This window comes from Dromiciops gliroides, chromosome 2, assembly GCF_019393635.1.
Source record: "Dromiciops gliroides isolate mDroGli1 chromosome 2, mDroGli1.pri, whole genome shotgun sequence".
Classification (NCBI taxonomy): domain Eukaryota; kingdom Metazoa; phylum Chordata; class Mammalia; order Microbiotheria; family Microbiotheriidae; genus Dromiciops; species Dromiciops gliroides.
Genome location: NC_057862.1, coordinates 573529056 through 573667811, shown reverse-complemented (window position 1 = coordinate 573667811; position 138756 = coordinate 573529056). Strand labels below are relative to the sequence as shown.

At 36.8% G+C, this 138756-nt stretch overlaps 1 protein-coding gene across 1 annotated transcript; it reads right to left on the bottom strand.

Annotated features, from left to right (window-relative positions):
• Positions 1–28531: 28531 nt before the first annotated feature.
• TMX4 (thioredoxin related transmembrane protein 4) lies at positions 28532–127974 on the bottom strand. Its single transcript, XM_043984646.1, has 8 exons — positions 126894–127974; positions 103834–103949; positions 73609–73654; positions 71452–71580; positions 68091–68136; positions 56885–56986; positions 36313–36376; positions 28532–33096 (listed from the first exon to the last, which is right to left on the bottom strand). The coding sequence occupies exons 1-8, from the start codon at positions 127079–127081 to the stop codon at positions 32786–32788; spliced, it is 1002 nt and encodes a 333-aa protein (XP_043840581.1). The 5' UTR covers positions 127082–127974; the 3' UTR covers positions 28532–32785.
• Between the last annotated feature and the right edge of the window lie 10782 nt (positions 127975–138756).

The following is a 138756-nucleotide window of genomic DNA, read 5'->3' as shown; positions in this document are numbered from 1 at the left end:
ACCTCACTCTGAAGTCAGAGAACTTGAGTTTAAATCTCACTTGTAATACCTATAACCAATGTGGCCTAAGCAAGTCTTTTAACTGTGCTGGGCCTTAGAAGGAGGAGGAGGAGGAGAAGAAGGAAGAGAAGCAGGAGAAGGAGGAGGTGGAGGACAAAGACAAGGAAGATGAAGAGAAGAATTATTATTATTTTGAGTTTAGGGTAATATTAACATTTTAGGAGAGGCAGCTCACAAGCACCCACAATTCACACTTTTCCCCTGCAGAGACCCCAGAGAGCACTACTGCCAAGGCCAAGACTAGGTCTTGGGGTGCTCACAGAGAAGGCTTTGGTATGGGCTCCTGCCCTGATGTGGCCTGCAGCCACAATCTGATTCCTTCCAAGGCTTCCTTTCTTCATCCTGCTAGATGCAGCTGAGCTACTGCAGACTTGATGCTGCAGCCTCAGCTACCCTCACCCTAAACCATCTAGAGGGAGCTGGAGAAAGTAAATAGTAATTTTAGTTTACAAGCTGGGCAGCAAGGGATCTCTAGAACTCTCCCTTCACCATTCCTTTTGTCTTTGACTGCAATCTCCCTGTAGCTACAAGGTGCCATACAGGGCAATCTTGCCATGACTCCTTCTAGCCTCTCCCCTGATGCTTTGTGACTCCTGTCTCTGCTGGCCCTCAAGAGTCAGCTTCTAGATTTTTTGTTGTTTTATGTTTTATAGAGTGGTAAAGAACTGGCTTTGAATTACCTCAATCACTTTCACTGAGTGTCACCAGGAAACCCACTAAAGTTCTCTGGCCCCTAGTTTCCTGTGGTAAAATGAAAGGGAAATTAATTTTGTGGGTAAAACCATTAAAATGGCATTTAATGTTATTACATTTTGATGGATTTGGAACTATACAAAGAACTGGAAGCAGATATTAAGCATAGAGTGACGCTGACTTGAAAAAGGTTGTCTAATAGAGTGTCCCAGATCTCTTTCCTTGGCCCACCAATGTTCATTCAACATTTTCATCAGTTACTTGGATGAAAGTATGGCTGCTGCAAACTTATAGAATTTTTAGATGATGATAACTTGGATGAGAAAGGCAGGGGAAAAAAACAAACAAACAACACCTCACCTAGCTAGAACATTGGGTAAAATATAATAAGAAGAAATTTAATAGAGATCTATATATATGAAGTCCTACTTTCGGATTAAATAAAACAACTTCACAATACAAGATAGGAAGAGCATGTCTGAAAAAAGATCTGGGATATGTTTAGTAGATTGCATGCCCATTAGAGAAACAGAGTGGATCATGATCTTAGAGCCAGGAAGATCTGTGCCTCTGATTCATAATGGCTGTATCACTCTGGAACAGTCACTTAACCTCTTAGTGCCCTGAGACAATACTCTGAGATTATAAGTTGTAGGACAAATAATTGCTGCTTTTCAGGAGTTTCCTACATTGATGAAATCACTTGTCCAGATAAAAAAAAGTCAACAGTGTGAAAAGGAAGCAACAAAAGCTAATATAATTATAGGCCACCTTTAAAAGGGTATTATAAAAGGTAGAAACAAGATAGCAGAGAAAAGGCAGGGACTTGCCTGAGCCCTCCCAAATTTCCCTCCAAACAACTTTAAATCACACCTCAAAACAAATTCTGGAGTGGCAAAAACCACAAAAGGATGTGGTGAAACAATTTTCTAGCCTAAGACAACTTAGAAGGTTGGCAGGAAAGTTCTGTTACACTGGGATGAAAATGGACACAGGCTGTGCCACTGTGGGTCAGCTACAGGAAACCAGGAGCAGGTTTTAAGGACAATGGAATTAGTGAATTCAAAGTTTTAAGAAATGTGTATTAAGAACTAATAAATAAAACTAGAAGCTGATTTTATGAAAAAACACAATAAAATAGATAAACCACTGGTTAATTTTATTTTTTAAAAAAGAAGAAAACCAATTTACTAGTATCAAAAATTAAAGGAATGAACTCACCACTAATGAAAAGGAAATTAAGACAATTGTTAGGAACAATTTTGTCCAATTATATGTCAATTAATTTAATGATTTAAATGAAATATATGAAAATTTGCAAAATTATAAATTACCCAGATTAACAGAAGAAATAAAATACTAAAGTAAACCAATCTTAGAAAAAGAAATTGATCAAGCCATCAATTAACTTTCTAAGAAAAAAATCCCCAGGACCAGATGGATTCACAAGTTAATTCTACCAAACATTTAAAGAACAATTATAGACCATCTATTGAGATAATCATATGATTTCTGTTGGTTTTTTTATTGATATGGCCAATTATGCCTATAATTTTCCTAATATTGAGCCATCCCTGTATTCCTAGTATAAATCCCACCTAGTCATAGTGTATGATTACTGTGAGATATTGCTATAATCTCTTTGCTAGTATTTAATTTAAAATTTTTGCATCAATATTCATTGGGGAAATCCATCTATAATTTTATTTCTTTGTTTTGGCTCTTCCTGGTTTGGATATAAGCAACAGATTTGTCTCATAAAAAGAATTTGGTAGGACTCCACCTATTTTCCCAAGTAGTTATATACTATTGAGATTAATTGTTCTTTAAATGTTTGGTAGAATTAACTTGTGAATCCATCTGGTCCTGGGGATTTTTTTCTTAGAAAGTTAATTAGACAAAAGTGTTCCTAACAATTATATGAAATTAAAAGGCTTTAGCACAAACAAAACCAATGCAACCAAAATTATAAGGAAAGCAGAAAACTGAAAAAGAATTTTTGCAACAAGTATCTATGATGAAGGCTTCATTTCTTAAATATATAGCGAACTGAGTCAAATTTATAAGAATACAAGTCATTTCCCAATTTCAAAATGGTCAAAGGAGATGAACACTTTTCAGACAAAGAAATCAAAGCTACCTATAGCCATATGAAAAAATGCTCTAAATTACTATTGATCATAGAAATACAAATTAAAACAACTCTGGTGTATCACCTCATACCTATAAGAGTGGTTAATATAACAAAAAAGGAAAATGTTGAATGTTGGACAGGATGTGGGAAAACTGGGATGCTAATCAACTGTTGGTGGAGTTGTAGACTGATCCAACCATTCTGGAGGGCAATTCGGAACTATGCCCAAAGGGTTATAAAACTGTGCATACCCTTTGGGCCAGCAATACTACTACTAGGTCTATATCCCAAAGACATGCAAAAAAGAGAAAAGGAACTATTTGCATAAAAATATTTATAGCAGCTCTTCTTGTGGTGACTAAGAACTGGAAATCAAAGTGATGCCCATCAATTAGGGAATGGCTAAACAAGTTGTAGAATATTATTGCAATGGAATATTTTGTACTATAAGAAATGACAAGCAGAATGACTTCAGAAAAACATGGAAAGACTTATATGAACTGATGTATAGTAAAGTGAGCAGAACCAGGAGAACACTGTACACAGTAACAGCAATATCGTTCAATGAAGAATTGTGAATGACAGCTATTCTCAGCAATACAGTGATCCAAGACAGTCCCAAAAGACTAATGAGGAAGCATATAATATGCCTACAGCCTGTGTATGTTGGACATTTCATACTGGATGTCCTGGAAACATCTTATCCTTAATAAGTCCAAGCAGAACTGATCATCTTTTCCCCTAAAAAACATTCCTTTTCTAAACTTCTTTATTTCTGATGGCCACATTTACTTATTTTTTTATTTTTCTAAAATGTATTTTTTATAAGTATGTACCTTTCCCTGCCACTGTTCACCACAATTGAACAATAAAAAGGAGAAAAAACTCTACATAGTAAATATAGACAGTCCAGTAAAACAAATTCCCATAGTGGTAATGTTTAAAAATGTATTTCTTATCCTGCATTTTAAGTCCATGATCTCTCTATCAGGAGTTGGGAAGCATGTTTCATTTTCAGTTCTTTGGGCTTTGTGGTTTATCAACCTATTAATCAGAGTTCTAAAGCCTTTTGAAGCTGTTTTTCTTTACAACATTGTTGTCATTGTATAGGTTCCCCTCATTCTACTTAGGGCTCTCTGCAGAGCCTTTTCTATTGTCTTCTGAAACTATCCATTTTGTCATTTCTTATGGCACAATAATATTTTATCACATTTTTTGCTACAATTTGTTTATCCATTAGGTATCCCCTTGGTTTCCAGTTTGGTGTTATCATAAAAAAGAGCTGCTATAATTATTTTTGTGCATATAGGTTCTTGTACATTTTCTTGAAGCTTTTGGTATATAGTGGATTCCACATTTATAAAGAATGTTGAAAAGATGGAGAGAATCCAAAATTGAGGGACTAGGATGGTGAGGACACTGGAAACCATTCCACATAAGGATCAATTGAAGAGAATATCCAAGCATTTGAAGGGCTACCATGTGGGAAAAAAGACTAGATTTCTTCTACTTGTTTCCAAGGATGGGGGTGAAAGGAGGCTTTCAGTTCTCAAATTCTGTCATTCTGAAGTAGTCCAGAGACTGAAGAGTTTAAAACAAAGCTCATCCAATTCATAGCACTGCCTAAGACTAATCCTGCTTTCCTCTCCATGCTTCTCTTGTTTGGATCATATGTATGTGTTTTAAATGATTCTTATTTACAATTCAAAAGAATAAGGGGCAGCTAGGTGACACAGTGTATAAACCCTAGATTCAGGAGGACCTGAGTTCAAATCTGGCCTCAGACACTTGACACTTACTAGCTGTGTGATCCTGGGAAAGTCACTTAACCCTCATTGCCCACCCCCCCAAAAATTGAAAAGAATGGCATAATATAGTATAAGACAAGTTTCCTGTCAAATTGAAGCACATGCTATTCTCATTTATTGGCCGAATGTGCAAAAAGAATATTATGAAAATATTTTATACATACATACATATATGTATATATATATATAATATTACTGTGATCAATAGTTGTTGGGTTTCTTTTTTTTTGTTTTTTGTCTTTCTATTCTCTGGGAATAGTGCTACAGATAGTTTATTCCTAGGGTGACTTTGTAGACAAGAAGAATCAGATAATCACATTTTTTGAAATTGCTAGGGAAGGTTGGTGATATCTTTGCCAGCAAATTCCTATGAGTGGTATTTCTTTCCAATTAAACTATCTATGTCTTATTTAATTATATCTGAATTAGGACTAATAATAACACTTACTACCAGTATATCTCTAAATTAAGTCAGCTAATTAGAAAAAGTATCTGAGTCATTTTGGGTGTCATTCCACAATATAAACTTATTATAAATAGTGCCATGTTACACAAATTTTGGTGTACAAATCTATATTCTGATTCAACAACATCCACACTGCAAAAGTAAGATATAATACAGCTAGTTTATAAGATAGATACTAGTTCTACCCCCCTAAACCAATACTGCAATGTGTTTTTTCCTGGAAAATAGTACAGAGATGCCTAACATATACATTTTCAGATATGGCCAATGAATTTTGATTGATTATACTTATTTGTTACAAAAGAGGGCTACTATTTGAAATAAAGGAAAGGATGTGATTTATTTGGTAGTGATAAAATTTAAAGATAAGGAGACAGGAATAAAGACAGGGAAGGAAGGAAGGAAAGAACAAAGGGAGGAAGGATAACTAGAACATGAGAAAAATACCTCAAAGAAAACAAGAATGTTCAAAAGGACACAAAAATGACAATTTTGTTATTATGTTAAATTTATTGTACACTTAAAAGACTATATAACAAAAGCTAATTATTTCATATACAATCTTATTTTGTTCTTTGTATAATGAAATGTTTATATTTATGGATGACAAATTCATAATAAAGACTTTTTAAAACTGTGGAGTCTAAATTCCTATTAACATTAAATTTTAAGAACCAATAAGACAATGGGTAATCTTTTTGTCATATAGGAATCTGGTTCCCACATTAAAACACTCAAGGTAAACTCATCCATGTATATTCAACCCTCTAAAATGGGACTGAGTAATTTTTCATCTGTTTTAGCAAGGACTTCTATGGCATTTCTATTTCTTTTCTTCAGCTCAGTTCCATTTCCTCTGTCATATTCCACTTTTGACTATTTTCAGATGCTTTAATAAAGAATACTGTATTTTTCTATAGTAATCTTTGCTCTTTCATTAATTATGTCTACTATTTGAATGCAAGCCTTTTTTGTATCCCACTAGGCTTAAATCTCACAATGCAAATGGGGTTTTGTCATAGAATCTAGAATTTTAGAATGAACAAGTACATAATAAGTTGAGTTTCTTTTGGTTTGCTTGTTGAAAGAGGGAGTATCTGGACCTATGATTATGATCATAGTGTCAGGAATTCTATACCCTAATGCAACTCAACTGTAGCTTGTAGCCTTATTGAACTGCCTGTAAAAACTAAGAGGTTAAGTGACTTTCTTATAGTCAGACATCTAGTATCTGTCATAGGCAGGCATTATAACCCATTTCTTCATGACTAAACACAGCAATGTGCACAATCTGCCTCTCAAATTCAGTTTAGAAAAGGGAAAAACTGAAATGCAGAGACAGAATCGAGCCTACCTTTGGGCTTTGTTCTCATCTATGATCACAGACTACATCCCTAATTTGCCAGCCATCTGGCAAATGCATCATGCAGCTGGTCACAAAGGGGTCCAACAAGAAGAGTGTGGATGGATCAGCAAAATCCATTTCAACTAATGGAAAAACAATAAATGCACCACCTCCATACATGAAGAGCAACATATTGTAACTGAGAATCAATCTAAAACTATAATATGCTATCAGACTATGTTGGCCAAAGCCTTCCCAGAATGTTGTTATGTTGCCTCCCAAGGTGTCCTGGTTTTAAGGCCAATCACAAAATGGAAACATATTCCTGCATTCCAAAGGATCTGTGTTCTCATTCATATATGTAGTTCCTCTAAAGATGCTGCTAGCAACTTGCTCATACCCATCCATCCTCTTGTTCCTGTTGTTTTGTAAATGTGACCCAGGGGGATCCATCCAACATTCTGGGAGCCTTTCATCCAATCTTTTGGTATTGAGTTAATTTATATTGAGTAACCCATGAAAGCATATACAGGTTTAACAGCAAAAGGAAAAAGTTGCAAAGCTTTAGAAGTATTACAAACTAATTTTGGTCTTCTACTTCCATGCAAGTGTAGTGATGCTTCCATCTTTCTCAGCTCCTTTTTACATATGAGAATTGGTAAAAGGAACTGGAAATGTTTAGCTTGGAGAAGAGATGACTTTGAATGAGAGGTGAGAAGAACATAAGCTTTAAATATTTCAAAGACTATTCTGAAAGATAGGGATTAGATTTGTTCTGCTTTATTCTAGAGGATTAAACTATCAGCCATACATAGAAATTGAAAGGTAATGTTTTGCTTCAGCATAAGGAAAATTCATCACTATTTTTCCAGAACTATTAAAAACTTTCTGGAAAAAATATTGCTTGAAAAATGTATTTAAAAAATTTTAACACCAGTGGGTGTTTCTGTGGAGGACAGAAGTGGCCTAACAGTATTTGATCCTCTCTGTTCCCTCTTGCCTAGATAGGAGCAGAGCTGGATCCTTCCCTAGCATTTTCCATCTCTTTCCGGGGAACTGGTTTAAAGTGCAATCCTTTCTTTTGTCACTATCCTCATTACCATATCTCTTTTATTTCTGGAGACTTATCAATCACACCTTTATAAAATTATTGCTTTTCAGCATGTGGAGTAATAATTATAATGCCCTGTGGTGAACTTGATCCATTTCTCTATTTTATGAAGTTTATAATAAATGAAAAGCTATTAATATGAATCTTAATAATGCAGAGCCCCCAGTTACGAAAATTCCTAAAATTCAGACAAGTTTGGCTTTCTGCCCTAATATAAATTTTTGTTTATCTCTACCTAGTTCCTGGCCTTTTTATATTTGAGAAAAAATGAAGAAACCAGAAACATTAAAATAAAAGAAACAAGCAGACTATATTACATTGCCTACTATTGAACAAACATAGGAAGAATTTAGGAAACAGTCCTCAGTCCTTGAAGAGGTGAGCACAACTGACAGCTCCAGTTTGAGTCCTCTGTTCTGAGATGCATACCTTGATTCCTCTCTTATTTGCCACAATTCCACCCTCCTGTCATCCCCCCTTTTATTTAACCTATTTTACTCATGTCCCCAATTCTTTCTAGCTTTTTTATTAAGTGCCTGGTAGAACTAGAGAGTTTCCCCATAGCAGCTGCTGCTACTTCCCCACTTTTCTCTCTACCTCTCCTTTCGTACAATGTGTATTTCCTTTTTAGAACTTTCAGGTATGACTTGAGTCTACCTTTTAGCCCAAAGATCTTGATAGTCCCAAATTGCTTGAAAAGCTGGGGCAAGGGGGATGCTTGTCCTCCTGAACAGAAAATTTCAATCAGTTTTCAAATTCCTGTTATGATCCTGCCTTTTGTTTTTCAGTTGTTCAGTTGTATCCAATTTTTCATGATCCCATGGGGTTTTCTTGGCAAAGTACTGGAGTGTTTTGCCATTTCCTTCTCTAGTGTGTCTTCATTTTACAGATGAGTAACTAAGGCAAATAGAACTAAAGTAACATAGGCACTAAGTGTCTGAGACTGGATTTGAACTCAGATATTTCTGATGCAAAGCCGAGTGGTGCTCTATCCACTGTACGACCTAGTTGACTATGTTCCTGCCTAGGGTTTAGAATTTTTCAGTCCTTTGAAAAATCATGGGTAAACATTATTATCTGCATAGGCATTAAATGCATAGGTAAACATTATTATATGAGTTTTATTATTTTGTATAAAAATCATTAATAACAGTTAGGACCTTAGCAGTCTCAATGAGGTAAACAGGGGTTCTAAAACTACATAAAGGCAAACAGAGTAATCAGATCTCAGTGATAGCAGAAGGGTATTTAGTGAGGAGATTCCTAAAAAGGGGTAGATAGAGAAGAAGGGAAAAAACTCTCCATAATTTTTGCATGGGGTTTTGCCTTTTAAAATGCCCATTTTGCACAAATGGGATACAAAAGTCAGGTAAAGAAAAGATTATTTACCCTGGTAGATAATCTCTCATATATTGGTTGTCCCTTGGTTAAGCAGATGACATTAAGATAAGGGATAGGACATAGTAACACTCTTATAACTTATCTTTTGGGGGAGGGGCAAGGCAATGGGTCACACTGCTAGTGAGTGTCAAGTGTCTGAAGTCAGACTTTAACTCAGGTCCTCTTTAATCCAGGGCCGGTGCTTTATCCATTGCACCACCTAGCTGTGCCCCGTCTCTTATTACTTATGATTGTTATCCTTTTAAATATCATATTTCTTTCCAAGATAAATTTACTTTATAAAATCCTCTGTGTACTACTCTGAAGTAAATGCAGCATATACAGAGCATCCCAAAAGCCTTAGCATAATATGAAGTATTAATAGCTTGAAAATGGTTAATACTTTCAGACTATATCATATAACACATATACCAAGTGATTTTAAAATCTTGTGTTTTAAATATAACCCTCATTTTAAAAATACTTTTTAGAACAACATTTCTCACATTGAGGAAAATATGATTTGACATTTAGGTAACACCTTAATGTTTGGGAAAAAAAATCTTTATATGTATTATATCATGTGATCCCCTCAGCAGTACTATGGGGAAAATACTGCAGTTATTATCATCCATGTTTTACAGATAAGAAAACTAATTCTTAGAAAAGTTAAATGATTTGCCCATTGTCACACAGTGAGTAGGTATAAGTGGCAGATCACAAACCCAGGTTTCCTCTTGCAATACACCACACTGACATGTTTGGGGTTTTTGGTTTTTTTTTTTGGCATAAGATGTTACTCACATGAAATCTATTATCAATATTCCTTAATGCCAATAAGGATACAATATTTAAGGGAGTATACAAAATAAAGAAAAGATATAGTCTTTGCTCTGAATAAGTTTATAGCTTTAAATGATAAGTATGCCTTTACTTTTCAAGACATAGTGGACAAGAATTAAATTGATGTTCAAATGTCATTTCCATTGTTTTAGATATGAAAATAGGTATTGAAGGGGTGGCTAGGTGGCACAGTGGATAAAGAACCGGCCTTGGATTCAGGAGTACCTGAGTTCAAATCCGGCCTCAGACACTTGACTTACTAGCTGTGTGACCCTGGGCAAGTCACTTAACCCCCATTGCCCAGCAAAAAAAAAAAAAAGAAGAAAGAAAGAAAGAAAAGAAAATAGGTATTGAAGAAAGTATTTTGTTGTTCAGTCCTTTAGATGTGTCTGACTCTTTATGACCCCCTTGACCATACTGTCCATGGCATTTTCTTGACAAAGATACTAGAGTAATTTGTCGTTTTCTTCTCCAGTGGATTAAGGCAAACAAAGGTTAAATGACTTGTCCAGGGTCACAAAGCTAGTAAGTGTCTGAGACTGAATTTTAACACCAGTCTTTCTGACTCCAGGCCCAGCACTTTAACCACTGAGCTACCGAGCTGTTTCCTAGAGAAAGGATGCAAAGTACTTTCTCTAGGGATTTAAAACCCTTCCAGAAATAAAAGACTCTCTAAGGTTTAATTTTTTAAAAATCTTTAAGTAGATGCCTTTAAAATTGGAGCAGGAAGAATAGTTCTAAGTAAAAAAGGTAGATGTTTAAACAAAACCACAGCATTTAGAAATAGATATTCTCTGATTGCTTTTCCATCTGAAGGCTGACTTAGTTTCAAAGGTTAGATAGAGAAAGAGAAAGGTTTACTTTTCATGTGGGTATTCAACCATACAACATCTTCAGAAAAGGAACTAGTCTCAAAAGATATATGTTGTCCCTGTAAATTAGGTTTGATTGCTAAATGTAGAAGATTACATATCCTTGCCCATGTTGAGTAAAAATTGATTAAATATATTTGGAAATACAGATAATTTTTCAGCAATTATGGAGCTCACACTTTTAGAAATCTCTAATAGATAAGTGTCTGTATTTGGCATAAATTCAGAAAGCATACAAATTTCTTAGAAGCAAATAAACAAATGGATTTGGAAAAGGAACAAAATAACCCTAAATTAAGGTAATGTTTGTAACCCTGTTCTTTTCATGTTGCTGCCAATAGTCACATTAACATTGAAAATTAGCCAAAGAATTGAAGAAATTGCATAGTTATTTACTCATTGGTTCTCTGGGGGTAGTAGAGACATTTTTTTGCCAGCCAAAGATTTTGTTCACTCTTAGGATACTAAGCAGAAAAGAAAGTGGGGTTATTTTGACTCCTTAATTCTATTTGTCAAGAACATTGCTCCTCTGGAATGTAGTTTGATGTAGTAACTCATTCCATCACTTCTGTTCCAACTTTACTCAAGTCTCTGTGTGCAAATCAAGATACTAGGGATGGAATGTCACAGGATTTCATGGCCAGTCACTTGCAATTAAGGGAAAACATATTTGCAGTGAAGATGATTCCTTCAAATGACTTAGGGCCATTAGTATATAGATGTCTCCATAGAAAATTATTCGTTAGTCTTTTTTTTTCCCCAGTAGTAGTTTAATTTCCTATTGGCAATCTAGAAATACCCTGGAAAAGCATGGAGATAAGATGGTACTTAACAACATATAATTCTAAAATGCCATGAAACTGGATGCCAAAATTGTCTTTTTCCCCTCTTTTATCTCATTTTCAAGTCATTCATATATCTTGCTGCCTCTTGCTTTGGGCCCCTCCTAATCTTCACAGATGATACTGTCAGCTCTGCCCTCTGATTAGATTGTCATTCTTGTTTCATAGCTTCCCAGCTTTTCTCCTTCCTCTTTTTGTTTTTGTTCAGTCATTTTTCAGTCAAGTCCAACTCTTTGTGGCCCCATTTTGTTTTTGTTTTTGGCAAAGATACTGAAGTGATTTTCTATTTCCTTCTCCATCTCCTACCTGTTACCTGCTATCATTATACTGGTGTTTTATATTCACTCCTTAAAATTCTGAAATGTTCTTAAAAATTAAGATAGAGGAGAAAAGAATATTGGCATTCATTTGTTCAGAATTTTATGGTTAACATGCAATGTAGTGTAGTGAAAGGGTACTTGCTCTGGAATCAGAACTTAGATTCAAATCCTGCTTTTATTGTTTATTACTTGTGTGACCTTAGTCAAGTTGTATAACATAACTACCCCTCGGCCTCAGTTTCCTTGTTTGTAAAATGAGGGGGCTGAACTAGATGGTCTCTGAGTTCTTTTTCATCTCTGGATCTAATTATGTCTTTGGGGGGGGGCAATTAGGGTTAAGTGACTTGCCCTGGGTCACACAGCTAGTAAGTGTCAAGTGTCTGAGGCCAGATTTGAACTCAGGTCCTCCTGAATCCAGGGCTGGTGCTTTATCCACTGAACCACCTAGCTGCCCCTATTTATGTCTTTTAATCCTCAAAACAACTGTGTGAGGTAGGAATGCAAGTACTGCCTTCATTTTACAGATGAGAAAACAAAGAGGAGTTAAGTGATATCCAGAAATCATTCCATTTTTTCCCCTCTAAACAAAGAGGTAGCATGGTACAGTGGGCAGAGTGTTGAACTTGGAACTGAAAAGACATGAGTTCAAATCCTTTCTTTGACATTTACTAGCTGTGTGACCCTGGAAAGTAACTTAAATTCACTGAGGCTCAAGCAATTCCGTAAAATTACAAATTTCAATGGAGGATGTTCTCATTTAGTCTAAGACAGAGGTCCTTAATGTATTGAGCTTTGTTTGTGGAACAATTTAATATAAATAACTGGCATTTACATGACAACTAAGTGCTTTCTTGCTATTTCCTAACTTGAGTTATGTCCATTAGCTGTATTTGTTTTTCCAATACAAAGGTCATCCTCTTTTTTAATGTTTCTCTGGACTCATGTTTGTATTTTTAAAGTTTCTGCTAATTTCTGTTCATTTCATCAGAATTATTTAAGTGCTCTATTTTGTTAGAAGTATCTTGTTTCCCCTCTAGAATTATACTCAGTTTTTCTGGGGAACTTCTTAGTTGTAAGCTTATATCTTTGCATTTTAGAATATAATATTCCAAGCTCTCCAGCTCTTAATAGTGCTGGCTGCTAAAACTCACATGATCATTAATGACTCCTCAGCATGTGAACTCTACCTTTCTGGCTCCCTGCAGTATACCCTTTGACTTAGAAGTGCTGGATTTTTGGCTGTGATATTTCTGGGAACTTTTATTTTGGGGTTTCTTTCATGAGATGATTAATTTCACATTACTTTCAAATTCTAAGAAATCTGGGTAGTTTGCTTTTATTATTTCTTGAAATGTAATAACTAGGCAATTTTGGTTTTGGTAATGGCTTTCAGGTAGTCCAGTGATTCTTAAATTATTTTTCCATGACCTGTTTTATAGGTCAGTTGATTTTGATATGCAGAATCTTACATTTTCTCTTGTCTTTTCAGTATTTTGACTGTTTTAATATTTTTTTTGTCTCATAAAGGTATTGGCTTCTATTTGGTTCATTCTAATTTTCACGGAATTTCTTACTTGGGCAAAGTTTTGTACCTCCTGTGTAAAACTGTTAATTCCCTTTCTAAAATGCTCATTTTTCTTTAAATTCTCTCTTTAGGGCTTTCATTTGATTTATGAAATATTTTTAAAACTCTTAAAAAACACTCATTTTAATTCTTCCAGAAATTCTAGTTGATTTTATGACCAAGATATGTGTGTGTGTGTGTGTGTGTGTGTGTGTGTGTGTGTGTGATTGTTTTGAGGCTTTGTTTGTAGATGTTGTGGAATCATTCTCTTCTAGGATTTTGTCTTGGGCATTATTACTTTCATCATAATAGCTCTTTTTGCTGGGATTCTCTTTGTGTTTATTCATTCTTCTACCCTTACTTCCCAAATTAATATTTTTTAGAAGCAGATTCTGCACATTTCTGGAGGAAATGTCCAACATGACTAAGACTTACTTAGTCCATTTTGTATTCTCTAGTATCTTGTCAATGATTTCTTCAATTATCAAATACTCTGTTTTTCAAGAATATCAGAGACAGTTTATGGTGGAGACTTCTAAGTTTTTGGTTCACCCAAAGTGGTCTAATGGAGGGTAGTCTAATCACTGTCTTCCTAATTTAAACTTCTCAGGCTCATGATCTGGGTTTGGGTCTGAGCAACACAACTATGGGCTTAGCTCTGGTCAGAGTTCCAATAACCTGCTGCTACACACAGCTACTATTAACTAGCTGGAAGGATCTGCAAGTCTTTATGTATTTAATAACAAACATTTTTTTGTTTAAAGTTTTGAGTTCCAAATTATACTCCTCCATCTCTTCCTTCCCTCACACCCTCCCGAAGGTGATAAGAAATCAGATATAGGTTATACCTGTTCAATTATGTAAAACATTTCCATGTTAGTCATTTTGTATGAGAAAACCTGAGTAAAAAAAAAGAAAAAAATGAAAGAAAGTGAAAAATGGCATGCTTTGGTTTGTGTTCAAACAATATTAGTTATTTTTTTTTTTGGAGGTGGAGAGTATGCTTCATCATTAGTCCTTTGGGATTGTCTTGGATCATTGTATTACTGAGAATAGTTAAGTCATTCATAGGTCTTCATGGAACAATATTGCTGTCATTTGCAAGTAACAGAATGGCAGGAGTTCTCCATGTTGGTTATCCAGTTGTAGGCTTCTGTACTAGGTGTTAAATCTGAAATTGTGCTCAGTTCTTGGAATCGGTCACACAGCTACTGTCTGTTTCTTTTCTTGCCCTTTGACTAGTACATACCTGTCCTTAGTTCCTCCCACCCCCAGGCTCAGGTCCCTTAATCAGTTCACACTGAATTTGTACTCCAGCTCTGAGGCATGATCAATAGAGCTGCCAATTGGCACTTGTTGCTGATTCCTACATAGCATTAGAACTGGCCATGCATCCTAAAAAATAAAACAAAACAAAACAAAAAAGAACTGCCCATGCTTTGAATAGAAGGGAGCAATGAGGGTGTCTCTTCTTGACCTAGTGCATAAGCCCATACTCCACTTCAATCCCTGTATTGGAAGAGTCTACCTGAAGACCCTCCCTCCTGGTTAGGCTTTTGAACCACAGTATCCAAAATACTCTGTTTATATCCCTACACTAACCTGTGCTGGAAAAATGGCAGGTTATGATTTTCCCTTAGATTTCCTGACCAGGACATGGTCTGTTGTGTTTTCTAGGTCTTTGTTGGATTAACTGAAGTAAGGAGCTGGGCTGAACTGTTTTCTCCTATTCTGCCATCTCTACTGGTCTTCTCTCTGTGGATTTTTTTAAGTGTAGCAAAATCTCAGTTCCCTTCCACATGGGAGAGAGTTTTCAGTGCTTCACACATAATATACATGTAATAAATCTTGAATTTATTTAATTACTTTTTCTGGTCAAATGAAAGCTAAACAAAACATCAGTGTTTATTGTACCGAACAAAAGATGTAGAAAATGGTCAATATTGTAGAATATGTACTAATCATAGGATATCTCCTGGAAGCTTAGTTTTTAAATAAAATGTATAATTTTGCCTTTGTGTTACAAAAGTCTAGTGCTTAAAAAATAGTGATCCAAGTAATCCCATTAGTTGCTACCAAATAACCATGGCTTATAGTAGAACCAAATTGTTTGTCATGACTGAAGATCAGCCAGCCAGTAGGGGTTAGTGACTAGGCTAAAACACATTACTAAGAGAGAACTACACAAGAAAACTGTCATAAAGTTTCTGACCAGAGATATACCTGTTCCAAAAAAGAAAATGGATCCATTATGGGGATTAGTAACTGATACACAACCTGTGAGCTCCTTTGGAATCCACACAATGTGAAAAGAACTCCAGCAGAAGGGTCTGCACACCATGGCTCATGCCAAATCTGGCTAACTGTAAATTTAGCTTAAGGGCCATATAAAAATAGGAAGTGGACCAGATTTGGCCCTTAGGCTGTACTTCACTCATCTTGGCCTACCATATTAAGTGTACTCCCTGTGGAGGTTCCATGTGAGGACACAGACCAAGAGGGAATGTAAAGATCACAGTCTGACTCAGTGGCAAGTATTTGCATTAATGAGATGTCACAGATAAATAAAAAAATTTAGTTATATATTTTAATATTTGAAAGCCAATATTGCTGCTGCTGCTGCTGCTACTACTACTACTTCTACTGCTACTTCCACTATGCCTAGCATCTACTTAGTATTTTAGGGCAGCTAGATGGCACAATAGATAAAGCACTGGCCCTGAAGTCAGGAGAAAGTGAGTTCAAATATGGCCTCAGACACTTGGCATCTACTTAGCTGTGTGACCCTGGGCAAGTCACTTAACCCCAACTGCCTCAAACATCTGGAGACATCTCCAGTAATCCTGATGTATATCTTGCCACTGGACCCAGATGATGATGGACGAGAGAGTAAGACTGGTGACTACGCACAGCCCTTCCTCACTTAAATCCAATCCACTGCAAGTCATGACATCACTTCCCAATGTCACAGTCCTCTGAGAATGAAGGACAAAAAACAACTTAGCATTTTAAGGTTTGAAAAGCACTTTACAAATATAATCTCATTTGATACTCGTTAATATGAATATATGGATCACCTAGATTTGATGGAGGAACCTTATTATGCAAAAGTATTTTTTATGAAGTCCTAGATTAACAGGAGTAAAATGTCCTTCAATTGAACTCCAAACTGAACCCAGATAGCTATCAGATAAAAGATCCTACCTAGTGACTTCTTTTCCCCCAGGATAGTAAGTCCCTATCTTATGATAACATCTGGGCATCCTCATCCTTGCCAACCCCCCCCTTTTTTTTTGAGGAATCTTGTAATCTTATCTTGATGCTTCAGTATTTCCTCCATACTTGTTATAATTGAAATTGTTAAACCGCCTTTTTTTGGGTATCATAGTATCAAAACTGACAACACCCTGTAATCAGTGGACAAAAAAACCACATATACCCTCAGAAATAGAGAGTCTCTGAGCTCTCTTCTTAAGAGGGGAGTCTCTACATGATCATGTGTTATATATTTCTTCCGGGGACAAAAATATTAAATTTATATTATCTTTTTCCAATCCATTCTCTGATCTTGTTTCTGTGAGGTACCTACTTCTGTTAAGAGAGGCAGCAATAGCCTTCTCTGATCTGGGTTAACAAATTGTAGGAGATACTATTGATGTCTCTGACCTTTTATTATCTTGTAAGAGGATGAGTACAAAAACTATATTTAATATTCAACATACTTATAAAAATTCTGGGAGGTAGGTGCTATTATAATCTCCATTTTATAGATGAAGAAACTGAAGCACACAGGGGTTACATGACTTGCCCAAGATCACATAGCTAGTGTGTGTGAGGCTGAATTTGAACTTACTTTTCCTGATGCTAGTTTCAAGGATTCATATATTGTGCTACCTAGCTTCCATATGTCAAAGACGTATGGCACAAATATCAATCAGGACAATGCCATAAAATTATTAAATACATGCCTAAAATGTAATTTCTTGTAGGAGGAAGGTTTGGGATTTCCTAAAGCCTATCTCACAATCCTTTGTAAGACATTTCTTAACAGCTATATGTGTGTCAAAGAACTAGAGGACTTTGGAATTTCTTACAATAGAAACACTTAAAATAACTAATAACTTCGTAGGTCAGATCACTTAGTCCCTTAGAATCCATGGGAAACTTTTCAGCTTTGTACAGAAGGAGTGAGATTCAGAAGTGGTATTCTGACACTAACTTCTTGTGTATCAGACTTATCATTAACCCCTATTTCTGAAGCAGACCCATAAAATGTGCTGTAGTTCTAATGTAATTCTATCTTGAGTAATTGGCCTCTTTTCTAATGAAGCTATCCAGCAGCTGTCCAGCTGGATGAAAGACTCTTTAAATCTACTTAATGAGCCCTTAGCTGTCTCAGCTTTAACCTTAGCAACTGACAGTGGCAGAATGTGATCTCAAATCTCTATGGGCTATTTTACAATTTATTTAGTTGCAACAGTCTTATTATAATCCCTAAAATGATGATTGCTTTCCAAATTTTCTGCAGCACCTGAGTAAAATCTGCTGGCCTATGTTTCATGTAGGAAATTCCTTAGTGATCAAAATTCTCCCTTGTTCTGTTTGCTGCCTTTGGATGATGTTTGCTAACTGTAAGGTGCTGCATGGGTATAAAGATGAGCAAGTTTTCCAAGATTAGTTTCCTTTTCAGTCCAGAAGGACACGATGTCATGATAAAACTATATATAAGGAAACATTGAGGTTTTTTGCTAGGCAATGCATAACACCAAAGCAATTTTATTGTGTATTTATTTTGTTTTGTATTGTTTCTGTTGACATACAAATAATAAAGGCAAGCATAAAGGAGGGTGAAAGAGAATGCCTATACCTCTTTTGCTTAGTATTTGTTCTGAATTTTATTCATTTGCGTGCCAACTTAAGAGATGATTTAAGAAAGAAAATGGGCTTCTGTAGCCAAGCCCCCACACAGCTATTGTGATGTTTCCTTGGCAAAACCCTTAGAAATAGATTTACTGATGGCAAATAAGGAATTAAATAAGAGTGACAAGGAATTTCTAACTCCAAATCAGATCATGTTCTTGGTTAGTGGACTGCAGTTCCACCCTAGACAAAGTAAGTTAGAAGTTTAATTTTGGATCACCCTCCCTGCACAGAATTCAGCAGCCCTTAGTTAGTAGATAGGCAGACCTTATGACAAAAGAATTGTCAGCTTACTCTTATCATGGAGAAGGTTGTTAGTCACGACATTCTAGCAGGCAATAGACACATGGTCAGCAGGTGATCCTAAAGCTATGAATCTTAGAAGGTCAAACTAGAGAACGAGGTCCAAAACTAACCAAAACCAATTGAGCAACTTGACTATCAAAGATCAATGTGATGACATCACCAGAGGTTTTTTCAGTCCTGTAGCATCAAAATTATGAACTATCACAGCATGTCATCACCACATATGTGCCTACATGGAAGTGCCCTGGCCACAATGGTTCATGTGTGTACTTCCCCATATGTGTTCCCTGGCCATATCTGTTTCCTACAGAATTGTCAAATATGTATGGGCCTCTTTGGAATACCCTCTACCATAGGTACGCCTTCACATACCTGTGATAGGAGTATTCCATGATGTGAGGGGATCTTGTTTTTGTTTTTTTTTTTTGCTACAATATTTGACTTAAATTTTTTTTCTTTGAATTAATATCTTCTCTGATTGGTAAAATCAAACACGTCAATAGGGCTCATGACCTTTGTTTTTGAATGAGAGTACTGACTTGCTGAGTATCTTAATTTTGGTGACAAAATGACTTTAGGTATAAAGTTAAAAGAGACTTTAGAGGTCAATAGTCCACTTCTTACATTTTACAAAATAAGAAAACTGAGTCTCAGAGATGTTAAGTGACTTCCTAAGATCATACAGGTTATAAGTGATAGAGTTGGGATTTTGACCTCAGGTCCTGTGACTACAAATTGAGTATTTTTTCCCCTACATGATTTTGGGGTGTGTGTGTGGGGGTGGCAGCAGCATATGTGATACTGGGTACCCTAAGGAACATAAATGCAACAGTATAATTTTTCCCTTATCAGATCTTCAATCCTTGCTGAATAAATCCCCCAAATCAAACATATACACACATGTTGAAGCACCATATTCTCTGATTCTGAGAGAGGAGCTCACAAAAGATATGATAAAGATAGATGACATATAAAAAGAGTTTTATATATATATATACATATATGTGTGTGTATTTGTGTGTACACATATATAATTAGAGAAACAAAAAATATGAAAGTTGAAACTGAAAATAATAAAAAATGTAAAACATATAATGGTATTATCTAATGAATTTCAGAATTATTACTATTATCAACCAGATCCATGTCACTGTTTGAAACAAAAATGGACATGACTACCACCAATAGCCCCCAAATAAATGAAACTAATTAAATAGCAAACCAAAGCATTATAGGTTTGGTCTCCTGATCAGTTCCCAGATCTTAATAATCAGAACAGAGTGTAGGGAAAAGGCCCAAAGGATTACCAGCATCCTCTATCTCAACTCTTTTCTTTGGCCAAGGCCAAACAACCATTTGGAATTATGCAGCTTTGGTTTTCACAATTCCTTTTGGAACTTCTTGCCAGTTGGCCTGACATCCAGTTTAAGAAATACTAGTTTGAAGGAAATCAGACTAAAAGAGCATTGCCCAACCAAGTTACATATGTGTGTGTGTGTGTGTGTGTGTGTGTGTGTGTGTGTATGTATCTTCCCTCTTAGACATTTCAGTTTCTCATAAGGCATGTTCTACATTTATCTTTCCTCATTAGCTTCTTATTCTCTCTAATGATTTCCCCACCATTCTATTAATGTTCCTTCTCTTCTTCTGCCCAGATACAGATTAAAATAAAGGCAAATTGGGCACCCCAGATTTAAGAAGCCCCAAGGCTAACTTTTGCTTTACAAATTTCATTTGCAGTATTACTATTGCTTGGAGACATACTAGGAACTCTATCGATCTGTGGCCCTAGCAAAGATGCCTCTCCTTCATATTCATATCCATGCACTTTGGTTAATGCAGAAAACACTGGGAACAAGGCCAACCTAACAATTCTTTTTTTTTTTTTTTTATGAGGCAATTGAGCTTAAGTGACTTGCCCAGGGTCACACAGCTAGTAAGTTTTAAGTGTCTGAAGCCGGATTTGAACTCAAGTACTCCTGAATCCATGGCCAGTACTTTATCCACTGCACCATCTAGCTGCCCCAAACCCAACAATTCTTAGCCAGACCTTTTATTTTTAGTAAGATTTCTGAAATTTATCTGGATATGGAACACACAAATTCCTCTGCCTCCCTAGCTCTCAACAACAGGAAGGGGCATGTTAACGAGATTTCAGTGTTGATGGACAACAAAATTTTCCAGAAATTATACCTAGTTACTCTCTTTTTACATCAAAAGATATCTTTAAAAGCAAAATGAAGAGTCAGGTGGCATGCAGAATTTGGGATAAACTAAAATAATATCATTATAATTGTATCACATATCTACCAATGGGTTATTTATTTTTAGCCCACATTTTTTGGTACAGATTAAGTAAAAGATGTTTCTGATATGCACATGTACTCTTCTAAGCATCTATATCAAAGAAAGTGTGTGTGTGTGTAGTGATGTTTAAAATTTAATGTGTGTGGTCGCCTTTTTCTGTCTCCACTAGCTAGGATTTACTTATAAGTTAGAAGCTTCAGCAACAGTTTAGGTATTAAGCATTTATTAACGTATATTACAGGTTAGTAAAGTGAGAACATGTGGAGTTCAGAAAATTGAGAAAAAAACCTTTCTAGCCTAGGGTTCAGAATGGACTCCTTCTTCTCCTCCCCTCAGCTACCAAGCTGAGGTTCTGGAATGAAAAAGAGCAGAGCCAGTGAGCCAGCCTCACTTCCTACTTTCTGTCCCCTGCCCCCGGAAGGGGAGGTCCTTCAAGCTGATTGGTTGAGGATGGTCTCCTGTTGATGTCGTAGTCCACAGCCTCTGAGAACACTCCCTCTTGGGAGTCAGACAGGTGTGGTTTTAATTTCATTAACTTTATGTAGGCTAATCAGCAAAGTCAATGGCTCTCAGTCTCAATTCAATCAGTCTAGATTAATCTCCTCTGGTTGTGGCCCTTGGGCATTGACAAAAAGACAGACAGACACACAGACACACAGACACACAGACAGACAGACAGACAGACAGACACACACACACACACACACACACACACACACACGATAAAGCAGACCTGCTTGCATGGCAAACCTGTCTAGATGAATGCTTACTTCCCTCTGGCTTTCTCCAGCAGGTTGTCACCATTTGTCCTCTCTGTATCCATCAATCTCTTTCTATCTACTGGTTGCTTCCCTACTGTTTACAAACATACCCAATATGTTTACACAACATACCCATACTCTCTTCTCCAAAAAAAAAAAAAAAATCCTGCCTTCAAAGAGCTTACAAATTAATGAGGGAAATAACATACATACATCAACAAATACAAGATAAATATGGAATTGATGAAAAATAGCCTAGAATGGATAGTACTAGCTGCTGGGGAGATTAGGAAAGACTTCCTAGAGGAGATGACACTTCAGTTGAGTCTTAAAGAAAACCAAAGATTTTTACGAGTTGACAATTTGAAGGTCAAGCATTATAGGCATGTTGAGATTGACATTCCTATGGGATATCCAGTATAAAATATCCAACACATAGTTGATGCGGTGTCATCCTAGTTTCTAATACCATCACTTCTAAAGTCATTTTCCATGTATTCTATATTTATCTTGTATGTACCTATTTCATGTACAGATATGTGGTTTTTAAAAAAATTAATTGATTGCCATATATACAAGTTTTAGATAAGCAGATTATTAACTTATCAATATTATACCAATAAAGGATTGATTGACCACATGTCTCCCTAACTTCTCATGGTCTCAGGCCACATGGTAGGGAAAACAGGGATAGAGCTTCAACATGTCAGTTAGCAGGAGCAGGAGAAAAACCCCAAAAGACCCAAGCTGTCTCTAAGAGAGACAGCATGTGGTCTCAAGAAAACCCAAGAGGGACAGCTAGGTGGCACAGTGGATAAAGCACTGGCCCTAGATTCAGGACGACCTGAGTTCAAATACAGCCTCAGACACTTGAGACTTACTAGCTGTGTGACCCTAGGCAAATCACTTAACCCCCATTGATCCTCAAAAAAAAAAAAAGAAAAAAAAAAGAAAACCCAAGAGAATTCCAGAGAGAAACAGACCATGTAGTACCAGAAAGCCAAGAGAGAAGCTGAGAAAACATCCCAGAAGTCCCAGAATACCCAGAAGACCTCTCATGGTATCTTTCAAGGGCTTTTTTATGCTCTTTTGATAGAGGCAGGTCATCAAATCTAATTGGTTAGCATCATTCAATTCCATTGTTTGACTTGACTTGAAGGTGTTCTACATTAAAATAAATTCTAGAGATTACATAAGGAAAAAGAATGTAAAAGACCCTCACTCAAGTTGCTTAAGGCAAAGTCCATTATCTTGGTATAGTTTAATCCTATCAGTCAATTAGATATTAACAGATCTAGACAAAAAAAATCTATCTCTATTCCTTTTGTACCCTTGGGTTTGTCCCAGATGAGATTTGATGTAGTTTCTCAAAGAGAACTGGACTTTCTGGAGTGTAGGGGGGAGAAAGGACTGAGAAAAGTGATCTCTGGGTCCCCCCAAGAAATCCATTATTAGTAATTATTTTCTCACAGATGTATCTTATCTATACACACACACACACACACACACACACACACACACACATACACATCCCCTAATCTTGAAATCAGGATATCTATCTTAATATCTATCCCTATATCTATGTATCTTTTATCTATGAAAATGTTATCTTTGAGAATCAGGAGTGTATATGTATATGTGTATATGAATGTATCAGTGATACATCTATGTGGAGAGAGGAGAGACAGAGAAACTGGATACCTCTTGCAGAATTCAAGACGGATCTCAAAGTAATCACAAAGGATAGAAACTGCAGATCCATTATGTATAGCTTTCTACCTTTAAAAATATCCAATTAAATAGTAAGGTTGTTCTGTGTTTCCCCTACTCTATTAGCAAGATAGCTTTAATATATAAAATATGCTGCAAAGTGCTATATAAATAGTCACTATTATTATTTCTTGTGGTACCATATTTTTCCATTATACTATGATACTCAAATAGAATAATTCAGATACTACGATTTGTTTAGATATTCTTCAATTGATGGGCATCCCTTTAGAATATAGTTCTTTGCTTTGCTTTTTTCCCTTTTAATTCATTCTTCAGGACCTGGAAGTTATTGACTCTTCAGCACCAAATTCTCTTAGTACCAAATTTCTCTCACACCTGTCTTCAAAACCCACCTTTTTATCCTTTTCTTCTTGAGAATGCTATTTGTGTGTGTGTGTGCATGTGTTCAATTCTCCTTTGTCAGTTTCTGTTTGTATACTCTTCTTCAGACACTCCAATTATGAAAAATTCCTTCCCCCACCTCCTCCCTTCTACAATACTGTTCCCTTTCCTCTCCTAAAACCCTAAGAACAGAACCAATCCACCCATAGGTTCTCTATTTTTCTAATTGAACTCCTGTAAAACCCTTTGAAGACATTAATATTCTAAAGGGACATTTGTTTCATCTCCCTCATTAGAACGTTAGCACTACATCATCATACTGGTCCTTTCAATTTCCCATCCTACGTTTCTCTGGACTCTTGTATTTGAACTTTGAAATTGAATGGTTTTACTCAGCTCTGGTATTTTCTTTTTTTTTTTTTTCTTTTTTTTTTTTTTTGCGGGGCAATGGAGGTTAAGTGACTTGTCCAGGGTCATACAGCTAGTAAGTGTCAAGTGTCTGAGGCCGGATTTGAACTCAGGTACTCCTGAATTCAGGGCCGGTGCTTTATCCAATGCGCCACCTAGCCACGCCCCCTGCTCTGGTATTTTCAACAGAAGCTGAAAAGTCTTCTATTCCATCAACAACCCATTTTCCCCCCTAATTGAATATTCAGGTTTTCAAAATATTATTATTTTTTTTTTGGTGGGGCAATGAGGGTTGTGACTTTCCCAGGATCACAAAGCTAGTAAGTGTCAAGTGTTTGAGGCCGGATTTGAACTCAGGTCCTCCTGAATCCAGGGCTGGTGCTTTATACACTGTGCCACCTAGCTGCCCCCCAGAAGTAATAATCTTGATGGTATGAATGAAATATGCATTAAGTGATTACTATGTTAAAAAAAATACTGTTAAATAAAAGCACTGAAGATATAAATAGAAAAGTAAGATAATCTACACAATTCCAATCAGCTAAAGGCCCATTCCCCTACCCCTTGCCCCCCTAGGTTTTGTTTGTTTTGTTCAGTCATCTCTGATTATTCATGACTCCATTTGGGGTTTTGTTGTTATTAATTTTTGGTAAAGATACTGGAGTGTTTTTGCCATTCTCATTTGAAAGAGGAACTGAGGCAAATAGGGTAAGTGACTTGCCCAGGGTAGCACAGCAAGTAAGTGTCTGAAACCAGATTTGAACTTAGAAAAATGAGCCTTCCTGATTTTAGCCCCAGCACTCTATCCACTGCACCACGTAGCTGCCCTAGAATTGGAAGGTGATTTATTCTTGGTTGTAAGTCTATATATTTTGCCTTTTGGAATATTGTATTCCAAGATTTCCTCTCATTTAAACTAGAAGCTACCTCTTACTAAGCTAGTCATCTTGGCTGAAAGTCCCTCTTCTATATGCAATTTTTAGTGGTGGTAACATGCCCTGCAAATGCAACCTAAGTTTACTTCTTTGATATGCTGTGTGTCCAAGATTTTGGAGTTGCATCCTGGGACACCATAGATGAACTTCTGTTTTTCCCAAAGGCCAAGGTTATATGATAAACAGGAAGAAAAATTGAGAACCCCAAAGCTGAGCAAGTTTCCTGGCACATTTCATGGCTACTCAATTTCTTTTGCTGTCATCGACATCCCAAAAGATGGATGATTTGATAAATGTATACCAACAAATGAATGCTATGTGAACTTAGCTTCAATACCTTCTCTTGCTCAAGACAGGTAGAGAGGAAGTTTCTGAAGTTTCATCATGTTCATTCTTATCTAAATTCTTCTACTATCACCCTCATTGCTCATAGAAACTAGTACATAGTAGCACTGGTTTGTGAGAATTCCCAAAAGAATAATCAGTAGTTAATAGAATATATAATATAATTTGTATAATGTTTTGTGGTTTAGAAAGAGCTTTACAAATATTATCTCATTTTATCCTTACAACAATCCTTGGAGATTGAGGATATCACTATGTGCATTCAACAGATGAGGAAGTTGAGGCAATCAGAGGTTAAATGGCTTGTCCAGAGTTACATAGCTATTAAAAAAAAGGCTGTATGTACTTGCTGACTCCAGGTTCAATACTCTATCCACTGTACCACCTAACTGCTTCTTAGAATATCTCTTAAGTATTTTTAATCCTGAAAAAACAAACAACAACAAAACAAAACCACTTTCAATTCCATCAGTAAGGGCTTTGGAAATAGTTTTAAAAAAATTTAAGTTGCCTTTTTTTTAACCACCTGTATAATACATCTCTTAATTTTGTATTATAACTACAAATTTAGAAATCAATAAATTATTAAGAAATGTTTTATTCTACTTTTCACAGTTACCTCAGACATGCATACAAAAACACAAGAAAACTTTAATATTTTGAAGAATTAAAAAAAATTTAACATTTCATGACTGGTAATGTAGATTGGAAAGTGCTCCATTTCTTTATTTTAAGTGCTTTCTCCTTTGACTAAGGAGACTACAAAAAAAAAGCACCTTAGAGGGGCGGCTAGGTGGCGCAGTGGATAGAGCACCGGTCCTGGAGTCAGGAGTACCTGAGTTCAAATCCGGCCTCAGACATTTAACACTTACTAGCTGTGTGACCCTGGGCAAGTCACTTAACCCCAATTGCCTCACTAAAAAAAAAAAAAAGCACCTTAGAAACAGCACCAAGGAGATCCTGGTCTTCCAGCATTAATCAAAATATACAGAGAAAAGAATTCTTTGTTCCCCAATTTTTTCTTTCACTAGAAAGAATAATGTATAGAAAAAATGCCAGATATAACTTCTTTATATATTTTCAATGAGAATAGTTCTAATCTTTCATTGGTTTGACCCACCTTCCATAAAAAAAGAAAAAAGAATAAATTTCTATTTTTATGCAAATACCAGCAAAATATAGTGTTTCATACAAAACTAAGTGATGTAAGGACTGTAGGTTTTTGAATGAAAAAGGTGATTTGGCTATTTCAGTTCCTTTCTGGTGGTCCAACCTTATGGCTGATGGTAATATGGTCTTGAGTCAGGAAGTGATGCTAGGAAAGCCATGCAGACAAGCCAGTGTCAAAAGAAGCTCAGAATGCTAGAAAGGCATTATAAAAGTGGCTGGAAGGCAGATAATAATACATTTCTTCTAAAGAATGCAACACAATTCCAGACATTCTCTCATTTGTCTGTTCCACTAAAATTCTACCCTGCCCTCTTGAAAGCTGAAGTAGTAAAGCTCTGGCAAGTTGGTAAGTTCTAGATATAAACCTGAAGCTGAACCAGGTCTGCCATCTGAGGGCCTGCCTGGATCAATTTTCAGAAGCCAGTGGAAAGAATGGCTATAGGGCAATTACATTTTGGGTCCATATATTAAATCTTGGAGCAGTTATGAGCTAGATTGGTGGAATGAGTTCTAAGACTGATGAAACTAGGTATTTGAAATTCTGAAGTATCTCATGGATTCATAAGGAACTAAAAAAAAAAACTAAACTAAAAAAGAACTAAGGGCAAAAGGAAAAGGTTTAAGACAAAAGTAAGTTTGTAAACTATTCATCAGGCATTCTGGAAAGCACAATCCACAGAAAGTTTCCACAGAGAATATCCACATTTTTATAGAGAGGGAAGCCATGGCTTATAGAGAATCAATGTCTTTCCCTAGGCCAGAGAACAAATTGATGAAAGCTGAACAAAACACTTAGATCTCGTCTCTAAGCTAACATAGCTTGGTGTTCTACCTAACTTTCAATCTATGCTGTTTCCATTTTTCCACATTGATAAAACACTAAGTTGTGTGTCTAGTTATTTTCACTTTTGTTCTCCTCTCCCACCTTGTTTTTCACACAAAGGAAGCCACCAAATACTCATATACATCTTTGCATCATCATGTAGTTTGCCAGGAATATTTACCTTCTTTTGTGCTTTTTCAATGCCACACGGCTGGTGATTTACCATTAGAATGTAAGGAAGTGTGAAGGGCAGTTGTCTATCTCTAGGTCATTGGCTCTATACTCTTATGATTGAGACCATGACTGAGGTGTACTCTTTCCAGAAGAGGTATCATCATTCTTAGTTCCCATCCCAGTTAATCTCAAAAGGTTATATAAACAGGCTGGGTTTAGGCAAATTGGAAACCTTGGGGAATGGGGTTTGTTAGAATTTTAAATATGCCCTTGACCAGATTTAGACCATCCAGAGGTACAGCAGATGAAATGCATGGGGGAGGGGAAGGAGAGGAGGAGAGATAGGCAGGGGGAGAGAGAGAGAGAAAAAGAGAGAGGATGGAAGAAAACCAATCTTGAAGAAATTATAAGGGAGAGCAAGTGAAGAGAGGGGTACAGGAAAGGGGAAAAACAGGGAGAGAGGCAGGAGAGAGGAAGGGAGAGAGGAGGGAGAGGGAGGGAAAAGGTGAGGAAGGAGGAAGAATGGGGATGAGAATGGGGAGAGAAATCAGTAATCACTGAATGGTATGTCAATTTAATTAAGCCAGTATTCTATAATATCTAAAAGTTTGAAAGCTTTCATGCAAAAGTAATGTATTTTGACTACAGTCTTTGGTTTTTATATAGCAATGCTTCAAAATTGTATCTTGCTTTCTCATTTCATCTTCTTACATAAGCCATTTGAAACTGTAAAAAAAAAGTGATAGTATAAATTCATAAGATTTACACAAAGCACCATAAGGAAAATCAATCATTAAATATCACTGCATTAAAGAATCAAAAGTAGCCACAGAGTTTAAATAGTAAATTTATAAGGTATTGCAATACAAATATGCAATAGTATGTCTGCTGAACTTTAGTATAAAAAGATTGCATTTCCATGAAAAAAGCTGTGTAACATAAATATCATTTAACATTTGTAGCCAATACAAAAAAGTCAAAGCTGCATGATTCATATACATTAGTTACCTTCTACCTCAAACTTTCTTTATAATAAGTAAACTGATTAGGAGAAAGCTTAGTTTAACCATGCTGGTAATTAGTTTCATGATGTTAATAGAGAAATGGTTTTCTCAAAGATCTCTTATCCCAATCAGTCATGTAATAACACACACTATATTGAATAAGTTAATTCTACATTTCAATTTTTCAAAATAAGCTGTGGTTTTCTCAAGTGAATAAAAACACATGAATGAGGTAAACAAAATGTAACAATAAAATAATTTTACTGTTGGCACAGAAGACAAAGGCAAATATTTTTGAAAACCTTGGCAATGTGGCAGCTTGAATAAACTATTCATCTATAATACTGACAGAAACAACACTTCAATATTTAATTGAGATGAAGGATGCCAAAGAAAAATAAAATAGTCATTTTAGAACAAAACACCAACCTACATCTTTTCCCTCTCCACCCTGACTTACCCTCTTATGATGCAATCATTCATTCAACAAATAAATCACAAACTTAGCTTATCTTGCCCAGTCTTTACTATCCCCTACCCCTTTTAATAACCCCTTCCACCATCACTTAAAAGTTTTTTTTTTTCCTCTACTACTCAAAGACCAGGTCATAAAATGTCAGATGCTTAACACTGATTTTAGAACAAAGAACAACCCCCCTCACTCACCCCCACCCTTTGCAATTAAGTGGTGGGTTGGAGTATATGCAATTTTGCAGAAAACATACAGAACTCCCATAGAAAACAACAGGGTGTCTTTGCTAGCAAATAATTCAGAACTGTTCTTTGAAAGCCAACCCTGTTGAAACTACAATTTTTAGAGAATATAACATTTACTTTTCATTTCTTTACATGATTTAAGTGACATATAAATAAGATGGTGATTAAATGAACTGGAAATAAACAAAGATTGCACTTCAAGGCTTCCATACTTGAATGATTCCCACCCTCTGATCTTTCTTTAAAGCTGGAAGTGAAGGTGGGGAGAGGAAGGCTTATTTATTTCACTTTCAAATAGAGAAATAGGAGGAGTGGTTTATCCATAAACCTAGTTTTAAACCATGAAATTTGAAATAATAAGGTAGAAAGATGGTTTGAAGATCTTCAAAGAAGTATTTGTTTTATCCTGTTACCACTTTAAAGGACTATATTCCCCACTCCAAAACCACAATCACTCTATTGCTTACCTATCATACCAAATTTCATTTTACATAATCACAAAGAGTCAGACACAACTGAAATGACTGAAAAACAACCATAACACAGATACTTTAGAAACAATAGGATCACAGATATAGAGTGAAAACAGACCTTGACATTATGTACTCTGGCCTCTCATTTTATAGATGAAGATTCTAAGGTCCACATAGGTGATATAACCTGCCAAGGGTCACATGGGTAGTATGTAGAAAGTCCAGAATTCAAACCCAAATACAGAGCTCTTTCTATGGGCTAAATTTATTTCAAATAATTAGAAAGACCACTGGTATTGTGTTTGTGTAGTACTTGTGAAGATGTTATCTCTTTTGAGGAGAGAAGAATAATAATCCTACCAGAAAAAACAAACAAACAGGATGGAGTGAAGGTCCAACAGATTTGTGATTTCTTAAAGCTCTTAAGTCTATATAGCTATAGCAAGAACAAAAGTACTGAAGCATAAAAGGATACCATTCCCTTATTTTAAATAATTGGGGAGTAAAGGATCAAGTCTCTTTTCTGGGATATATTAAGTACCTTATATAACATTAATATTAATCAGATGTAACTGATCATCAAGATCACATAATATGAATCAAGCATCCACTGGGTGCACGATACTGTCTGAGCCATTGAAATAGTTCAAAAGAATAGATGGATTCTCCATAAAAGAAGTAAACCTATGACATATTTACTCTGATGCTTAGTAAGTTCCTAAGATACAACTGTTCAGTCACATAAATGTGGATATATAACATTTAACAGCCTTAAATCCTCTTTAAAATATATGGAAGCCACTAAAATGTTTCCTATTCCTTTGAAAGAGTTTATTTCTATATTTACTTTGCAACAGCAAAACCATGAAATAAACACTCAACCATGGGACTTCAAGGGCTTAAAATAAACCCTATAACGTCTTGGAATAAATCCTTTCTTTTTAATCATTATCTTTCCAACCCTCTATCCCCCTACCCCACATCCTGTTGGGGATGGAGGGGAAGGGGACTAAAAACAACAATACTAACAAAACTTGACTAACTTTAAAAAGATGTAAACTAATCCCAGAATAAGATTTTATTTATTTTATGAAAATTAATACTAGTTTTGAGTGAGTCCTGTAATACTTCATTCAACCATAGGAGGGCAGAGATTCTCAGAATCATACACTAATTTCCTTGTTCTAATGCAATCTAAAAAGCCAGGTACATATCCAATTCATGTTTTTTGTTTGTTTGTTTGGGGTTTTTTGGTGAGGCAATTGGGGTTAAGTGACTTGCCCAGGGTCACACAGCTAGTAAGTGTTAAGTGTCTGAGGCCGAATTTGAACTCAGGTCCTCCTGAATCCAGGTCCAGTACTCTATCTACTGCGCCACCCAGCTGCCCTGATCCAATTCATTTTTAAAGGTGACAAAATAATTTCTGGATTTTATAAAATCCTTATTATGTACTCTGTTGCATGCAAAAAAAAGCAGGGGGGGGGGGGAGGTAGGTGTGAAAGAGGCCCTACCTTGGGAATCTATGTACAACTTGGTTCCTGATTTTCTCAACTTATTTCTAAAAAATAAATCAAGTAAAAAGAAAGTTTTTTTAAAAGAAACTAAACCCCTGGGTACTTTTAATAAGTCAAGTATTGAGAGATTTACAAAGACTCATTTCTTTGTAGGATTAAAGAGAGTTGGGGGGTAGGCGGGAAGAGAAGAAACCATTTCTCTCATTTCCTGCTCTAGATTTTCACTCATTCTTTCACCAGTCGGTCAGTTCACTAAAAAGGAAACCGTAAGTGGCTTTTTAGTTGTTATGATTACTAAAGTAGCTCAAATGGTGCCAGGGAGCTACTCTAGTGATGGAAATAGTACCACATCATACTGCAGTTCTTCTCACATGACTTGCTTGTATTGGCAAGATGAAGAGGATTTACTGGCTTCAGAGAGAAGATTTCTCAATGAAATATTTGAAGGGGGTGGGGGGAAGATTGCCTTTTGGCAAAAAAAAAAAAAATTCCTCCTGCTAAATGACCACTTCCTTTTGAATCTCTGAAGGTTCCATGTCATTTTTAGCATTTGCTTGTCAATATTTCATTGCCTGTGGTTTCTGATGATCTAAGCCCCTGAAGTCATAATAAGCTCAGCTGATGTCACATTAACTTGTACACTGCTTCTCTGAATACCCAGGAACTGAAGAGTGCTGGTGTTTGTTGTACATAGCAAGCCCAGTCTAAGACCAGTCCCTGTTGTCACAGTGCACTCAGTATATTTTCAAAAGAAACATTGAGAAGGAAAAATGAGAAGGAAAATAATGGAGCATAATGAAGGTGCTTCAGTGAGCAGTGATGAGAGTTAAGCCACCATACCCACAGTTACTTTACTAGGATAACATTGAGGGGCTTCTCAGTTTCTATCTCAATAAATATCTATTGACTGACTTAATTGTCTGATGTTTTCCATCAGGCTGGACAAAAATACTCAAGACCAAATAAAGAAGCAAGACTTCTGCTACAGTTTTTAGGGCACATTTTGTTATTGCTGATGTGTGAAGTCAAGTATGCTTTCATCTCATGTGGCTTGAAGCAATGTTTCTAGAGAATATTAAAAAGGAGTGATGGTAACCTATTACAACCAGAACTTCCTTACCCCACAGATTTTCTCATCACAAAACTCCAAGCAGAATAATGGATCTCATTTTTGATTTTGATTGTCATGCCTAAAGGAGTCTCATTACTACATGAGGGTTACTGCTTCTTAGGACTAGATGTTTGTTATGTATAAGCTTTTAAGAGAGAAGCTGGCTCATGCAGGGCAGATTAAGAATTTGGCTTCCACTGTAGACCAGAAGGGCAACTGACACATTTCTTTGGTCCAGTTTCCTGGAAATACCTTCACAAAAAATTACTGTTCTCCATCAGCAACATGACTTTTGCGCTGCCTCACTGAGTTTTCAGCATCCACATCAGTCAACTGTTGGTCTGGGACATTCCCTCCATCTTCAGTTGCTGATCCTTCATCCACTGCAGAGTCCTCTTCGGAGGTCTCATCATTTGAATTGCTTCTTTCTTCTTCTCGTTCTGAAAGGTCTTCTTTGTCTTCTTCTCCCTCTGAAAGGTCATCTTTCTCTTCTTCTTCATCTGAAAGGTCTTTCTTTCCTTCTGAAATTCCTAGATCTTCAACTGTAAGAGCTTCCTTCTCCTTTTCAATCAGTTCTATAAAGAACAATAGAAGTGAAAATAACTTGCACTGAATACCAAATCAGCATCCAATCAAAAATATTCAATCATTTAAAAAAATTAAAATGAGAATTATTAAACAAGTTTCTAAAAAATAATTCTGGGGGAACATCTCAGTTTATGTATCAACCAAGTGTTTTGTTTGTCTTGTCCCTAACCTTACCTGAATTTTATTTATTTTAGAGACCTCTAATTGCTATCAAAAACCCTAATTTCTTCCTTGTTTTTTTTTTTGCAGGGCAATGGGGGTTAAGTGACTTGCCCAGCGTCACAAAGCTAGTAAGTGTCAAGTGTCTGAGGCCGGATTTGAACTCAGGTACTCCTGAATCCAGGGCTGGTGCTTTATCCACTGCGCCACCTAGCCTCCCCCCTATTTTTTCTTATAACATTACTCACTCTTATGTTAATCTTAAATATTATAAAAACATCTCTGTATTCTGTTCCCAGCATTTTTTCGATTTTACAGAACACTCTTACCCTGCTTTAATAAAAATAATTAAGAACCAACATAGAAACACAGACTTAGAGCTGGAAAGCATCTCAAAAATCATCTATTTGAACCCCTCACTTTACAGATATGGAAATTGATGACCAGAGACCTTAAGTGACTTGTCCAAGGTCATGTAAGCATCAGTGAAGATGGCAAAGGCATGAGATGTTGTCAACAGCCTGAGGCAATGTATGAGATATAGTAGGTGACTGAAGAGTCAAAGATGACTCTCAAGTTTCAAGCTTGGGTGACTAGGATAATGGTAGATTTTTTAAGACAGGGAAAATGAGAGGAGGAGGCAAGAGAAAATATTGAATAGAGTTTTGAATATATTAGTCTGAGGTGTTGGCAAGACAAGTAGATGAAGATTTCTGGCAGTCAATTTGGGATGAGTGATCGGACTTCAAAGGACCTATAAAGGAAGATGCTCTGCATCCAGAGAAAGAACTGATAAACATAAGTATGCATAAAATGATTTTACATATATGTATGTATGTGTATACACACACACACACACACACACACACACACATTTGTGTCTGATGGTAGCCATCTATAAGATGGGGGAGGGAGGAAGGGAAGGAAGAAAGGAGGAAAAAATAAAAGGGGAAAAAAATCACATGATAACTTTAATATATATTTTAAAAGGAAAAACAAGTTGAACAATTATTTGCAGTTTCATTTCATGTACAATCATCTTTTTTTTCCTATGCTACTGTGTTATGGAAATACTTCTCTTATTTCTTCAGCTCAAATAAATAAATAAAATTGGGGTGTGCTGGCAAATAAATAAATATGGGGTCAGGCTGTATATAGGCATCATCTGGGGTAGCTAGGTGGGACAGTGGACAGGGTGCTGAACCTGGAATCAGGAAGACCTGAGTTCAAATCTGGCCTCAGATACTTACTAGCTATGTTACCTGGGCAAGTGTCCCTTAACTTCTCCTTGTCTCGTTTTTCTCATCTGTAAAATGGAGATAATAGCACCTATCTCCCAGGGTTGCTGTGAGGCTCAAATAAGGTATTATGTTTAAAGTGCTCAGTACGGTGCCTACAACATAGTGGAGTATGTGCCATAATGTTAGCTATTAATATTCTCTATATAGATATAGGATGATAGCTACAGGGATGGGAAAGGTCAAAGGTTTTTTCTTTCTTCTTTTCATGTAGGATAAACTTGAGCACATTTATAGGTAATAGGGGAATAAATAACAAGTTGATAAGGGTAGAATGAAGATCAGAGGGATAGAGAGCATTCTAAATGAGGCAAGCTCCTAAAAGAGAGCAGAGTAGATGAGACCAAGAGTACAGTGAGGCTGTTAGCCTTGGTAAAAAGATCCTCCTCCTCTTCTGACACTGAAGCACATGAAGAAGATGAGTGAAGCTACAGATATTTTGAAGTGTGGAGGATTGGATCAAATTGGATCAAAGAGGATGTTTTCAATCTTTTTAGAAAAGTTAGAGGCAAGGTTATCTGTTGAGAATGGGGAGAGGTAGGAGAAGAGTTAGGGAAGAAGTTAGTTGAAGAGATGGGCAAATTGCAATATAAAGGAGAAAGAGAATTTTAAAGGAAAGATCTAGACAGAGTGATTTTAGATATCAAAAAATCATGGGTGGGAGTGGGAGAAAAGAAGGAGATGAAAGAAGAATCTCAGAAGACTTCATGGAGGAGTTGGCACTTGAGCTGAGCTTAGACAGAAGGGAGAGATTTCAATCAGTGGAGATTAGGTAGACAGAGGGTCTATTCCAGGCTTAGGGAATAGTGTGAGATGAAGAAATAGGAGAGCACAGAATGAAAACAAGGGATGGAAAGTATTCCAGTCTGGCTGGAATAAAGAGTAGAAGCAGAATAGCTTGACATAAAAATGGAAAGGTAGTTTGCAACTAGACTCTGGAGAGTCTTCAAAGGTAGGCTAAGGAGCTTAAATTTTATTCATCCAGCAGCAGGGGAGCACTGAAAGTTTTTCAGTAGTTATAATTATCAAAGAAACAACATCAAGTATAGACATCCTTAGACGCTTTATATATCAAGCTTTATCCTAAGCGCTAAGAATATGGTTCAGATAGCATTAGAATCTGGAAGACCTGGCTTTAAGTCTTGACTCAGAACATATAAATCATGTAAGCATGAGCAAGTAATTTAATCTTTTTGGGTGCCAGGCAAGAATATAAATTAAGAAAGAGGTCCTAATTAGCATCACTGGAGGGAGTTTTTACACTGTTAGTTTTTACACTGACATGAATATAATCACAGGTCTGGACAGAAAAAAAAAAGTGAAAGAGATTAATATACATTTTTCCTTCTGGTTTCCAAAATTTCAGAAGTCAGTACAATCTAATTAAGTTTTGTTCTCTATTCTCACAAAAAAAGAATATGTAAACAACACAAAATTTGCTCATCAAATATAACAGAAAAAATCATCTAGCATGGAAAAGCTTTTAAAATTTTGGAAACTAGAGAGAAAATATCCTCCAGTATAGTTAAAAATCTTAAATTAGGAGAAAATATGTAAGGCTATTCTTTGTTCATAGTAGTCTTTTTCTTCTTAGAAATATAACACAGTAAACAAAATAAATAAAAATAGTTTTAAAAAAGAAATTAGGGTTAATTGCTTGATGGTAAAAGGCTCAATTACATTTAAGAAAACCATCAGCACCACATCATTCCAAACTCATGGTATACATAAGCTCATAATGCTTACCAGACTGATCTGTTCCATCTCTTGGTTTAGGTGGACAAAAGCAGTCCGCAAGTAAAACCAGTATCTGAGGGAAAAAAATAGAAAAGACATGATTCAAGGTATAAAAAAGACATTATTTAATATACAAATTAAATATTGTTCCCAAAACACAAACATTCATTTCTAAATAAATGATCAATAGTGAGCAATGGTAAAAGAATATTTAAATATTTTAATAGCCCCTTAGCTTCCCTGTCTCCAATCTCTACCTTCTACAATAAATATATCCTGTGCATGACTGCTATAGTAATCTTTCTAAGATACTGCTCAGATCATTAATTCTCCTGCTTAAATAAAGTATAAAATAAAGTATGAATTCCTTATCTTAAGATGGACGGCTCTCCACAACCTCTTCCTAACCTACCTTTTCAGGCACATTCCACATACAATGTCTTCACCTGTTCTGTGTCCTTGTCAGAGCACTAGCCCTCCCAGCCTTTCTCATCCTGCCCTTTTTCATTTGTGCCTTTGCTCAAGTCATCATGAATTATTAGGATAGACTCCTCCACATCTTTAACTGTTGAACTTCTCTTTCTTCAAGGCCCCAGGGTTTTTTGTGAAGATCATATTGGTAAAATGTTTTGTTAACCTTAAAAAGCTAAATAGATCTATCATTATTTTTGTTGTTACCTTTTTATCCTTATCTAATATTTGATCTTTCCACATATTCTATGCACCATTCTAAGTGGAATAATTGCTTTCCCTTATCTTGCCCCTTCACTCACTTTCTTGCATCTGTTCTTTTTAATATGCAGTCCTCTGGTGTTGTTTGTCCTTCATTCTCAAAGAGAACTATGATTTCAGGAAGTGATGTCATGACTTACAATGAATTGGATTTAAGTGAGAGAGGGCTGTACAAGGTCACCAACCTCACTCTTTGCTCCAGAGCCAAAGCGCTTTACCAATATTCTCACAATATTTTATTATCACAATAACCCTGGGAGATTGGTGCTATAATTATTCCTCATTATATAGATGGGAAACCGAGGTAGAAAGAAGTTAATTTGCTTGCCCAGGATCACAAAGTTGGTAAGTGTCTGAAGCTGAATTTGAACTCAGTAGTCTATGCACTATGCAACCTAGCTGCTTCTCTTGGAGGGACTACCCACATCACTGAGATCAAAGATCCACTGAAATGTCAAAGTAAAATGAAGTAGTCTTCCATACAAAACTTTTAAAGTAAGATGTCATTTTAAAAGTATATTTTTGGCTATACAAAATATCAATTTCTTAGAAATAATTTTCCCCTTAAGCATAAGAGAAACTAGTATAAAAGTGAGAATATGCTAGCAGGAGAGAGATATGGTTTTCTCTTCCTTGTACCAGAAATGGAAGAATAAGAACTACTGATATTTCTGACTGAGATGGCAGTCTTTTAAGATGGTGAGGAGTCCAGATTGTCTACAAATACCCCAATAAAGCACTATAAGTGTTTCAGAAAAATTAATGATAAAAAAAACAAAAAACCCCAAAGAGCAACAGGTATCAGCTCCTCTATGCAGTCCAAGACTGCAGAGACCTGCAGTGGTTCTGAGCAGAGACAACCCAGGGTAGGTGGGAAGCATAGCAAATCCGTAGCCTAAAACTACAGCAGGAAGCAGGCAGCCAGACTAGCACCCTGGAAGCTCTTTCTGAGCCATAGTACAAGATAGGGATAGACCATCATGGAGGCATATTCCCATAGGATAGAGATAAAGGCTTATGACCAAGAATAACTTATCTAGCAAAATAAAGTATAATCCTATGGTTGTGTATGTGGGTGGTGGAGGGGAAGAGGGGACGGAGGGGAAGGATGGAAAGAAGGACCTGTAGTAATATTGAGGACTTTCAAGCATTCTTCATAATAATAAAAAAGACCCAGAAATTAATATAAGCTTTGAAACACAAACATAAGAGTCAAGATAAAACAAGAAAGATAAATGCATTGGAGCATTTAGAACTGGGTATACAATGAATGATGAAATGCATACATGATCACATAGTCTATTAAATGTCAATGTTTGCTATGAGGGTGAATCCACAAGATTTTATTGCATTTAGGTAAATGGAAAACAGTGTTGGTGCTGAGAAGCTCATGAAACACTCAAATCTTTAGTGCTAAGTGAGCATTGCTGTTGCTATTTCCAACACCATTCCACCCAAGGACTCTTTGCCTTATCTTATAGCCGGTGCCTACTCTTACATTAAAGTCACCCAGAATCACAAGCCTGTCCTCTTTTGCCACACTGTTGATGGTAGCATGGAGCTTTTCTGCAAGTGGCAATCACATTGTGATGAGTCTGTCAGTCCCTCCTCTTGGTATGCATACAAGCTTGATGACTAATTTTGATTGCAAAGCCTATGCCATTACTGTAGCCACTTCAGGAAAACATGTATCCATCTCTGACTGGTAAGTTGACCATCATTTGGCAGTCTTGTTTCACTCAGAGCTGCTATTTGGATGTAATCCCTTTTTGCAGATGATATAATGATATACTTGGAAAACCCTAGAGATTCAACTAAAAAGTTAGTTGAAATAATTAATAATTTTAGCAAAGTATCAGGATATAAAATGAGCCCACATAAATCATAAGCATTTTTATATACCACCAATAAAATTCAGCAAGAACAGATAGTAAGAGATACTGTATTTAAAATAACTATAGACTGTATAAAATACCTGGGAGCACACATGTCAAGACAAAGCCAGGAAATACATGAACATAATTACAAAACACATTTTTTATAAATAAAATCAAGTTTAAATAACTGTAGAAATATTAATTATTCATAAGTGGGCAGAGTCAATATAATAACAATAACAATTCCACCTAAACTAATCTACTTATTCAATACCATCCCAATTAAATTACCAAAATATTATTTTATTGAACTAGAAAAAATAATCATAAATTCATTTGGAAGGACAAAAAGGCAAGAACATCAAAGGAATTAATGAAAACATACAAAGAAAGGAGGTTTAGTAGTACCACATCTTAAACTATATTGTAAGGTAATGACTATCAAAACTATCTGGTACTGGCTAAGAAATACAAAGGTCGATCAATGGAACAAAGTAGACATATATAAAACAAGTAGTAAATGATTATATTAACTTTGTGTTTTACAAATGTAAAGATTTAAGTTTGGAGGACAAAAATTCAATATTTGGTAAAAATTGTTGGGAAAACTGGAAAGAAGTCTGGCAGAAATTGGGCATAGACCAATACTTACACAATTTACCAAGATAAGGTCAAAATGGATGCATGACCCAGATATAAAGAGAGCTATCATAAGAAACTCTGAAAAACATGGAACTTATTGACTATCAAACTTAGAGATAGGGGAGGAATGTATGAATAAGCAAAAGATAGCATTGTGAGGTATAAAATGGGTAATTTTGATTACATTACATGAAAAGGGCTTTGTACAAAAAAAAGGAAAATAAATGTTGGAGAAGATGTGGAAAAATTAGAACATTGATGCATTGTTGGTGGAGTTATGAACTGATCCAACCATTCTGTAGAGCAATTTGTAACTATGCCCAAAGGGCAATGGGACTGTGCATACCCTTTGACTAGGTCTGTATCTCAAAGAGATCATAAAAAAGGGAAAAGGATCCATATGTAATAAAATATTTCAAGCAGCTATCTTTGTGGTGGCAAAGAATTGGAAATTGAGGGTAAGCCCATCAATTAGGGAATGACTGAACAAATGGTAGCATATGAATGTAATGGAATACTACTGGGCTATAAGAAATAGTGAGCAAGCAGATTTCAGAAAAACCTGGAAAGATTTAAGTGAACTGAGCCTGAGTGAAGTGAACAGAACCAGGAGAACATTGTATACAATAACAGCAGCATTGTGTGTTGATTAGCTGTGATAGATTTAGCTCTTCTCAGCAACACAATGATCCAAGACAATTCCAAAGGATTCATGATGGAAAATGCTCTCTATATCCAGAAAAAAAAAATTGTGGAGTCTGAATGCAGACTGAACCATACTATTTTTTTCCCTTTTTTGAGGTTTTCCCCTTTTGTTCGGATTCTTCTTTCACAACATGACTAATGGGAAAATGTTTAATGTGATTGTACATATGTAACCTATTGCTTGCCATCTTGGGGAGAGGGGAGGGAGGGAAAAAAATTTGGAACTTAAAATCTTATAAAAACAAATGTTGAAAACTATCTTTACATGTAAGTGGAAAAAATACTATTAAGATTGAAAAAATATTTTTTAAATTAAAATAGGTTTTGTACAAATAAAACCAACGTAGCCAAAATTAAAAGAAAAACAGAAAATTGGGGAAATTTTTGTATAGACAGTGGCTTAGATTAACAGTCTCATCTCAAATATATAGAGAATTTTGTCAAATTTATATGAGTCATTCCTCAATGGATAAATGCCAAAGGATATATGAATAGGCAATTTTTCAATGAAGAACTCAAAACTATATATAGTCATATAAAAATGTTCTAAGTCATTATTGATTAGAGAAATTCAAATTAAAACAGCTTTGAGATATCATCTCATGCCTATCATATCAGCTAAAATGACAGAAGGGGAAAATGATAAATGTTTGAAGAGCTGTGGAAAAATTGGGACATCAATACACTGTTGGTGGAATTGTAATGATCCAACCATTTTAGAGAGCATTGTGGAATTGTGGCCCAAGAGCTATTAAACTGCTTATACCCTTTGACTGGGCAATGCCACTATTGGGTCTGTTTCCCAAGATAATCAGCAAAAAAGGAAAAGTACCTATATGTTCTAAGATATTTATACCAGCTCTCTTTGTGCTAGCAAAGAACTGGAAATTGAGGGGATGCTCATCAATTTGGGAATAGCTAAACCAGTTGTGGTATATGATTGTGATGGAATACTACTGTGCTGTAAGAAATGATGAGCTGGTTGTTTTTAGAAAAACATGTAAAGACTTGCATGAAATAATGAAAAGTGAAATGAGCAGAACCAAGAGAACTGTGCATACAGTAACAGCAATATCATTTGAAGAATAATGGTGAAGAACCAAGTTAGGTCTGAGTTCTATAAATACTCAAATCAACTACAAAAGAGTTATGAAGGAAGATGCTATCTATCTCCAGAGAAAGTACTTATAAATAGAAGCACACATAGTATGGTTTTATATATATTTATAAATCTATGTCAAACAGTGCCCTTTGCTATTGTAGAGGTTTAGGGGGGGAGGGAGACAGTTCAGAACTTGATGTAACAAAAATATAATTAATTTAATTTTTAAAAAACGAAAACCAGAGAAGAGATTAATAAAACTGAAAGCAATAAAATCCATTGAATGGATATGCAAATCTAAGGGGGGAAGTTATTGTTATTGTTCTTATTGTTACTTTACAGGGTTGGGGACGATGGTGGTGGGGCAGTACTGACATAAAGGAACTGGGATTATTGTAGGATCACACATTATATCAGGAAGGAATTCCAGAGGTCATCTAGTCCCTAGTTTCTTAAACTGTGGGTCACAATCCTGAATGGGGTCACATAACTGAATGTGGGTTCACAAAAAAAATTTGGGGGGCAAAAAGGGGTCATGAGTGGATAAAGTTTAAGAAGACCTGATCGAGTCCATTTCCCTCATTTTACAGATGAGGAAATTATAGGTATAGATCTTAAGTGACTTATCCAATAACACAGATCCTAGTAAATTTAGCAGAGCAGGAATTTGAACTCAGGTCCTCTGACTCGAAATCCAAGATTCTTTTCACTGTACCAGTCTGCTTCTTTTTTATGGAATCATAAAAGGAGGCAGCACGGTATAGTAGATAAAGGGAAAGTCTTGTAGACAGGAAGTTCAGCCTCAGGCACATACTATCTCTGTCATACTAGCCAGGTCACTTAATCACTTTTCCTTTAGCCAACTGGCTTGCATTGGCAGAGTGAGTTTCCTCATCAGGGAATTCCGTAAGCCAATGAAATTACAAAGTTAAATTATTGGTCTTCATCTGTACACAATTTTAGAATTAGAGAGAATCTATCCCTAGCATTTACATCTTAAGAATCGCTAATTTCAGGGCAGCTAGGTGGCGCAGTGGATAGAGCACTGGCCCTGGAGCCAAGACGACCTGAGTTCAAATCCAGCCTCAGACACAACACTTACTAGCTGTGTGACCCTAGGCAAGTCACTTAACCCCAACTGCCTCACCAAAAAAAAAAAAAAAAAGAATCGCTAGTTTCTTTCAAGGGTTGGCTTAATGAAAACCTCCTAATGAGTCCTTTCCTGATCCCCACAATTTCTAATATTATCTCCTCCCCATTAACCTTTCATTTACTCTCTCTATATATTTTACATTTATTTATATGTATATATGTTGTTTCCTTTATAGAATATATGCTCTTCAAGGTCAAGGAATGTGTGATGCCTAGCATACGTCAGGGCTTAACAAAAGCTTACTCACTGACTAAATACAAATCTTGTACAATCTCATTTTATGGAAAAGTTAAGCCCACTGAAGTTAAAGAAATTGTCTAGGGTCACAGAAAGCTAGATAGTGCCTGGGCCAACATTGGAGCTCAAGTCTTCTTAGTTCTTTCCCCTAAATCATGCTCTCTCTGTAGATAAATATGTAGATATAGATATCTATATATTTACCCATACCCCTCCCCGCACACACACTCCCCCCATAAAAGGACTTGTTCTTTTGTAAGCTCTGCATTGAATGTCAATGTTTTCTATCATTGAAATGCCTGTTATTTCCTCCATCTACAAGACACAATTTCAGAATCCTTCTCACTAAGGAGGAAAAACATGAAAAGATACTTGTCTTTAAAACAGAGGTATTCCCAGGAAATCAATTAATCACAGAAAACAGAATGTCCCAATAGTAACTGAGGAATAGACAACTGGAAAGTTTAAATATGTCAGTATCATTATTTTTTCTGATGACAATATTATCATTTTGACTATGTCAATCTTTTTAAAAGTTCTGCTACTATCACTCTACTTTCTCAAAAATTTGCAGTGCTTCCTCATTATCTGCCAAATAAAGTTCATATTCCTTACTTTGGTATCTAAGAGCCTCTACAGTATGATTCCAATTTACGTTTCCCATGTCCCCTCCATATACCTTATGCTCATCATACTCTGAATATGCTTCCCTGCATTTTCCTACAACTGTGCCTTTATTCACGGTATTCCCTTTGGAAAGGTATGGCATGCCCCTCTCCCAGTTTCTATATTCTAAAAGGTTCAGATGAAAAGGCCTCTTCTTCCATGAAATTTTTTGTGATTTCCATTCTATCACTGTTCTAGCCTTCATTTCAAAACTGAAAGTAAATTCTTTGTCCTCTGACCGTTCAAAAAAAAAAAATCAGTGACTTCCTTTAAAGTTTAAATCAGGTGCCAATGTCTCTAGGAAGCCTTCCCTTTCCCTCAGTTTACCTGATAGTATACTCGTGTGTGTGTGTGTGTGTGTGTGTGTGTGTGTGTGTGTGTGTATCTCCTCTAGTATAGTGTAAGCTCATTGAGAATACTTTCTGAAGGCCAGGACTATCTTTTGTATTTTTTAAAATGTATTTTTTGTATCTTCCATAGCATTGCATTGAAAAGCTATAAAAAAGCAATGTGGGGGCAGTTAGGTGGCGCAGTGGATAGAGCACATGCCCTGAAGTCAGGAGGACCTTAGTTCAAATGCGGCCTCAGACACTTGACACTTACTGGCTGTGTGACCCTGGGCAAGTCGCTTAACCCCAATTGCCTCACCCCCCCCAAAAAAAGACAATGTGACATAGAAGAAAAAGGGAATTCTTTTTTCCAAGTTTATTCATAATTCAGCTCTCAGTATTAATATGTTCCCATTGCCCCACTAAAAATTTTTTTTAAATGTTCCCAGTAAAATTAGCCAATAATCAAGTACTTAATGAGCATCAACTATGCATCAAACATTACAGAATGATACAAAATAAAGAGAAGAAAAGAAAGGGAGTTTATTTAGGAACCTCTGTTGATGTTTTATGCTATTAATTTCAGATATTTAAAGTCTTAAATGGCGATGGCCTATATCTATTTAACCTGCCAAGCACAAGTGGGCACTTCAGAAATATTTCTTGGGTTGAGGAGGATTAGCAAATATTTTTGAACTGTGTTTTTCCCCCTTTGGAAACCAAGGTTCCTATGATTATCAAGGGACATCTCAACAAACTGGTATGTCAGTTCCATTTAGTTCTAACAGATGGCAGTGTCACAGATGTTTGACACTGATGTCATCAAGTGCATTTAAATGAGGGCAGAAAGCATACACAAAAGAATAAAATTAGTAAAGGTAAAATAACAATCAAAATGGATATTTAAAATATTGATAAACAAAACTGTATAAAATCTATACTTCATCTTTTCATGGTTTAGACTTATTCCCCAAAGGATAAGAATAAAAAATATTAAAATTTTATTAATCTTGTGACTCACTGGACAGGTTTATATCATGTCTAGCAAAATATGATCTGATGTCAGAAATTGTCTAAATATGCAAAGTAATTGGAAGGATTAATATATTTGCCAGGTTAAATAAAACTCAAACATTTTACCCTTTGTTTGACTATCTCGAATGATAAATCTTTTTGTTCGTTTGTTTTTTGCAGGGCATTGAGGATTAAGAGACTCGCCCAGGGTCACACAGCTAGTAAGTGTCAAGTGTCTGAGGCCGGATTTGAACTCAGGTACTCCTGAATCCAGGGCCAGTGCTTTATCTACTGTGCTACCTAGCTGCCCCATGATAAATCTTTTGACTTCAATATAACCTAAATTAATTTATATAGTTAGTGACATATTAATCAAATTACCTAGAGGATGCTTTTTTAGAACCAGATAAAATAATAACATTCATTTGGAAGAACAAAATATATGGAATCTTAAATGAAATAATGAGGCAAAAAATATGAATGAATAGGGTATAGGATTACTAGACTTCAAACTGTGCTATAAAGCAGAGATCATCAAATTATTTGTTACTGATTAAAAAAAAGAAAAGTAAAACAATGAAACATCACAGAAGCAAAAATCAGGAGCTCTGAAAGCAGAAAGCAGTTGTCTAGTGCGGATAAACCCAATAAGATAAATTAATGGGAAGGTAACCTTTTTGACAAGAACTTTTAGAAAGCTTGGGAAGCTGTGTGGCAGAAATTAGGTTAAGACCAATATTTTGTACCACATAACAGGTACAAAATATATTAATGACCTGTAAAAGGTTGTGCTATAAGATAAAAATTTTTTAAATAGACAAAACAAGGAACAGGAAGCTTTCCTAGCTGTGGTTTAATCAAATATGGAATAGAGAACACTGACTATTCAAAATTAAATTTTAAAGTTTCTGCATAAATAAATCAATTAACACAGAACTAAAAGAGAAATTATAGAAAGAGAAAATATTTGCACCAAATATGCACAACATACAAGAAACTGACACAAATGTATAATACTGAAAGCAATAACCCATTTGATAAGTGGTAAAAGGAAAGGAACAGTTTTCAAAAGATGAACTGAAAATTATAAATGATTGCATGAAAACATGCTCGAAATCATGAACATTAAGAGAAATGGGGGCAGCTAGGTGGCGCAATGAATAGAGCACCAGCCCTGGAGTCAGGAGTACCTGAATTCAAATCCGGCCTCAGACACTTGACATTTACTAGCTGTGTGACCCTGGGCAAGTTACTTAACCCTCATTGCCCCACCAAAAAAATAAATAAATAGAAGAGATAGGATGATAGCAAGAATAGAGGGATCAAGTGAGAGGTTTTTTTTTTTCAGGATAAAGGAAACATGACCATCTTTGTAGACAATAGGAAATAAGTTAGGGAGAGACTGAAAACAAATGAAAGTGTAGGGATAACATAGGAGGCAATCTGTTGGAGGACAGGATGGAAAGGGATTGCATGAACAAGTAGGGTAGGGTAGGGAGTTAAGGCCACTTCATCATATAAAACAGTAGAGAAGGAGAGTGGCAGAAGGCACCTGAGTGATAAAGTACAAGGAAAAGGGGAGAAGAGGGAATTCACGGCAAATAGTCTCAATTTTTTTCTGTAAAATAAGAGGTAAGGTTCTCTGCTGAGGGGGGAGGGGAAGCCATGGGAATTTTGAGGAAAGATGGAATGATTTGGGAAAGCTGCTGTGGAGAGTGGGACAGTAAGTTGAAAACAGAAGTACAGTGGAATTGCCTAGCAGCAGTGAGTGGATTCAGTCAGAATGGTTGCATGATTTTCTCCACCTTCGTTCAGCAGATATGATAAGGGAGTTAGAGGTTCAAAAATGACAGTGAAGCATTGAATTGGTTCACTAAGGGGTCAAATTGCAGAGAAGAGAGTGGCTAGTGCAGGTATGATGACCTGGGAAAGAACTGAGGGGTCAAGGGAGAAGACAGAATGCAGATGTTGAGTAAAGGGAAAAGTGAAAAGCCAATAGATTAAGGTTGGTTTTCACTTTCATTGTGAAAGATCTCTTCACTGATCCAGATAGGTAAACTTGTGCTATAATTTCTAATCTGAAAGCAGGGGGGACTTAATTTAGGTATATGAACTTAAAAAAAAAACCTGATAACTGTTTCACTGTAATTCATTTCCTTTGTAATTCAATGAATTTTATTTTATGCATTTAAAAACCATTCTGAGAAGGGATCCATAGGGTTCACCAGAATGTCAAGGGATCCTGTTAGAGGATTGGAAGAATGAGGCTAAGTGATTTGTTCACAGTAAAACAGCTAATATGTTTCTGATGCTCGATGTGAACCCAGGTCTTACAAGGCTGGTCCCTCCTTCATTATGCCCTGCTACCCTCTGACCCTTCACATAATAGGTGGGAATTTAATATGTGTTTGTTAAACTTAATTAATTTCTGAGTGAGTATAATTCAACTGAAGAATAAAGTGTACCTAAAGATACAACTTGTAGGATAACAGGCAAATCATTTTCATTCTCTGGGTCACAGTTTTCTCATCTGACTAAAGGCTGTGTCCTGCTGATTCCTGAAGCCTCTCCTGATGTTATAATTTCATGAAACCAGAGAATTCCAGGTCCCTCTATAATAATAATCCTTGAAGCTAATAAAAATGTCATTATAGAATGACTGACAAATTGGAATGAAAATGCTCACTGAAACCAAGGCACTTCAGAGTTCTGATTGTTCTATAACTGAATAGCTGACAAGACAGAAGCAACCAATGCTTGCTGAAGGCACAGTCCCAGCTGTAGAAAGGCAAAGCATGTGTATGCATTACACATCATGGGCACTGAAGCATAATATATAATAGACACTGTACTATTTGTATGTCATTATATTTCAAAACCACAACAGAGAGCAAGAAGGCATAATGAGAAGTCTATTCTCTTGAAATTCTTCAACCTCCTCAAATCCATCAACTTCTCTGTGATCCATAAAAGCCATAGAACAACAGAGTCACAAAGGGGGAGCTAGGCAGCCCAGTGGATAGAGTGATGAGCCTTGAGTCAGAAAGAACTGAGTTCAAATCCGGCCTCAGATATTTACTAACTGTATGACCTTGGGCAAGTCACTTAACCCTGTTTGCCTCAGTTCGTCATCTGTAAAATGAGTTGGAGAAGGAAATGGCAAATAGCTCCAGGATCTTTGCCAAGAAAACCCCAAATGGAATCACAAAGAGTCAGACATTACTGTAATGACTGAACAACCACAACACAGTGACAAGTTAGACCTCACTTCTTCAAAGAATTGTACTACCTCTAGGACAAGGGACTTTGAAATTTCCACATATCACAATCTCCTACTATTTCACCACTTTCTCACACTGTAAACTTTTCAAGTGACCTTCTTGTAAACCTTGGCCTCTCCAACTGTCCTCAGTCAACCTGCTCTGCTCTGGCTTCACTTGCCAAGATAACACATGATCTTCCACTTTAATATTTCACTAGCTCCTATTTTTGTCCTTTTGAACTCTCACTACTCCCATCCTGGGGATTCTCCTGCCTAGGTAACTCACGGAAGCTTATTCCTCTACTCCTATTTAATGACCATTTATCCAGGCCTTTAAGGTTTGCAAAATGCATTACAACCATTTCATTTTCTCCACATAACTCTGGAAGGTACATGCTACTATTATCCCATTTTGCACATGAGGAAATTGAGGCAGAGAGAGGTTAAGAGATTTGCCCAGGGTCACAGCCAATAAATGTTTCAGACCAAATTTGAACTCAGGTCTCCCTGTGTCCAAGTGTAGTTCTCTGTCTACTACAGCAACTGACTACCTCCTCTGAGCTTGAGAATTTGCTTATTGTTTCAGGAGAAATTCATGACACTGGGTTGACTTTACCTACAATCTCTTTATTCTCTATAGGCCCCCTTAACAATCATGTTCACTCCCACTGATCACAGGATCACAGATTTACTGCTGAACGGGACCTTAGAGGCCATTAAGTCCAGCCCCCTCATTTAAAAAATTTTTTTCTTTTTTGGGGGGGGGGCGGGGCAATGGGGGTTGAGTTACTGGCCCAGGGTCACACAGCTAATAAGTGTCAAGTGTCTGAAGCCAGATTTGAACTCAGATCCTCCTGAATTCAGGGCCAGTGCTTTTATCCACTGCAGCACCTAGCTGGCCCCCCCTCCCTCATTTTCTAAATGAGAAAACAGAGTCCTAAGAGTCTAAGTGACTAAGACACAGAGGTAAGTGACAGAAGCAGCATGTGAACCTATGTTCTCTGACTTCATAGTAGGTACTCTATGGTTTTAACTACCAGATCTATGCAGAGTACTCCCCAACTCTATACATTCAGTTCCAACCTCTCTGAAGCACTAGACCTACATTTACAATTGTCTACAGAACTTCTCTTGAATATCCCATTAGAATTTTAAACTCAAAATGTCCTATATTAGGTTTATTATTTACCCCCCAAACCTGATTTTCCTTCTGACTTTAGTATTATCACCCACAAAACCACCATTCTTCTGAACGTGCCATATAACTGGCAACTAGGTGGCACAATGGAGATAGAGCATTTGGCCTAGGGTTAGAAAACCTGTTTTCACATTGAGCCTCAGGTACTTGCTAGCTATACTACACTGGGTAAGTCATGTCACCCATCTGCCTCTGTTTACTCTGTCTGAAAAAACAGGAATAATAACATAATAATAGTATAATAATCTCAGGGATATTGTGAAGATTAAATGAGTTAATATTTGTAAAGCATTTAGTACAGTGCCTGACATATAATAGGTACTTGGTACATGCTTGTTTCCCATTCCTTCCTTTTTGAAACATTAGAATGATATTCCCTTTCCCCTCCAATCCGTCCTTCATAATGTAGCCAGAACAAAGCAATGAATGAATGAATGAATGAATAAAAATATTTGACCTTCAAGGCACTAAATAATTTGGCAATACTCTACCTTCTAGCCCTATCACTTATATCCCTTCATAATCTCTCTATTCTAGACAAACAGAACAACTTCCCACCCCACTCCCCAAGCCATCCCCCAACATGCCTTAAGTTTTTTCTCTTTCATAATTTTTTTCACTCAGCTCCCTGAAACTGAAATACTTTACTTCCCTCTTTTCCTGGTAAACTGAAAGAGAAATTGTTTTATCTAAACTATTTATCTCCCATAACATCCAACACAATGTCCTCCATACAGTAAGAGCTTAATAAGTGTTTATTGTTTCTTTGCAATTATTTCTGATTACTGATTAAATAAGAGGATCACTTTTTTTTCCTTTTACAACTTTCTCCAAAACATATGATGTCCTATATCACTTTTACCTTTGAACCACAAAAAAGTTGTTATTTTTCTTTTTTAAGACATCTAAGGGGCAGCTAGGTGGAGCAGTGGATAGAGTGCCAGCCCTGGATTCAGGAGGACCTAAGTTCAAGTCCGACCTCAGACACTTGACACTTACAAGCTGTGTGACTCTGGGCAAGTCACTTAACCCAAATTGCCTCACACACAAAAAAAAAAGACAGCTAGGTAGTGTAGTGAAAAGAACAATGGACTTTGAGTCAAATCCAGGCTCAGATATTTACTAGCTGTACGGCCCTGGGCAAGTTGTTTAACCTCTATCTGCCTCAGTTTCCTTATCTGTAAACTGGGGATATATAGAGATAGATATATAGATAGATAGATAGATAGATAGATAGTATCTATTTCCCAAGGTTGTTATAAGTAAAAAATGAAATGATATTTGTAAAGCACTTTGTAAACTTTAAAGCACTGTATAAATGCTCACGATGATGAGGATGGCCACAACTATAGAATTTTCTTTTGCTGCAGGTTTATTTGAAAAACAATATTTATTAAGTGCTTATGTGAGAAATAATTATTAATGACCAATATCTTGGTGGGGGGTGGTATATGGGGGGTAGGGGTGGTCAGTGTTCTCCCTTTCTTTCTTGGTTCTTTCGTCCCCCTCACTCCAAGGTCCAGTTCTCCTTGAAAGTACGATTACATTGAATCTCTTCATCTTGGTCAGCCCCAACCCAAGCTCACAAGGAATCTTGGATGGAGACAGATCAATTTATCTAGATAGTCAAAGGCTTCTCTGTCCAGGGAAGGGGTCACTGGGGAGGAGGGGAAGAGGATGTGCAGGGGTCAATTTGTGGCCCCATTGAAACCTGCTGTTTCAAGAGTATAAAAACCCTGTGTACCACAACCATGGGGTCTTTGGGCAGAGAGAGATGGTCATTGACCATCCTTTTACTAATAACCTGCCAGCCTTATTAATAAAATGATTAAATTACCCAGAAATTATGTTTCTCATATTTTTAATCATCACACTATTGCCAAGCTCTGTGCCAACTGCTAGAGATTCAAAGACAAAAGCAAAACAATCTCTGTCTCCAAGGAGTTTGCATTCTAATATAGGGCGATATAGAAAATACCTGGGGGAGGGCTCACCTAAATTTTTTATGAATGAGTTCTCAGAAAAGGTCAACTTCAGTTAGTCAAGAAACACTCATTAAATTCCTTCAAAAACAAAGTTCATGCTGAGAGGATAGTTTTCATTGCTTCATCAAGTAAACGTTAAGGGCTTCACCTACACTTAACAATGTCCTGATCTTTAGAACCCTTGGGTTATACTAATTTCCCAAGTTAATAAGCACAAAAACACTACTCCAGCAAATTTAGTCATGGTCCTGTAGTAATGGAGCAAATCCCTTTGAAAACCTGCCAAAAATAAACAAAACAAAAAAGGAGAAGCAGAGTAAATTTTATTTGTTTTAGGTATACTAGCCAATTTCCTTTAGGCCTTAACACCGGGCACATGCTAATTAGCAATGAAAAATAATCCAGTTAACTGTCACAGAACTAATAAAGAAGCTCCTTATAGGCAAATAGAAAAAAAATCTAAGTGTGAAAATAAAAATAACTAACTTTCAAAGAGTCAATAGGATGACTTAAAAGGGTATGTTTACCTTAAAATATCCCAGTTCCCTTGAATTATATGTGTTGCTTTGGATTACACTCTGGGCCCCCAGAATTCTTATTGGGCACACTTTAAAGGTTTTTTGTTTAAAACACATACACATACAAAAGAAGCTGGACATCCTAAATGATCAACAGCAAAAAGTGTTAAATGTAAAAATAAAATTATTTCATGTCAAGGGGAAGGAGAGTCAGGGTATAAGCATTTAAATGCTCATATAGCACCTCCGTGCCAGGCACATGTGCTAAGTGATTCTCACAACAACCCTGAAAAGTAGGTGCTAGTTCTATACCCATTTTAAGGTTGAGTAAACTGAGGCAAAAACAGGTTAAGTGACTTGCCCGGAGTCACAGAGATAGTAAGTGTCTGAGATCAGATTTGAACCAGGTCCTTTTGATTCTAGGCCCAGCCCTCAAAGATTCACTGCATTACCAGCAAGTCAAAAAAGTATTTATTAAAAGCTTTCTATGTCACATTTTCTTCCACAGATTGCCCTTTCTATCATTCCTATTTTCACATATCTTCAATCTTCAGTCTCTCACTTCTCCAATGAGATAATATCTGTAAAGCACTTAGAACAGTGCCTCACACTTAATAGGTATTCTATAAATGCTTATTCTATTCCCCCCTTACCCTTCCTTATCTATAAATTTGACTATGTTTCCTCCACTCTCAAAAATTCCTCACTTGATCCATCAATTGCCACTAACTATCACCTCATATTCCTCTTGCCTTTTGCAACTAAATTCTAGAGAAGGCCATCTATCATAGGTGTTTCCAATTCATCTCCTCTCACTTTCCTCTTAACTCCCTAAAATCCGCCTTCTGATCTCATCATTCAAAGTTACCAGTGATCTCTTAATTGCCAAACCCAACAGCAAGAGGGATGACTCTTTCACTTCTCTGCAGCCTTTGACACTGTAGATCATACTCTCTTCTAAGTTTTCAGGACACTACCCTCTCCTGGTTCTCCTCTTACTTATCTGATCTATCCTGAGCATCCTTTGATAGATCTTCATCCTGGTCATAGCTTCTGAACTGCAGGCATACCACAGGACTGTGTCCCAGGCCCTTTTCACTCTTCCTTTTATACTATTTCACTTGGTGATTTTATCAGTTGCCAAGGATTCAATGATCAGTTCTATGCTAATGATTTTCAAATCTACTTATCCAACCCCAACCTCTCTAATGACCTTCATTCTTCTACCTTCCAACTGCTTATTTTCATACATCTGGAACTGGATGTCCTATAGACATTTTAAACTCAACATGTTGGAAACTGAAGTTTCCCCTTAAACCTTCAAACTTCCTTAGCATTGTAGAAGCATCATCATCCTCCTAGTCCCCCAATGTCACAATTTAGGTGGCCACCTCTGACTCCTTGCTCTCAAGCCCATGCCCAATCTGTTGCCAAGGCCTGTGGATTCCACCTTTGCAACATCTTTCAAAGATGTCCCCTTCTCTTTTCTGATACTGTCACAATCCCTTAGTACAGGTATCTTCTCATTCTTAGTCTATTTCAATAGTTTAAAGTTGTGTGGCCCAACCCACACTTCTTTCCTCTCTAATTCATTCTCCACTCAGCACACCAAAGTGATTTTCCTAAAACACAGACACTACCATGTCACTCCCTACTTAAACTCGAAGGGCTCCCTATCCCCTTCAGGAGCAAATATAAAATCTTTTGCTTGGCATTCAAAGACCTTCACAACCTAGCTTGACCTAACTTTCCAGTCTTTTTACACCTTACATAACCCCTCCCCATACTTCCCATACTCTGACCCATTGACACTGGCCTTGATGTTCCTTGAACAAGACATCCCATCTCTTGGCTCTGGGCATTTTTCAATGGCTTGCCCTCAAACCTGGAATTCTCTTCGTACTCACTTCCAATTCCTGGTCTTTCTGGCTTCTTTCAAATCTCAGCTAAAAGACCACCTTTTTACAGTGTAACGATTGGACACCACCTGCTTGTGAGCTACTGTAGGAAAGCTCCACCATGAGGAGAATACCCCTGAGGGCAGGCCATGTGGCTTTTCTTTGGTGTCAGGAAGTGACATTTGCTTGTGGGAGGAAGAAGGGGGGAGGCTGGCTCTTGCTCTCTTTTGTGAGGACTCTGGGTGGAGAGTGGAGCTAGAAATGTGCTCTCCCTTTAATAGATAGATGAATCTAGGCCTTTCTCTTTCTCTTCACCAAATTCTTATTCTCCTTAATAAATGCTTAAAAGTCTAACTCTTGCTGAAGCTTATAATTTATTGGCGACCACTCATTAGATACTTTAGACAGACTAGCTAGAATTTTAGCCCCTTACAACAAAAAGCCCTTTTCAAGCCCCTGTAATTCTCATGTGGTAAAGTAATGGATTAGACTTGTTCTGTTTGTCACAGAGTGCAGAACCAGGGACAACAGACAGAAGTTTCCCAGAAGAAAGTTTAGGCTCGATGCCAGTAAAATTTTTCTTATAATTTGAACTATTCAGAAGTCAAATAGGGTACCTTCAGAGGAAGTGAATGTGCCTTTACTGCAAGTCTTCTACATGATGGGAGTATTTTACTGGGGATTTGTTTTTGTATATGGATTAGACTGGATGTTCTTCAGGTCCTTTCCAATTCTGAAAATTCTGTGATGGTGGGAAATATTTTTGTTTTTTCTCCTTCACTAAGTTATCAGGTACTTTCATTATATTGTTCTCAAAAACTGTGTAATTAGCACACAACTTTACAGCAATTAGTGAAATTCCACAGAATTTAATAAGAGTTTTAAGGCACAACAGACAACCAGCAATTGTCTAAGTAAGGACAGGGAGTGTTTTAATGACTCACTATTCTTAAGATAAAATTAGCTAATGCACCTGTAATTGACTAATAGGATTTTTTTTACTGTCTTCATATGCAATTACAATGGCACATTTGTAATTTAAATTTCTCCCTAAACACATATAGGTGGAAAATTTTCACATACAGTTGCAAGAGTATTTCATAAGTAAAAAGGATACTACTGACCCATCATCAATAGTGCCTATTCTGTAAACTACTGTTGTTGCTTGTCAAAAGTCAATAAACACTGGGGGCAGCTAGGTGGCACAGTGGATAGAGCACTGGCCCTGGATTCAGGAGAACCTGAGTTCAAATCCGACCTCAGACACTTGACACTTACTAGCTGTGTGGCAAGTCACTTAACCCTCATTGCCCAGCCCCGCCCCCCCAAAAAAGAAAGAAAGAAAGAAAAGTCAATAAACATTTATTAAGTGCCTATTATGTACCAAGCACAGTTCTAAGGACGGGGATATAAATGAGAAAAAGAAAGACAGTTCCTGACCTCAAGAAGCTTGCAATCTAATGGGTACAAATCAATATACAAAAGGGCTCTGAAAGGGGCAGAAGTGCAGGGACAAGGGAGGACCATCAGGATCCTCAAACTAGGGGGTGGGGTGGGGAAAGATATTGTTTCTAGAGTCTAAACCAAGCAGAAATCAGGTAGAAAATGAAGATTTGCTTGCTTTTTTCAATTAGTAGAAATTTTGAAAATGCTCCCCTTTTGAACAACATATGTGCATTTATGGGACAAATGACTAGGGTAAAGAGTATAATCTTTGGTCATAAGACTAAGTAAAACTCAATGGCTCACACTGAAATGAAGCAATGACATCAAAAGGTAAAAACTTAGGCTTGATATCAGGGAAAACATCCTAACATTTACAGCTACCAAAAAGTAGAATAGGCAGCCGTGAAAAAAAATTGTTGATTTAATTATTGTTATTATATGCTCTATTGTAGCATATAATGCATATTATATGCTGTGATTAAAGCCTGAATTACTCTTATCAGATTGTTGTAAGAACACTCTATACGGTATAAGTTGGATTGGATGCCCTCTAAAAGTCCTTTCTAGCTTTAGATCCTATGATCTATGACTATGAGTCTATGTGTCAAACCCATGACTTTGTGATCCTTAGCACAGTGCTCTAACCAGACAAGTGATATTTGCATATATAGATGACCCATTTGTCAATGGACTGATCCTACATTACCTTTTCTTTTCCTTTTTTCAGTTGTTGCCTTTTGGATATTTCTTAGACAACATGAACCTTCATCAGAGGAAAAAGAACTGGAAAATACACATGATAATCCTACCAACTTATTTTGGAGATTGTTAAAGATATAGTGAAGGAGGTAGCTGAAAGAAATAGCTAATATATTTTTGATGATATGGCAGTTTCAATTACCCTGAATTACTAGGAACAGTTGAGAGTAAGTGGTTATCTTATAAGAAAATTTAACAAGAAATCCTAAGTTACATTAAAAAAAAACCCTGATATGGGTCTGCCCTAACTCAGAGGTTTTCTCCTTGAACAAAGGAACAAAGATAGCTCCAGAAGTCAGGACCACCACCCCTCATTCATGCCTCTCCCACCCCACTAGGAAATAAGCCCATAGTGCTTGGCTGCTACCTGGGCTGCACCAGGGGACAGAGATACCACTACTCCTCATTCAAGCCTTTCCCATCCCACTGGATTCCCTCTCAATCACTTTCTCCAGCACCCAAGTAAAAGACCATTTTATTCTAAATGGACTTTGTGTAACAATTGTAATTCTTCACAGAGGAATACCTAAGGACCCCCACCACCTATTTCCCCATGAGAAAAACTATATAAGAAAAATTGCATATTTATTTGTTTTGTATTCTACCTTCAACTATGCACAGAATTAATCATTTGTGTTAGATGTTTTTTCTTAACCTTTTTGAGTGTGTCATTGACACTTTTGACAATCTGTTGAAGTCAATGGATTTCTCAAAATAGCAGATTTTTAAAAAAAGTAATTAAGGGGGGGGGGAGCTAGGCAGTGCAGTGGATAAAGCACTGGTCCTGGATTCAGAAGGACCTGAGTTAAAATCTGGCCTCAGACACTTACTAACTGTGTGACCCTTGGCAAGTCACTTAACCCTCATTGCCCCGGAAAAAAAAAAAAAGTAATTAAAGAAAATACTTTCAGATACTTTAGTGAAAATAATCATGTAATTTTTTCCCATTCAAGTTCAAAGACCTCATGAAATTTATGTAGGAACCCAAAAGGGGTTTGTAGACTCCAAATTAAGAACCCCTGGTTTGTAGTGACAAAATGAGAAAAAAATAGTCTTACCAGACCAAGGATAAGGCCAATCATTAGTGTAGCTACAACAAAGATCAAGTATGAAGCCCAGACTGGAATTCCAAGAGTCCCTGTGAAATAGTTGTGAAGTTGCTGAAATGGAAAGAAAAAAAGACTAAATTAATTCCCACTGAGGACAAGAAAGGGTAGGATTAGCTCTCTTCTGTAGTCACCCAAATCTATGTGAATTATAATCAATCATCCAACATATTTCAGCACCTGAACTATTCCCCCAAACAGTCATAATTGTTTTATAAAATTATAGATCTGGAATAAAGGAATACATTCCAATATAAAAAGGCATAAGAGCTGCCTGAAGTGAATAGCCTGATCTCTGCAGGTACTCCTGGAATTCACTGGTCCATTCATCCACCATGCCGGAGTTCTTTCATATTTCCTTCATGATGTTCTGTGTTGTTTTATCTTGCCCTGCTAAATGCTATAAAGCCATAGAGCATCTATAAACCCCAGATATCTGAATGTCTTCTCCTACCATTTTAATTGGATTGACATCTTTTATTTAAAGACAAACTGATTTAAAGAATAAATTCTTCTGTCTCCTTATTTCTTCCTCCAATACTTAGCTGTCCCAAACTACATGTAAGCTTAAAGAAATGTGAAGAACTGTATTAATTCAATGTTTTGTTTTGTTTTGTTTTATTGTTTTTTCAGGCTGAGCAGTTTGACTTTATTAGCCAAAGGCAGGTCTGGCACCCTAAGTGCTCTTGGGTGAGTGGGTTCGCTTCTTCTTCACCACCACTGGCTTCTGGCTCTGCAGGATGGCACGGGCCTGGCACAGAGCAGCCATGTGAAGATCTTTCCAGTATTTGTTCTTGCGGATGATATGCCAGACACTGTTGAGTGTGGCCCGGTGTAAAGCCTAAAGTATTAGACTAGACAGCCTTTGAGGTCCCTTGCAGCTCTAGATAACATGATCCTAAGTAAAAGCTACTGACATAATAACTGCCGGAAGCTGTGATTCCTTCCCTATGGTCACAGATGTGTCACTTGCTTTGGAAACATCTAATTTCCATATTCAAGAAATATCAAGTTTGTTCATTCAACCATTCATTAAACATGTGTCTAAGGCTTTGTACTTAGCAGTGGGAACCATGAAGGTTCTTTGAGTCTGCAAACCATATGAAACATATGCATTTTCTTTCTTTTTTTTTTTGGTTAGGCAATTGGGGTTAAGTGACTTGCCCAGGGTCACACTGCTAGTAAGTGTCAAGTGTCTGAGGTTGGATTTGAACTCAGGTCTTCCTGAATCCAGGGCCGGTGCTCTATCCGCTGCGCCACCTAGCTGCCCCTGCATTTCCTAAAGGAAACCTAGGAAAATGGGTTCCTAAAGACAATGCAATTAAATGTTAATCTTCTCAAAATACAAATTATTAAAATGTTACACACCATTTACTTTTTAAACACACATATGCATCTAAGTAGCAGTTTTAAAAATCTTGGACTAATAAAGTAAGTAGATGAATACATCTTAATCTTTTGTTTTTAAAAAAAACTACCAGTTACCTTTAATGGCCCCCAGAATCTGAGATTCTGCCTATCTACTTAACCGCCTATCTACAGAAAGACAGACAGTCTCAACCAATGTTTTATTTGCTGTGATCCTGAATCAAATCATAGTTTTACTATATTTCAAAACATTGTATTCAATATTCAAAGCATCACAAAATTTTGTGACTTTCCATCAGTTCTTTCCACATGAAGATTATTGGTTGGTGTTCAGTTTTTAGCGATGACCTAGTACTAATAATATATGTGCATAAAACACCGTGAATATGTGACTGCTTCTGGGATCTGCCCTCATTGGAGACGACTAACCTTTGTACTCTTTGTGTCTTGAATGGTACAATGGCTGTCTCAGTCCTGGGCCAATCAAGTTTTAGGTCTCTTCACCCAGAAACGTTTTACCCTTTTACTACTGCTAATCTTCCTTGACTAAATGTAAGAAAGCCACAAGCTTCTGGGACCACTAAGCCAGGATCAGAAGCAGAATTGCTAGTGCTTGACTAATGAGAATAGATATTCCAGTCCTGATTCTAAACAAGGACTAGAGACTCCCTCTCCTCTCTAATCAAAACGTATTGCCCTGAACTCTACTGCTAATCTTTTGTGAGTTTCTACAATGTCATAGAGCACTCAGTCAGATGGGGCTAACTAATGATGGGGCGCCACTAATAATGTTCCAGCCCCAGCACCTGTTTCTCCCTGGTCTCTCCATCATTGGATCTTGAAGGGTAGGGGTCAGATTTTAACAATACTGAAGGAGTAGGTTTGGATGGTGCCTTTCTTGTGCCTAGAATTTACTGCTCTGGGGCTACTTCCTTTCTGAGGTGTGTCACTACAACAATGTCAAAGCCTCCCATTTCTCACTAAATACCCAGGCAGGAAGGGCCTTCCATTAACAGTAAGGCTCCTGGGGCAACTGCTATCCCACTTTTGTCTATGACCACCCCTTGAAGAATGAGCCTCTCTTGGAAGGGAATTCTGAAGGTTCCTCATTCTAACACAATGCAGAAGCTCCTTCTCACTTCTTCTGTTACCTCTAATCACTCTACACCTCAGTACTTTCTCAGCCCATAATTCCAGCTCTGTTTTTAATTTTCCTCCCTCCTTATTCTTGATGCTATAATTAAATAATCCAACTCCATACTATCTGCTATTCCTGAATCTCTCATCCCTCTATATTTTTAATGCTTCTCGTATCATATCAAATTCCGACCCTGGATTACCTCCACTATCATCTGCTACCACTCTTACCATGCTGCTAGATGGAGGAAATTGTATAACTAAGCTGACTGAATCACCTGCAAATTTATGTTAACTACTAGGGACTTACTGAAGCATTTATTTCTCCTTGATCAATTCGCTATTCCACTCCCCACAGAGGTTGTTTCTTCTGTTTTCAAAGTTCCTCTCTCCACGCCCTCTTAAGAACCACAGCTCATATTTGACTAAGAAAATAAAGGCTGGTCATTGGCCATGAGCTCCATCTTTTCCCCTTCTCTTCATCTCCAAACTCCTTAATTCATTCCCTATTTTCTCCTCTTTTACTCCAGTCTCCCATAATTAGGAGGCCCTCCTCAACAATGACAACCCATCTACATGTGCCCTTGATCCCATACCTTTCTTTTATTTAGTTAAAATTTTGCAATGGTGTCAGATTAATTAAAAGAACTAGATTTCTGAGTGCTTGGTAATGATGCTTTAAAGCACATAACAGAAATACACACACACACACACACACACACACTTCATTTTAGAAGTTAAGACTAATTGGAATACCAGTATTTAAGTTCCAGGTATGTGCCAGGCACTGTGCTAAGCACTAGGGACACAAAGGCAAAAAGAAGTCCCTGTTTTCAAGGAACTTACAGTCTAATGGGGAGAGCTCACAGTCTAAGGGGACTCTATTTTTTTTTCATTAAAACCTCCACTAAAGTTTCTTTTAAGGGAAGCACTGTGTTTCACTTACTTTGTTATTAACAACGGACTAAATTGGACAATTTCAGGATTACTTGTAGCTTTTCACACCGATTTATCTGGGCTACCCTAAAAGCCCACAAGATGGCATCCTTTCCTTACGTGTTTATCTGTCTTAGTTTGCAGTCATTTGTTTTTGTTAGTTTCTTCTTGTTTTTGGCAATAACTGCAATTGTTTTAAAACCACACGCTGGCTATTTACAAATTTCAGTAAGAATCCCATTTCTAATCCCTTTTTTCACACAGGTTGCATGAAATTTACTAAATAAACAATATAGTTTCTATTCATTTATAAACTTTAGGTATTTGTTTAGAAAAATTAAGAAAGCATTGTGTCAGAGTGATATCTGGCTTTAATGAAACTAAGACAAAATTTCCAAAATTCCTTTGACAAAAGCTTTTGGGAGAAGGACATAAAAAAGATGAATATATAGCTTATTCCTTAGAAAGGCAACATTTTACTGTATTTATCTCAAGACCTCAATGAGTTAAACTATAATTTAATTTACCAAAAGTAATTATAGACTTAAGAGGGGGTAATCAATATTACAATGAAAGAGAACTGATATTTAAATGTTTTGTAGTGACAAGTGAAAAGAAATGCCTGAAGCCTAGTCATAGCTGGCACATACATATATCACCTTCACAATTTCTAAAGCACCTTACTTCCTATCTCATTTTTTTCACAGCCTTGGTTCATTTTATTGTTCTTTCTACAGCATAGGTGCTTAATAAATAAATGTTTGCTTGCTTGAATGGTGTCCACAGTATATTGTAGTAGTCCCTGAAATATATTGATTTGCCAGTTCTGCTTACTTCATTTTGCATCAGTTCAAATGTCTTCCCACATCTCTTAATTCTTCATATTCATTATTTCTTATAGTGCTGTTATATTTTCATTATATTCACATACTGCAGTTTGTTCAGTTACCGATCAAACAATGAGCATCTATTTTATTTTCAATTTTTTTTCTTGGTTACTACAAAAAGTGCTATAATGAGTATTTTGGTATATATGAGAAAGGACATTTTAGTCACTTTTTAACAAAAACATAATTCCAAATTCCTTTCCAGAATAATTGCACCAATTCACAAATTCACCAACTGTAGTATATCTATCCTCCTATTAACCCTTCCATCACTGACTATTGCTATCTTTTAACAACTTTGCCAATTTGCTAGGTGTGAGGTGTAACCTCAGCGTTATTTTGACCTCCATTTCTCTTATAAGTGAACTGGAGCAAACTTTCAAATGTCTATTATTAGTTATCAATTCTTTTAAGAACTGTTCATAATCTTTAACAACTCATCCATTGGGAAATGGTTCTTTATAGTTTAGTAGGGGCTATATCTCTCCCACAATGAAATAGGTCAAGTGCTTTAGAGCCAAGAGCTACAAGGTATTTTTTAGTATTTTAGTAAACATTGAGTGGTTTATTGCTTGTCTTCTTGCTGAGTAATAGGAGAGGGGCTTTGTCAGCTAATAGAACAAATAACCCCAGGTCACTCTCTTTGCTGAGATTCTTCCCTAAACAGCAAGTAGTATATTCTTTGTGTTGACTCTCCCATGTCGAGAGAGGGTATGGAAGGATGGTTAGCTGCCCTTCCTTGCTTTATTATTGTCCCCATGAGGAAACATGGACTGAACAAGGAGAACATTAGCCTGGGATGCTACCAGCCTTTTTAACTTTGTGTTTCTTTTCCTGGGAAACAACAGAAGAACCTTCTGCTCTGCAGAGGAAGACAACAAGAGGATTGGCCCAAGCCTGACTGATTTGCCAGCAGACTAATAACACAAGTTATTTGGGTAGTATAGAGCCATGGTCAAAAGTAAATGCTTTAAGGGCAGCTAAGTGGTGCAGTGGATAAAGCATTAGCCCTGGAGTCAGGAGGACCTGAGTTCAAACCCAGCCTCAGACACTTGACACTTACTAGCTGCGTGATCCTAGGCAAGTCACTTAACCCCAATCACCTCAACAAAAAGGAAGGAAGGAAGGAAAAGAAAACTAAATGCTTAATTAGTAGTTCTGCAAATAGTTTGATGTTCTGTTGAGGATAAGTACTAGCCTCCCAACAATTTTTTTTTTTTTTTTTTGGTGAGGCAATTGGAGTTAAGTGATTTGCCTAGGGTCACACAGCTAGTAAATGTAAAGTGTTTGAGGCTGGATTTGAACTCAGGTCCTCCTGAATCCAGGGCCGGTACTCTATCCACTGAGCCACCTAGCTGCCCCTTCCCAACAAATTTTAACAGCAGTTATGCGTGAAAATTACTGAATCTTGTTCTGTTCATGAAACTTTGTGAGTCTTTTAATTTTGGCTTTTCTTGTGTTGTAGGAATAAATTAGCTGCCCCATATTTGATTCATATTGTGTACTTACTGCCTTTTTACTCCCTCTTTTTTGAGAGTCCCTAGATGTAAATGCTTTCTTTCTAATTCTTCATTATCTGGTTTGTTCTACTCATATACTTTTCTACTTTTTAGTTAGTACCAAAGTTTTGATGACTACTATTTAAATATATTATTTCAAGCTTCGAATGCATTTCTTCTCTCCTCCCCACCCTGTCCCCATTACTTCTACTTGTTTTCATTATTTCATTTGAGATTCTGGACTTTTTGTTTTTCCAAATTAATGTTGTTATTAATGTATCAAACTCTATAAAGGACCCATTTGGTAGTTTGAACTACCAAACTACCAGTGTTTAATTTAGTTAAATCGGTAAATTAATTCAGTTAGTATTATTTTAATCACATTGGCTTGCACTAACCCTGAGCAATGGCTATTTCTCCAATTATTTATGCTGTTATTTTAAAAAATAACATTTATAATTATATTTATATATCTTGAATGCGTCTCAGTAAATTAACTCCCAGATACTTTTTCCATTTTAATTCTCCTGAATGGAATTTATTTTTTATTATTTCCTCCTGGATTTTGTTATTGCTATACAGAAATACTGTTCATAGTATTGTACTTATTTTACATCATGTTCCTTTACTGGAATTGCCTCAATTAAGTTGTATATTGCTTTTGTTGATTTTCTGGGATTTTCTAAATAAATCATCATGTTCTCTGCAAATATGTATAATTTTATCCCCTTGCCAATGTTTATGCCCTTAATTTGTTTCTTTTGACTTAGTGCTTTCACTAGTATTTCTTGAATAATGTCAAAAGTAATATTATCTTTACTTTATCCTTGTATTTAACAGGAGAATTTCTAGTGTTTCCTTATTGTAAATGTTTTATTTTTGGCTTTAAATAAGTTTTGAAAAATCATATCAAAATGTCCGTCCTATGCCAATTCATTTAAAGATTTTAGCATAAATGAATACTGTACATTTTCCTTTTTCTTTTCTTTTAAATTTTATTTTATTCTGAACTTAATAAAAGAAGCATTTCCATAACATAGAATGGAAAAAAAAGATGATTGCACATGAAATTGCAATCCTATTATATACAACTTTGCTATTCCTTTTAAACATATAATAAAGTTATCATGTATCTTTTTCTTCTTTTTTTTTTTCTTCCCCTTCTTCCCTCAACCCTAGGGATGAATGGTTACCATTAGACACAAATATGTATGTGTGTGTGTGTGTATGTATTGTGGATATGTACTTCTATTTATCAGTTCTTTCTCTGGATGCAGATAGCATCTTCCTTCATAGGGCCTTTGTAGTTTTGTGTGTGTGTGTGTGTGTGTGTGTGTGTGTGTGTGTGTGTGTGTGTGTGTGTGTGTTTCTTTAAATTGATAAAAAACATTCACCTAAAACCATCAGGCAAGCATTATTTGTAATAGGGATAAACTATGGGGGTAGCTAGGTGGTATAGTAGACAAAGCACCAGCCCTAAATTCAGGAGGACCTGAGTTCAAATGCAGCCTCAGACAGTTGATACTTACTAACTGTGTGACCCTGGGCAAGTCACTTAACCCTCAATGCCCTGCCTAAAAAAAAATAGTAATAAGCTAGAAGACTTGCCAGTAAGATTAGATATGAAACAAGGATACCCACTGTCACCAATATTATTCAATATTGTATTAGAAATCCTAGCAATAGAAATAAGAAAGGAAAAAGAAATAGAAGGAATCAGAATAGGTAATGCTGTAAATTTTAAAGAGCTTTTTTCTGCATCTATTGTTATAATCATATGGCTTAGTTATTTTTATTTTTTAAATTATTATACTGTATTCCTAAAGGCAAACTATCTTTGTACTTCTGTTATAAATTCTACTTTTCATGCAAAAAATTATTTGTATGTATTGCTATCACCTTTTTGAATTAAGATTACCTTTAAAATGTTTGCATCAATTTTAATTAGCAATATGGGTCCATAGTTCTGGTTAATTGCTTTATCCCTCTCTGGTTTAGGTATTAGAACCCTATTGGAATCATATAAAGAAGTTTGGTAAAATATTATATATCCTTTGACCCCCATAATAGTCCTATGGAAAACATTTCAGGTACTATTTTCCATATGAGGAAACCCAGGATTAGGGAAGGTAAGTGACTTGCACAGGGTCAAACACCTAGTAAATATCAGGCTGTATTCAAACCCAGAACTCTCTGACTCCATGTCTATCCAGTGCACTTTCCACAACATTTTGCCTAGGAAGTCTTTCCTTCCCCATCCTTTATCTTACCTAATCTCTTCCACATGTTTGAGTATTGCATTGTTTTGATTTTGTAGGCTGTTTAGAAGTCTGACAGAAATAGATCAAACAAACTAAGACCAATGTAGGTATATTTTTCTTATTTTAAAGTTAAATTCATACTCTTTACCCATCTCCCAACTCAATAAACTTCAATGGCTTTGTAATATTGCTATTTCCAGAATCAAATATGAAACCCTGCTTTGCTTTTAAAAACCTTTGCATTCTGCCCCCTTCCAATGTTTTCAATTTACAGTTTACTCCTCTCCGAATACTCTATGATCTAATGAAATGAGACTTCTTATTGTTCCCTGCATATGACACTCCAGCCCCCAACCCCAAGCTTTTTTGTAGCTTTCTCCCATGCTAGAATGCCCATCTCTGCTCTGATAATAACAGCTAACATTTGTATGGTGTTTAGGTTGTGCCAGGCACTGTGCTATGTGCTTTACAATTATTATTTCATTTTGTCCTCACAAGAACCCTGAGAGGCAAGTATAATTATTATCCACATTTTACAGATGAAGAAACTGAGGAAAACAAATGTTAAGTGACTTGCCACAGATCAAACAGCTATTGTCTGAGGCCAGATCTGAACTCAGGTCTTCCTAACTCCAGGCCTAGAGCCCTATCCACTGTGCCACCTAGCTGTTGTATGACCTCTCTGGCTTCCTTTCAGACCATTCAAAACCCACTTCCTACAAGAGGAATTTACTAGTCTCCTGTACTACTAATAACTTCCTTCTGAAATTGCTTCCCACATTTGCTGTGTATATTTTACATGAATGTTGTTATTTGCATTTTGTCTGTGAGGGCCAAAATTACCACAAAGAATTTTTACATGTCTCCCCATTATAAAGCTCTTTGAGGGCAAGGACCATATTTTTGCCTTTCTTTGCATGCCCCAACATTTAGCCAGGGCCACTGTATCACACAGGTGTCACTGTGTCAGAGATGTCTGACCTAAGTTCTACAACCTCAAGCAGGCAGATTCTCTAAAAGCAAAAACCTTCAAAGCTCTGAAGAAGCTTTGGCGCATTAAGAGATGCTCTGACCTCTTTGAGGTCTTCCATTTTGAATTCAGAGTGATATGCTCCCAACAAACTCAGGGTTCCACTTGAAGGTCTGTATACTTGAGAGGAAGGGAGTTCTGCTCTAGATGCCGGAGGCTGGCAGGTCAAGTCCTCTATTTGAGGCCCTGGACTTACCAGTAGAGGTCTATTCTAAGTAGAACTGAGGCAAAAGAACCAATAGAGTCCCTTAGGTGAAGAGGAGGCAGTGCAAGAAGGAGGAGACAAAAAATTTCCTTTTCATAACGAATGGCATTTTTTTTAATATTTGAGATTTTTCCAGAAAAACTCAATCTGTCTTATAAGAGCTTCACAACATAAAGAAGTAAAGAAAATTGGGGCAGCTAGGTGACGCAGTGGATAGAGCACCGGCCCTGGAGTCAGGAGAACCTGAGTTCAAATGTGGCCTCAGACACTTAACACACACTTACTAGCTGTGTGACCCTGGGCAAGTCACTTAACCCCAATTGCCTCACTAAAAAATAAATAAATAAATAAATAGATAGATAGATAGATAGATAGATAGATAGATAGATAGATAGATAGATAGATAGATAAATAAATAAATGAATGAATAAATAAATGAATGAATGAATGAATAAATAAATGAATGAATGAATGAATAAATAAATAAATAAATAAATAGAATTTTTTAAAAAAGAAGTAAAGATAATTAAACAGAACCAAAAAGCTGCCTTTAAAATCAAAAAAGAAAAAAAACAACCTAACTTGTCAATCATTCACAAACTGTATAGAGAAAGCTATGGCAATGAATGAGAAGCAGGAATGGAATAAGAAAAAAGGCGGAAAAGGAATTAACTTGGCAGGGAGGGAAGGAGAATCCATAAATTACACATATTCATAAACAAATAGACTTTTAAACTATTTAAAAATCAAAATGCTAAAGAATAGAGACTTATAGTTAGAGTAGAATTGTAAATTGTCCAAAAATAACTTACAGATGAGCCCTGGAAAACACCATAATCCTTGATCCACAGAGGATATTAGAAACAGCAATCTGGCTTTATCATCTTAGATAGCAAGTCTTGCTATGAGTACCACATGCTATATTTGCTTGATTATACATGTGCATATGTATAGGAAATACAAGATGCATAGAAAAGAAGACAGATATTTGAAAATAATTAAGGGGTATGACTAATTTGACTAAATTATTATCCCTATCATTCTATAAGGAAGCTGAACATTTAGACAGAGAAAGATCTTTGTAGCAACATTGTCTCCATTAATACAGATGAGAAATCTCATATCAGGCATCATGGATGCCTGATAAATGTCTGAAAAATGATGAGCAATGAGATGCAGAATAAAACATAAGCTGAGATAATATTCCAAATGTTGCATTAAGATAAAGTCAAACAACCCAATTTATGCTGAGACTCTTATTATAAAAATACCTTTTTTTAGATGATATTAAAAGGGTTTTTCAGAGCTTTATCCAATTTCACAGCAGTGCTGCCAAATCATTTAGATTTGATCTCCCTAATTTGATAATGAAGAAACAGAGAACTGAGGAGTTAAGTCACTTTGTAGAGATTACACAGTAAATCAATAGCCAAACCTGGATAACCACCTCTGAAACTACTCAATGAAATCCATTGTGAATTGCTTCTAGGCCTAACACTCTGATCAGCAGGGGGATTAGAACTGAAGAAAAATAAAACAGAATTAAAACAACATCAAACATTTTGCCTTTGATTAGTAGCTTATCATCTACTGTACAAAAATGTGATTTTGACAAACTACCTACAAGTCCTGCTCAATTTTTGCCTTTACACTACAAGGACATAAAACTCCTACCAAGGGCATGGAATCAATGGTGATAAGAGGAAAACTTAAATCATGGTACACATTTGTCAAATGTTTATATTCATGCTGTTAGCACATTGACTTTTCACTCCTATCTTTGAAATAAATGTTAAGTAAGCACTCCTGCAATGGAATTATTAAGGGCTACTCACCCGTATCCAGCCTGATAAACTGAAAAGCCCAGCCATTCCAGACATTCTAAAAATTAAAATTAAAGGAGAGAAGTTAGCAGTTTTATAAAATATGATTTAAAAAAACAAAAAAAATGATAAATGGTATAGAGTCAATAAAAAATAATTCCAATATCTTTTTTTCACTGGCTACCCTCTAAACAAGGTGTTTTTGTATAGTGGCAGGGTCCAAACAAACATAATTGGCTGAATCCTGATACACAGCTATCTCCCACTTACACAATGAAAGCATCTCATGATATCTTATATATCATGTGAAAAACTACCTTCCTTACCATCTCACCACTGATCTTTTTTTTTTTCATTAGGAGGGACTAGAAAGGAGGCAGCTTGACTGAAAACTGCAATAATAACAACTGACATTTTCAAATATTGTCTTATTTGGGACTTATGAAAACTCTGTGAGGTAGATGCTGTTATTATTCCCATTGCACAGATGAAGAAATAGAGGCTAAGAGAGATGGAATGACTTACCCAGAGTCACACAGCTAGTAAGTAAAGCCTTCCCAACCCAGAGTCTAGAACCCTATCCATTAGGCCACCTCACTGCCAACTTTGCACTGGTAATGTCAAGTTGAGAAAGTATCTACCAACCTTCTCTTGGATATGTAAACTCATTTCAGTTTTCTTATCTAAGTCAATTTCCAATTAAAATTGTTATTCATATATTTTTTCCTACAAATAATGTTATAATTTAGCAAGGAGCTAGGGATAGAACAAGCATTTATATGTCAACTATGTGCCAAGCAAGGATTCTTTAAGCAAGAATATAATATAAAGTTGAAAAATAAAACCCTAGTTAGCTCAAACATCAAAGGTCCAAATTTAATTACCACATGAGTCAAAGCCTGTCACACATCTGTAACTCTCACCATAAAATAGAGAGTCCATAAAATGAGTATCACAAGAAGTTGGAAGTAGATAAAAAGCTATCCTGGGAGGCAGGAAGGTTTGTATTCAATTCTTGTCAATGACAAGAATAGTTTAGCTATTCTAGTTAAATGACCAGGGGAAAAGTCATTTAACTTCTGAACTCCCTAGTTAATTCTCTCAGTCTATACATTACAGATGTAAGTTGCCAATCTGTATCAGTGTAGAGTTCCCAAACCAGTGAGATCACAGGTCAGGATAAAAAATATTAACCAACATGAATGAGTTTCAGTTTTGAAATGGGCTTTTGCTTTCTCCTCCCTTGCCCCCACAAAACTAGGAATAGTTTAATTGTGTAATCTTAGTCTAGCCACTCCTGTTGTCTGAACCTTAATGTCCCCATGTGAGAACTGGTATTAACACTATCTGTTCTATCCTTAGGCAAACTACTTAGCAAATATACTGAAGAACAAATAAGACAACTGATGACAAAGTGTTTTGCAAATATAATCGCGGTGTAAAGTGATATTACTCATATTAGTGATATGAGTTACAAAACTCTTTATGAAAATTTTCTCAGAAGAAAGTTTAGAGTACACTAAACAAAAACATAAACCTGGGTCTTTCCTACACTGTAATTAACATGTTGTTCAGTCATGTTCAATTCTTCATGACCCCAATGAATAACATAGATTAGCACTATTCAAAGAAATTAAAATGTATTATGTACACAAAATATAAAAAGCTATTTACTGGGTAATTTATTCAGGGTTTATTTCAATTTTATTAAGGAAATATTCAGCATTGGTATACCATGTGACAGCAAAAATTGATTCCTTATACTTGAATACTCCTGCCACCAACAGAGTCAAAGAATCTGAATTTGAATTTCAAATGTTCCAGTTCCTTCTCTTGTAATGTTAGCCAAGTAACTTGGCTTCTTTGGACCGCAATTACTTCAAATGCAAAATGCATAAGATATACTAGAATATCTCTCAGATCCTTTCTTGCACTGAATATATAAATTATGAACTTAATAGGTAGAGTTGCTATGACTGAACACTTTATAACCCTTGGCCAACTTGGTGATGAGGCTTTTAAGACTTAGTTAAGTTGATCCACACACAACAGAAAGAATGGGACCATTTTTGAAGACTTTTCAGTTCTGTAAGGACTTGTCAAATTTTATGCTCCATTACAAAGTCCTTAAAAAAGCAGGGTTAGGGGCAGCTGGGTGGTGCAGTGGATAGAGCACTGGCCCTGAAGTCAGGAGGACCTGAGTTCAAATCTGGCATCAGACACTTAATACTTACTAGCTGTGTGACCCTAGGCAAGTCACTTAACCCCAACTGCCTCACCAAAAAAAAAATATCAGGGTTACCTCCACATCATGGCATGGAATCAGAGGACTTCAGCAGAATAATTTTGCTATAGATAGCTAAAATGAACTACAAAGCTCTTTTGTAACTCTTAGACCAGGAAATATACCAACCACATTGATTATTACTTAGCCTTGGATGAGGCATGAAGCTATTGACAATCACTGCCTGAACCCCTGGCAGCCCTGAAAGATGCTGCCAACGTAATTGTTCCCCCTGGTGTCTTGATAGCAGTAGTAGTAGTAGTAGTAGTAGTAGTAGTAGTAGTAGCAGTAGTAGTAGTGGTGGTGGTGGTGGTGCTGCTGCTACTACTACTACTACTACTACTACTACTACTACTAGAAATAGCTACAAGTATGAAAATGACAATAATAATACAATGAGAAAGGTGATGATGAGTATTTAAGTGACACTTAGTTTGCAAAATGCTTTACATATTTAATATTATGATTATCCCCATTTTACATATGAGGAAACAGACTGAGAAAGGTTGAGTAACTTCCCCAGATTCACAAAGCTAGTAAGGATCTGAAGCAAGATTTGAATTCACATCTTCTTGATTCCAAGTCTGGCATTCTATTTACTACCTCACTAGATGTCTTAAACTCCTATCAACTCCTTTAAAGAACTGTCTATGGAACAAGAATGATACATTATATTTTTTAATTGATTTCATGCTTCAAATTAATTCAAAGGTAAAAGAAACTGAAAAGGGACACAAATCCATGTTTTGTATGAAGGAGATACTGTTAGCACAACTCACTGCAAGATTTATAAATTCTGGTTTACATTAAATCAGCATAGTCACTGTCTAAAAATGTATAAACATTTGTGACTCTTCAAAGTGTCTGTCTCCACAGGAAGGCCACATAGGAATTTGAAAAGTAGCTATAATATATGTACACTAGTTTCAGAACCAGCATGGAATATTTTTTGCTGTCTATGCTCTGCTTATGATGTATAAACAGGAAATTCTGAATTTTGGAGCCTAAAAAGTTGTTAATTTGGTTCCCAATATATCTCTTATGTGAATTTATAATCATCTCTTTAAGTAAAAGCAAGGCATAGTTTACGTTATAGAAGATGGGGATTTCCAGCCAGACACAGGCTCAACTGCTTTCCACTTCTTCTCTAAGATGTAATCCTGAAGGTCTTTGGAGATCCCTGGGCCACGATATCGGCGAAATATCCCATCCTTTGCACTACGAGTGTGACAGAAAAAAATATCCATTAATAATACAAGTACTGAACATCATAAAACCAAAATAAATTTTGCTTTAATTTCAATTCTATTAAATAACATTTTATTTAGTCCTGACTACACATAAAGCACTGAGGTTGGGGTTGGAGATTCAAAGATTGAAAACATTTGTATTATCTATTCACACATAAACATTTTAAGTACCTATTTTATATGTATATATGCACATATACACACAGTTCTAACCCTAAAGGAATTTATAATTTAATAGGCACATTAGTGATCTATAGCATAACAAGAAAAAATGTTCAGAGTTATCATAGCCAAAATTATGAATTTAAAAGTACCTATGATCTTAAGTTTGTGAGAAAATTATTAATAATAGGGGGTTTGGGACTCCAAGGGCCCCCCTGCCCCTTCCCACCCCCAGCCCAAGCCTGACCTTTTTTAAGGTCAGACCTTTCTTAAGGTCAGCCCAGAGTCAGGAAGTGACCTCATTCAAAACCACAACTACCTGAAAGCCTTGTTCCCACCAGAGGATCTGTTCTCTGGGCTCTGAACTCAGCACAACTTCGCAAACCACCTTCAAATCCAGTGAACCAATAGATTTCAATGATACTAGCCAATTAGCTTTGAACAATGTGTATGGGTAGGCTCTGCTCTTGCCCACAGCAAGCTTACACAGAAACTGGCTCTTTGGGCCTGGGAACTTGGTGAGAGGAGACCCAGCCCTCTAGGGTTCCCCATTTTCTCTCTTCTCTCTCTTCTATTTCCTAGCTTGTCTTTCCTATCTTTCAGAGCCATGTGCGCTCTCTTTGATAATATTTAATATGTTTTAATAAATGCTTAATGCCCCAAACTGGTACAGTAGCCTCTAATTTATAAGTAACAAATATGTAATAAACCCCAGCTAATTTTTCCTACACTTAGGACAGTAATAGAGCGATCATATATAGTTTTACTTTCCATAATTTATCTAGTAAAAATGAAAACTCCCAATTTTTTTTTTTGCAAGGCAATGAGGGTTAAGTGACTTGCCCAGAGTCACAAAGCTAGTAAGTGTCAAGTGTCTGAGGCCAGATTTGAACTCAGGTCCTCCTGAATCCAGGGCCAGGGCTTTATCCACTGTGCCACCTAGCTACCCACACCCCCAAATTTCAAATAAGGAAAGCTTATGCTAGAATTTTTATCAGCCCATCACTATTTTACCTAACTAAATCTATTACCAATTATTTAAAATTATTTAAATATGTTTACAAATATATGCATATATATGTATTTAATTGTATTGGTTGATGGTATTTATAATCTCAATTTTCACATTTCTGAAATTACATCTTTTGCAAACTAACTGGGCCCTATTTGAGAATTACTGCCAAAAGGAAATATGTTTTCACTTAAATAATGTGTCTGAAAATAAACAAAACAAAACGTGACCTATTCTGACTTCAAGTGTTTTTAAAGTCTATATATCAAATCATGCACCACCTATCATTATTAAATGCAGTGGTGAATTGCTACTTCAGAATCTGCTTAGCAATGACCATTGGAATGAGCTAATAAAATCCTATGAATTCTTCTTTTCTTAAGGAGAATTAGGGAATTGGGAGAAAATAATGTCTCTGAGCTTTCAAGCATATTTAATGTGATGACAGGGGAATAAATGAGAGGACCTTCTATAACCTATCAGCCTATGATTTACTGCATAAAGCATAATGGATTCTTATCATTTTTCAGTAAGGTGTACTAGTCAAGGATATATCAAGTCCTGAGAAATTATATTAAAAGTCAAAGTCTGTGATCTACAATGGGGATCAGAAAGCTGTGAACTCTTGAATTAATCTCCATAGAGAATAAAACAATGAAGAAATTGTCAAATTTTATAAAATCCAGAACAAGACAGTACAAAGCTCAACAAAAGGTGACTGTCAGAGACATACTGGGATTTACTGTTGACATTTTTATTGAGTGATTTCTGTTTATATTAGAAAGTGAATAGTTTTGTTCCACACTTGATATATAAACTTACTGGAAAATAGTTGGAAGTGTGGTGACAAAGAATCGGCCACTCAAACCTAAAAAAAGAACAAAAGAAACCACATGAAAAGTCATAATTGGTAGGGCAATATCTGAATCATTCATTTCTAAAAACAAATAGTAAGAATTAAGCATCTTTTCAAAATTGTATCCATACCAAAATCATGATAGACATTTTTTTTTGACATGGCAATGAGGGTTAAGTGACAGGCATGCCACACAGGGTCACACAGCTAGTATGTGTCAAGTGTCTGAGGCAGGATTTGAACTCAGGTCCTCCCGAATCCAGGGCTGGTACTCTATCCACTGTGCCACCTAGCTGCCCCAAGATAGACTTTTAATGTCCATCAACATTATAGTGTTAAGACACATGATTCAATTCTATATATGGCTATTTACTTACTACTTTTTTCCTACTACTGTTACACATTACTATTAAAATTTCTGGCATATATTTCTGGTGATCCCAGAACTAATCTCTTACTGTATCAATGATCCTACTTATTCAATACTCTAATATTAATAGCTGATATTTATGACTTACAAAGTACTTTATGTTATCTCATTTGAACCTCACAACAACCTTGTGATTTAGGTAATGTATAAGTCTCCAAACCCAATGTTCCTTATGTTTTTTACAGAGAATAAACAAGGGCACTTTTCAAGGTAAAATGTTTCAACTGCTACACTGAAACATCACCATTTTTCCTTATTCCATTGCACCCTCCCCTTGATCTGTATCTCCTACATAAGAAGAAACAGCCTATATAAAGAGATACACAATTTGGAGCATTAATCGATCATATTTCCTATAAGGAATGTAGAACACAAGTAATGGAAACACAAAAACATGGGGAAGGTTAAATGAAGAAGTTATTTGCTCTAGTGGTCCTACTAAAAGTCCCTGAAACATACTGATAACAGAAATTCTTCATTTAACTATCCCTTCTTTCAAAATAATAAATTAATGCATCAAACACATATAGTTGTATAAAACAAAATCCCTAACCTCAAGAAAGTTATGGTCTAATACTGGAGCTTAAACGGGCAAGTATTGGGGTGTGGAGAACAGGGACAACAATACAAGTATGTGATAAATGTGATGGTCTGTCATTGTTTTTGAACAGAAGAATGACAAGGTAAGAGCAGTGTAAGATTAATTAGGCAGTACCAAAAATGATAAACTAAGATGGAGGAGGATATTGTCTGAGAAGCCAGAAAGAAGGCTGAAAGGTTAATCAGAGAAAGACCTTCTGCAGTCATCTAGCATGAGATCATCAAGTCACATCACCCAACCTATATAATGTTAACTGGTTAGAGTTGGGGCTAATCTTCTAAAGGAAAAGAAAGGCCTTCCCAAACAAGCAAATAACACAAATATGAGAGGAAAGGCTAATATATTCAATAACAAATGGAAGATCCCAAAAATCTCAATAGGACAGAACACTGGGCTGCTTCTATAAGACAAATTGCACAGGGATAAATAAGAAATCAAATATTTGGTTTTAAAGAACCAGTGTTACAAGAACAAGATAATGATGCCAATGGCTAGATAGCAATTGATCTGGAAAAAAAAACCTGAGTAATTTAATGGACCATAAAATCAATGAGAAATCAGTAGTATGATATAGCAGCCAAAACTAATTAGGGGATCTTAGGTGACATTAAGGACGGCAGTGTATTCAGAATAAAAGAGGCAAAGGACTGCTGTACTCGGCACTGATCAGACTATAGTTGAAATGCTATGCTCAGGTCTGGGTATTACATTTTGGTAAAGGTATCGCTTAATAAGCAGAAGTACCTCCATAGGAGGAAGACCAGCATGGCGAGGGGGCCTTGACATCATGCCATATAGAGAACAGTTGAAGGAACCAGGGATGTTTAACCTAGAGAAGACTTGAGGATAGAGGGCAGAGCATATTAAGTATCTCCAAGTATTTGATGTACTGCCGTATGTTCTGTTTGTCCTCAAAAAGCATAACTAGCAACAGAGGACTGAAGTTGCAAAGAAGCAAATTTTGACTTGATATAAGGAAAACCTTCTTAACAATGAACAGTTATTCATAAATGAAAGTGATTGGGGGGGTAGATAATGGGATCTGCCTCAATTTAATTCTTTAAGCAAAGGCTGGAATTGGCATTTTTGTAGAAGGGATTTTTGTTGGGGTGAGGATTAGACTAAATAAATACTCTTTGAGGGCTATTCCCAATCTGAGATTTTGTGATTGCATGTCATTACACTGCTCAAAACCCTTCAGCATTTCTTCACTGCCAACTGAATAAAAGCCAGACTCCCAAACATGACAAAGTCCTCCATAATTTGACTACAACCAATTTTTCCAGATTTATCTCACACTATTTTCCACTCACTTCAGCTCTGCTCTTTAGTCAAACTGGAATCCAAAGGAATACCTCCATCACACTGTATATATAGAGGTTTAGGATAAGACATAAAGAACACTACCAACGGGGCAGCTAGGTGGTGCAGTGGGTAAAGCACCGGCCCTGGATTCAGGAGGACCTGAATTAAAATCTGGCCTCAGACACTTGACACTTACTTGCTGTGTGACCTTAGGCAAGTCACTTAACCCTCACTGTACCCCCCCCCCAAAAAAAGAATACTACCAAGATGAGATCACAAGAGTAGATTATATAGTATTCATTGGAAAAGAAAGTGAACAGTGATACCAATGAAATCATAGATCCATCAGAGTACTAGAAGATTATCATTGTACCTAGTTTAGCATTCTTCTGGACTATGAGTTCTTTACTTTTTGTGCGTCATAGTCCACACAGTGGCAGTGTGGTGAAGCTTAAAAACCTATTGTAGAATTATGTTTCTAAATGCATAAAATAAAATATGAAAGCTTTAAAAGGAAATTAATTATATTGAATAGTTATTAAAATATTTAAAAACTATAACCCATATTAAGGACTCCTGTTCTCTACTGTACTACTCATTAAGAACAGATACATTATTATATTTATCATTCTAACTTTTCCCAAATTTCACCATGGTGCATCACACATACAAAAAAGAAATCTTAGTAAATGTCTCTGATGAATCTTTGCATGTCTCTGCTTTTAATGTTAATATACCATATATCTTTGGTACATTATTCAAAAAAAGGCTAAAATGTTTCAAATGTTCTTTTTCTTAACAAAAAAAGTAAAGGCTCCATAGTCCAGAAGAATGCTAAGATATGTACAATGATAATCTTTTAGCACTCTGATGGATCTGATTTCACTGACTTAACTCAACAATGGTCTCCAATACAGAAGTACATACTTTATGACATTTACCCCCTTAATATTCTAAATTTACAATTATATACATTCTTTTTTAAAATATGATTTTAAAAATCATAGTTATAGTTCATCCAAGTTCTTAAAAGTAAACTTTAGAGGCAGCTAGGTGGCACAGTGGATTAAAGCACTGGATTCAGGAGGACCTGAGTTCAAATGTGACCTCAGACACTTGACACTTACTAGCTGTGTGACCTTGGGCAAGTCACTTAACCCTCCTGACCTGCCTAAAAAAAAAAAAGTAAACTTGAGGACTTGGAGAGAAGAGAAAAAAAGAGAAGTGATAGCAGACCACATAAAACCAAAGAATTTCATTGTTGAAAAGGAAGCCAGGGGGCAGCTAGGTGGTACAGTGGATGAAGTACCAGCCCTGGATTCAGGAGAACCTGAGTTCAAATCTGACCTCAGACATTTGACACTTACTAGCTGTGTGACCCTGGGCAAGTCACTAAACCCTCATTGCCCTGAAAAAAAAGAAAAAGAAAAAGAAAAGGAATCCAGATATATACTCTAACCTTTAACTGAACATGAATCTTTATAACAGCTCCAATGAATTATTCATTCATTTATTCAACAAGTTTTACAAAGCACTTATATGTGTAAGGCTCAGGGGACTCAAAGTCAAAAATAAAAACATTCGCTGTCCTGTGAAGACCTATAATGAGAGGGCACTCATTACTTAATGAAGCTGTCCATTTCAGTTTGGAATAGCTTTCAATTGTTAGGAAAGGTTCCTTCCACCCCAACACTCACACATACCCCGATACTGAGATAAAACATGACTCTCTGCCCTCTGGGGTTAAGGAGACCAGAACAAGAATAATTCTTCTACACTGCAGCTCTTCAAATGTTTGAAGGTAGCTATCAAATCTCTCCTCATCCCTCAAGGTCTTCTCCAAACTAAACATTCCTAGTTCATTTAAACATCCCTTGTATTCCACGGTTTTGAGTTCCCTCATTAACCTGACAGCAATTTTCCAAGTTTGCTCAACTTCATCGTTATCTTTCTTAATATATGGTGTCCCAAGGTAAACACAATCCTCAGATGTGGTCAGACCAAGGCAGAATACAATGTAGGGAGTAAAGAGTTTACTATAACCTCTCTCATTCTGAACATAATGCTTTTCTAAGACTGCTCTAATTTTTAGTTGTCACTTTACATTAGTAACTCATGTTGTGCTTTGGTGCCAGATCTTTTTTACATGAGCTCTTATCTAGCCAAAGCTTCCCCTCCTTGAGTAGTTGACTTTTTCAGGCATGAGACTTGACTCGATTATCCCTATCCAGGACATATCCCTCTCAGCTTTTTGCCAACCCAAAAATCCGAAACTTCATCTGTGCCTTTAATCAAGTCACTTATAATAATGAAAACAGTTCCAAGGACAGAGCCCAATCACACTCTACTGGGATCTCCTAGGATGATAGTGATCTACTAATTACCATTCTTTGAGCCTAGTCATTCAATACTTTCTGGATCTACCTAAATGTAGTTACTATCCTCCAGACTATATTTTTCCATTACGTCCAGAAGAACAACATCAACAATCATAACTCATCTCCACAGGACTTTGTCAGCCACGCCACTGAAACCTCCTTTGCTTGTAAACTTGCCCCTACCCTTCCCCTCCCTCCCATGACTCCTCACATTAGAAGTACCCTCTGTCCCCGAGGTCTCACTTTCTAATTGTCTACGTCCTCCCAAAATTTCAAATTTAAAGAGGTTCAGGCCAACCAATTCTTCATTTCTCTCTGGGATGCATTACTGTCTTATTTCCAGGATGCAGGACTATCATATCCAGAGTGGGGTAACACCCCTCCCTCCCCCCCCCATGTCTTTTCAGCTCCCTTTTATGTGTTATCTTCTCTATTAGAATATAAACTCCTTGAGGGCAGGGAATATTTGCATTCTGCTAGTGTTTGTAGTCTCAGGACCTTAATAAATTCTTGTTGGCAGACTGATGAAATGTTTGTTTTTCCCCCCAATTCTAGTAACATTATTAAAAAAAATAGGACATCAGGTAATTCTGGCATGTTTTGTTCCTGATGAATACATGCTTGGTCATGGAGATATGTATTTTAGGCACTCACAAATCAAAAATCAAATGTTCTAGAATTTTGCCTTGAATCATGATCATTTCAGTAGCTTATAGTTTGCAGATATCCCCTTCTCTTCTTTGAAAAAATCAAGAAAACATTAGTTATACAGTCTACAAGCATCTCTCTTATTCTCACAGTCTTTCGAAGATCATTGACACTGGCTAAATTATCATAATTCCTAATTCCTTCAGTATGTATTTCACTTGGGTCTGGTTACCTTGATTGAATGGTTTTTACTATATACCTCTGATTTCAATTCTCTTTTATATATTTTTGTTCTACTTTCCTAAATTCTAAGATCATTATCCTTGACAAAGAAAGAAAAACAAAGTGCCAAGTAGTTTTGAGTCTCTGTCATCCATTATCACCACCCCATTCACTTCCAAGAAATAGTTCTATCCCTTACTTTGCTTGCCTTTAAGGTAGCTTAAAAAAAACACAATAGTACAGGTTTTTAGAATTCATCACTATATAAGGTCATTCTAGATTTTAGGTCTCCACAGACTACATAAAACTGTACCTGCCTTCTGTATTCATTTTACATTTCCTGCTCTTACTTCCATTTTTTATGTATCTTCCTTAAAGCAAAGTTGATTGATAAATTCCAAGAGTATGAACTTTAATCTCTTTAGATAGCCCATTTATATTTGTGGCATCAGAATTTCTTTTTAGAGATTACTTCATTCTTCTTAAATTAAGGTCTCCTACTGAATTGTAGACTACTTTAAAACACATTTTAGACAAGGCATACTTTACTATCAGCTTTCTAATTATTTACAACATATTTTAAGATGAGTTAGCTACCATCTCCAAAGAGTCCTAGTAGATTTTAACAATTTTTCTTTTTAATCAAGATCAGATTCAAAATGATGTTTTTTTCATCACTTCCCCTAATTTTTGAAAAAAATTAAAATTATTATCAAAAGCAAGGCAAAATTTTATTACTACTTCTGCTTTCACAGACAGAAATCAAGTAGATGCCCAGATGTACAGTTGGCATGCTCAGTCACTACTATAAAACATCGCAATGCCATTTTTGTGGTTTCTAGAAACCATCATCCATTTCATCCTTTAGACCAGGCAGTTAGCATCATATACTCCCACCACAACATTGTCTTTCTCTCTCAACTGATCCTCATCTAAATGTTTTCATTTTTAAGTACCTTCAAATTTAATAAATCTATGTTTTGTTTCTATATTTTCATTTATCTTCAAATAAATTAAATAAATAAAACTTGTATTTCCACCAGCATCTTAATCTGAATATATTGTAGAGTGAACTTATTATCTTGCCCCATACATTAATTTCCTTTCATAAATTCCACAGTTTTGTTAATGTATATTTGTAGGCAGCAGAGAAACAGTAAGTAGAAAGTGAGTGACTGAAGATTAGTGAGAGAGTAGAGATGATAGAGCGCAACCTGATGAAGAAGATGTGACGGAATGGGATCACATATGTATGCAGAGGGGTCTACCTTGACAAAGAGAGGAGCCAACTCTTCAAGAGAGACATGAGTGATTAAGGAGATAGTGGTAGAAGGCATGTGTGCGATATGAGATGAGGAAGAAAGGAAAAGAGGGAGCTCTCTGCCAACATCCCCATTTTTTCCATTGAATTATGAGATAAGGTTCTCAGATGAGAGGGTTTGGAGAAGAGTAGTGAGGGAAAGTTTCAAGAGGGATAAAAAGGTTTGGAAAAGTGGCTGTGGTGAGTGAATTGATTAGGAAGGTATATGTAAAGCCTAAAATTCTAGCTGTGATGTTTAAAATCTAATGTGAGGTCGCCTTAAATCAGAAAAGCATTAGCACCAGTCTTTGGGCATTAGGCATTTATTAAAGTATATTAGGAGTGGGGCAGCTAGATGGTGCCCTGGATTCAGGAGGACCTGAGTTCAAATCCGGCCTCAGACATTTGACACTTACTAGCTGTGTGACCTTGGGCAAGTCACTTAACCCTCACCGCCCCCCCCAATATATATGGAGTTAGCAAAAAGAGAGAGAGAGAGAGAGAGAGAGAGAGAGACCTTCATCTAGCTATCTAAAAGAGAGAGAGTGTTCCTTCTGCTCACAGCCAGTTCCTGCAAGAAAAGACCATGCTCCTCTGCCACTTCTCCCAGAAGCCCCCTCTGAAACAGGAAGCCGGGTATCCACACACACAGCTCCAAGCTAATTGGCTGGTAGCACTAATTGACACAACCCACAGGCAGCAGGCACAATTCCTGGATGCCAATCTGACCTTCAAAACCCCAGAAAGGTCACCTCATGCTTTCTCCTCAGGGAGGAGCTTCCCTGCAATGTTTTTCTCAGCAGGTTGGTGGCACTCCAATTCTCACACATAAAAGGGTTGTCTTGCATAAGTAAAGGGCCAGTTGAGAGCACATAACATAAATCTGTAGTAGACCACAACAGTACAGTTTGATGTTTTTCTCTAGTTTTATTCAGCAGCATGTAAGTAGGGCTGAAAACAGAAGATGGTGGAAGTAATCCAAGGGTAGGGCTCAGGAAGGGATGATCAGTGATAGGCTAAGGGGGCAAGGGACTTAAGAGTAGAGGATAATAAAGAATTGAAGTGTGGCTCACCATGGGGTCAAGAGAGGGAAGAGAGGAGAGCATAGTCAGTGCAGGGATGATGAACTGAAAAAGAACTAATGGGGTGAGAAAATAACAGGTTTTGGAATGCCCAGAGGCCCCCCCTTGGAGGAGATTATATTAATATTGATTGGATTGATTTTGCTGATTGACTTACTTGAAGTTGACTTGATTGAAACCACACCTACCTGAGAGCCTGGCCCTCAGTGGGTGGGTTCTCTGACCTTGGCACATTCTGCTCTTGGACTGCCCTTAAGTCCAGTGAACCAATGGATTTAGGTGATGCTAGCCAATTAGCCTGCAGTGGTGTGTAGGGGCTGCCTCTCATCAGGACCCAGAAGTATATTCTGCTCTCACAGGCACAGGAACTTCCACTTTTTGGCCTGAGACTCCAAGGTGGTGAGGGTGCCTTGTTCTGACTCTTCTATCCTAGGTATGTAGGGCTTCTGAACTTTCTGAACTCTACGTGTTCTCTCTTTACTAATATCTAATACACTTTAATAAATGCTTAATACCCAAAAACTGGTGCTAAAGCTTCTAATTTATAAGTAACAAATATATTAGAAACCCCAGCTAATTTTCCCCAAATTTGACACAGAAATAAGGTGACCACACATAGTTTTATATGCCACACTGGCATTTGACATTCCAACCAAGCTAGTCTCATAGTTTCTAAGTCTGGCATGCACTCCCTTCTCATCTCTGATTCTCAGCATCTCTATCTTCCTTTAAAATGCAGCCCAGGTGTCACCTGCTACTGGAAGCCTTTCCTGATTCCTTTCTGTATATTTTGTATTTATCTGTACATGTCAGAAGCAGGACTTGAACCCAATTCTTCTTAGTTTTGAGGACTGCTCTCTACCCTTTATACCAATGAAGTAACAGTTGCAGTACCCACCCTATCTCTATCTTATCTATGTCCATGTTGTCTCCCCTACCCCACCATTAGAATATAAGCTCCTTAGAGGCAGTGACTGTTTCTATATATCAAAAAGCCAGCATAGCTACTGGTATTTAAAAACAAACAAACAAATAAACAAACAACAACAAAAACCCAGACCTATAATTTCACTATTGTAAGGAACTCCTGGGTCAGGAAACTTCCTTGACCAATGTAGATTTGTAACCACAGATTTGCAGTTGTCTGAAGCCTTAAAAAATGAAATAAAATCCCCATGGAAAGTATTTTAAAATTTTTGTTTAAATATAATTGGAAAAAAACCACCTGAATTTTTTTAATGACTGAAAAGGCAGGTGGAGGTTAGATTATGAAAAATCTTTGAATGTCAGACAGGATTTTATGTTTAATCCTGGAATTTAGAAGGAATCACTGGTGTTTACTGAGTCCCTACATGGTTGGACCTAGACTTCAGGAAAATCACTTTGATGGCTGAAAGGAGGATGGATTGGAGTGGAGAGAGCCCTGTGGCAAGCAGACAGATCACCAGGCTATTGCAATAGTACAGGAGTGAGATGAGGGTCCCCAGGGTGGTGGCAGTATCATAGGAGAGGGGAGAGCTCATTTGAGAGATGTTATAAAGGTGAAAATGGCAATGCTAGGCAGCAGATTGATATGATATGGGGAGTAAGAGATTTGTAAGCCTGGGAGACTGCAAGGATGGTGGTGCTCTCAACAGTAACAGGAAAGAATGGAAAGAGGGAGGTTTTCAGAGAAAAGACAATGAATTCCATTTTGGGCAGGTTGATCACTATAGAGTTAATAATGGAATCAATGAGAGTTAATATCACCAAGTAAAGTAGTATAGAGCAAAAATTCTTAAACTGCTGGTTGCAACTCCATGTCTGAATGTGGGGGGTTGCGAATAATTTGGCAACAGTAAAAGGTTATGTATGCCTATTTTATATACCTATATACCTGGGGTCATGTAAAAATTCTGCGGGCGAAAAGGAGACGCATGTAGAAAAAAGTTTAAGAAGCCCTGGTATAGAGGAAGAGAGAAGAAAACCTTTAGTACAGAGCCCTGAGGGACAGCTATGTATGCCTAGAGGGGGTGACCTACATGAAGATCCAGCAAAGGAGACCAAGTAGTGGTCAGATAAGTAGAATAAGGAGAATCAGGAAATATTGGTATCCAAAATCCAAGAGAGAATAGAATATCAAGGAGAAGAGAGTGAACAACTGTAAAAAGATACAGGGAGTTAAAAGAAGGATGAGGATTGAGAAAAGGTCATTGGATGTGGCAATTAAGAGATCATAGGTAACTGGTGAGAATAGCTTCAGTTGAATGATGAGGTTGGAAGCCTAATTATAGAGAACTAAGAAAATGAGAGGAAAGTTAAGAAGTGAGAAGAGTGAAAAACAAAGTGGGGAAACCTATTGTAGATGGCCTCCTCAAGAAATTTAGTCCTAAGAGGCAAAAGAGATACAGGATAACAGTTGGTGGGGATGGAAGAATCAAGTCAGAGTTTATTGAGGGCAGGGTATGTTTGTAGATAGTAGGAAAGCAGCTAGTAGATAAAAAGGGAGAGAAGATAAGTGATAGTGTGGGGATGATAGAGGAGGCAATCTGCTAGAGGAGACAGCATGGAATGAGATCACCATGGAGGTGGAGGGGTTTCCCTACTGTTCTATATATTTGTAAAAACAAGGAGAAAACTACAAGTTAACAACTCTTAAAAAGTCAAAGCATGAAGGACATTACCACAGAACCTACAGAATTTCAAAGCAATAGTAACATTCTTAGTAAATCCATACTTTAAATTTAAAATCAGCTCACTACCAGATAAGAACTCAGAATTATGCTGAAGCATACTATTGGTATTAAGTAAATACTAAACCAAATCAATAAGACTGTCAAGATGAGCTCAAGCAATCCTTTGGATTATCATATACTAGTAAGCCCATTTAAGAACTGATATTGGAAATTTAAGTCAGGATAAATGTCAACCATGAGAGTGAAAAGTAATGCCAAGCATATTGCATTTCTCTAGTCAGTTCTAATAATGTATTCTTTACCCTTTAATGTTTAGCTTCAAATATGTCAAGGGAGCAGTTATACTCCTTGAGAATTTAAAGTGTTAGCCACTCTGAAAAGAGAAAGTGCTATTTGAAGTTTTAGCTTTAGGGTTTTAAAATGAATTATATTAGGTCTGAATTAGTCATCTTCAAAAAAACTGCTTTATTTGGGTTTTGATACAAAAAGCTTACACATATGCATGCATTTAGGTCAGTCTGAGATTTATAGAGAGAAAAAAAGGAAAAAACATTTAAAAAGATTTATAGAGAAGCCTACTCAAATTTTAAAGAAAAGTCTTCCCTCCCTTATTTCCTAATGAGTCAGGAGACAGATGAGAAAGAGAGAAGGGGGTGGTGGAAGAAAGGAGAAATGGGAAGTGAAGGGAGGGAGAGCAGGAGTGAAAGAATGAGGAGGAAAGGTGAAGAAAGAAGAATTGAAAAGCAAACTAGAGGGGAGGTATTTGTAGATTCATTTGCAAAGTCAATGTACCAAGTGGCTTGATTTATCACAAAAGAAATAGCTAAGTGCTACAAAAAGCAGTTGTTTTTTTCTGCCATCAAAATAGACATATACAATATGCCTAATTTAGCTCCCTTAGGAAAAAAACAAAACAGGAACAACTTAAGAGGAACAGATTTGTAGAAGAGGTTATAATGAGAGTGACAGGAAAAGAAATAATACAGCCCTTATTATTTAACATCAATATCAAGAAAATACAGATAGCAAATAGTGTTTGCTTTGCTATTAAAGAATGTAAACATATACTAAGCAAAAAAGGAAAACTGAAATCACAGTTAAATTAAGCTTGGACTCCAGTGGCTGTGGATAAGAGTGATGGGGCTGGAGTCAGGAAAACTCATCTTCCTGAGTTCAAATCTGCCCTCAGAAACTAGCTGTGTGACCCTAGGCAAGTCACTTAATCCTTTTTGTCTCAGTTTCCTCTTCTATAAAATGAGCTGGAGGAGGAAACAGCAAAGTAATCCAGTATTTTTTGGCAAGGAAACCTCAAATGTGGGTTGCAAAGAGTCAGACATGACTGGGAAAAGGCAAGAAGCTTGGAAATAACTGTAGGAGGGAGGGAGGGAGAGAGAGAGAGAGAGAGAGAGAGAGAGAGAGAGAGAGAGAGAGAGAGAGAGAGAGAGAGAGATTGAGAGATTGAGATTTGTGAAATATAGCCATCAGATTCCCAGGAATCCACTCATCTTTGACTCTTGCACTTCCCTTAGCTCTCATTATACATCAGGGTTTTTTTTACTCAACTTCCATATCATCTCTAGCTAAGAATTCTTATCTTCATTCAAGATTCAGCTCAGGTAGGGCAGCTAGGTGGCATAGTGGATAAAGCACCAGCCCTGGATTCAGGAAGGCCTGAATTCAGATCCAGCCTCAGACACTTGACACTAGCTGTGTGACCTTGGGCAAGTCACTTAACCCTCACTGCCCAGCAAAAAAAAAAAAAAAAAGAGAGAGAGAGAGAGAGAGATTCAGCTCAGGTGCCACCTCTATGAAGTCTTCTATGATTCAAGGAAACTAGTGATTATATAAAGCAGAGGTGAGGAAGGAACACTGAAGTACTACCTATAGAATGGCACAAAATTGTATGGAGAACATACAATTCCAACTGGCTAGTAGGCTAGTTAGAATACAAAGGAAGACTGTCCATATGTTATCCTCCATAGATGACCCACCCACCCCTCCCAATATCTAGATATCTTCCTTTATGTTTTTTTCAACCTGTTAAATGATAAATGATTTGTTGAATGATAGAAGTTGATTTGGATCTCTTATCAAGTGCTTTACACTTACTTTTGCTTTTGTAACAAGTATTTAGGATGAACATTCCTTAGAGAAATGATTATTTTTCCTCTTGTGTTAATAACTAATAATTGAATTAGATTCAAGGTTTTTCCCCTTTTTTACTTCCTCTTTCAGGGATCAGCCCCTGTAGTTATTCAGGCAACCTTTGAAGTACAGGGCTGATACTGAGAGGGAAAACTTAAATTTGTTCAAAAGGTATAGAAATTTTAGTTTAGGTGACTGATGGATTCTGACCCATTGTGGTTTTACTCAGACAGGTATGAGAAAATATGGATTCTCCCTTCTGTCAGACAGATGATATGGATAAAGAAAGATAAGTCTCTTTGATAAGACTGAGTAATCAGAGTCACACTCCAGATCCTCAACAGAATAGGTCTACCTCTCATTATAATATTCATTCTCTAGTTAATTGTCAGCCAATCAGAGTTGATTGCCACCTTCAGGATCACCCATTCTTCCAAGGGCATTCTACGAAGGGTCTCTGGCATTCGAGAGCATCACTAACCCTTTTTAATTGTTGCTAGCATGATTAATAAAATGATTGATTGCCCAGAAATTTTTTTAAACATCAGACCCCTACTGATATACCTGTGAGTATTGGGTTCTTGAACTAGCTGATGTCCACACCAAAACTCACCCTCTTACTGTCTCATATTCTTATTAGTGCTCTATCCTAAGTTCTCTATTATAAGGGAATCAAAGATGATGCCATGTTATTTCCTCATAAATTAAGAGAAATGCACAATGTATTTCATTAATCAATAAATTAACACTGAGTCCTATTCTAGTTTATAAATAAATCAGAAAAACCTGTGACACTCCTCTTCCCAAATGTACTTAAATAAATACCAATGCTATTGGATATGCAATTTATTAACAGTTCTACAAGCAATACAAAGACATACATATTTCAATATTTCAATAATGTACTAGCTGTGAGAAAGCTTGCAGCTGCAGTCACCTCTAACCATCAATGACATTTACTGACTTTTCCATAGATATTGGAACTCCTATCCCATCATTCTTCTCTCTTGGGATGGTAGTCTAAGTCTCTCTCTCTCTCTCTTTCAGGAATTCTCTTCAGGCTCTCTTCTTGAAATCAGATCTTTTCCACAGGATTAAGTATTAAACTTCCAACACTTCTTGCTCTTTTGGCAACAGTGCTTTTATTTTACACCATTCACCTTCAAAGTATTTTACAAGGAAATTTATATTCTAAACTGGTCTTGTTTGGTTGGGGTCTACTGATCTTAAATTAATTAATTACTGAATTTTGTCATAGTTCCTTTTTATATAGGGCAATAATTGAGTGATGGGTTTCCTGACTTCTCTTTTCCTAATTCTTTCAAAGTTGTCTTTACCATACAATTGTCATTCTATAAATTGTTCTCCTTATGTTTATTTTGCTTTGCATCAGTTCATACAAATCTTCCCAGGTTTCTCCAAAACCATCTCCTTCATAATGTCTTAGCGCATACTAGTATTTCATTCCATTTTTATAAAAGAATTTGTTTAGCCATTCACAATTGATCAGCACCTCCTTAGGTTCCCAGTCTTTGACACCTCAAAAAAAAGCTATAAACATTTTTTGTAAAACCTTAAATTTTGCTTTGGTTTTACTTATAACATACCCTCTCTTAACATACCCTCTCCATAATTCACATAGTTGCCCCTCCCTCCTATTATCCCATGAAGTGAAATGTATTTCTGTAAACAACTCAGTGTGTGTTTGTATTTTTTCATACTTTGATCAGCTCAGATGAAAGGGAGGTTCATGTCAGCCACTCCCCCTAATTCCCTCCTCCTTATTTGTATAATTGTCTACTTGTACACTGATTATATGAGATTTTCCCCTAATATTCCTTTCCTTTTCCAACACCTGCAGTGTATTCCTCTTTCCCCCTTTCCATTCTTCTCTTAAAATCATCAAGACATAAAAGAACCACCCTTAGGATTTGTCAAATTAAACTCCCTCTATAACCCCTGATGAGAATTCAGAAGGGATATGTATCACTCCCCATATCTGAATGTAAGGAGTTTATCCTTATTTAGTCCCTAGTTTATTCTTTTTTTTGCTTTTTTAAAGTTTCTCAACACCAGGGTTGGAACTTTAAAGTTTTTACACAACGCTTATCTTTTTATCAAGAATGCTCTGAAGTCCTCTATTTCATTTAAGATCCATTTCCCCCCATAAGATTATATTCACTCTAAGTCTATATCCTTTGCCTTCTGGAATATCATGCTTGACCACAGCAGTCATAGAACCATGATGTATGGCCCTAAAGTCTTCTTGCTTAGGCTTTATATTCTTTAGCAGTGCTTTCCAGACTCCTTCTGACAGTAACACTGTACTCACATGAATCACCAAAAGCAGGTAGTAGTTATGAGGTTTGATAAGTCTTGGGGGTGAGGCTGAGGGATTCTCTTGTCACAATGTGGATACATACAGCCCACTCTGCTGTCATCATTATTCAATAAATAGCTTTCTCATTATCCCTGATCAAGGATTTCCCAACCACAATTATTAATTTCTTTTTCCTCTTACTCTTAATTTGGAACGATTCACTGATAATACCCATGGGATAGTTGTTTTGAAAAAAGATCTTGAGGTTATAGTGGACTGCAACCTAATATGAATCAGCAATGCAATGCTGCAGCCAGTAAGGCTACTGCAATATTGAGCCGTCTTAAGAAGAACATGCTTCTTCCTACTGAAAACACTAGAGGGCATAGGAATAAATGGGGTTTCTGTTAAAATGATAAATTGTATATATCAAAAACCATCAACAAGCATTATCTGTAATGGGGATAAGCTGGCTTTCCCAATAAGATCAGGAGTGAAACAAGGATGCCCATTATCACCACTATTACTTAATATTGTACTAGACATGTTAGCTTCACCATTAAAAGGAAAAGAAATGGAAGGAAATAGAATAGGCAAGGAGGAAACAAAACTATCACTCTTTGCAGATGATATGATGGTATATGTAGAGAATCCTAGAGACTTAACTAAAAAACTACTTGAAATAATTAACAAACTTAGCAAAGCTGCAAGATATAAAATTAACCTACATAAATCATCAGCATTTCTATATGTCACCAACAAAGCCAGCAACAAGAGATAGAAAAAAGAAATTCCATTTAAAATAACTGTAGACAATATAAAATATTTGGGAGTTTACTTGCCAAGACAAACCCAGGAACAAAATTACAAAACACTTTCCACATAAATAAAGTCAGATCTCAACAATTGGAAAAATATCAATTGTTCATGGGTAGGCTTAGCTAATATTATAAAAATGAAAATTCTACCAACATTAATTTACTTATTCAGTGCAATACCAATCAAACTACCAAAAATTGTTTTATAAAGCTAGAAAAAAATGGGGACAAAATTCATCTGAAAGAACAAAAAATCAAGAATATCAAGAGAATTAATAACAAAAATGCAAAGGAAGATGGTCTAGCTGTACCAGATCTAAAACTATATTATAAAGCAGAATCATCAAAACTATTTGGCACTGGCTAAGAAATAGAGTGGTATATCAGTAGAACGGGTTAAACACATAAGATACGGTAGTAAATGACTATAGTAATCTACTATTTGATAAAGCCAAAGACTCCAGCTTCTGGGTTAGGAACTCACTTTTCTTTTTTCAATTAATTAATTATGTTGTTTTAAGGTCATAAACACCTTTATTTACAGTTTGGGGTTCCAATCTTTATCCCTCCTTCCTCTTCACCTCTCAATGGCAGTAAACAATCAGATATAGGTTATATATGTACAATTATGTAAAAATTACCACATTACTCATTTTGAATTAAAAAAAAAAGAAAGTGAAAATTGCATGTTTCAATCTGTGTTCCATCAATATCAATTCTTTCTTTGAAGGTAGATAGTGTTTCACTGATAGTCCTTTGGGATTGTCTTAGATCACTGTATTGTTGAGAATAGTTAAGTCTTTCACAGTTCTTCATAAAATAATATTGCTGTCTCTGTACACAATGTTCTCTTGGTTCTGCTCTCTTAATGATATATCAGTTCATACAAGTCTTTCCAGGCATGTCTGAAATCATTCTGCTAGTCATTTCTTACAGCTCAATAATATTCCATCACTATTGAATACCACAGCTTATTTAGCCATTCCCCAATTGATGGGCATTCCTTTGATAGAAACTCATTTTTGACCAAAACTTCTGGGAAAATTGGAAAATAGAATGGCAGAAGCTAGGTATACACCAAGATCTCATACCGAATACCAAGATAAGGTCAAAATGGGAACATAACTTAGACAGAGTGGTACCATAAGCAAATTAGGAGGGCAGGGAATACTTTACCTCTCAGAACTATGCAGAAGGGAATACTTAATGACCAAACTAGAGATAGAGAACATCATGAAATGCAAAATGGATAATTTTGATTATATTAAATTTAAAAGGTTTTGAACAAACAAAACCAATGAGACCAATATTAGAAGGAAAACTGAAGGCTGGAAAATAATTTGTATATTCCGTGTTTCTGATAAAGGCCTCATTTCTCAACTATATAGAGAACTGAGTCAAATAAATGTGGTAAAAAAATATGAAAGTTTTTAACAATCGGTTAGGATAACTGAAAGACGCCAGTTTTTGAAGGACCACCCTTTTGGGGATGAGACGAACAGTCCGCCTGCTGCGCACGTCAGACTGCCTGCAGGGCACTCAACTTCCGGGGTGGAGAGAACGGAAGTGGGGCTTTTCCTGCTTGGCTGGGCTCCTGACGCGCGGCACAGACGGTCTCTCTCCAAAGGTGGCCTTTTCGGTTTGGTGAGTTTTTATAAGGAATATAGACTAAGCTTAGACTTAAGACGATTTGTATTGTGTTTCTACTTTCCTATCCTTTTAATCAACATCACCTTGTGACTACCTTGACAATAAAAGGTCTATCTAGAAAACCAAAAGCTTCTTCCATTTACTAGTCTGGGAGATAAATTAAGGGAAAGGTTAAGTAGGGGAGATTTATGATCTAATATCCAATTTTAAATCTCACATTTATAAGAATATAAGTCATTCCCCAAGTGAGAAATGGTCAAAGGATATGAACAGGCAGTTTTCAGATGAAAAATTAAAACTACCTATAGACATATTAAAAAATATCCTAAATCACTATTGAGTAGAGAAATTCAAATTAAATTAAAACAACTCTGAGGTAACACCTCACATCTATCAGATTGCATAGTATGACAGAAAAGGAAAATAATAAATGCTGGGCAAGATGTGGGAAAATTGGAACATTAATATCTTGCTGGTAGACTTGTAAACTGATCCAACTATTCTGGAGATCAATTTGGAATTATCCCCAAAGGGCAATCAAACTCTGCATATCCTTTGATCCAGCAGTATCAGTACTAGGTCGAAATCCCAAAGAGATCATTTTAAAAAGGGAAAGGGCCTACATGTACAAAATATTTCTAGCAGAGCTTTCTGTGGTGGCAAAGAATTGGAAATGACGGGGATGTCCATCAATTGGGGAATGGCTGAACAAGTCGTAGAATATGAATGTAATGGTGTTAAGGGTTAAAATTCTAGCTAAACTGTCTAAAATATCTAATGAGTGGTCGCCAATAAATTATAAGCTTTAGCAAGAGTTAGACTTTTAAGCATTTATTAAGGAGAATAAGAATTTGGTAAAGAGAGAGAAAGGCCTAGATTCCTATCTATTAAAGGGAGAACACATTTCTAGCCCCGCTCTCCACCAGAGTCCAGAGGAAAAAGAGCGCCAGACTCAGCGCCAGTCTCTTCCTTCCTCCTCCCACTAGCCCGCATCACTTCCTGACACCAAAGAAAAGACTCCTGGTCTTGCCCTCAAAGACCTTCGCTTCATGGGCAGAACTCTTCTACAGTAAGTCTCCAGCAGGTGGCGTCATTCCAATCGTTACAATGGAATACTATTGTGCTATAAGAAATGATGAGCAGATAGATTTCTGAAAACCCTAAAAAGACTTACACAAGCTGATGCTGAGTGAAGTGAGCAGAACCTGGAGAACATTGTACACAGTAACAGCATCATTGTTGTGGTTAGATTATTGGATTTTGGCTGACTCATTGGGAGAGGCTACACCTGGCCTGCCCTGAAGTGACATATACTGCTGAGGTCAGAAGGAGAAACCACTCTCCATAGGCAGTTTTTGAAGGACCTCCCCTTTTGGGGGAAGAAGATTAAACGCTCGCTGCACTTCTGGAGTTATCCTTCCTCCCGGTGGCATGAGCAGCAGCAACAGCAGCAGCAGCAGCAGCAGCAGCAGCAAAGGAGCCCTTCAAGCCTGGCTGTAAGCTGTTCTTTCCATTGAAGCTACGAGCTCCAGGTACTGAGTTAAAATATGAGCTCTGCTCTTTTGAATTAGCTGAACTGGAAGCAAATTTGGGGATTGTATAGACTTAGGTTAGAGCTAGGAGGATTATCTGTATTTCTTTTCCCTTGTCTTTGATTTTATTAATTTCACCTTTGCTGTTTATTTTATTCTCATAAATAAAATCTGATTCATTTGTGGAAAAGAGGCTATTAGGCTCCTTTCTTATTGGTCTGGGAGAAATATCTAAAAAGGCAGTTTGGAGGAGAGGGAGCTTTAAACCTAGAGGTCCCTCATTATTTCTGGGACCCCAATATTTCGGTGAGCCACCCAATTAACTCTTCTTATATTAAATTTGGCCCCCACATTGTGCAATGATCAATTATGACTGACTTAGCTTTTCTCAGCAATACAATGATCCAAGACAATTCCAAAAGACTCATGATAGAAAATGCTATCCACATCCAAAGAAAGAACTATGGAACCTGAATACAGATCAAAGCATACTAATTTCATTTTTTTTGTCTTTTTTTTCTCGTTCTCCTGGTTTTTCCTTTTTGTTCTGATTCTCCTTTCACACCATGACTAATGTGAAAATATGTTTAACAAGATTGTACATGTATAACCTATAGCAAATAGCTTGCTATCTTAGGAAAGGGGGAGGGAAGGAGAAAAAATTTGGAACTCAAAATCCTATAAAATGAATGTTGAAAACTATCTTTACGTGTAATTGGAAAAAATAAAATACTATTAAGTGGAAAAACAAACAAAAAAAGATCATGGCTCCAAAGAATAGGGATGAAATAGTTCCATGGTACTTTGCCCTGCTAATACCTGGAGTATTGTTTGCAATGCTGGGCACCACAGTTTAAAGCAGTACATTGACAATATGGAAAGTATGCAGAAGAAGTTTCAGAAAGGGCTATGAGACCATATCACATGACCTGTTGAAGAAACTGGGGATGTTTAACATAGAATAGAGAATACTTCAGCAGTACAGGATAGCTATTCTCAAGTACATGAAGAGGTGACACAATGTTGAACTACTAGATTTTGGTCCTTTTTTGGTCCTGGAGGGAAGAACCAGGAACAAAGAACGGAAGCTACAAAGAGGCCAATTTAGGCTTCATGTTGTAACAAAAAGTCCAATCCAAAAGTGGAAAAAGTCATCTTGACAAGAGGTGGATTCCATCCTCTTGGAGATCTTAAGTGAAAGTTGGCTGACCACTTCTTGAGTATGTTATAGTATCAATTTCTTGTTTTATAGGGATTGGATTAGATGACCACTGAGGTGACTTCAAACCCTAAAATTCTGTTATTGTTCACTATTTAACAAGCAGCTGGTTCTTTCTAAAAGTGTCTAACCCTGACTCTTTGGGAATAGCTTCATAATCTATTGTTTAGCCCCAAGTGCTCAATGGTCCTTCTTCCCTTTTTCTGTGTCATATTATTCTACCCTCCAAACTCCTGACACAGTCCAGATTTCTTTCCTGCCTTTGCTTTTCTTCTTTGTTTTCATTGAACATCTTCATTTATTATTATTTTTAAATGAATATTTCTCTATCACTGGAGTGTGGGAAAGTATTTGTCAAGCCCCTATACTTCTAATAACATAAAAGAAACTACCCTGGGGCAGCAAGGTGGCACAGTGGATAAAGCACCAGCCCTGGATTCAGGAGGACCTAAGTTCAAATCTGGCCTCAGACACTTGACACTTACTAGCTGTGTGACCCTGGGCAAGTCATTTAACCCCCATTACCCTGAAAAAAAAAAAAAGGAAAGAAACTACCCTGCACTTTGAGCTTAGAAGACACCTAGCTATGGCCAAAATACAAACAACACAAACTCTAAGCATGTTACTGAAAATTTTCCCTACTTTTTCCTCAGTCATTGATGTTTTGTTACTAACTTCCTTGGAGAACTGCTGCCCTAATCTGAGTTATCACCCTTCCTCCTTGTTTTACTCATATCATCTTCTGTCCTTTTTTTAATGCCTCTTCAAATCCTTTTCTTTCATTCAGGTCAATTTTCTTTTCTAATCTCAATACTTTCAGTCCCTTTTTTCCTCTCCTTCCTCTTCTTCTACTGTTCCTTCTCAAAGAATCCTTCTTCTTTATCTGTAGATTTCATTCATCTGCTCTGTTTCCTCCTCAAGTCCTTCAGGTCTCAAAAGATGGGGTTAGATTTTTCTCCTCAGTTTCTCTTATAATTCATCATGTGGAGGGCTCCCTCAGGGTCTATAACGGATCCATTCTACAGAAAATTGTAAGTGATTTTCCTCAAGCTCATGTCTGTCCATGTCACTTATTAAACTAAATAAACTCCAATTGTTCCCCTCTGCCTTTAGGATCACATATAAGCTCTTCTCTTTGGCATGTAAAGCTCTTCATACCCTGACTTCTTTCTACCTTGGTGGTCCAGCCACATTATCCTGTTGCTGTGCCTTACGCATGAGGCTTCATCTCCTGTACAGGCCCTATGCCTGGAATGCTCTTCCTTCTTGCCTTTGCCTATTGGAATCCCTGGCTTCACTTCAAGTGTCACCTTCTGCATAGACTTTCCAAGTACCCCCAGCTTCTGGTACTTTCTCATCCAAAGTTATCTTGTCTGCTCTGTATATGTCTTCTGTATATAGTTTATATGTATATGCTGTTTCCCCCTTCAGAATATAAGCTCCTTTTCCTGGGGGGCAGGGATGGTTTTTTTTTAGTCCATCATGTTTCATGCCTATTCCTCCAAATGTCACTTCTCTTATTTAAGTTCTGCTTTTATCTTTAGCCTTTGTATACTTTTAGAAAGAAATCTTTTTTTCTATTTTTTTTTTATTTTTTAAATGAAATAAATTTTGTTTGTAGTTTTGGGCTCCAATTTTTGTCCCTCCTTCCCTCCCTCCCCTTCCCCCTCCCTGAGGTGGCAAGCAATCAGATGTGGGTTATACATGTATGATTATGTAAAATAATACCCTATTTGTCATTTTGTACAAGAAAACTCGATTAAAAGGAAAAAAATGAAAAAGTGAAAAATAACATGCTTCCGTCTGTTCCATCAATATTAGTTCTTTCTCTGGAAGTGGATAGTATGTTTCATCAACAGTCCTTGAACAAGTCAAGACATCATTTCACTGGTCCTCTTCAAAAATGAATCATAGTATCATAGTCACATATATAGAGCGGGAAGGGACCTTAAAGGTCACAGATTCCAACCTTTTCTAATAAAGATAAGCCTACTGAGGAGTCCATTTCTTCTTTCTTGATCCTTCTCCTTGAGCCCTAGTCAATCTGCTCTGTTGAGTTTAGATCTTTGGTTCCTCCAGCTTGAGTCTCCTTTTTCCTCCTTCAGATTCTCCACAAGTCTTTCCACATTTCCCTTAACAATATTCAATCTTTGGCCTTCTTCATACTTCAATACCTGACAAGTGGTCACTATTCTTTATTAGTTGTGCAATTGTACATAAATCACTTAGCCTTTCTAAACTGTGGACAGTTGTCATCTGTGTTGATATAAGGAGTTCCTAATCACAATGATACCAACTTACATTCGAAAAGTATTGCTATCTCTTTGAAAACTTTTTTTTAAAACACCTAAATTATTTCATTTAGTCCTCACAATGGTTAGGGAGTTAGGGAAGGCATGTAGTGTTAGCGGTTTTATTACCTGGCAGATGAAGAAATTGAAATGAAGAGATTAAGTAATTTACCAAAGACATTAGCTACCTAATGACAGAGTAGGTAGTGGGTATTCAGTCTTCTGACCCCTACCCCATAATTCTGTGCCACCATATCATATTACCACAAGCCTTGCCTACCTAAAGATTTTGCTGAGAAAGAACTTTAAGGAATGCTCTGAAAATTTCAGTGTAAAGGACCAAATTCTCCTTCCTGAGATGGATGTTAAACATAATGCTCAACCCTGACCTTGGCAAGATTTTGATTTAACCTATAGCTTCTGAGATGAGTAAGAAATGTAGAGTAATGTACAATAAGAGATGCCATTATAGAACAGCTGGTATTCTTTGTCCTTGGGAGTCAAGTTCATATGCATAAAACAGAGAACTCAAGTTTGTTCTCATTAAAATTAATTGCAAGAAATAAGCTTAATTGAAACATCATCTGTTATACACAGTATTTGCTACATAAAGAAAATGTACTCAGATTTACAGTTCAGTGGAGTAAAACCATTTCCTTATGGCTAAGTGGTATTGTCATTGAACCTTGTTCTTATCCCAAGATTATATAGTGCAGCTGTTTTTACAACGTGTTTTCCCTTTTAGAATGCTTTTTTTTTTTAATTTTGAAGTTCTAACATTTTCTGTTCTAAAACATCTAAAAGATTTTTTGTTATTAAATTAGAAAACTTATGACAAAACTGTTTAAATTGTAGGCCCATTTCAATCATAACCACCATCAAAAGTCTGTTTCTCTCTTAATAAACTTCATTTACAGAAAAAAATTAGGTCCTCCCTTAAAAGAAATAAAAGCATTGCTAAGCTAAGGCAACTATAATAAAGCAAAAATTAATGGAGACAGTTAAGTAAATAGAAGTTTTCCATAGGGTACCCTCCTGGACCACTTTCAAATGTAAGAATTTATTATTATTTTTAAAATTTCCCACTGCTCATTTTGGGACCTAGAAGTACCGAAACATCAAATGAATCCTTGAACTTTAAAGTCAAAACAACAACCTAAGCCTGACATTTGATTTTAAAATTCAGAATTGAAATTTAATTTATAGAAATGCAATAAAGTTTTGAATTGAATCCATTTGTCTTTATTATCCCTTATGTCTAAAATAGTAGCTAATACCCTCACCATTTAGCATCAACTCAATAGCAACCATACTAAGGGAGGGTAGGTGTTCTCATTCATTCTATTGTCATTCATTCTTTTAAAATCATTTTTAAATTCACTGTAAATTCAGAATATTTAAATTCCAACATGTATTATGATGCCTCATAATAATGTGGAAGTAACACTAAAATCTCAAAGTCTATGGCACTAAGGACCAGTTCTGAGAAATTCTAAGTTGAAAGGCTTGGAATGTAAGTTCAGCAACTGAGTGTGAGTGAGTGTGAGTGTGTGTGTGTGTGTGTGTGTGTGTGTGTGTGTGTGTGTGTGTGTATGTGTTTCTGAGGAAAATCTCAGCAAATTTAGATAGGCTCACCACCAGAGAGTTGGTAATGAACTGGAGAACAGTTTGGGGCCACAACCACATGAAAAGGGGATTCCTAAGTAGTGTACTGGATAGACTGTTAGACATGTCTAGAAGACCAACGTTTGAATCCTGGTTCAGACACTTAATATCCATGGGTCCCTGGAAAAATCAATGAATCTCCCTGGTTCTCAGCTTCCCTATCTGAAAAATGAGCATAATAATATCACCTAGCACACAGGGTCAAATGAGATTTTGTGTGTGTGTGTGTGTGTGTGTGTGTGTGTGTGTGTGTGTGTGTGTATACATATACATACACACATGCATGTGTAGCTTTGCAAACCATAAATATGCTTGGAGGCAGTTAGGTGGTGGAATAGATAGAGTGCTGAGCCTGGAGTCAGGAAGACTCGAGTTCAAATCCAGCCTCAGATATTTAATAGATGGGGCACCCCTGAGCAAGTCACTTTACCTGTTTGCTTCAGTTTCCTTATCTGTAAAATGGGGATAATAATAGCACCTACTTTCCAGGGTTGTTGAAAGTAATAATATTTTTAAATGTTTAGAATGGTGTATGTTTACACAGTAGGTACTGTACAAACGTAAGCTATTATAATAATAAGTGCTAGCTATTATTTAACTATTATAAAATCACCATGAAAAAAAAATGTAAAGTGCATCCATAGAGGGTACCATCATAGATGCAATTACAGATTCTTTAAGCATATTTTTGTATTATTTAGCCAATATTAAAATCAGTTCTTATTTCCAAATGATTGGTGGTGAGGAAAAAGCAAAGGACAGAGAAGAAAAAGCCTGCATGTCAGAAGAAAGGGAACATTATGAGTGGGGAAAAGGTAGCTAGGGATTAAAAATTTGCAGTAACCAATTTAAACAATGGATAATGGGTAACCACAATTAAGAAATAATGGAATTGTTCCTGTCTTCAGGTGTGTAAACTTGGTATCTCCTTTGATGATGCCTCATCCTCACTCACATTTCCAAACAGCTGCCAAATATTGCCACCTCTACCACCATAACTTCTTTCACATGGGACCCCTGCAGCCGACTCACACAACCAGCCCCTTAAGGTCAGGCACCTATCTCCTCTCTCTTCATATTACTGCAACGTGCTTCTGTGCGGCCTCCCTGCCTCAAGTCTCTCTGTACTTCCACCTCCACAAATCTGCCTAAGTAATTTTCTTCAAGCATAGGTCTGACTTTTTCACTCCTGTACTCAAAAACTCCAGTGGTTTCCTAGTGCCTTATACTCTTCCTTCTCACCCTGGTTCCTACTTTCTGCCCTTGTTCTACATTACTGCCCTTTCTGCACCCTGTTCTTCAGACAAACTGGCCTCCTCTGTTTCTCACACAGGGCATTACACCTCTCATTTGTATGCCTTTGGCCTGGCCCTACTCTATGCAGCAAAGCACTGTCTTCTCACTTTGACTTCCTAGTGTCATGGGGCGCAGAGCACCCCAGAATTTCTCTGGGGCACACCGAGGAATCTTCTCCTTGAGAAACTAAACCAGAGGACAGATAACGCCTAGAGGAACCAAATCGGACTGAGCTAGCTTGGGATTCCTACCCTTCATTCTGGTCTCCCTTATCCTGGGGAGATAAGTTTGGGTGTGGCTTCGGCCTTTGTGTTCTGAGGAGGGATCCATAGCCACCCCTCACCCAATTCCTTTAGTCACTACCAGTGGGGGATGGTCCTCCACTGCTCACCCAATTCCCCCAGCTACCACCAGTGGGAGATGGTCCACCCCCATCAGTCATCTATAAAAGTACCTTCCGGTCTCCTGTTCGAGGAGATTTGGTACCTCTGAGCCATGTGCTTTATGCCAAATCTCCCCATGAAAAGTCTAAGGATTTCTTTCATGGTTTCCCTCCCCCCACCCTTCCCTTCCCTTGGCCCTAAATAAACTATCACCTTGTTCTAACTAAGTTTTGTGTGCAAGAGGGTGTAATTCTTTAAAGAGGAATTCCCAAGAACCCCTCCCACCAACCCGTATCCCATTTTCCCACTATATCACTAGGATCCTTCACTACCTTCAAGACGCAGCTCACAGTCAATTTTCTCTATGAAGCTTTTCCGGCTCCCCCAGGTGCTAGTCCCCTCTCCCAAACTACCTTGTATTTATTCTGTATTTACTTATACATAGGAATTGAACCAGACTTATAATTTCATTTATTTAGGGTCCTCCTGGAAGAGGAAACTCCTTCTACAAGTCAGATTAACATTTTCCCTGCAATTTATAATCTTTTGGGGGGAGGGGGTGAGGGGGGCGGTGGGACAATGGGGGTTAAGTGACTTGCCCAGGGTCACACAGCTAGTAAGTGTCAAGTGTCTGAGGCCAGATTTTAACTCAAGTGCTCCTGAATCCAGGGCCTATGCTTTATCCACTGCAACATCTAGCTGCCCTTGCAATTTATAATCTTAAAAAAATTGCCTACAGCAGTGAGAGACTGAAAAGACCCCCAGGGTGACCCAGGTAGCATATGTCAGAAGTGAGAGTTAAACCCAGTTCTTCTAGGCTCAGAGGACAGCTTATCATTTTGTCATAGTGCCTCTTCATACTCATATATGTACATGTTCTTTCCATGAAAACTGCTTGAAAGACAGGATTATTTAATTTTTGGTCTTTTGATCAATAGTGCATAGCTAAGTACTTTAAAACAGCAAGGGAGTAGGGCAGCTAGATGGCGCAGTGGTTAAAGTGCTGGCCCTGGGGGCAGCTAGGTGGCGCAGTGGATAGAGCACCGACCCTGAAGTCAGGAGTACCTGAGTTCAAATCCAGTCTCAGAGACTTGACACTTACTAGCTGTGTGATCCTGGGCAAGTCACTTAACCCCCATTGCCCCACCAAAAAAAAAGAAAACAGCTAGGGAGCTCAGTGAATAAAGTGCTGGGCCTGGAGTCAGGAAGACCTGAGTTGAAATATGATCTCAGACACTTACAAGACTCTGGGCAAGTCACTTAACCTCTGTTTGTCTTAATCCACTACAGAATCCACATGCCTTAATTCACATAACTGAATGACTAAACAACATAGCTCAGTACCTGGCAAGTAGTAGACATATAATAAATATACATTGATTGAATAAATTGAATATAATTTAAATGCAAAGATAATACTATATTATAGTAATAAATGTATTGATTCCTATAATATAGCATATGGTACCTATATTCATGATATAGAATAATCAGCTTTGCATTTAAATGTATATTTAAATATAAATATAGATAGATGTTTATTCATATACTATAGTATATATCAGAGATGTCAAACATGGCCTATAACACCACCAAGTGCTGCCTGAACCAGATTAAAATTTAACTGGGAAATACTTTAGTAAAATAAATAGAAATACAATAGAACATAAATAATATTAAGATGTTGTTTTCTAAGTCAAGATACAATCCATAGGGATCCTTATTATGGTTTGGTGGTCCCCATTTCTATTTTAGCTTGACACCACTTTGGCGTACATACTAAAAAAGCTATGGAACATGAGGGTTAAAAGCTATGGAACATGAGGGTTGTCTATCAACTACTCACTCTCATTGTATCATTCACCCCTTCGCCCTTTCTAAACATGGAATCTCTAATGTTTTATATATATATATATATATATATATATATATATATATATATATATATATATATATATATATTGCATATTACATTTGCATATGTGCATATAGACAATCTATGGGTAGCTAGGTGGCCCAGTGATTACAGCACTAGGCCTGGAATCAAGATAACATCTTCCAGAGTTTAAATCCAGACTCAGACACTTACTAGCTGTGTGACCCTGGGAAAGTCACTTAACCCTGCTTGTCTCAGCTTCCTCATTGTAAAATAAGCCAGAGAAGGAAATGGCAAAGCACTCAGTATCTTTATCAAGAAAACCCTAAATGGGATCACAAAGAATCAGATATAACTAAAACAAGTGAATAACAACAAAATATTTAATATACCTAAGTGTGTGTGTACATATATGTATACACATATATATGGATAGATAGATAGATAGATAGATAGATAGATAGATAGATAGATAGATAGATAGATATCCTACACACAAGCAGATAAGATTGAGATAAATAAAAACAGCAATTTATAGTATTGGAATTTTTTTAGCCTGGGTCTTCTGGGGAAATTATATAGCCTTTCTTCTGAATCAAATATCTGAACAAGATAATGGATTTTCTCCTTCAGGCAAAAGAGGGGTAAAGCTCAATAATTAATTAAGAATCACTAGGGTTAAAGAAAGAAGCATAGTTCAATCACTAAGAAATCTCCAGAGGCTCTGAAAACTCAAGAATGTTTACAGTGAAGCTATTAGCTGCATTCAAGGCTTTGTACAACTGGCTGTTTTATATCCATAACTAAAAGTTGAGAATCAGAATAAAGATTTTAAAAGTTATTAAGATGATTATTAATATCTTAGTAAGTCAGACTCTTAATGTGATTAACTTAAAACAAAACAAAATGAACCACAGAATAACTTAAGTGCTTAAAGAATTCTGGTCTCGCCATGAGAAAGCAAACAGGAAAGATTCTGTCTGATTGTAAAATCAATTTATTAATTCTAATTTCTAATTTAGAGTTTTGTTTATAGCAACATATTTCTATTCAAAGGCAATATAAGAACCATTTTTACAAAACAACAACATAATGAATCATTAATTAGGAGAAAATTCTAACAGGCCATTCAAACATTTTGACATTCTTGAAATGTTAATTAATTAATTCAAAGTTAAGTTTTAATTATTTCAAAACAACAGGGAATTTGATACTTCTTATTTTTTAAAGTCATCACTATCAGCAACCTGTCCTGAAGGGCAAACTCAATTTGTTTTGTTCTCAACTATTTGCTCCTTTGCTATTTTCAGTTCATGTAATATGCTATAAAGGTGAGTTTTTTCAATTTCTTCATTTAATTTTCTTCAAATATTTGTCAACGTTTATCTTTTTCAGTTAGCACAATTATATGAAAGTAGAAGTAGTGAATAAAACATACACACATTTGCATATGTAGTCTTTTCAATGTTTTAAAGCTATGAAGGTTTTCATTATGAATTCTTTATTTCTCCTGTCATGATGTAAACTCATGATAAAAGTATTTATTCAAATGACAAATTAAAACCAGCTAAATTTCCAAGTATTGTATAACATACAATATGCTCTGGCTGTCCATTAACTAATGACACTCACATCTTATTTCAGTGGGCTAAAAACGATAAACATATTAAGTACAAGATCTCAGCAAAAGTGTAATTGTAAGAATATGACCTCCAAACAGCCTTATCAACACTTAATGATTCCATGGATCTCTAAAACCCAAATCATGCATAATCAACTGCACCCCCCTACATATACAAAGGCAACCATAATTTTTTCCCTCCTTTTAAAAAGCAGAGCAGCAGAAACAATTACTATTCAGAGGGTTCTATAAAAGGAACAAAGAGGCTAACCCCACTGAGCAGGGTTTTTAATGAAAATCTCCTTCCTAAATTCTATTATACATTTCAGGCCTAACTTACACTACCTGTTTTATTGCCAACTGGATTAATGATTGGGCTTTTTAAATGAAGATCTTCCAAAATCTGATCCTTTAGCTTATTATGTTTCAAACAGAAAGTCCTTATCTATTCTTTTCTTTTGTCAAAAGGTCCCAAGAGGTCAAAACAGAACTTAGAAATGAAATTAATAAGTAAAAAAATGTATAATTCAAAGGTAAAAATAAAATTCTTTCAGAGACTTTGAAATTATCAAATGTCTAGAGTTAATATGAATTATATAAAATATAATTTTATCATAATTATTATTATACAATGAGTGAAGTTAATTTGGGGGATCTTGCCAACATTTAAAAGCTTGCTAGGCCAGAGTTCTCTCTTTAAAAATATGCCATTCAAAATTCATTATCTATAGTACCTGGTTCTTGAGTGACATCCACCTTTCCCACACTGACATCAAGTATTTCACCATTTTTGGCAAAAGTCTCCCATTCTGATTCAGTCTGCTGGCAGGCTGGACACCATGGGGCATAACTATAGAGAAAAGAATATTTCATCAGTATGCGATTAATGCACCTGTGAGAAAAATAAAGACATGTGAGGTAATTTATATTTATTTTTTAAATTCACAGAAAAGAGAAATATAAAAACCTTTCAGAGATGGAAAAATAGCAATACAGAGTTTGTCAGTCTATGTCCCATTATTTTCACATAGAATATTAGCTCATGACAAGGTTTATGGGAAAAGAAGCTTACCATGCTTCCTCTGGTCAACCCAAACCTTGTCAAAGTGACAGCATGGTGTATACATAATCAAGTTTATCTGATATGACTCCATGGTCAGAGGAACTGTATTCAAATCTTAACTGATACACACTGCCTTTATGATCTCAGGCGTGTCCTTTCTCATCTTTAAAATGAGGAGCCTGAAGTTCAGCAACAAGAGATAGAAAGAGAAATTCCATTTAAAATAAATGTAGACAATATAAAATATTTGGAAGTCTGCAAACCCAGGAACTATATGAACACAATTACAAAACACTTTTCACACAAAGTCAGCTCTAAATAATTGGAAAAAATATCAATTGCTTATGGGCAGGCCAAGCTAATATAGTAAAAATAACAATTGTACCTAAGTTAATTTACTTATTCAGTGACATACCAATCAAATGAGCAAACAATTACTTTATAAAGCTAGAAAAAATAGGGACAAAATTCCTCAGGAAAAACAAAAGGTCAAGAATATAATGGGAATTAATGAAAAAAATGCAAAAGAAGGTGGCCTAGTTATGCAAGATCTAAAACTATAGTATAAAGCAGCAATCATCAAAACTATTTGGTACTGGCTAAGAAATAGAGTGGTGGATCAGTGGAATAGGTTAGACACAGAAAACACACTAGCAAATGACTACAGCAATCTACCGTTTGATAAACCCAAAGACTCCAGCTTCTGTGATAAGAACTCACTTTTGGCCAAAACTGCTGGGAAAACTGAAAAATAGTATGGCAGAAGCTAGGCATACACCAAGATCTCACACCAAATACCAAGATAAGCTCAAAATGATTTAGACATAAAAGTACTATAAGCAAATTAGGAAAGCAAGGAATAGTTTACCTGTCAGATCTATACAGAACTGTAGGGGCCAAATTTATTATGGGGGAGAGTTAATTGGGTGGCTCACCATAATACTGGGGTTCAGAAAATAATGAGAGACCTTTACATCCAAAGTTTCCTCCCTTCCAAACTGCCTTTTTTAGTTATTTCTCCCAGGCTAATAAGAAAGGAGATTAACAGCCTCTTTTCCACAAACAAACCAGGTTTTATTAATGGGAATAAAATTTACAACAAAGGTGAAGTTAATAAAGCCAGGGACAAGGGAATAAGGGAAGAGAAAACAAATAAGCTCCCTGGCTATATCAAAGACTGACTCAAACCCCAAACTTTCTTCCTGCTCAGTTAGCTCAAAGAGCTGGCCTCAGTTTCACTCACCACCTGAGGTCTGTGGTTTCAATGGGAGTCAGCTGTGAAGTCCCTCTCCAGTATACTCCTCTGCTCACCAGTAGAAAAAAAGACCTTCTCCAAGCAAGCATTCCCTTTTTCTACTTTTTCTCTCCCTCCCCCAAAAGGGAGGTCCTTCAAGTTCCTTGGCTGAGAGTGGTCCCCCTAGTGACATCAGTAGTACCCGTCACTCAGGGCCGGCCATGTGTGGCCTCCAATCATTCCCAAGTAGGTACTTAGTTTCTCATTCTCACCCAATTCAAACAATACTAAATCAATCAGGTGGGGCCCCTGGGCATCTGCCAAATTCCATTATTTTATCACAGAAGGGAAGAATTAATGACTAAACCAGAGATAGAGAACATTATTAAATCCAAATGGATAATTTTGATTATATTAAATTAAAAAGTTTTAAACAAACAAAACCAATGCAACCAATATTAGAAGGAAAACAGAAGGCTGGAAAACAAAATGTATATTCCGTGTTTCTGATAAAGGCCTCATTTCTCAACTATATAGAGAACTGAGTCAAATTTATAAGAATTTAAGTCATTCCCCAAGTGAGAAGTGGTCTAAAGATAAGAACAGGCAGTTTTCAGATGAAGAAATTAAAACTATCTATAGTCATATGAAAAAATGCTAAATCACTACTGAGTAGAGAAATACAAATTAAATGTAAACAACTCTGAGGTAACACTTCACACCTATCAGATTGGTTAATATGACAGAAAAGAAAAATAATACATGTTGGACAAGACTTGAGAAAATTGGAACATTAATACTGGTGGAGTTGTGAATTGATCCAACCATTCTGAAGATTCAATTTTGGAACTATGCCCAAAGGGTAATCAAACTCTGCCATACCCTTTGATCCAGCAATATCACTGCTAGGTCTATATCTCAAAGAGATCATTTAAAAAGAGGAAAGGACCTACATATACAAAATATTTATAGCAGATCTTTTTGTGGTAGCAAAGAATTGGAAATTGAGGGGATGCCCATCAATTGGGGCATGGTTGAACAGGTTGTGGTATATGAATGTAATGGAATACTGTTGGGTTATAAGAAATGATGAGCAGATAGACTTCAGAAAACCCTAAAAAAGACTTACATGAACTGATGCTGAGTGAAGTGAGCAGAACCTGGAGAACATTGTACACAGTAACAGTAACATTGTACAATGATCAATTATGACTGACTTAGCTTTTCTCAGCAATACAATGATCCAAGACAATTCCAAAAGACTTATGATGGAAAATGCTATCCACATCCAGAGAAAGAACTATGGAGCCTGAATACAAATCAAAGCATACTATTTTCACTTTTTTTGTTGTTTTTCATAGTTTTTCCCTTTTGTTCTTCTGATTCTTCTTTCACATCAAAGACTAAAGTGAAAATATGTTTAACATGATTGTACATGTATAACCAATATCCGATTTCTTGCCATTTGGGGGACAGGGGAAGGAAGGGAAGGAGAAAAAAACTGGAACTCAAAATCCTAAAAAAATGAATGCTGAAAACTATCTTTACATGTAATTGGAAAAAAATTACTATTTACTTTTTTAAAAAATTAGGAGCCCAGCCTAGAGAGACTCTGACATCCCTCCTGGTTTTATGGTCCTATAAGAATCAAATGGTATTATTTTAGTCACTCCATAGGAGAAGATAAAAGAGCCTAGCAATTTTCAGGGTGGCATATATCCCTGACTCATTTATCCCTGACCTAAGGGAGGTTTGTTCATTGCAAAATTACTGTTCCTGAAAGTCTAGACCAGTATAGATCAAAGGGGCACAACCCAGGTTTGCCTGAGAATAGGACTTGGATTTCTGGACCATGATAGGATGCTGATCAAGGATGGTAAATATGTAAAAAGAATTTTTTTTAAATATACTTGCTTAGAATCTTTTAAATCTAATCAAAATAGTTTTAAAGCAAAAAGAGAGGGAGGGAGAAAACTACCTATTGTATAACAATCAAGCTGGACACTACAGAGAACAGCAGGGACTTCCAGAAATTCACATGAGACCAATTCAAAGTAAGTAGACAGCAATAAAATCCATGGCCTCAGATGTGGATGCTGATATACAAATGCACAAAGGATGGGTAACAAGCAGGAATAACTAACACAAATTCACAAAGGATAGGTAAGAAGCAAGACTAACCAGAAAACATAACACAAGAAGGAAACTTTGACCTAAGACTTTATAGAATGAGACCCAAGACTGGAATATGGCATGGAATGGTATGCCTTATTCCAAAGGAATGAAATACTCCAAAGGATTGGAAAGGGATAGGGATGGGGTTAAGCATTATATTTTAAACAGATATAGCTATGTGAGGAAATATAGGAACCAGAGAAAGTAAGAATAGTGAAGAGCATTTGAGTGAATATTATTGGAGACAGAAGGAGAAGCATTGTTGCTGTTAGTGTATACTACAGATTACTTAGACCATAAGAGGAAACATGAGTAGTTTAGAAAACATCCAAATCCTAGCAAGAAGATATGAAATTGAAGTGATAGGGAACTTCACTTAAACAGATATCTGCTGGAGCTGACTCTAAGCCCAAATCAGAATAGCTAACAATCTCTTAAATTCATTTATAATTTTATCTTTCAAAAGGTGGGCAATTTGAATCTCACCAGTAAAGAAGAGGCACCACTGTGTAGTGAGGAGAGTGGTAGTCTTAATTCTCAGTATCCCCAGACAATTCTCAAATTCTGTTATACAGCTGCCCATTCCCATAGGTGAAAGCAGTGTGCAAGCCAGGTATTATCTAACTCATAAAATCACAGGTCCAGACTAGACCAAACAAGGAGGAACTGAATGCTGGGGTGCAGTGACTACTCCATCTTAGAACAAAGTAAAGAATGTCCTAGCAAATCTGATACAAACCATGGATTTTTTTTAAAAATTCACAGATTTCATAAAAGGATCCCAGGACCTAAAATTCTAGAGAGGAAATCAGTCCAAGAGAGCTGGGAAAAAATCTCAAAAATGAAAATTTGAAGATACAAAAGAAAAAAGGTTATGTGGAGCAAAGAGAAGGGGGGATGTTTAAAGAGATGAATGTGAATACAGAGCAGAACTCACATCAGTTTAGATTTTTTTTAAGATGTGCAAAAGACAGAAGTAAGGACAAGAAACAGGATTAATACAAATGAATTCTTATAGGCATGGTCGTGTAAGAATATTATCTGGAGCACAAAAACAATGAATAAATTAAAGTTGGCAAGGAAAACTAGAGATTTTGTCGTCATTTATTTTTAGTTACATTGAGGGGGTACTGTGGGGGTGGGTAAGATGTCATGATGAAAATGGGTAAAGAAAAGGAAGAACTATTTCAACCCTTACTTTTCCTTTCTTCAAAGAGCATAATATTTAGGATGGAAAGCCCAGGGGAGAAAAGAGAACTGAAAATGGGGAAGTGAAATTCAAAATAATTTGGAAGATACTAAGAAAGCACCTAGGTGAGTTCTAAAAAAAACTGAAAGGGATGACTGCTGAACTATTAATAATCTCTGGAAGATCATGGAGAACTGAAGAACTGTCATAGCATTATAGGACAAATATCTTGCTTTTCAAAAAAGGTTAAGTAAACAAAGCATTTATTAAGCCATGTCTCACTCCTCTCCAGGCTACATTCTGGAACTTCTACCAAGCAACCAAATAGTACTTTTGTTCTCCTTCTTCTCCTTCTTCCTGGCTTTCAGCTTCCTTTTGTGTTGTCTTTCCCCATAAGAATATTAATTACTTGAAGATCAGGGACTATCTTTCTATTTGAATTTCTATTCCCAGCACTTAGCACAGTGCCTAACACAAAGGAAGAGCTTAAAAAGTGCTGTCTGTCTACAAAGAGTCAGGCTCTCTGCCAAGTGTTGAGGATTCAAAGAAAGGAAAAAATGGTCTCTAACCTCAAGGAGCTTACAGTCTGTTGGGGAAAACAAATGCAAACTATTTACAAACAAGACATGCAGGATAAATTGGAAATAATCTCAAAGGGGAGGCACTAACATGAAGGAGATAGGAAAATGCACTCTTGGAACTACAGCCTGAAAACCCTGACTGATTTCAGACAAAAGTCTAGAATATATTATTAAAGAGACAGTATGTGAACATTTAGAAAGAGTTGTGGCTACAAAGAGCTAGCATGACTTCATGAAAGATTGATATTGCCAGACTAGCCTTATTTCTATTTTTTTGACAAGAGTTGCCAGTCTGGTAGATCAGAGATATGTTGTAGATATGATTTATGTGGATTTTAGTGAAAGCTTTCAATGTCTCTCATACTATTCTTATTGGAAAAACAGAGAAAAATGATTCAATATCAACATAGGAGGAAGCCTTTAGTGGACAATTGTAGGGATCTGTGCTTGGCCCCAATACTCTAATATTTTTATCAGTGAACTGGGAAAGGCATAGATGGCATACATGTACCACACTTAGAAAGGATACAGAGTTGAAAAGGATAGCTAACATGTTGGAGAATAGAGTCTGGATAAAAAAAAGATCTGGGCCATATAAAACTTGACTTAACTGTGCTAAATGAAAAAGAACGTCCACAAATATTTTAAATGTACATTAAGAGACAAAAACTCTCCCTTTATAGTGTGCTATAATAGAAGCAAACAATTTTTAAAAATTGAAAGAGCCTTTCATTATAGGTTGATGATACTGAAAACCGTAAAGAGCGAGAAGTATTAAATTTTTCAGTGTTTTTGGAATAATTAAAACTTAACCTTCAAATGATAATTGAACATTTCAAGAATGTCTAGGTGACCTGAATTTTCTACTTCTAATTAATGATTATGTTGTCTTTTTTAACAGTTTACATTAACTTTGAATGACAAAGTAATAGAAATAAGAGTAAACTTTTATGCTTGTGATTAAAAAAATAAACCTCACATACAAAAGAATCTCTTTCTTGTCACTGTATTCATAGTTCCTATCTCTATGATAGGTACACAGTAGGAGCTTAACCAAAACTTGATGAAATGAAAATGTTGAAGGCACTGTCACATTCTGGGGATGCAAAGTCAAAAGGAAAAAAAATCCTTCCTTTTAAGAAAATGACTTGCTACTAGAGGACACAATACAGAAACAGGTAAATATACGTATGATTATTTGATGAAGGATGTTGCACTAAAAACTGGGGAAATTGAGTGGCTTCCCCTATGTTGCACAAAAACTAAACCATAAAGGAAGTTAAAAAATTTCCCCAAAGACCCACTTCACACAACATTTTCTTGTTCACTAAAAGTGATAAACACTAGAGTGTTACAAATAATTCCAAAGTTGCTAAATGTAAAAAAACCTAGCATACAGTAAGAGTTTAACCTGATGATTATCTTCTTGTCTTGCTTCTCAAAATTTATTTCTGAACATTATCTTATTATATTAGAGTAACAGTTTTATACAGGTGGCAACGTCAGGGAAGGGCATGTTACACATTAAGGGAATTCTCCAGACAGTAAATATTTACCCTTTTACTACATCAACTTAGTTTTTTTTTTTCATTTTATATCTTACTTTCCCAAATTACATGTAAAAACAAATTTTAACATTGATTTTTAAAACTTTGGGTTCCAAATTCTCTTCCTCCCTCCCTCCCTATCCTCATTTTAAGAACTCAAGCAATTCAATATGTTATAGATGTGTAGTCATGCAAAACATTTCCACATTAGTCTCAACTTAATTTTTTAAAAAACCATTCCATATTACCTGCTCCCTTAAACTGCTGTTCTTTAAAATGTCTGTTAATTTCTCCTGAACGATAACATTTATTTATGATTTGAAAGGAGGGGGCAGCTAGGTGGCACAGTGGATAAAGCACTGGCCCTGGATTCAGGAGAACCTGAGTTCAAAGCCAGCCTCAGACACTTGGCACTTACTAGCTGTGTGACCTTGGGCAAGTCACTTAACCCCCATTGCCCCACCAAAAAAAAAAAAATTTGAAAGGAAATGTCCTGTAAATGTTTCAGCCGATGTCATTAACTATTTAAACACTACAAAGAAATCATTTGGTTAATACAATGACCATTCACCTTCTTTCTAGCATCTAGAAATTAATTTCCTTTTTATATGACTGTTTCAGTGGGCTTACTATGCCAAATGGGAAAGGATCTAATGCTATTTATTGAAACCAGAAGAAAATGTGAATAGAAATGTTTCTCATTGTGTCTTAGATAACCAAAAAAGAGAAGCCTCAATAAAAAGATATTGTGAATTGATTAAGCAATAGCATAGGCATGAGACCCATGTTTAAGTGTTGATATACAACATATTTATTAAACATTTTGCCATGTTAAAAAGGGTTAACATTGAAGGGATAATGATGTTGGAAAAATATTTCCTCAAAGAAACAACTACAAATTTTGCAATAATAAACCCATTAGTAAAAACAGCAAAATTAGGTGGACAGTATAAAAAGAAAGACTCCCAAAGTGCTAATCAGTATAATTCCCTGAAGAAAATAATTTTTTAAAAAAGAGGTACTTTCAAAAAGCTAAGAGCTGCATTACGTGGTGGCAAGGAATTGGAAGTTATGGGGATGCCCATCAATTGGGGAATGGCTGGACAAGTTGTGGTATATGAATGTAATGGAATACTATTGTGCTGTAAGAAATGATGAGCAGGAGGAGTTCAGAGAAACCTGGAGGGTCTTGTATGTGCTGATGATGAGTGAGATGACCAGAACCAAAAGAACACTGTACACAGTATCATCAACATTGTGTGTTGATCTACTGTGATGGACTATATTCTTCTCACCAATGCAATGGTACAGAAGAGTTCCAGGGAACTCATGATAGAACAGGATCTCCAAATCCAGGAAAAAAACAAAAAAGAACTGTGGAGTTCTGAATGAACTGCTGAACGAACCATACTATTTCTTTTGTCTTTGGTGCTGTTGTTTTTCTATTTTGAGGTTTTTCATCATTGCTCTGATTTTTCTCTTATAACATGACTAATGCAGAAATATGTTTAATGTTATTATGTATATATATACATATGTATACATACATATATATACATATATGTGTGTATATATATGTGTGTGTATATATATATATACATATACATATACATATATATATACATATACATACATATATATATATATATATATATATATATATATATATATATATAAACCTATATCAGATTACCTGCTGTCTAGAGGAGGGGGGAGGGAGGGGAGGGAGGGAGAAAAATCTGAAATTGGAAAGCTTGTATAAACAAAAGTTGAGAATTATCTTTACATGTAACGGAAAAAAAATACTTTATTGCCAAAAAAAAAAGCTAAGAGCTGTCAAGAAATATGAGGAGGGAAAAAACCAAAATTGTTTAAATAAAAGAAGAAAAGTTAAGGCAAAGAGCAGAGAGATGAAGAAGGGGTTGGAGGGAAATCTATAGCGACTAATAATAAGAAATGAAAGACAAAAAGACAGCTGATCAAAATCTGTAACAGTATCTAGGGTCAAATGCTGCTTCGGGTCATTATCTACAAATACTATTAAAATCCATCGTCTGTGAAAGTCAAGTACACAAATGTCATTCAAATGTCAAAGTAAAATACTTGGTATTATTTGACTACACATACTACCTCAATGCAGGCTAAGTATTTTAATTTGGAAGGTTTCTCATTCTCCCTATGCAAAGGGAAAGGAAAAAAAAAAAAGACAAGAATTTTTTAAATGATTTTTTTACTAGTTATTTTCAGAAATAACAACTCCTTAGGAAAGGAAGGGGGAAAAACGATCTGGGTTCAAGTCCCATCTCTGACACAAATTGGCCGTTTCCTTGAATAAATCAGTCAACAAGGATTTAAGTGCTCATTTTTGTCAAGCTCACTGTGGACATAAACGGAGGCAAACATGTACACAACACACACACACAGAGTCTGCTGTCAAGGAGCATATGTTCTAATGAGGAAGGTAACATGTAAATATCTAAGTAGATACAAGATTGATCAAGAAGTAATCTGCATTGGGGCAGCTAGGTGGCGCAGTGGATAGAGCACCGGCCCTGGAGTCAGGAGTACCTGAGTTCAAATCCGGCCTCAGACACTTAACACTTATTAGCTGTGTGACCTTAGGCAAGTCACTTGACCCCAATTGCCTCACTAAAAAAAAAAAAGAAGTAATCTGCATTAGTAGCTGGGAAAGCCCAGGAAAGGCCTCCTGCTTATTATGGAGTCTGGAAGGAAGCCAGGGCAATTGAGACAGGGGTGTGGGGCCACAACAGTCTAGGCATGAAGGACAGCCAGGGCAAAAGCATGTAGACTGGAAATGGAGTGAAGTATTTGAGGACCTGCAAATAGTCACTGTCACTGCTGCACAGAGTGTTTGGGGACGTAGTCAAGTGTAAGAAAGCTGGAAAGGTAAGAAGGGAACCAGTTTATGAAGAGGTGACGCCAAACAAGGGAGCTTATATTTGTTTCTGGAGGTGAAAAGGAGACACTAACCAGGGTCCCAGGGTTAGGAGTCTTAGACTGACTTAGGTATTGGGGAAATGGTTAAGCAAATTATGGCATATGAATATAATGCAATATTATTGTGCCATAAACCATGGTCAGAGACAATTTCACTGGATCCTGGGTTGTATGAATTGATGAAGAATGAAATGAGAGGAGCCAGGAGAACAATTTATAGGAGGTCAACACCATAAAGAAAAACACTCAGAGGAGCCAAGATGGCGGAGTAAACAGTAAATTGCTGTAACTCTCCCATATTCACCTCCAAACGATCACAAAATAGCTCCCCAAAACAAATCCTGGAACAGCAGAACCAGCAGAAAGAGCGACAAATTTCTTGGAAGAGTGATCTTCCAAGAAATTTGGAAGATCCGTAGAAATAGGTCTGTCTCACTCAGGTAAAAGGGGAGTCCAGTCCAGGACAGGAAGTATCCCAGCAAGCCCAACCAGAGCAAACCAGCTGAAAATCCTGAGCCCCAATGAGGTGGAACAGGCAAAGATCAACATCAGGACCCCCACATGCTTTAGAATAGCCCTGGGCAAAGAGGCAGCCTCCAGTGGGCAGACTTCCAAATGCTTTAGTGTAGCCCCAGAGAAACAGAAACACCACACTAGCCTCAGCACCCTCACCAGCAGGTAAGCTGCCAGTTCCCTATGGCCCCCAGCAGTGTCAGCCACTCCCCACCTCCCCTCAGCATGGCACCAGACACCAGGATCCCATGTGAGCCTCACGTCAGCATCAGTGTACCACTGGGTAAACAGCCAGGGCCTGAAACCCCTAGCACAAGAAGCCTGAGACTACCCCTTCCACCCAAGGAGCAGAGTTCAAATTTAAAAGAAAGGGAAAAAAAAGGGAAAAAAGATAAGGAAAAAAAAAAAAGAATCTGACCATAGAAAGTTATTATGGTGAAAGGGAAAAATCAAGACGCAAACTTTGAAGAGGACAATAATGTCAAAACATCTATGGGCAAAGCCCCAAACAAAAACAGGAAGTGGTCTCAAGCCAAAAAAGAATTCACGGAGGAACTCAAAAAACATATAAGAGAGGTAGAAGAAAAATTAGGAAAAGAAATGAGAGTGATGAAAGAGAATTATGAAAAAAAGTCAACAGCTTGGAAAAAAGAAAACAGCTGCTTAAAAAGTAAAATTGGCCAAATGGAAAAGAAAGTACAAAAGTTAATTGAGAAAAACAACTCCTTAAAAGTTGAAATTGGGCAAGGGGAAGTTCACAACTATGAGATATCAAAACCAAACAAATTCAAAAGAAGAAAAAAAATTGAAAAAGAAATATAAAATATGTCACTGGAAAAACAACTGACTTGGAAAATAGATCTAGGAAAGACAGTGTCAGAATCACTGGACTACCTTAAAGCCAATAATCCAAAGGAGGACCTGACAGCATCTTTCAAGAAATTATCAAGGAAAACTGCTCTGATATCCTGGATCTAGAAGGCCAAATATGTATTTAAAGAATTCACTGATTACCTCAGGAAAGAGATCCCAAAATAAAAACTCCAAGAACATTAGAGCCAAATTTTGGAACTATTAGGTCAAGGAAAAAATACTGCAAGTGGCCAGAAAGAAACAATTCAAATATTGTGGAGCCACAATCAGAATTATACAAGACATTAAAGAATTGGAGTTCAGGGGCGGAGTCAAGATGGCGGAGGAAAGACAGTAAACGCACAGAGCTCCTGATACAATTACCCCCAAAAACCAGCAATAAAAGAACTCCTGGAGCAGAAAACCCACAAAAATATGGGCTGAGATTATTTTTCAGCCATAGACAGATTAAAGGGGGCCATGCTGAGCTATGAGTAAAGTCCAACCCCGCGATCTCACTGACAGAGACCCCAGGCACGCCATACCAGAGGAACTTATCCCCAAGCCTCTGAATCAGCTTCAGTACCAGCGTCTTCTAGAACTGAGCTTGCAGTCAGGTGAGAGGGCTGAACGGCTGGCTGGGGGGAAAGTACAGAGGTGTCAGCAGGACCTAGGGAGGAATTCAACTGTCCTACCCCAGTGGGGAACCAGGAAGAAATCCCGAGCCACAGGAGGCCCAGGTGGGGGAGGAGCGAGGCTCATTGAAGCTAAGAACCTGGTTAATTAGTACGTTGGTGTAAGGTTATCTTCACGCCAGAGAACAGGCCAGGAGAGAAAATCCTGCCCTTCCTCAAACCGAAACACCTGGGACCCTCTGAAGCTTGGGACAGTAATGTAGCCTAGAAGCAGGGCCCCCCAGTGGGGAGTTAAAAGTCAAGTAAAAGAGGACAAGATGAGCAAGCAAAGAAAGTTGAGAACTATATAAAGTTTCTTCAGCAACAAGGAAGATCAAGGTGCACCCTCAGAAGAGGATAACAACCCCAGGGCCCCTACATCCTAAGCTTCCAAGAAAAATACAAACTGGTCTCAGGCCATGGAAGCACTCAAAAGGGATTTTGAAGAGAAAGTAGGAGAGAGAGAAGGAAGATTTAGAGAGGTAGAGGAAAGAATGGAAAGACTCTACCCCTGAACTTTATACATTGAGAGTATCCTTTGGCTCCTCACAGAACCTACTAAGGAGAAGGCTTTGCCAGCCTTTCCTCTCCAGGTTGAAGTCCTGACTCTCTCAGACTTGTTCTACAATGTGTTCAAACTGTGTACCTTCATCTCTTCTGTCTATATTACCCCCTCCTTTTCAGTTCCTTTTTAGAATTTAAGCTAACTGAGGGCAGGGGCTGGATTTCTGATTGTATTTGTATTCCTGGTGTTTAGCACAACACCTGATACATAGTAATAGTTTATTAGATGCTGGATGATTTGATCAAAATGACAAACCAGAGGGTCTTTGATGAAGTATATTACTCACCTCCTAATAAGAAAGGTTACCAAGTATTAAGACATACATATTTGGACATGGTTATTACTATGTGAATTTCCTTGACTGTGCTTACTTATTACAAGTTTGTTTTGTTTTTCCCCGTTCTTTTCTCAGTTAACTGGGAGGATGGGATGAATCAGCAATAGTGCTGACAAAAATAAAAGGGGGTCATTGTAACATTTTTAAAATGGACACAAGAGAATAGAGGGAAGTTCAGATAGAAAGAAGGTCAGATGAATAGGGCAGTTTTCATAGTAAAGGGCAGAATTTATTATGTACTTTTTTTTCATAAAGCTGTATGAAATGGAGATTCATGGTCTCATGAAGATTCCTCTTTTGTGTTCTACTGCATATGGAATGTTAGCTTTTAATGTTTAAGTACAGAATGAAAAATGATATTTAACAAATATTTTGATGAGTGGAAGGAAGACTGGAAGAATTGGGAAAGTTTCAAGCAGGACACAGAAATATGTGACCTGCTCAAGGGATATGTTGATAGTCTGTTGATCTTTTGGACACATTTAAGTCTTTGTCTTTTACACCAATTGATCTTATTTGTTTTGTTTTGTAAAACCTACATGAAGAACCAGTATTCAGTAGTCAGGATAATTATTACACTAGTACCTTTTCTTGAATTCTTAGCATAACTATTGTGATAAAAGTATCAAGCTTCAGAGATTCTACTGAAATATATACTAGAAAGTTTTAAAAAAATAATTTTTCAATGACTATGAAAATTACTCAAGATTCAAAATTAACTTTCAAAATCACAAAAAGGCTGATGACAATCAGTTAATTATTTAATAATACTTTGATCAAAATATATTATAGTGGGGGGCAGCTAGGTGGCACAGTGGATAAAGCACTGGCCCTGGATTCAGGAGTACCTGAGTTCAAATCCAGCTTCAGACACTTGACACTAGCTGTCTGACCCTGGGCAAGTCATTTAACCTTCATTGCCCAGCAAAAAAAAAAAAAATATATATATATATATAAAATAGTGAAATCTCAGGTAACCAGAAGGCTCAGGAAATAAAAGTTCTTTGGTTTATATAACTTTAAAACCCTATATAAATTAAGGGTCAGTCAGATGTTTATAAAATATATTTCTTGACTTTGTTTTAGTAAATAAAATATACTAAACAGAAGTAAATTCTTATCTTTATTTTAAAAATACTAATTCTTATATATAGTACTTGCTGATGGTCAAAAGGTATTGGAAATTGGGCTGAATTTGTACTGAAATTTAAAATGTTACATTGCTTTTTTGTGATTAACCTTCTGCTAAAAGAATAAACAAATTCGATCTATTGTAGATCCTAATTTTTAGCACCAAAATAAATTCTATAATCATCTTGCAACCTTTTTCTGTTTAACCCTCCATGTTTGAAAATTGATAATTATATTCAATCTAAAACTTGTTGACATATAAAATATACTTGGAGATATTTAAAATCTGGGCTGAAATGTAACTTTTACATTGATTCATGAAATATTTTTATTTTTAGTTGCAAAGTTTTGAAGAAATGAAGGAAATTACTTAAATCTAGATCAGTATATTTCCCCAAGAACGTACAAATCAAATGTTTTCTATTCCATAATAGATTTTTCTTTCCCTATCTTAGTATCAACTTGACTGATCTTTTTGAATACATTTTTCTCTTCCTCTCTCATCCTTTTAAAAAGCTGATGAAAGATATCTAAGGCAACCAATTTTCCTTTAGAATTTTTTATCATATCATTCAGAATCATTTACTGCAGTGACTTTGAGAAATGCTCCATTTTTCTATGATTCACCAAACAAAACAAAATAAACAAAATCCATGGTCACTAAACAATCTCTGCTAAAGCTTCAGGGCAGTCCCCTGCCTTCTCTAAACATGGCCTCTTTGATGGAACATCTGTATCAAAAAGAGATGTAAACTGTGAGATAGAATCTGTTATTTTATAATAGGACAGGGTTATCACTAAAATGCCAAGGGAGAATCATAACTGACAATGCTGAAAACTCATGATAAAAATGGTTGCAGGGCTAAAGAAATTCAGCTTTGAAATGGAATGTTTGAAGGATGGAAAGTGGTGAAGCTGAGCAACTTTATAAAATATAAGGTTTTGCTCAAACACGCTCAAAGTAATAATGGAATGACTATACATACCTCTATCAACAAAGGGGTTGGACTTTAATGACACATTTCACTGTAAGAAACTTTATCACAAGAGATATAATTCAGGAAAGTATTAAATGAATTCTAGGATATATATTTCCTCTTCAACACACATGGGGACCAAATACTCCTTTTCACTTTCATTGCCAAGGGACGTAGGCTACAGTTCCATAGCTTTCCTAGTTAGGAATAGGGCACATTCACGTTTTTCTAAACAATTTCTTTGCCAAAGATGCTGAGATTGCACAGGATGACAGCTTAGACTTTCCCATTTGCAGCCGATCAGGTCATTTGAGTATTGGGACTACAGATCATTCCTCAGCTAGATTTAGAATCTCAATGACAGGCTTCCATTCCCAATACCTACTTAGAACTGAGGAGAGAGAATTTGTCTCAGTTCCCTAGAGTACACAGGCTATATTTGTTAAAGGGGCATTGTATTCCATGTTTGTCTACTGTCCACCAACATTTAAACTTATTGGTGACAAATAATAGCTTTATATCAGGTTATTTGTGGTGTATAGGTCCTTTAGACAAGGAAATTGAATCAATCAACATGGTGTCCTTAAAAGCAAATGAAAGCTTCCTAGGATGACATACTTATTAAAGTTAAAGCAATGAGACTAAATAGGTACTGCTGTCAAGATATTGTTGGTTATCAGAAAGATACTCAAAGAATGACAATGAAAGAAAATTAACATAATGAGAAAAGGGAGGGGTTTCATCCCACCATCTGATTTTTACATTAGCTACTGACTTTAAAGCAAAAGAGATGATGCTTTAAAATCTGTGTGTTCAAAAAAAAAAAAAGAATGAACATGAAAAAAGGGGGGGGGGCAGCTAGGTGGTGCAGTGGATAAAGCACTGGCCCTGGATTCAGGAGGACCTGAGTTCAAATCCGGCCTCAGACACTTGACACTAACTGTGTGACCCTGGGCAAATCACTTAACCCCAATTGCCTCACCAAAAAAAAAAAAAGAATGAATGTGAAAATCTGTGTGTTCTGCAAAGTGGTAAGCATAATTTACCCTGAATAGACAACCTAATCATTTTTATTCCTTTTTAGAAAATCAGACATGCAGAAGTTAAGCTACTTATCCAATGGCTTGATTTTTGCACCTCTGGGAAAGAAAGAGAAAAATACACAAGCTCTGTATCCTATTTCATATTTTTCAAGATCCAGAAGAAGCAAAGTTGTCTTCCCAGGGCTTCTGGCAACTACTGTTATCATTTTTTATTAAAAAAATAAAAATAAAAAGCAAGTTTCTAAAACAGTCAAAAGTTGGAAAACAACTGAATAAAGGAAAGTTGATGGGAAACAATAAGAATGATGTGCATACACACACACATATTTTGTATTAGAAGGTAACTAAAGTGAACAGTTCTACAAAAGCTCCAATCCTCCTGAGAGTGAGGCTCGTGACTTTGCACAGCCCTGCCTCACTGAAATCTAATTCACCTCAAGTCATGACATCCTCTCCATGATGTCTACTAAAGTGGGGCAGTTAAGTAGCACAGTGGATAAAGCACCAGCCCTGGATTCAGGAGGACTTAAGTTCAAATCTGTCTTCAGACATTTGACACTTACTAGCTGTGTGACCCTAGGCAAGTCACTTAACCCTCATTGCCCTGCAAAAAAAAAGAAAAAGAAAAAGAAAAGGAAACACATTTTCTCTGCCTATCTACTGGCTCTGGTCTTATTGTCTATAAACATATCCAGGTCTCTCCTATCAAAAACCAACCAACGAACCAAAACAACAACTTCTAACCCCAAGCTACTGTCATATATTTTTCCTCCCTTTCAGAGCCAAACTCCTAGGGGGTAAAAAAAAAAACAAACAATTTTTACTTCTCCCTTTCAGAGCCAAACTTGTAGAAACAAACAAACAAACAAAAACAATCTATACTGTTTCCCTCCATTTCTTCTACCCTAGTTCAACTCAGATTTTTCCATTCTGGATTTAAACTCCATAATTCCTATCAATCAGTTGAAATTAAGCTCTCCAATATTACCAATGATCGCTTATTTGCTAAACTGGATGGCCTTTTCTTTGTCCTTATCCTTTTTAACCACTCTGAAAACACTCTTGGTGCTGGATGGATCCTTCTCTAGATTTTCATGCCATACCTCCAGCTTGATTCTCATATGTCTCTGGTTATTCCTCCATGACCATTGCTAAATCATCACCCTTGTCCTAATGAAATGACCTAATGAAAGCATTATTCCAAGCTCTGTCCTGATCCCTCTTCTCTTCTGTCTCTAAATTGTCTCATCTTAACCTGATTTGCACTACATGGCATAATGGATAGAGAAGCTGGAGTTGAGAAACCCTGACTTGGACTTGAAATCAGGATAACTTGAGTTCAAATCCTGTTAACTTCTGATACTTATTAACCAGATGACCTTGAGCAAATCACTTAACCTGTTTCTCAGTTTCTTCATCAGTAAAATGGGGATAATAAGAGCATCCAGAGTTGCTGTGAAGATCATATAAAATATTATATGTAAAGTTCTCTGCAAACTTGATACTATAAAAATGCTATTATTATTAAGCATCTTTATTCAAATGACTCTCAGATCTATGTCTAGCCCCTGTCTCTCTTCTAGGCTTGAGTCCAAGATCACTAACTGCTTAGTAGATATCTCCTCCTGGATACTGATTGGCCTATTGGATATTGGCATCTTATACTCAGTATATCCTAAATAGAACTCATGATCTTTCTTCTAACTCACCCTATTCCCCAACTTCCTAATTTCATAAGAGGGTACTACCATTTAAGTCACCCCCATATCTATCCAGTTGCCAAGTCTCATCAGTGTTACTTCTACACCACTTCCCACCTTCATCCCTTTGTATCTCCTCAAATGACTACCACTCTAAATTAGCTTCTCATTATCTCTTACCTGTACTATAACAATGGCCTCATAATTGGTCTTTCTACATTCAGTTTCATTCCTTTCCAATTCCTCCCCACAAAGCTTCCAACCAAATATTACTAAAGCGCAGGTCTGGCCATGGTATTACTTGCCCAAGAAACTTAGGCGCATCCCTAAAGGCCTTTTGGTTAAAATATAAAATCCTAAATCTGGTATTTAAAGCCCTCTACAATATGGTTTCAACTGACTTTTGTAGTTCCAATGATTCTATGTTCCAAGCAAATTAGCCTATTGACTCTTCCCTATATTATGAGATTCCATCTCTTACTTATATTACTTTGTATAGGTTCTTCATATCTGCAATGTTCTCTATCCTCATATCTGCCTAATAGAAACTCTCCCTTCCTTCAGAGCATGGTCTGTGTGTCATCTCCAGCAAGAGGCCTTTATTCTCTTTATCTTGAAATTGTTCAGTATAACTTTGTATTTACTTACTTCAATCAATCAATCCACAAACTTTATTAAGTGCCTATTCTATGTCTGCCACTATTCTGGGTTTTCTGGATAAAAAGACAAAAGTGAAAGTTGGTGTCCTGCAAGTGGTTAAAATCTATTGGAGAGACATGTCATATGTAAGTACATAGAAAATGGAATGTTTCAAAAATCCTAGTGCAGTTGGAAGCCATTAAATTTCACTAAGACTTTGGGGGTATCCTGAATAAACAAAATAAATCCATGTAATCTTTATAATTTGTATTCCTCAAGTAGAATGTAAGTGTGCACCTCCTTAGATGTGCAGGGGCTATATAGGTGAGGGTTTTGTATTTATCTTAAGCACTGTACAAAAGAACGTACTCTTAGCAAAAACAGACCAAAAAACCAACTCAAACTATATGCTTACTTTCTCTCTATAAAAATATTATGAAGATAGTCTCTACACATATCAAGGAATTTCAGATGGACAATGAGCTAAGTCTTATTCCCAGAAAAGAAATATGAATTGTAACGGCTAAAATTCTAGCTATACTGTCTAAAATATCTAATGAGTGGTCACCAATAAATTATAAGCTTTAGCAAGAGTTAGACTTTTAAGCATTTATTAAGGAGAATAAGAATTTGGTAAAGAGAGAGAGAAAGGCCTAGATTCATCTATCTATTAAAGGGAGAGCACATTTCTAGCTCCCTTCTCCACCAAAGTCCTCAGGAAAAAGAGCAAGTCAGAATGCTAGCCTCCCCCTTCTTCCTCCCACCAGCCAACGTCACTTCCTGACACCAAAGAAAAGCCACATGGTCCTGCCCTCAGAGGCCCTCTCCTCATGTTGGAGCTTTCCTACAGTAAGTCTCCAGCAGGTGGCGTCATTCCAATCGTTACAGGACCAAATTGCAATTGAGACATTGGTGTAAAAATATTTTAATGACTAGGGCTAATTTGGGGGGACTAATCTATGGAGGACTAATCTGGGGACTTTTGACTGTTTGGCTGACTGCATTTAATTTAATATTGGCCGTTTATAAAGTTCCACCACACTGCTCCACTCCCAAATTGATAAGCAAAATATTAAAAAGCCTCTTAACTAAATAATCAAAGCAGAGTTTATTAATGAGATACTATTTAAAATTAGGAATACAGGGAAATAAAATGTACAACCTGACTGCTTTCTTGGTCTCTTTCCACTGAGTCTCTTTCCCACCTGCTGCGCTTTGAACTTCTTGAATACAATAAGGGCCTTAGCCGCAAGAGGCCTCAGGGTATGTACTTTCCCTGTTCAGCTACTTTCTTCTAACTCCTCTTAATCTTCACTTTCTCCAACCTATACCCTGTGCTGACCCTTCTGTGCTCTCTGCTGCCTCCTGTTCAGTCTGTCTTCTGCCACCTTTGCTCCTAGTCCTGCGTTGCTGTTTGTCTCATTCCCCGTCTCTCCTTTCTAATCTCGTCAGCCGCCCTCTTGACCTCTTCTCAGCCCCCTGTCTCCTTGTCCCAACCCCGCTGAGTCTAACCCCCAGGTCTGTATATACCTTTTCTTCTCTCCACTCAAATCTTGGGGCTTCCTGCACCCACACACCAAGCTAATCCGCTAGCCAGGGCTGCGACTGATTGGGGGGGGGGGGGTGTGCTCCTGACTCACGAGCCTCAGCACAGGCTATCCCGGATCTTTCAGATAGCTCTGCTCAGGTCGGAGGGAGCTGGGGGCTTTCTTCCCCCCCCCCCCAGCTGTCTGACCTGGCGTCTTGTACAGCCTACGGGGCTTTTGGGCTCAGCTGAAGCAGAGGGGGAGGGGAAGAGACCCTGAGGCTTTCTAATCTCAGCCTAAAGGTAGGGTCCCCAAATCAAAATAAATTTTCACATTGGAAAGCCGCTGAATAGTTTACAGTAATCTCCAACTACCTGATGCATGTTAAAGCCTGAATCTTTTTCAATAGTATTTCATTTTATTTCTTCTAATTAGATGTAAAGACAGTTTTCAACATTCATTTTTTAAGATTTTGAGTTCCAATTTTTTCTCCCACCCTACCTACCCTCCCCCTTCCCAAAGCCAGCAAGCAAAATAGCTTATATATTACAATCATGTTAAACATATTTCCACATTAGTCAGATTGTGAGAGAAGAATCAGAACAAAAGGAAAAAACACAAGAAAGAATAAACAACAACAGAAGTGAAAATAGTATGCTTCAATCTGCATTCAGACTCCATAGTTCTTTTTCTGGATGTGGAGGGCATTTTTCATCATGAGTGTGTATCTTTTTACCGTAATATTCTCCAAGGTAAAATGAGCTGAAACGTGAAATTAATTAGGGGTTTCAACAGGATCATGATATTATAGACCTGGAATTGCATGGGTCCTTAGAAATTGTCAGGTCAAACCATTTTACGGATGAAGAAAATGAGGCATAGAAAGTTTGTCACTTGTTCATGGTCTCAGACTAGTAAATGTTTGAGTCAAAATTTGAATTCAGGTCTCCCTTACTCTAAATCTAATGCCCTAGTCACAACACCATGCAGCCTTCTTTGAAGAGAGGAGAGGTAACATCCTAAGCATGGGAATAACTTGTACAAAAAGCAGATGATGTCATATGAAGGGAACATGAAATAAGTCAGTCTGATTGGAATGTAAATAGGGGAAAGATGTAATCAACTGCTGAAGGTTGATTGTTATTGTGAAATCCTATGCCCACCAGAAAAAAAATCATCTTCAAATCAGTTATCAAATATGAACAATATGTGGTACATTCAACCTGCTTTAGTCTCACTCATCAGGCATTATTTCTCAGCTTTTCCTGGATGTTTTTGTCCCTTTGGACCAATGATACTAGCAGAGGTTTGTGAACTTTTTCATATGTCTGTGAATACTCATCTCAATGTTTTCTATTAGGTCTTTCACTACCTCCAGGTAGGAAGATCATCTCATTTCACATTATCCAAATTACCTGCCTTCCTCAATAAAAAAAATATAAAAACAAAAAAACTTTTCAAATCCCATCTTCTTCAGGAAATATTCCATTTTAAAAAATACCAAATCAAACAATATTTTGACTCCATGTTCAAAGAATCACCAAGATCCTCTTTTCCTATATGGTCCATAAAATTTACATTTTACCAATGTGCCAAGCACAGCACTGTGTTGTATTACTAGAATTAAATTAAATTCATCTTAAGCACTATTATGCAATGTTTAGTACCATATTGCCCAGATAAACCTACATCAGAAAAATTTGACAATGCTAATTCAATATGACACATTTACAGGTGTATGTTACCCTGTAGTGTATGTTTCTTTCCTCTTAATAAGGAAAGTTCTTCAAAGACCAGGGTTTAGTCTTGATGGTACACAGAACCAAGCTCTGGAATGGCCCTTATAGATTGACTAATCTAGCTCCATTTTACAAAGGTGCAAATTGACTCCAAGTAAGCCAAGTAATTTGACCAAAGTCATACAAAGTAGTAAGTGAGAGAGCTACAGAAGGTCATGTTAGTGATTCTGTACAGTTTACAAAGCCTTTTTATAGCAACAAACTTATGAGGTTAGTAATAAAAAACTATCATCTTACAAGATGAAGAAGTTAAGGTCTTCTCTCACCCCCAATCAGTGTTTCATCCATTACACAGGAGGAACCTGAACACAGAGCACAAGCCTGCTTGCTGCAAGAACCCCTTCCCGAATTCTTTCCCCTTTTCATTCCCCTTTCTGAATTCCTTCCCCAGGACAGCTGATACAGTCCCCAGTGCAAGGAGCAGAGGGTCATTGATTGGAAGTAATCGAGTTCAATTTTAAATGAAAACCAGAAATTGAATTCCAGAGAGGTCCTGACTTAACCATGGTAGTAAATGATTCAAGCGCACTGACTCCCTGTCCAGGGTTCTTTCTATGCTACCCTACTGAATGAATCTACAAGAAAATGTGAACCTTCCCAGGGTGGCATATCCTTGAGATTTTCTAGGCTTAACTGAATACAAACGATAGTTTTGGCGCCCCCAACTCCTACCCTTTGCCTTAAGAAGTAAAAGGAACATTTGAAAGACAATTTATATAGACCATGTTCCAGGAAAACCCCCTCACCCCCAAACCCTTTTCTGGCAATTCGAAGGAGTCAAATCCTTTGCCTAGTTCATGGCCTCCTCCCCAGTTTAACAAATAGTAACCCATTTCTCCTTTCCACAGAAATACATCCTCTAAGCCCATTCTAAAGCACAGAGGACGCCCCCTCCCCCAGCCCCTAAATAATCTCTTTTCCCAGAAGCCCTCCTTCTCCCCTTTTATGGAGGGAACACCTCCCCTTTCCCTCCAAAAGGGAGATCAGCAGGGGGGACTATACACTTCCTCCCGAGAGGGGAGCGTGTGGGGGGGCTCGTCCGGCGCGAGCTCTCAAAAGGCGCATGCGCCCCCACTCGATGCTCAGAGCTGGAGTGCGGGCGCGCAGGTCGGGCGCATTGCGGGTTTGGAGTGAAGCAACCTAGAGGGACGGGAGGGGGGATGGGCGGAGGGGGGGGGGATTCTTCAGTATGGGGCGGGCGTCTTAGGGGGCTGCGAAGGCGGCCTAAGCCCGCACTGCAGCTGGGGGGCGGCGGCAGCCCGGGCAGGAGAGAAGGCAGGGGGTGACTTACAATTTCAGCATCCACTCCCCCTCCAGCACCAGGGTCCAGTTGGAGGAGGTCATGGCTCGGACCCTACTCGGCTCCTGCCCTGCAGCCGCCGGAGGGGGCCCGACAAGCGCCAGCGCCACGGCCACAGCAGCAACCACGAAGCTTGGGGCCCCGGCCCCCCGGGCCTCCCTGGCGCTTGGGCCGGCCATGTTGAAAGGCAGGAGGGAAGACAAGCTTTCAAAGTCAGGAAGTGAAGTGGAGGCTGGCTCTGCGGCGGGGAGGGGGGCGGGCTCGCGGTTTTTTTCCCTCCCCCGCTCACCACCTCAGGCCCCCACCCTTTTCTCCCTTTCTTTTTTTTAAGGTGGTCCGGAGAGATTCCCCAATATCCCAGCCCCTTAACCTGAGCGGAGGGTCCCCCCAGGTTGGATCTTTGGCCGGACCAAACCGAGAGGAAAAGCCTGAAAGTCCTAGCCACCCCCCTCCCTGGCCCCTGGTCTCCATCCTCTCAGCCTTCAGGACTTTCCACGCCTTCTTTTTCTTTTCACTTGCTGCTGGGCTTGGGGGGATGGTTGCCATAGCAACGAGCGCCCTTTCCTCCTCCCCTGCTTTTGATGGTTGCCACTGCCGAAAATAAACCGATGAGCCAACATGCTTTTATTAAAAGAAGCTTCGGCGGTGACTACGCAGTGGAAGAAGGGTGTGGGGATTTTTTTTTTGTTGCAGCTCTTGTGTTGAGCCTTTGAAGAGAAAGGGAAAAGGCGACCAATTAAAAAATTGCCCCCAACCAACCTTCTGTACACAATTGACAATTTAAAACAGCTCCCTGTTGTATATTTTCATGTTGCTTGTGAGAGGAATATCAGACATTCATTGCTGAAAGGAAAATTAAGGTAGATATTGGCTTGGTATTTTTAAAATCCAACTAGGGTGATTCAAAAGGACTAAGAGAACTGTCAGTGAAATAATTAAGATAGGCTATTTTAAAAGGAATGCAGTTGTATTTATGTGAATTAAAATAGATCATTGATATATGACTCTTATTCGAGGACTTCATAATAGGTGTATATTACCCTAAGGATTCATGGAGTACTAAACTGGATACCCTACCACTTTGCCTATCATTGTATTAGGTGCTTTAAGTAATAACCAAGGTTGCATCTGTCTTGAAATTTTATAAAGCATTTTGCCCACAGTATTATCACCATTTTGCAGATGAAGAGACCAACTGAGATGACTTATCCTTAGGTACATAGCTGGTATTATCTTAAATCTTTTACAATGCCTGTTTTCAGTGAATGATTCTTGATTGCTGAACTGCCTATCTTACTTATTCAGACTTCTGAGATCCTTTAGTACAACTGCCTGCCCTTTCCTGGAATCCCTTCTGTAATATCAATCTGATCCATTCTCTGCTTGAATATAACCAAGGAAAAGGACAATCCCTATTTGGGAGATGATCTATAAACTTATTGTACAGCCCTGCTTCCCTATAACTTCCACTTTAATTCTGCCCTCCAAATTAGGAACAGATCTACCCTGTCTTCCACTTGTTTGTCTTTCAGACATTTGAAGTCAGTTAGGTCTTTGCTTACTGTCTTTTCTGTTAAGTTCAGCAAATATATTTTAAACTGCTCAGTGCAGAACATTGTGCCAAAGCTTTGGAATACAAAAATAAAAATGGTTCCTTCTCTGTAGGAGCTTACATTTTAATATAGGTATTTCATTTCTTCACAGATTTGTAATTAGCCATTTCTGAAGAGAGCAATAGCAAATAGGGAATCAGGAAGCTGTGTAGGAAAGAGCAATTGAGCTGATCTTTAATGGAAGCTAGCATTATTAGAAGTAAAGGTAAAGAAGCAGAGCATTCTTTTGCAAAGGCACAGAGATAGGAGAATTTTTCACTCGAATCTTGAAATGTGACATATGCTAGAGAGGGCTCTTATCAAAGGTAATGGGAAAAGAGCATTCCTTGAACCAGGAAAATTACTTCATGAATAGGTGGCACCCTTGGCCACAGTGGTGGGAGTCAGCTCAGAAGAGGAAGTAAAAGCTCTTTCAAGATTAAAGTAGAATCTAAATAACTAGAGAGACATCCACTGTTCATCTGATTAATAAGAGATAGGAATATGCCACAAATTAAATTTTAAGATAAAATAAAAATGCCAGTGACCTTTATGGAATTAGATAAAATATTGAAATTTATATGAAGTATTAGGCAACTATCTTAAGGAGTACAGTGAAGAGAAGAATTAAAGGTTGTCTTATATGCCTAAATTTTTAAAATATGAAGCATTTTTCAAAGCTATCTGGTCCAGGAAACAAAATGGAAAATTAGATCAATAAACTAGAGGTACACTAGATAGGCAATAAAATATTCATGAAAGATTAGTGTTTGATAAATCTGTAGAAAGTTTGAAAAATCTTGGGAAAAGAATTCACTTAACAAATGTACTTGGGAAAATTAACATCCAGTTAGGAAAGGGATTTAGGCCTCCATCTTAGACCATGTACTCCAATGAATACCAGCCGGATGAGATTCCTAAACATTGAAATGAAGTAAAGCATTTTATTCAGTTGTGCAGTGAAGATTGATTACTTTTATTCAACAAAAAGGCAGCTTTGGGGGAAAATATATAGTTGACTGTGAAAATAAAAACTTTCTATAAGACAAACATTTGGAACTAAAATGAAAAAATATGGCAAGTTACATTTAAAAGTTGGCAAAATGGAAGAATTGGTAATACTGATAGTAATTCCATATTCATATTGCAATGAACAATTTTAAAGAGGGTGAAATTATTAAAAAAGACAAGTGTTAATTTGAAATATTCAACATCACTAATAACCAAAGATAGGCAAATCAAAACAACTTTAAGATTCTGTTTTATACTCAACAAATAGGCAAAAGTAATTTAAATCAATGAGAATTTAAAGGACTTAAGGAGCAACACAGTATAATCTATAAAAAATAATCCTATGCTGATAAATGGTAAACTAGCCTTTGAAGGCCTCCATCAAAATAAAACTGGTGAAGTTGTGGAAGAAAAAGGACACTCAACCATTGCCAGGAGAATCAAACTTGTAGAAGCTTTTTTTAGAGAGCAATCTGGCATTACATAATAAAAATTGCAAATATAATTGTACCCTTTAACCTGACCTAATTATTGCATTGTTGGCAATATAATTTGGATGTATTACTGAAAACCAAAACAAAAGCTAAACCAGGACTGGAATTCAGAAGAGAGACTGATACAAAAAAGTTCAGATCTGTTTGTGATATGCTTACTGAACTAATGAAAGCTAATGAAGTCATCAGTCATTTATATTAAGGAATGAGAACCCATGACAAAAGTTAGGAGTATACCAAAGGCATATGGCAAAGGAGAAGTAGGGGGACCAGTAAAGAAGACTGAAGAATGTCAAGCAGAGAGCAATGCCATGGAAACTTGGAACACTAAGCAGTGTGTAAGCTACAATCAAATGTTGCAAAGATGAAGAAAGATAATAACCTGGAAAAAAGGTCATCAAATTTGACATTTCACAGTTCCTGAAGGTTCAGTGCCTAGAGAGTTAATAAACATTAAGAATCAGTTATTTGTCAAACACAGTACTAAACCTTGGAGATAACAAGGCAAAAAGACAATCCCAGCATCCAGGGGAGGAGCTCATAATCTAATGGAGGAGACAACATGCAAGCAAGTATTATGTACAAATAAGACTATGCAAGATAAATCTGAAATAACAGAGGGAAGGCATTAGAATTAAGAGAGGAAATTACTGCTAGAAGTGTTGGGATTTTATCTGGCACATGAAAGAAACCTAACATTGGAGATGAGGCAGAGCGAATTCTATACATGGGAACAGACTAGAAACGCCCAAAGTTGGGACCTGGAGTACTGTGTATCCTATACAAGGAACAGCAAGGAGTCCTAGTCACCAAAATACCTGGCATGTAGTAGGATAAACTAACTAATAACAGTGGGGGATTGGGGAAAGGGGAGTGGAGTTGAGTAAGGGATGACTGGAAGGACTGCTTTTTCCTCTAGCTGCTTTTACTTACTGCTCTGATAATGATTCTAATCATTAATCCTGTGTGGCTTGCTCATATGCTAAACTGCAGCAGATCTTCCTTTTTTGTTCACTGCTAATAGAATGGAGTCAGGCATGGAGAGACTCTTTCCTTCCCTATTATTCTTATTTCATCCCCCACCTCTGAATTTCTGCCCCACTTCATTATCTGTAATTTTCACCTTATTTGGCATACATGTCTTTTTTAGCAGTTGGTTGCCCTGACCACACTGGTAAACTTTATGGGTGAGACCAGTACATGGCAGAGTTGACAACTGATCAGCTTTGCATAATGAGAATCTCCTTAACTATTTTCAGTTATTCCCCATAAACTAGGCTAAGGTGGTTTTAGAGTTCCACCTGGCTATTAATGACTTTATTATGGGACATTCATTGATCGGCCTTAGAAAGGAAAGACATGTTAGCTCCTATTTCTGACACTGATAGGCTCCTGAATATCTATGTCTGAGTCAAGCTGAGCTATACTATTAACATTTTTGCATCAGCAGCATGTTGAAATCATGTTTCATAACTTGACATAAAATGTTAAGTCCCATTTCTATCACTAGTAGTGTTCTTTAGGCACTAGTTTCTAAGTAGTTAGACTCCTCTGGTAAGATTAAGCCCTGTTGGCATTCATTTAATTTTTCTGTCATTGACCAAACCCGCTATGATTAATATCCTCTTCTGATAAACATGAGCCACAAAGACATCCAGTTCAGTTAATAGTTACTTTTATGTCTGTCTCATTGTTGCTTAGTTACACTACTAGTATCCTGTTCTAATATGTGTGAACATGTTGACATTCAGTTCATTGTTAATAATGTCTTAGTCTATGTTGAAGATTGGTTAGTGGAATTTTTACCACTATTTGTCTCTTCTGATACATGTAAGCTTATATTGACATCTAGTTCAGCAGAAATCATCACTTGCTCTGCTACTGAGTCATATTGACACCTATGTGCAACACTCTGTCTTTTTGAACCATGTTGAAAGTGTTTCTGTCTGTTCTTCTTAGCTGAGCTGTGTTAACTGCAATTTCTGATGCTAATAATCTCTTGAGCTAGTATGTCTGAGTCATATTATAATAAAATTTCTGCACTATAAGTTCACTACCACTGTGCTATTGTAAGGATAATGTTAGTCTCCTTTGATATACCTGCTATTTCTCATTAATGTTGGAGTACATGATTAATTTCCTACTTTGCATTTGTTAACCAGCTATAATATAGTTCAGCAGGACTAATCACTTCCTTTGGAATATCTATGGAATATTGGGACCCAGTTAACTATGACGAGTATCATGTGAAATAGGGTGAAGGGGAAGATAATGACAAAAGGTATCAAAATGATATGAAATGAAGATTGGAGAAGGAGTTCAGAGAAAATAGCTTCATGTTTTTCTCTTAAACATGGGACAAGGGGCAGCTAGGCAGTGCTGTGGATAAAGCACCGGCCCTGGATTCAGGAGGTCCTGAGTTCAAATCCAGCCTCAGACACTTTGACATTTACTAGCTGTGTGACTGTGGGCAAGTCACTTAACCCTCATTGCCCCACCAGACAAACAAACAAACAAACAAATAAATAAACAAACAAACATGGAACAAGATTCTCAGCCAAAAGGACTGGGGAATAGAGAGTGACTGGAGGTTTGAGGAGATTACAGAAGGTCTGGAAAAGGCCCTGTGGAAAATTATATGATAAAGGAAGTATGTGCATAAGGATTGCCTAAAGACAGTGAAGGCCCCATTGAGGTGCAATTATAGTGGGTCAAGTCAGAATGGTCACATGATTTTCTCCACCTTTGTTGAGCAATGTATGTGTGAATGAAGGTGGGAGTGATCCAAGTCTGAGGTTTGAAGACAGAGAGAAATCAGCAATATGATCTTGGTTTCAGTTACTAAAGAGGACAGAGTAAGTTGGCCTGGTGGACCAAAGGATCAGGATGGAGAAAAAAGAAGAGTGGCTAGTGTGGGAATGATGGCCAGGGAGAGGACTGAAGAGCTGAAAAATTGGAGGTCATGGTTTGGACTAAGAATAGGGTTTGATAAGGGAAGGCAGAGGGAGAGGTGGAAAGCTAATAGATTATGGTCAGATAAGGAGATTTCAGGATTCTTGAATATACAGGTAGTGCATTTGTGAGTGATGGAAAGATCAAAAGTATGACTATCTTATATGTGGCAGAGGTGGGTTAGAAGAATAAATCATTGGAAAGGAATAGATTGAGGTACTCAGTGGTTAGGGTATTTGAGGGAGATTCTTTTTGAAGTCACCTAGTATGAGGTCAGGATTTGGGGAGAAGAACAAATTTGTGAGCCAGGTACTAAAAACATTGAGAAAGGATGGAGAATGGCCTGGAGGTGTAGACAAAAGTTACTAAGATTTTCATTGTCTAGTAGTTAAAAAGTCATTTGTGGTAACATGTTAACATTTCTATCTGAGCCAAAATAAAATTGTATTTTACTATTCTTTGTTTCTCTGGTGTGTTTCTGGCACATGTTAAAATGTTATAATGTTACCACTGCTATGTTAAGCTTAACGTGTCCTCTGTTCAACACCATTTTTTTCTGATCTCACTTATTTCAGCTGGTGAAATGCAGCTTTATAGTCCAAATAATTCAGTGTACAAATTGTCATTTTTATGCCTGATTAGTGTCCCACTAATATTTTCTCTATGGAATATCATTTTGATATATTGAGAAACTTTTCATCAGTAATCAGTTCTCATGGAACATCTGTGCACACTTTTTCTCTTCCCCAAATGTTTGCACCATGTGAACATCCAGTCATATCTTTGCTACTCTGGTCTCTCTAAGTCATGTTACTACATATAAACATTCATACTCATTCTTGGGAGCCAAAATGAAATATTTCTTAGTCACCTCCTAGAATTGGTCTGAGCCACTGTTGTAGCTCACTGTTCTTTTCTTTTTCTTAACTGTTCTTTTCCTTACATTCTATTGTTGAATCAAATGAACACATATCAATAGTCAATATTTTCTCAAGCCATGTTGAACATATTTATGGTGTTTCTTCAGGTTGTGTCTGAGCCATGCAATCCACCACCTCTGACATTTATTAGTGTCTCAGATGTTATTTGTGAGCCATGTTGAAATATTCACCGAACATTGTATTTCTATCTGAGTAATAAGAATTACTGTTGCTTTATTTGTTGATGTTTTCCTTTAAAATACTTGAGCCATGTGGATATCCAGTTAAGCAGTAGTGACCTAGTGAACCTGGTGGGTCTGAATCCATTTCATAGCTATTTCCAATACTTTTTGTTTGTTTGTTTTTCTCAGTCCTTGCATTTGTTTTTGTTGTTGAGTCTTCTCAGTCATGTCCAACTGTTCGTAACCCCATTTAGGGTTTTCTTGGTAAAGATACTGGAGTAATTTTTCATTTCCTTCTCCAACTCATGTTACAAATGAGGAACTAAGGCAAATGGAGTTAAATGACTTGCCCAGGGTCATGCTGTTATTTGTGTCTGAGACCATATTTGAATCCATGAAGATGAATCTCTGACTCTAGGCCCAGCACTCTCACCACTACCCCACTTAGGTACCCTCCCTACTCTCCCATTTATGTTTGATTTTAATTGTGACAGGCATATTGACATCAATTTCAGGAGTAATTTATCACTTATTATAGAATGTGTCACAATGATGATCATGAACTCCATTCTATATCTCATTCTCATATCTCTTAAGTGCTATTGATAATGGATTACAAATCCGTTTTATCATTCTGAGACAGTGAAATCGTATTTATCCATCTGTCTCCTTTTTTGGTATGTCTGAGCTGTGAGATTAAAATTGGATAAATCTCCCCTACTTAACCTTTCCCTTAATTTATCTCCCAGACTAGTAAATGGAAGAAGCTTCTGGTTTTCTAGTTAGAGCTTTTATTGTATGGTAGTCACAAGGTGATGTTGATTAGAAGGATAGGAAAGTAGAAATACAATACAAATCATCTTAAGTCTAGGCTTAGTCTATATTCCGTATCAAACTCACCAAAACCCAAGGCCACCTTTGGGGAGAGAGACCGAGTCAAGCACGTGCTGTTAACTGAGAGCCGGGCCGAGTCAAACTCCAGTCAGCGTCTGTCTGTGTAGTGCAGCCAGGAGACCAGCGGAGCAGGAAAAAAAAAGGCCCCACTTCTGTTCTCTCCTTGCCTTTTAAGCTCACACCCCGGAAGTCGAGTGCTCAGCAGGCAATCTGGCGTGCATCGCAGGCAGACTGGTATGCATAGCTCATGCTGTTGGTCTCCTCCCCAAAAGGGTGGTCCTAAAAAAAAACTGGGGTCTCTCCATTATCTAACCGACTGTTAAAACTTTTTACCACATTGCCATATTAAGTTATTAATAATGATAAGTTCAAAAGTAGCAAATATGTTCTCTGGTTCTCTGGCATTTCTAAATCATGTTCATATTGTTTACCAATCTTCTCAATCATTCTGACCCCAGATAAAAAACATCTTCCATAGTCCTCCTCTAGTATGTCTAAACCAGGTAAACAACCAGTCCAAGAATGTCAATTTCTCTGAACTCTTTGTATCACTAAGTCATGTTGGAACCCATAAGCAACCACCTTTCTTGTTCTTAAATAGGATTAAAATATTTTTACTTGTCTCTTTTAGTATACCGGAACCTTGTGAACATCCATTTGGAGACTGTCATTTGCTTTCTCTGGAACTCTGTTATTTCTAAGTTATGGTGATACAGATTGCAAGTCCTCTTGATTATTCTAAGTTAGAATAAAACCATCTTTTTTAGTCTTCTCCTTTGCAAGCTGCAGGAACATCCAGTTTAAGAGTATCCCTTTCTGTGGTACACTGGTATCATTATCACATGTTGATATTGATTACCAATTCCCTTTTATCATTCTATATCAGGATGAAAAAAAAAATCTTTGTCTCCTCTGGTATCTCTTGTCCATGTGAACATGAAGTTTAAAAGTGCAATCATTTCCTCTGGTGCTTTACTCTTGTTCCTCTCAACCATGGCAAGATCTACTTCATTAACCCAAAATGATTTGCTCTTCTATGTGTCATATGCCTGGCCAATTCCACCACTAATATTTTCTCCCAGGAATAGCATTAAAATAAAGAGCACTGAACACTGTGATCTCTGCTTTTCAGCAGTAGGAAACAATTCTAGCTGACTGTCCAAGTCATGTTAGTGAGAATGTTTGTATCCATTCTCTCCTCCATCAATATGTACCACGGGGATATCCATTTCTGCAGTAGTGATCACTTTGTTTGCTACTCTAATATCACTAGGTAATGTTGATAACTTTTACCATTTATAGCCAAAATAAAAGCATATTTCTTAGTTTCCTCCAGAAATAAATCTGAGCCATGTTAACCATTATTCTAACACTTTCTTCTTCAGGTGTTACATTTGAGTCAAGTGGACACCTACTATTTGTATTCTCTCTTCTCATACCATGATGATGTACATTTTTGCTGTTTTTCCTTGTCCAGTATGTCTGAGCAATGTATGCAAGCCAGATCTGCCACTGTGTCTCATATTTTATAAGTTGTGTTGAAATATAGACCTAACACCTTTTCTATCTGAGCCATGAGGAATTTTTTGTTTCCTAAAATGCCTAAGCTATGTGGACATGTAGTTCAGGGCCAACAGCTCTGTCCACTAGAATCCTGTGAGGTTTATTACCCATTTACAATACTTATTGTTTTTCTGAGTTCCCACTGTTTCTATCTTGTTTTAGTTATGTCTGAACCAAGTTGACTTCAATTTTAAGAGTAATTATCATTTACTGTGGCATGTCTGAATGAGATTAGTGACCACAACTCCATCCTTTGTCTCATTCTCTGATATAGATACATACGTGGTATTCTTCCTTACAAATGTTTATCATGATGAGTCAGCTTGAAATTATCTTTCTTAATCTCCTCCTATGTTCCATCTGAGCCATTTGGAAATCCAGTTCAAGAGTGTTGATCATTTTGTTCAATACTCTGGTATAACTAAAATAGATTAAAACCTATAACTGACCATATTCACATTATGAGCTAGGATGAAAAAATATTTCTTAGTCTCTTGCTATTGTATGTCTGAGCCATTTGAACATCAAGTTCAAAAGAAGAATTTCTTTGGTACTCTGATATTTCCATGCCATTGTTTATATGGATAACCAAACCACTTTTTCATTCTAAGACAGGACGAAACTGTATTTCTCTGCTCCTCACCCAATATTTCTGAGCCATATGAACATCCTGTTCAAAAGTAATCAACACTCTGGTAATCCAGAATTTCTAAATCATTTGAATATTTCTCTTTTCATTTTGCATCAGGATGAAATCATATTCTTTAATCTCCTCCTCTGGTATGTCTGAGCTATGTGAACATAAACTTCAAAAAAGAGAAATCACTTTTTCTACTATCTTATTATCTCCAAGTTATTTTGATATTGACTGCCACTTCTCTTTATAATACTAAGTCAGTGGGGAAACCAATTTCTCCTCCTTTGGTATCTCTGAGCCATGGGAACATCCAGTTCAAAAGCAGCAAACACTTTCCCTGGTACTCTGGTTGGTATCATTAAGCCATTTTGATTTACTAAATTGTAAATTTTCTTTATCATTTTAAGTCAGGCTGAAACCATATTTCTTAGTCTGCTTTGGAATGTCTAAGCCATGTGAAATCCAGTTCAAGAGTGTAAATCACTTTCTCTGGTATCTCTAAGTCAAGTGGATAATTACTGCAAATCCACTTTCTCATTCAAGGCAAAGATAAAGTCATATTTCTTAGTCTCTTCTAAGACTGAGCCATGCAAACATCCATTTCAAAAGTAGCTATCACCTTTTTTGGTACTGGCTATGAATTTTCCTTGAATTATGGTATCCCTAAAATTGCTGCTACTTATTTTCAAATTTCCTTTCCATTTTGAGGGAAGATGAAAATGTATTTCTTACTCTTATCCTCTGGTATAATGGAGCCGTGTGAAGATCCAATTCAAAAGTAATAATCAATATGGTACTCTGTCACGTTCATATGAAAACCATTCCACTTTATCATTCTGAGCCAAATGATGCCATGTCTATCTGTCTTTACTTCTGGTATATCTGAACCATGAACATCCATTTTGAGCATCAAATCATTCTCTCCCATATTCTATCATTATTCATGTTGAAACCCAGAGTCGAGCAACTTACACACTCCAAGCTAGGATGGAACCATTTTTATTAGCTTCCTTATCTGGTATGTCAGGTGAACATTCAGTTCAAAGGTAGAAATCACTTTCTGTGGTACTGTGGCATCTCTAGATCATGGATATACTTAATGATCAATACACTTCAATTTCTTAATTACCTATTGGTTTGAGCCATGGAAACATATAGTTCAATAATAGCAAACATTTTCTGTATTACTCTGGTATCTCTAAAGAATGTTGGTAGTTATTTCCAAAGCTCTTTCCCATTTGGAGAGAGGATCAAATTGTATTTCTTTCTTTCTACCTTTGGTATGACTGAGCCATGCACATGTCCAGTGCAGTAATAGAAATTACTTTTATCTACAACTCATTCACCTCCTTCTCTATCATATTTATAAAGAGGACCAATTCATTTTGTCATTCTGAGTTAAAATAAAATCATATTTTTAGTTTCCTCCTCTGGTATGTCTGAGTCATGTAAACATCCAGTTCTAAAGTATCAAATGCTTTCTCTGATACTCTGGTATCTATGTCTGCTTCAGATTGATTATTAATGCTCTTTACTGTTCTGACCTAGGATGATATCATATTGCTCTGTCTCCTGCAGTGTCTGAGCCATGTGAACCACTAGTTCAACA

Coding starts and splice junctions, on each gene's coding strand:
- TMX4 (XM_043984646.1), bottom strand. CDS start 127,081: ATGGCCGGCCCAAGCGCCAGGGAGGCCCGGGGGGCCGGGGCCCCAAGC. Junction 68,137..71,451: donor AAATCCCCATCTTCTATAAC/GTAAACTATGCC, acceptor TTTAATTTTTAG/AATGTCTGGAATGGCTGGGC. Junction 56,987..68,090: donor GTTTATCAGGCTGGATACGG/GTGAGTAGCCCT, acceptor TTTCCATTTCAG/CAACTTCACAACTATTTCAC.